General features: G+C 43.4%; 2 protein-coding genes across 3 annotated transcripts; one reads left to right on the top strand and one right to left on the bottom strand.

Moving 5' to 3' along the window:
* The first annotated feature begins 23958 nt into the window (after positions 1-23958).
* Positions 23959-53473, top strand: txn2 (thioredoxin 2). 2 transcript variants are annotated; one of them, XM_063062661.1, is made up of 5 exons: positions 23959-24206; positions 28940-29217; positions 46310-46433; positions 49907-50030; positions 52702-53473. In XM_063062661.1, exons 2-4 carry the CDS (start codon positions 28940-28942, stop codon positions 50015-50017), a joined length of 513 nt encoding a protein of 170 aa, XP_062918731.1. In that variant the 5' UTR covers positions 23959-24206; the 3' UTR covers positions 50018-50030; positions 52702-53473. The 2 variants fall into 2 exon arrangements, with proteins under 2 accessions (XP_062918731.1, XP_062918730.1); XM_063062660.1 differs by having other exon boundaries at positions 23963-24206; positions 49907-53473.
* Positions 53474-72395: 18922 nt separating this feature from the next.
* Positions 72396-129371, bottom strand: foxred2 (FAD-dependent oxidoreductase domain containing 2). The gene is made up of 10 exons (XM_063062652.1): positions 129295-129371; positions 120895-121021; positions 115395-115953; positions 111505-111756; positions 101402-101686; positions 98500-98666; positions 92019-92184; positions 81697-81938; positions 79700-79870; positions 72396-77770 (listed from the first exon to the last, which is right to left on the bottom strand). Exons 3-10 carry the CDS (start codon positions 115925-115927, stop codon positions 77679-77681), a joined length of 1908 nt encoding a protein of 635 aa, XP_062918722.1. The 5' UTR covers positions 115928-115953; positions 120895-121021; positions 129295-129371; the 3' UTR covers positions 72396-77678.
* Positions 129372-144179: the final 14808 nt, after the last annotated feature.

The raw sequence follows: 144179 nt of genomic DNA, 5'->3' as shown, positions 1-144179 counted from the left end.
GACCCAGAAACATTGTGTAAAAAGCTGATTTTAGCCATGTATGCAGTTGTTCCATGAATTCTGATGACCTAGTGCTATAGTGACCCTATGGAGTTCCAAGCGACATCTCTTTGTGATTTATTGTGTGGATTTTGCTGTGAATTTTGTTTCTCCCACTGAAACTCCCTGTTTATCTTCCCTTTCCAAAGCCATTATTGTTTGCAGAACCAGCAAAATTTTAAAACCTCTCCTTGTACAGTATAATGTTTAAGTTTGGTCTAATCTGCCTTCACAACATTGTTGCTCAGTAGTGAGCAGAAGTGGACATCCAAGTTCATGGACATGGGAACTACTCAATAGATAGTCAGAGCTCCCAGGCTGAGCCTGTGTAATGTAACATAGACCCAGGGGTTGACTATGAGATAGTTCAGCTTGCAACAACACAATCATTGGAACCTGAAGTATGCTGTACAGAAAACTGAAGTCTGTGCTGAATTGGCATACTTCAAGTTTCACCAGGATAGAGTAATAATCAGAAGCAATATTCTGTAGGTGCTGAAAACATGAGCTAAAAATAGAAAATGCTGGAGGGGAAAAACAGAGTTAATGTTTCAGTTAAATTGAGTTTGCACGATTCATTACAGCAAATTGCATTTACACATTATCTTTAACATAGAGAAAATGCCAGGGATTTCCAGGGAGAATTGATTTGATTTGATTGAAGAGATATTTTTTGAGAATGTTTTTAAAAGGTTAACTCAGCATGTTGGGGATTTAACAAAGGATTTCCAGCACACAGAACCAAGTGGGAAGAAAACTTTGCCAGTGGAGATGGAGTAGAGGAAGGATGCTAATGAGCTCAAATTTAGAGGATTAGAGGAAACTGAAGAGGATATGTATTCTAAAGGTAGAATGAGGCAAGACCATGAAAGAACTGGTAGGCGAGGATAATAATTTAAATCAATTTAGATTGGGAATGGGTAGATCATCATATGTTTTATTGAAGAAATGAGGGAATTATTGTATGATACTTGACAGACTGTTTGGAAATTGAGTTAGTTCAAGTGCTGATGGGTAAGGTTCATGAATCCAACAGACAGTAGATGGGAAAAACTGGGCCTACTGATTATGCAGGAAATGAATTAAGGTTGAGTTGTGGGTGGAAAATGCTGGTTTAGCCTGTGTGAGCTTCCATGGAGGGGACAGGGTTGATAGCAAACTTAATATGTTCAGCCTTCTGGTGCTTCAGTTGCAGAAGGTAACATCTCATAGACGACCTTATTTGAGACAGGCAGTCTGATGATCATGAGGCCAAGTGAAGAGATAGCTAGATTAGCTTTATTTGCCACATGTACATTGAAACTTCGAATCATGCAGTGAAAAGTGTCATTTGCGTCAACAACCAACACAGTCCGAGGATTGTACTGGGGCAGCCCACAAGTGACCCCACGCTTCCCACACCAACATAGGATGCTCACAACTCACTACTCCTAACCATAACTGTAAGTCTTTGAAATATGGGAGCAAACTGGAGCACCCAGAGGAAACCCACACAGTCACGGGGAAAATGTATAAACTATTTACAGACAGTGGTGGGAATTGAATCCCAATCAGTGATCACTGGTGCTGTAAAGCTTTATGCTAACCACTAGGCTACCATGATCTCCACCTACAGAGAGGAAACAAAGTTGAGCCCTCATCTACAAAAGAAGAATTGACAAGTAACAGGAGGCCTATGTTTAGTGGAGTGCCCCAGCGACTGGTGCTGGATCTATTGTCACTTGCTATCTGTACCAATGATCTGCATGATGATGTGGTAAACTGAATCAGCAAATACGAGGACGACACCAAGATTGGGGATGTACTGGACAACAAGGAAGGCCATCATGGCTTACAGAAGGATCTGGATCAGCTGGAAAAATGGCAGATGGAATTTAATGCAGACAAGTGCAAGGTGTTGCACTTTGGCAGGACCAACTAAGGTAGATCTGACACAGTGAACGGTAGGGCACTAAGGAGTGCAGTACAGCAAGGGATCTGGGAATATAAGTCCATAGTTCATTGGAAGTGGCATCATAGGTAGATAGGGCCATAAAGAAAGCTTTTGGTACATTGGCCTTCATAAATTAATGTATTGAGTACAGGAGATGGGATGTTATGTTCAAGTTGTATAGGCACTGGTGGGGCCTAATTTGGAAAATTGTGTGCAGTTCTGGTCACCTATATACAGGAAAGATGTAAATAAGGTTGAAAGAGTACAGAGAAAATTTACAAGGATGTTGCCAGGTCTGGAGGACCTAAGTTATAGGAAAGATTGAATAGGTTAGGACTTTATTGCTTAGAACATTAGAGATTGAGAGATTTGGTAGAGGTTTGCAGAATGATGAAGGGTATAGACAGGGTAAATGCAAGCAGGCTTTTTCCACTGAGTTTGGGTGGGACTACAACCAGAGGTCATTAGTTAAGAGTGAAAGGTGAGAAGTTTAAGGAGAACATGAGGAGAAGCTTCTTCTCTCAGAGGGTTTTGAGAGTGCGGAAAGAGCTGCCAGCACAAGTGGTGCATGTGAGCACAAGTGGGTCTGCTTCTGTGCTGTACTCTTCTATGACTCTCTGTAGAAAAGAGGGGGAAGGGAGCAAGAATTAAATCTTGAAATGCCCTGCGTATCCTAGGCTGTGTGCTAGCAGGTTAACAACACTTGGATCACTGCTGTAAGTTATAGATGACTAGGCTGAAGACAGCATTATGGTCAGGTGTGGTCTTTCTTTGCAGTTGAACAATACTGACAACATAAATTTTCATATAAATTCTTGAAGAATAGCCAGAAGCTTTGTAATCAGATCCCCAGGATCTAAACAGAATTGGAAAGAGAATCAGAGGGAAAACTATTCCCAACTCTGGAGGATAGCTGGGAAGTATTCCATAAACGTCTTTATTTTGTTCTCATTTTGCTGAATTCATCAAATATATTGAACCAAGAACTTACTATTTCCCAAGTTGTTCTCTGTACACAATGAGCATTTAAGATATTCTGTGTGAAGTGAGCATTGTTTGCATCACAAGCTGATGCACATTAGTTATGTACTATTGATTAAAGTTGTGCCAGAGTACACAGTGACAAGCACCAATTCTTTTACCTCAGAATTTCAACTGAGTTTACATTAAGAAGGTGCAGTTGATGGTTTCACGCCCTTGAATACATGGCAATATTAGCTGAGAGGGAAGAAAACAGGCTTTAGATAAAATAAAACTCCTTTCCACGAAACAATAAATCTCTAACCGTGTTGATACCAGTTCATAGGTGAGAGCAGAGTTCACATTAGTCAGTCTGCCACGGTGTGCATTATCTGGAGATCGTATTTACTTATGCATCATTCAAGAGTGAGTGTGCTTACTTTGGTGAGCTGTCATTAAATCGTAGCTAAACTCTTCCCTATTAATCCAGGAACAAGGTTTGCCTTTACATCATTTACTAAATGGGATTTATCGTTACCTCCCTCCACACTTCTTTCACAGCAAGGAGAGAAGGTATAATTCTGATAGGGAAGTGGGGAGGGAGAAACCTACCGACCTACATCATGACACAAGGAAATCTGCAGATGCTGGAATTTCAAGCAACACACATCAAAGTTGCTGCCCAGGCAGCATCTCTAGGAAGAGGTACAGTCGGCATTTCGGGCCGAGGCCCTTTGTCAGGACTAACTGAAAGAAGAACTAGTAAGAGATTTAAAAGTGGGAGGGGGAGGGGGAAATCCGAAATGATAGGAGAAGACAGGAGGGGGAGGGATGGAGCCAAGAGCTGGACAGTTGATTGGCAAAAGGGATATGAGAGGATCATGGGACAGGAGGCCTAGGGAGAAAGAAAAGGGGGAGGGGGAAACCCAGAGGATGGGCAAGGGGTATAGTGAGAGGGACAGAGGGAGAAAAAGGAGAGAGAGAAAAAAAAAGAATGTGTGTATATAAATAAATAACAGATGGGGTACGAGGGGGAAGTGGGGCATTAGCGGAAGTTTGAGAAGTCAATGTTCATGCCATCAGGTTGGAGGCTACCCAGACGGAATATAAGGTGTTGTTCCTCCAACCTGAGTGTGGCTGAGTGATGACCTACATCATGATATCATGCTGTTACATGGGAGTAATAACTTTGATTGCCATCATTAAGTGGGTGTCAGATTATCAACTATCCTTTGTATTTCCCTCTGGATATTTCATTTCATAAAACTTAACATACATTTGGTGATCAATGATGAAGTTAGTTCTCTTGTATCCAAGACATGCTCAAGGAACGGTGCCTCAGAAAAGTGGCTTCCATCATCAGGGATTCCCACCACTCATGACGTGTCCTCTTCTTGTTGTTACCATCAGGGAGGAGGTACAGAAGCCTGAAGGCACACACTCAATGATTCAGGAACAGCTTCTTCCCCTCTGCCATCTGATTTCTAAATGGACATTAAACCTATGAACACCGCCTCACTACTTTTTAAAAATTTCAGTTTTTGCACTACTTATCTTAATTTAACTATTTAATGTACATATATACTGAGTGTAATTCAGTTTTTTTCATTATTTATCATGTATTGTATTGCCCTACTGCTGCAAAGTTAACAAACTTCACAACATATGCCGGCGATATTAAACCTGATTCTGATTCTGCGACACAGGAACAAAAAACTTTAGCAAACAGTCCAAAGATACTCTGGGCAGGTCGTCATTTAAGTCCGATTTGACCATTGCAGATCCCATAGGAATGAGAGCAAAACCTCTCAGGATGCCTGTATCACAAAACATTTACTGTAGATGATAGGGTAATCGGCTATACGTGTTAACAGCAAAAGAGGAATAACATTCACAGAGCAAACACGTTCACCTCTCATCACCTCCCTTTGGTTCCCCACCCCCTTCCCTTTATTCCATGATCCACAGTCCTCTCCTATCAGATTTCATCTTCTTTACCCTTTTATCTTTTCCACTTATCCCTCCCCTGCCCACCTTTCCCCTCACTTGGCTCACTGCTTATATTCCTCCTACAACTCCCACCTTCTTAGTGTGTCTCTATGCCCTTCTTTTCCAATCCTGATGAAGGGTCTTGGCCCTTAACACCAACTGCTTCCTTCCTTCCACAGATGCTGAGTTTCTCCAACATTTTGTGTGCGTTGCTCAAGATTCCCAGCATCTGCAGAATCTCTTGCACCTCTGAAACACATGCAATGTTACCTCACTGAACACGGAGAGGATGACTTAGATTTCGATTTACTGTTGCATTAGTTCAGTTTCACTGGGCAAAATTTATCTGTTCTTTGAAGTTCAACGTATTCAATTAAATGGCAGTATCTTTCTTCACAATCCGATTTTTTTTTGAGGTTCAGACAATGGTCATAAAGTTAATTTTGCTTATGTACAGTAGAAGGCAACAGTCTTAGGCACCTAGCTTTTTATGTGGTTTCCTCCACAGAGCCCAGATCGCAACATCATTAAGGCTGTCTGCGATTATCTGGCGAGACAGAAGCAAGCGAGACAGCCAAAGTCTGCAGAAGAACCGCGACAAGTTCTCCAAGATGCTTGGAACAACTTACCAGCTGATTGTCTAATAAAACTGCACAATAGTGTAGCTAAGAGATTTGATGCTGTTTTAAAGGCAAATGGTGGTCACACCAAATATTGATTTGATTTAGTTTTTTTTTAAAAACTGTTTACTGCTCTTCATAGTTTTTTTTTGATATTTAGAAACTTTTCATTTCATTATCTTTGAAAGCATCTTTGCTCCACAGAATATTTTAAATGTGCCTAAGACTTTTGCACAATATTGTACATTCTTTGAAAGTATTTATTAATGTGCTCCATGCCCTCAGTAGATCTTATGCCCTTTCACCAAAGACCCTTTGTGGTGGCAGCACCAAACATCAGTGCACCTCTAAAGATGTGGTCCCATATTTTGGAATGTGGCAATCTACAACATTCAGTCATGGACGGTTCTTGCAATGGAAGAGAGAAAAAAAAGTTGCAGGCAAACAAGAAAATACCTCTTGCACATTACTGGTTCTCCAGCAAGTTAATATTTGTCAAAGTCCACATCCCTGGGAACAGCACCATGTTGTGTCACAGTGCAAGGGCAGCATGAAGTGGGTTTCTGACTCTTGCTTAACTTGACAGGCCTGATGGGGTGAATCCTTCTCAGGCTTGGTGCTTATTTTAAAGTTCTGCTGATGAGCCATTCAGCTAAGTGACCTTGATACTCTACTTGAGGGACCATCTAATAGAATTTACCAGCATTCAGGTGCACAGTTTTTTTGGTATAATGGACAGATATTAAAGCACGATCCAGTTGAAAGGGTTCTGAGCAACTTGTCACAACACCAGGGACAAATAGAGCTGTAGCACCTGGTAACACTTGATATCATTATGCCCAGATTCTTAGCTCTTAATGGAGTCATACTCAGAGGTGACAATCAGCAGACCCATTTCTCCTTGCCTCTAGAGATTTAAACATTTTCACTGTCGAGAACTGGAAAAGGGCTTTGGTAACTGCTGAAGTGGATCTTCTCTCAGTCTGATGAAGTCTTCAATATCCCAGACTGATTAAAACATTGGCTTTACCTTTTGTATTGCTTTCAACCAATTTCAGTGCCTCTTTCAGCATATGGCCTTCAACCTTTGTGAGGTTCCTGGGATCAAGAAAAAAAATACTATCTGTATACTACAGATACAGACTATATCTGTAGCATATAGTCTTGTGTTATAGAGCTACTCCACATGAGTTTTGGTGCTTATCTGAAAGTTGAATAACACAAGCCCTAAGTAAGTTACAAATATTCTAAAACGTTTAGAAGATGGTTCTCTTTGAATGACTTCCGTGGTTTTCTTTGTTTCGTGGTTATTTGGAGAAGACAAATCTCAGAGTTGTATATTGCATACATACTTTGACCATAAAAGAACCTCTGAACCTTTAAATAATTAATACTGAAGAAATTAAACTTTGGTCATCAAAGCTATACTCAATTCTATAAAATCACATATCAAGAATGAACTACAAAGGAGAGTTGGTATACTTGCACCCATTTAATAACAACAAAGTTAAATTATAGACTACACCTTTTGCAATTACTAGAGCACCGTACAACTAATGACTAGGTTCCCTCCCACAGTACTGTTGACATAACCACATTTTTTTTCTTTCACTTCAGCTATACTGTTAGATCATTTCTTATAGCATGTCACGTCTCTAATGAGCCATATTCAAGCATCCTCAGATAATCATAAAATTGGTTGGACATGTTGACATATAAAATGGTTTTGTTTTTGCAGTGATTGGCTCTGGCTCTGGAGTCTGGCACAAACTGGTCGCAGAGGCTCATTAATCTGCAGAGAACAGTGATTCTGAACAGAAGATGTTATCTATGTATAGGGTAGCTTAGTGCCCATTGCCTCAGTTGTATGGAATTGTTACACTTCTTCCTGCTAGGCTCCTTAATCCCAATTTTGAAGATCCTGTCTTTCATATGCAATATGATATCATAAGCTTTCCCAGCTAACTAGGGACTTCCAGGAGTTCTACTTGCTTTGGGGGAAAGGAAAGATTTTATCATCTCATCTAGAGTTAATGGTAGTTCAGACTGTCTCATCTGCTGTCTCTGCAGTAGAGAACAGGAAGCTCTGGGCAGCTGTGTTGTCTGAGCCATTCAAATTGTTTCGCCCAGAACTAAAGGATTTATAGATCCTTCACGCACTAGACTGAGCTATCCTCTTCTTCAAAATGGCTGACCACAGAGCTTGCTTCACAATACTTTTGGAGGAAGGAGATCAAGTACGCTTTACCCTGTCCCATGGTGTGTGCTCCGGATTACAGAACTCCAAGATAAAGGCAGAAATTTGATGGAATTTTACCTTTTAGAGTTCTTCCTCAACATCCATCCCATTGACCTCAGGAAGAGCAAATTCTGCATCCTTTCTTAGATTTGGTACATTGCATTCTAGCTCTCTTGTTGCTTTCCCAACAAGAAAGGATGAAGAACTTCTGAAGTTGTCTGTTGGTTGCTTCCCTTCAGTCCACAGGGGAGTCAAAGATGTCCACTTGTCCCTGCAGCCGTGCCAAATGCTACACTACCCCTTTCCCTTCTCCCTCACCACCGAGGACACTAAACAGACCTTCCAGGTGAGGCTGCACTTCACCTCAAGGCTGACGAGGTAATTTATTGTATCAAGTGCTCCCTTGTGGCCTCCTCTAAATTGGTGAGATCCAACACAGATTAGAGGAACTGCCTCACTGAGCACCTTTGTTCTGTCTGCTGCAACAGCCAAGATCTCCAGGTGGCTGCCCACCTCAATTCAACGTCCTATTCCCACACTGACATATTTGTCATGGTTTCCTCTACTGCTATGATGACGCCAAATGCAGGTTGCAGGAGCAATACCTCATATTCTGTATGGATAGACTCCAACCTGATGGCATGAACATCGATTTCTTTAACTTCTGGTAATCACTCTCCTCTGTTCCTCCCGCTCCCTTTTTTTATTTTTCCCCTATTGCAGAGGCCCTCTCACCTCTTCTATTCTTTTCCCTCTGGTGCCCTCTTCCTTCACTCCCATCAGATTCCTTCTTCGTCAGCCCATTATCTCTTCTACCTATCACCTCCCAGCTTCTTACATTGTTCCCCTCCCCTGACTACCCACCTGGTCACACCTATCACCGGCACAAGAGATTATGCAGATGCTGAAAATCTAGGACAACACGCACAATAACTGGAGGAACTCAGCAGGGTAGCTGGCATCGACGGTGAGAGAAAAAACAACTTATGTCTTAGGCTATGTTCATCAGGACTCATGGCGATCTTGGCCCAAAATGTCAACAGCTTACTCCTCTCCATTGGATGCTGCCGGACTTGCTTAGTTCCTCCAGCATTTTGTGTGTGTTGCTCACCGATCACCTGCCAGCTTGTACTCCTCCCATTCCCCCGACCTTCTTATCCTGGCATCCATCCCTTCCTTTCCAGTCCTGATGAAGGATCTCAGCCCTGACCAGCATCTGTTTATTTTCCCCCATAGAAGCTGCCTGACCTGCTGGGTTCCTCTAGCATTTTGTATGCATTGCCAAATAAAAGCTTCATGATTCTCCAAAGTGTGCTTTTTCACATTTAGCTCCCCTTTCTTCTACAAAGTATCTTGCAACTAATCACTTGCTATTTATGGCGAGGGAGTGTCCCATCCACCTTTGCCTCATTGGCCATGATATAGTTTGGAACATTTTTACCAGGACATTGATTGTGTCATAAAATATAAAATAATGTTTATTTCCAATTTTGTATAGCTGCAGCCTTTTGCTTTTTGATTACTGTAGAAATCCTAGTCTTTTTTAAAGTGGCAAATTGAAAGATTAATCATCAATGACACACCCATACTGCCATACTACTCCTAATGACTAACAGCATAAGACCAACCCTTTCGAGCCTCCTGTCCTAAAAAGGAAAAAATGAACTTAAATGAAAGAACTGTGAAGGTGATACTTGAGCCAATGACAGGGCAGAATTGAGGCCTCAGAACCTATGGTTCCAGCTGCAGGGAAACAAGAATGCGAAGAATGCAGTCAGTGTGTCTTTAGCAGTCTGGGAGAGTCCTGCTAATAACTTGTGTCAGAGGTTAGTTACGTTGATCTCTGAAACGGTTGTTGTCAAAAGGAACAACATTAGCGCAATAGGAAACCACAGTCCCTCCCACCACAGCACCTAATACTCAGTCTTTCGACCATAAATGGAAGAAAATAGATTCAGGGCCCATTGATGAGAAAAGACAAGAGAATTGAACAAGATTAAACAGAGAATTTTATAAAGAAAACTTGGAACTTTTTTTTAATATGTAAGGGCACCCAGGTAAAATAAACGCTAATAAAAAAACACATTGGGGAGAAAAGGAATTCTCTCTTTTAATAAAAAGAGTTTTTAATCGCCATTTTTCACTCCAGCCCAGGTTTCACTCCCAACCCTGTACCTTTACTGAGAAGATATTATTTACATATCCAAAGACTGGGGTTGGCGATGGGACTGTGGGGGGGGGGGCATTTCATCTGTGTCAACCAACTGTGTGTGCTTCAGCCACAAAGTGAGAGATTTCTTGTGCTAATATTTTTATTACTGCTACATCTTAAATAAGATAATACTGACAGATGATACTGGCGACACTCGGTAGACCAGGCAGTATCTGTGGGAAGAGAAACAGCCACTTTTTTGTTTCATCGGATCTGATTTCATGATTTTCATTCTCTTCCATTGTTCCTTTTTTATATGCTGATTCTTTCTCACAGTTCTGATCACAGAGAAGTTGCATTTTTTTGGCTTTCTGTGTTTTTTTTGACACCTTAGCGGAGGTTGCTGGACCAATTGTGTGAAAAGCTTCGGTTCCTTTTCTTTGTCCCATCTTAAGTGCTGCAGCAACTCATTAAGCACAGCATGGGGATCAGATCTTGAGTGCTTCCTAATCACAGCCATTTTGTATATTGCAGCGGCAGTGAGATGAAGCATCGGTGCTTTGTTTTGGTGAAAATATTGGCCAAATCAACTGCCAGGATTTCAACTGATGCCATAGAACCTACTGAACTCTAGTAGCTGACAATGGAGCACATTTTCAGTATTGCTTTAGAGGGTTAATTCAGAATGGACTTTATTTAATTTCAAGGTCTGTAGGTTATTAAGACCATAAGACAGGGGTCCCAACCTGGGTTTCTTGGACCCCTTGCTTAGTGGTATTGGTTCATGACATAAAAAAAGGTTGGGAACCCTTGCCATACAACATAGGAGGAGAATGAGGCCATTCAGCCCATTGAGTCTGATCACAGCTGATTTATTTTACCTCTCAACTCCATTTTCCTGCCTCCTCCCCATAACATTTGACACCCTTACTAATCAGAAACCCATCAACCTCTGCTTTAAATATACCCAAGTCATCTTAGCTTAACAGCCATCTTGGTTTTAAAGTACAATATTTTCAGACCAGGAGGCACACTGCTTCAATTAATTTTCTGTGCAGAGTTAAGTGAGCAACAATTTTATTAAATATTGCCACATATTTTAACAATTAATGGTTCCTTAAGGTTGTTATAGCCAGGGGTGGTAATGGAGACAGGCTCCCACTACCTATTAAATGCTCCTAATGGTGCACTGCTCAAATAGCCTCTGATATCCAAGTCCAGCTCCTGCCCTTCATGTGTGGTTTAGCTACTAAGCCCGGTGAAACCATTTCTACTGACAGGAGAAGTGACAAAAGCATGTTACTGGCACCTTAAAATCAGTCACTATGGGCAAATGGGACTCATAAGCAATGGTTGGCAGCTCGCCTAGGGGAAGGAAAAGTCTGAGCTCAAACTTCTGCTGCCTTGCAGCTATACCCATGAGTGGGGAAAGCTTCAGGAGTAAACCCCGAGGGAAAAATCTGGAGTTGGAGTCCCTAAGGCAGTCCTAAGGCGTGCTCAATGCAGACTGGCAATTCCTGTGATGCTGCCGGTGCCAAGCTGTACCAGTCTCTGTTCTTCCTTCAGGTTCGTCAGATGCGTGGAGAGGGGGAGCTTGCTACATGGGCATCAGCCTGCTCTGCATATCATACTGCCCTGGCTCGCGTATCTAGACAGTTAGGACCTAACGTCCATGGTCAACCCTGACTAATGGAGGCCTCATCTTTGGGGCTAAATTCTAGGTGGCCAGCCATGATGCTGTATTCAACTGCAAACTGCACTTTATACCTCTTCAAAACTTCAAGTTATCCATACATATTGCTCAATAGACTTTGAAATTCCACTCACAAGGAATATACTTCTTTACTGGAGTTCACTGACTAATCACTATCTGTCTTTATTCCTTATATCCAATGCATTGTTTTCAATATCTCTGCCTTACATTACAGACCCTCATGACTTCAACCCTCCCTAACTTTGTACTTTCTTCCAAAATTGTGTTTCTTTCCCCCTTCGAATGTGATGCCTAGAATTCTCCAAATAATTATTGTACCCTTCTATATTTACTCATCATTGCCACAAAATAATCGTTGTTGATAACAACAGGAATTCTGCAGATCCTTCGGGTCTGTCATAGAATAATCATTGTTGATGTTACCTGCAATCGGGTTTCCCCCTAACTTATGGATGGTGCGTAAATAATACAATTTGGGACATCTTAATGAAATTTCACTGAAGATGTTTTTGCCATGTAAACCGCAGATCTCGATTGGAATTACAATAAGGAATCAACGATTATGCTTGCTGCTTTTAGTTCAAAGTTCAAAAGTACATTTATTATCTAAGCAACACACATCAAAGTTGCTGGTGAATGCAGCAGGCCAGGCAGCATCTCTAGGAAGAGGTGCAGTCGACGTTTCAGGCCGAGACCCTTCGTCAAATGTCCTGACGAAGGGTCTCGGCCTGAAACGTCGACTGCACCTCTTCCTAGAGATGCTGCCTGACCTGCTGCGTTCACCAGCAACTTTGATGTGTGTTGCTTGAATTTCCAGCATCTGCAGAATTCCTGTTGTTTGCATTTATTACCTAAGTATACTTTATACAACCTTGAGATTTGTCTCCTTACAGGCAGTAACAAAACCAAGAGACTCAATAGAACCCATTAAGACAAAAGAAGACTGTCAAACATTCATTGTGCTGAGAAAAAAAAACACATCAAGCAAACAATAAAAATAAGCAAGTAGCATCCAGAACTGTTCATGAATGTGAGCTAGTTGCAGGCCACAGCCTCGGTTCAGTGCAGGAATGACTAAACCTCGTGGAGCAGCAAGCTGAACATCGGCCCAACGCTTGCCTCCGGCCCCGACACCCTGACCTTTTCACTTAAATTGTCCAAATTGCGGGTCCTTCCTCGCTCTCGATCCTAGGTCCTGCCACATTGATACGCTCTCAGGCCCGAGCCCTGCTGCTTTGATTTGGCCCGTATCTGACCTTTCCAATTCAGCTCAGTGCTTAAACTGATCAAACCATGGGTCTTTCCTCACTCTCACGCCCAGGCTCTGCCTTGACTTCGCTTGCCTTGCCTCAGTTTTGCCGCATTGAATTGCCTCCCCACTCCAGCAATGGCCAACCATTGGCTTACTCCCCGCTCTCTGACTCGGACCTCGCCACCTCAATTCCGCCTAAACACGCTTCACCTTCGAGATTTCAGTTCCCACCGCAAAAATGCCAGGCTGTACAGGTAATTCAAAGCTCAACTTTGACAGGGAAGTTACAGGCTACTGTTTGCGGTGATCGTTTACCAGAAGAAGTGTAAATGGTGTGGATAAAATCAAATTGCCAACTTTATTCATTGGAAGAATGCATGACTGGATGTCAGGAGATGGCAAATTAAATCATTTATGATGGTTCCCTGATGAACAGGCAGATAATATGTTCCAAAAAAATAGACAGTATTGATTAGAACTCTAGTACCTCATACCTGCTCAGAACAGGAGATCATTAGGGAACATAGATAATTAGTTCCTAAAGCATTAAAACTGTTCATGAGAGCAAACTATATATTTAGTTTGTTCCCAAAGTCTGGTTTAACCTCTTGATTATTATTTCCAACAGTTTTGATAACCTGCATCTGCAAATCCATCAAATTGTTTATACAAACCAACATGATGACTTAATGCTTGTTAGGCAGAAATATGATCCGCAAAACGCACCTATTATGGAAGTTTGCATGTCTGACCACACCTTGGATTTACAACAGCAGTGTTCCGATACAGCCACTTTTATACGAGAGTGTGGGGTAAGAACAAGCACTGACTGCATTTCCTGTATGAGCTCACCTTCTGCAGTGAATGTGGTGAATGTTATTGTCAAATTCCCATACAATATAGCTCTCCACACCCACGCCACTGTGCCTTCTTTCTCACCAAAGTCACTGTGATTACTTGCAGCATTCCAGGTATTTGATGCAGTGCAGAAATTTCAGCTGCACAAAAATTCAGATTCATTGCTCTTTGGTCCAACGCCTTGGCCTCTCTGTAAGTAAGTTACCAGATGATGGCAATTACCGGGCGGATGAAGTCAGGTACAATTTTAGAGATACAGCATGAAGCAGGCTCTTCCAGCCCAATGAGCCGCACCACTCAGAACCGATGTATTTAACACCAGCTTTATCATATGTCAATTCACAATGACCAATTAAACTACTAACCAGTCCGTCTTTGGACCCTGGGAGGATATCCACGCGGTCACAAGGAGCGTGTACAAACTCCTTACAGACATGCCACAACTGAACTTTGAACTCTGACGCTCCAAGTGGTAATAGCGTTGCGCCAACTGCTATTATAGTTACCTGCCATTACAGTTTTAATATTTAATTTGATTGTTGTTAGAAATCAAGGGAGTTTTTCTTCAGTTTGTTGTCACAGTAAATATGCAAACACAAAAATAAACTTTTCAAAGCATTAACTAACACAGGAAAATCTACAGATGCTGGAAATCCAAACAACACACAAAAAACACCGCAGGAACTCAGCAGGCCAGGCAGTGTCTATGGAAAAGAGTTAACAGTCAACATTTTGGACCGAGACCTTCACCAGGACTGGAAAAAAAAGATGAGAAGTCAGATTAAGAAGGTGAGGGGAGGGGAGGAAGAAGTACAAGGTGGTAGGTGATAGGTGAAACCGCAAGGGGGATGGAGGGGTGAAGTAAAGAGCTGGGAAGTTGATTCATGAAAGAGATAAAGGGCCGGAGAAGGGGGCATCTAATAGGAGAGCATAGAAGACTCTCTGGTCAAGACGATGCCTGCGTTCAATGCTCCCTCAGTCGACATCTTCTGGATGCATCATGAAACCATACATTTCACTAGTTTTATGTTTTTTTGTCTTGGATATGATTATGGAACTGTTGGGGCCTGTGATTTGCAGTTTGCAGATCATTTGGGTTCCGCAGTCTCTGAGAGGATTCTGGGAGGCAGAGGTGGCAAGCATAGGCAAGCTGCGAGACAGGGTGCCAGCCAACATTCAACTCCATTTCGCCAATTAAAGCTTCATTGTTTGCTGATTAAAGCAGCAAGGGAGATTGAAACATCAAGGTGAATGCGGAAGCTTGGAGATTGTTTCAGCATTCTGCAGTCTCTGAGAGAGATTCCAGGAGACAGAGGCAGCATGCACGAACCTTATGGTGGGCAGGCTGCGGAACAGAGTGCAAGCCAATGTTTGACACCATTCTGCTGATTAAAGCTTCCATTGTTCATCGATTAAAGTGATAAGGGAGATTGAAGTGTTGAGGTGAGTGCAGAGGGTGAATGCCAACAGCCTGTCTTTTGATCGCTCTGCTTTGGAGAGGGAAAGGCCTGTCGCTATGCCTAGAGAGTGTTGCTCAGGTTTTCTGTGTTTTGGATGTGGACTTGGACTATGGACTGTTTTTCAATCTTGTCTTTTTTATATAATGTGATTTTTGCCAGATCTTCTTGTTTTTTTTCTCTGAGAGGGGGATTTGGGGGTCAACGTGCCTGTTTTGTTTTTGTTTGTTTTTTGTGCACGGGGTATTTGGGGGATTGATGATCAAGATGCCTTTCTTTTCTTTCTTAGTTTCATGGCTACCTGGAGAAGAAGAATTTCAAATTGCGTACTTTGATAATAAATGAACCTTTGAAGCTTTGAAGGCCATGGAAGAAAGGGAAGGGGAAGGAGCACCAGAGGGAGGTGATGGGCAGGTAAGGAGATGAGGTGAGAGAAGTCAATAGGAATGGGAAATGGTGAAGGGGGGGGTGCAAAGTTCGAGAAACATTACCTGATTAGCTTTCTGTTATAATTACAATACATATTAAACACGTGTAATTTTGAATAATGAGATCTCTGCATATATTCTTCTGACACCTAGCAGCTCACAGGATAACCAATAGCCAACACCATTACTAAAAAACAACATTTTTGTTCAGTTCACCCAACATACACCACAAACAACATCAATGCAGCCACTCTAAGCAGAAACGGAAGGTCAAGTTTATTGCCATTTAACTACATTCATGTATATAACATATATAACCATATAATGTATATAGAAACAAGACAAGATTTCTCCAAACCAGGCTGTAAAGCACAGTGGTACATATAACACACATAACACGCGATAACTTGTGAAGGTGAGGATAAAATCTACAGATGAATCACTCATAAGTAACAAACTAAAGTGTATTAATATTAAATACCGTAAGGTAAAAGGTATCCATTAGTCTTGCGAGACCATGGATCTGCGCCTGGAAAATCTTCACTCTTCAGGGCGCAGGCCTAGGCAAGGTTGTATGGAAAACCAGCAGTTGCCCATGTTGCAAGTCTCCCCTCTCCACGACACCAATGTTGTCCAAGGGAAGGGCATTAGGACCCATACAGCTTGGCACCAGTGTCGTCACAGAGCAATGGGTGATTAAATGGGCTTGCTCAAGGACACAACACGTTCCCTCGGCTGGGGCTCGAACTCATGACCTTCAGGTAGCTAGTCCAATGCCTTAACCACTTGGCCACTTGTAAGGTACAGAACAGATTAACCAGTGACACTTGAATACGACGTGTCAGGGAGTTCAGAAGCCTAATGGCCTGAGGGAAGAAACTGTTTCCCAGCCTGACTGTTCTTGTTTTTATGCATCGGAGTCTCCTGCCTGATGGTAGAAAGTCAGAGAGGATGATGGTTGAATGGGTGGGATCCTTAATAATACTCAGGGCCCTGCGTATGCAGCGCTTCCAATAAATGTCCCCTATGATCCTCTCAGCTGTTCTCATATTGACTTTTCCTTCCCTCATCCAGAGATGCTGAACTTGTCAAAATAAGCTTTCCTTGCAAATTGCAACTTCCCAGCAGCTTGTTTGTATACTTCCTTATCTCAGTGAGTCACTGTGGAGCCCCACTGAAACCTCTAAACATTCCAAATGGCATCTCAGCAACAAATAATCTCCAGCTTTTAATATTTCACCACATAGCAGCATTCCCATCTGGCTTCCAGTAGGATTTCCAAGTACAAGGAATGAATGGTCTATAAAAATTACTATACATAAAATCCAAAGGACCAATCACCATTTGCCAAAATACTTCTTTTTAAAACACCTCCTCATAATCGAAAACTGCATGGGATTAATTCAAAAGATTGAGTTGTCCTAAACTTATTATCTCTGAGGCAGTGTTACTAATGCTGTCTGCAGACAATTATGCCATGTAATAGATCTTGAGTCACAACAATGTTTTCTTCAGCTGTTTTTCAGGCATTTCCTCTTGAGGCAGGGGAGAAAAATGCACTAAAGGACAGCCACAATCAGTCAATAAACTTGGAATGGATCATTAAGGGATTAAACTCACAGACAGCACATGCCATCTTGCAGTGGAAGCGGGAGGAGAATGAAGAGATAAAGGACTCCAGTTTTGATAGGAAACTGAACAAAAGACTTTGAACTATTGGATTGAGTTATGAATAACTTAGATAATGTATAAATGCAAGGGAATAAGGAGCTAACAGTAATCATAATACAATAATATTCCAGACAATGATTAAAAAACCTATCTGGAGAAGACGGATCTCAGAGTTGTATATGGATATATAGTTTGATAATAAATGAACCTTTGAATAAGATACAAGACCAAACAGATACTTTGTAAAAAAAAATACCTAACTGTGACATGATAAGATGAGGTGGAAAAATACTGTATTCATTAAGAGCTAAAACATTGGTAAGGCAGGTGAGCAAGAGTTGGAAGATAGACCCCGGCCCCTTTACTCTGTACCTCCTGTAAGTTCATGGTCTTCTGCTGCTGTAGCCTATCCACTTCAGGGTCTGGTGCATTCAGATATGCACACTACTGTTGAATTGTGTGGTTATTTCAGCTATCTGTGTTTGCCTTCCTGTTAGCTTGAACTAGTCTGACTATTCTCCTCTGACTTCTCTCAATAACAAGGCATTTTTGCCCACAGAAGTGCTACTCACTGGACATTTTTGTTCTTTTGCACCATCTTCTGTAAACTCTAGAGACTGTCGTGCGTCAAAATCCCAGGAGATAGCAGTTTCTCAGAAACTTAACCCGCCCTGTCTGGTACCAACAATTGTTCCACGGTCAAAATCGTTTAGATCACATTCTTCTTCATTCTGATGTTTGGTCTAAAGCTCTTGACCATGTCTGCATGTTTTTATGCATTGTGTTGCTGCCACATAATAGACTGATTAGATATTTGCATTAATGAGCAGGTGTACAGGTCTACAGAATAAAGTGGCCACAGGGTGTACATTCCATTAAAACCAAGATCAACCTAAATAACTAACAGGATAGATATAAAGAGAAAAAATACAAAGCTAACATTAAATAGTAAGAGGTCAAAGGGACAAAAGTGATATAGAAGTACAGTGGATTTGATTAATTGGGACACTGAGTATATTTTGGCTCAATTAAATGGCTGCTCCAATTAGCCGAAGTTTCATGAAAATAGTTTAAAAAAGACAAACTACCATTTACCTGAGTAACAAATTATATATTTAAATGAAATACAGAACAAGTTAGAATACTACCATTTTTACTACAGAACCATAAAACTGTGCAGGTGAAAGTTGCAGTTTTATAGTACTGTAGTGAAAAAAGGTAGTATTCTAATTTGTTCTGTACTTCAGTTAAAATAATTTGTTACTCAGTTAAATAGTAGTTTGTTCACCTGCACAGCTGGGGACTGCAATTTGAGCTTTGAAGTCAAGACAGGAGTTAGGGAAGGTTTAACCTGGTGATTGACTGAGTTATGAGGCAAAAAGAAGACAAGCAAAGAGGCATTAGGTGGACTCTATTTTCTACTTTAGAAGACCTTGACCTCGGAGATGACCTCGCATTACTATCACATACACACCAGCACATGCAAGAGAAAACTCATTGTCTGTGTATTTTTGGGGGACAGGTTGGACTCAAGAGTCAGCCGGAGAAAGTCTGAGACCATGACCCTCAATGTAGAGTCTCCTCCTCCCACCGACTTATCTAGCACCAGCAGATTCACCTACCTGGGCAGCATCATTTGGCAGGATGACGGGGCCAAGGACGACGTCCACTGCAGACTCAGCAAAGCTAGAAATATCTTCAGATCAATGGGTACCATCTGGGGATTAACCAAGTACAGTGTCCACACCAAAGTGAAGTGTACCAGAGCTGTGATCTGTCCAGACTCTTGTATGGGTCAGAATGTTGGCGTGTGACAGGGAGCGACCTTGCAGATCTGTCGTCATTCCACCCCATGAGCCTCCGGAAGACCCTCCATATTTTCTGGCCAAGAAAGATCTCCAACCGTGCCCTGCACCTTCAGTGTCATCAAGAGGGCAGGGCCACAATCATCATGAGGAAATGCTGGAGATGGATTGTGCAGATGTTGAGAAGAGAGGCCAACTCCATCATCAAGACATTGGACCGTTGAAGGGCGGAGGTACAGGAGACCAAAGACAACTTGGCACTGTATTGTACAAGCAGAAATGAGGACCCTGACCAAAACCTAGGGCACAACAGAGAAGATGGCTAAGGGACCTTCATTGTTGCCCTAAACTATAAAACTGTGTATTAATTCCTAATAGTTATTGATGGAGGAATTAATAGTGTATACCTCCATGTTCTCCTGATTGAATGAACAAAATCACTGGAGACACCTAGTGCAGAAAATGGACTGCCTTCATTGCCTTTCTGCATGAGGCAGTGTCAAAAACACTGCTTTTTGACTTGCCCTCAGTCGGCCCAAATGAATGACATATCACAAGCAGAAGCTATTCGCTCTAAGCAAGGTGTAATGTCCAACAGCCTGCATGTGCACGTGACTGATGTTAGTTAAAAACTGTTGTATCCCCCAAACCTTCATTTTTATTGTAACATTCAAGATGATTGTTGATACCTTCAAATTCTTTGCAGTTCCTAATTTGCTGAAGTAGTGAAATTGTTTCATTTTCGTTCCCAGCTGATCCTCACATCTCCAAGTTTGAATGCTTGAAACCACAGTGAACAAAACAGACAGGAATTGTCTTACTGTTGATTTCTTGCCAACTATCAGTGACAGAAATCACTGCTCACTGCTTTTTCAACACAAACACACACAGCTGACACTATTGAAAAACCATTCGGTGTAGTGTCTAACGGACACGCAAGTGCACGCAACTGACACCAGTTAGAGACCGTCCGGCAGCAATCTCCTGTCCCAATAAAGCAGCATGGTGTCCCAAATAAATGAAGAAAATTCTGGCGATTTTCTTGATTAGTTTTTGTCTTTAAGGGTTGTCCCAAATAAGCTGCTGCCCCAATGAACCGATGGCCCAATTATCTGGAATTCACTGGATTAGAATAATGATTTATAGAGGCAAAAAGAACTATAAAAATATGAACAAATAGTAAAATAAATATTGAAAAATGAAAATTCAAACAAGGGATGCATAAAGTCAACTCCCTGGCTATGACATTGAAATATCTGACAAAGATCACTTCAAAACACACTGGAGAGGTGCCACAAAGCTGTTTCCATTAAATCCTCCACATCCATTGGCAAAATAAACAATGTTATCATTTTTCTTTCATGCCAAGTTGCTAAAGTTGAGGTTCCACGCAATTCAACCAGCAATAACAAGAGGTTTCCTGAAAAAAAGTATTATTCTCACTAACTTATGTAGAGTATAAAAGCAAGGAGGTAATTTTGAGGCTTTATAAGGCACTGGTGAGGCCTCACTTGGAGTATTGTGAGCGTTAATCTAAGAAAGAATGTGGTGACGTTAGAGATAGTTCAAAGAGAGGTTCACGAAAATGATTCCAGGAATGAAAGGCTTTATCATGTGAGGAGTATTTGATGGCTCTGGGCCAGCACTCACAGGAATTCAGAAGAATGAGGAGGAATTTCATTGAAACCTATCGAATAAACTGGACATGGAGAGGATGTTTCCTGTGGTGCGGGAGCCTAGGACCAGTGGACACAGCCTCAGAATAGAGGGGCGCCCATTGGAACAGAGATGAGGAGGAATTTCTTTAGCCGAAGAGTGCTGAATCTGTGGAATCCATTCCCATAGGCAGGTATGGATGCCAAGGCATTAGATATATTTAAGGCAGAGGTTGATAAGATTCTTGATTAGTCAGGGCATGAAGGGATACAGGGAGAAGGCAGGAGATTGGGACTGAGAGGAAAATGGATCAGCCATGATGAAATGGCGGAACAGACTCGATGGGCCGAATAGCCTAATTCTGCTCCTATATCTTAAAGTCTTAACTTAGTCTGTGACCACCAAAAATGGAAAAGGAACATCCAGGAAGACCCAGAGTACCTCACGTCTCATTGCAAGAGCACACGGAGAATATAGATGAAGCTTACAGATCAAGCAATGTATCCTCTGCTCTGTCAAACACTATCTGCTCTACATGTAGGAGAGACTACAGACCCTAACCAGGACTCATCACCGAATGTACAGATTTCAAGTGGAAGGCAGTCAGTTTTTATTGCAAAGAAGAAGAGGAAGAAGGGGATAGACCAAAAGTAGAGGTACAGTATGAAATGGGGAAGGGAGTGGGGGGAAGGTGAGGCTAGTTTCACTAAAATAAGACAGGATTTGTCAAAAGTAGACCAGGAGCATCTATTTGAAGTAAGTTTACATCTGTACAGTGGGAAGCATTCAAAGGAAAAACAGTAAGATTTCAGGGCCAATGTACTACTGTAAAGCTGAAAGCCAGGGCTAACAAGTACAGGAAATCCTGTATGTTTTTTGAAGGTTGGTTAAAGGGAAAAAAGAAGCATATAGCATTTACAGAGAAGTAAAGACAAGGGTGGTCCCTCTAAGGCAAAAGCATGGGATGATGCTTAAAAAGGGAAAAAAACAGACAAAGAGAAGGTCATAAGATATTAGTAGTAGGCAGGATGAAGATAAATATGAAGGCATTTTATATGTACATTAAAGAGTAACAAAGGAAAGAGTAAGGGACAACCAGGACAATTGCAGTGGAGCTAGAAGATACAGGTGAGGTCCTAAATATATACTTTTAATCAGTAGTCACAAAGGAAACAGACCTTGCAGTTGAAGACCTCAGTAAAAGGGAAGGGGGAAATTTTCCATAAATCAAGAGAAGGTACTCGATGCTTTTGTGGGCCTGAAGGTGGACTAATCACCACTGCCAGATGAAATTTATCTCAAGCAACTATGGATTGTAAGAAAAGGGATTGCTGTGGTGCTGGCTGAGATTTTTAAACCTTTGCTTCCACAAATGAGGTACCACATGGCTGGAGGACAGCAAATGTGGTACCAGTCTTCAAGAAGGGCAGCAGTGAAAAGCCTGGGAGAAATTACAAACCTCTGAGCCTACTGTCAATAGTAGGAAAGTTATTGGTATAAATTGAGGGACAAGATTAATGATCACATGGGGAGGCAGAGACTGATCAGAGACACCCAGCATGGCTATGTCAAGTGCAGAACTTGTTTGACCAATTCAACTCAGTTTTTCAAGGAGGTAACAAAATGTATTGATGAAGTCAGTGCAGTACATGTGGTTTAGATGGAGTTCAGGAAGACCTTTGACAAGTTCCCAGATGGGAAACAAAAGATTATGGACCATGGGATCCAGAACAAGTTAGCAAACTGGATCCAAAATTGTCTTTGCAATAGGAGACACCCTCCAAAAGGACCACAACCTTGTTGCCTTTTGGAGGCTTGCATGTCTCAATGATCCAGAAAGCAATTTTGGCTGGAGTCAGGGCTTTATGCTTTGGCTCTTGGTAGAATCACCCATGGGGAGTCAAAGGATAGAGGTCTAAGTGTAGTCCACCGGTCCTCTATGTTTGGAGGTTCAGCTCCAGGCTAACAAACATGACTGGTAAAACAACACTGTTACAAAAACGGTTATTAAGAATCCTTCTACGCCTGAGTGTGAGTGTGACAGTCATAGTCATACTTTATTGATCCTGGGGGGGAAATTGGTTTTCGTTACGGTTGCACCATAAATAATTAAATAGTAATAAAACCATAAATAGTTAAATAGTAATATGTAAATTATGCCAGGAAATAAGTCCAGGACCAGTCTATTGGCTCAGGGTGTCTGACCCTCCAAAGGAGGAGTTGGTAATGTTTGATGGCCACAGGCAGGAATGACTTCCTATGATGCTCTGTGTTGCATCTCGGTGGAATGAGTCTCTGGCAGAATGTACTCCTGTGCCCTCAGTATTCCTCAGTCTCCATCCAGGACTTGTATGGCTGACAGGAGTGAAAACTGAGAAGAAGCTACTGACATGATGAAGGAGCCCCTGAACACCACCAGAGATGGAGGAACACACATGAAAGTTGCTGGTGAACGCAGCAGGCCAGGCAGCATCTCTTGGAAGAGGTACAGTTGATGTTTCGGGCCCGAAGGGTCTTGGCCCAAAACGTCGACTGTACCTCTTCCTAGAGTTGCTGCCTGGCCTGCTGCGTTCACCAGCAACTTTTATGTGTGTTGCTTGAAATTCCAGCATCTGCAGATTTCCTCGTGTTTACCAGAGATGGAGGACCTTCATTGCTGAAATAAGCACCAGTGGTGTAACAGGCAGTAAGTAATAGAACAGGGTGATAGTAGAGGTCTATTTTTGTGCTTGAATGACTGTGACTATTGGTGTTCCACAGGGATCAGTGATGGGACCCTCACTGTCAGCAATATATGTGAATGATTTTGATACGAATAGAGGGAGCATAGTTAGTAACAATGTTCCCTCTAATTTTTTTTTACAGCTGCGCAGACAAAACATTGGTCTGAGCAGGAATTTTTAACACGGCCTTAAAACTGTGCAGCTCTTTATATTAACATTATATCAAATAAATTTTCAGCTGTTTTCCTGCAGAAAGAAATTTGTGGAACTATTTAGGGCAATGCACGAATTAGGAGAAATTAGATCTTTTCCCACACGAAGCTTTTATGCTTATCGACGGGACTGTTTTGTGGTTCCCACAATTTAGTAAATCCATATACTTCACAAGCAAGAACGAGGCCTAAGCACCACAATGTCAACGCGGTCGTACCTGCAAGCAACGTCACCCGCCCACTTCCGACGGTGGTCTCCTTTACAAAGATGGCGACCAGAGAGAAAGCTTTTTTAAAATATAATTTCAGAGGAGTCTGTGATCTTCCACTGCCCCCATGAGACGAAACAAGTTTTAAAAAACTGCTCTGTATTCCGCAGAAAGAAAGGCAAAAGAGAGTGTGGCGATGTCTGTTCCACACCGCGAAGACGACTGGGAATCCGTTTCCAGGAAGTGACGGAGGGACTAGACCAGCAGCGCTTGTGGCAGCGTGTACGAGGTGAGATGGGGATTGGGGCGAAGGGATAAGAGCGGGGATCAAAGGGAGAGCGGCTGCTAGCTCATTTGGTGTCGAAAAGAATGGGCTAGTTATCTGGGAATCATTGTGACACTTATTATATTCACATTTTTCAGGGGGCTCTCGACAAGGTCCCACACAGGACGATGGTCAACAAGGTTAGCCAAGTGAGTTGGGGGGGTTATACCCAGACATAAGGTTGAGAGTTGGTTATTGATTAGGAACGCATGGGAATAAAGGGTTGGTAGTTTGTGTACTAATAGGGTTTTACTGACCAGTTATCCTTTTAGAAAGTTGATCATTCAGCCTATTTGTCTATATCAGTTCTCGGCAGAGTGATCTTATCCGTCCCATTCTCCCATACACGAGGATGACCACCAGCAACTTTTATGTGTGTTGCCATTCTCCCATAACTTATTTTGCCTTGCATGCCTATCAACACTCGTCTGATTTTTTTGCCTCTTAATAAGGGATAATTTGCAGTACTGGGTTAATTGATTAAAGGCATCCGTTAGTCTTGCGAGACCATGGATCTGCACCTGGAAAGTCTTCACTCTCCAGGGTGCAGGCCTGGGCAAGGTTATATGGAAGACCAGCAGTTGCCCATGCTGCAAGTCTCCCCTCCACGACACCAATGTTGTCCAAGGGAAGGGCATTAGGACCCATACAGCTTGGCACCAGTGTCATCGCAGAGCAATGTGTGATTAAGTGCCTTGCTCAAGGACACAACACGTTGCCTCGGCTGGGGCTCGAACTCACGACCTCGCTAGTCCAATGCCTTAACCACTTGGCCACATGCCCACACATCTTTGAGATGGCAGAAGGAGACCAGAGTACATTCAGGGATTGATTCTTGGGTCCCAGATACTTGCAGTCCATATCAATGATTAGGCTAAATTGGAATTGGTTTATTTTTATTTTTCCTTTTTAACTTTGTTGTGGAATTGTTAGGAAAGCAGGCTTTAGGAAATGGGACAAGCTGAATAAAACTAGGATATACTTGCTAAAGTAGGACCACAGTGAAGATTCAGTAGACTGGTTTTGTGGATAGCAGTTATGTGTTGTGAGGAGACATTAGACTGGACGCAAATCACTCGGATTTTGTAGAACGAGAGGATATCTCACTGAAACTTACAAAATTTCCAGGTCCAACAGATTAGATGCAGTAAAGATGTTTCTCCCAGTAGAGGAGAATGAAACTAGCAGTTGCAATTTCAGAATTTGGTGTAGACTATTTAGGATGGGAATGAAGGGATATTTCTTTATTCAGAGCATGGTGGATCTTTGGAATTCTCTACTGTGCAGGGCTTTGAAGGCTCCATCGTTTAATTTTTTTAAAAATTGGACTGAAAACAGTCTGTATTTCTTAAGAATAAAAACTTCTTTTATGGCTTTTGCTCCCCCCTTTCTTTTCCAGTCCTAATGAAGGGTCTTGGCCCAAAATATCAACCGTTTACATCTCTCTATAGATGCTGCCTGACCTGCTGAGTTCCTCCAGCTTTTTGTTAGTGTTGCTCAAAATAAAAGGATACTTTTTCAATTCATCAAGCCTGTGTACTCAGTGGATGACTGGCTTTCTCCAATGTTACTAGGAATAATTCATTCCTTTATTTTGTTCATACCCATAGCACTTCACGGTGATCACTGGAGATTGGTATCAAATCTGGGTTGGTGCATTTATGAGACAGTAGTATTATCTGCAGTGCCACTGTGATGGGCAGTGCAATTATCTACAGATCAAGAATATTAATTACCAAATAATTAAGCTTAATTACTGAATTTACAGTCAACTGGCACTGCTCTATATTTAACCCAGATGGAGAAGTGAATATGAAAATCAAGGTTCGATCTTAAATGAATTTTTCCTGAAGATATAATTTAGATTGACTGAATTACGTTGCTCCATTTATTTAGTCTTTTCCATCCAGCAAAAGGGAGAGCTGCAAATGCAGCTTCTTCCATTTGTGCTCACTTACTGCACATTACACCTCTGGCATTTCGAGCAGCCTTGACAGCCCTTCATCTCTTATGTACAGGGCTTCCTTCGTTGTCAGTAATTTCCTCTCGATTTTCACTACCAGCAGTCACGCAAGTCCCAGGTGGAGACCGAGGAATACTGTCACACTCAGATGTAGAAGGATTCTTCATTGCTGTTTCTGTAACAAATTTGTTTGGCCAGTCAGGGTTATTAGCCCTGAGCTGAACCCCCGAACCTGGAGGACATGTGGACTACTCTTAGTCCGGCCTTTATCCTTTGACTTGTTTGGCATGGGTGACCCTACCGAGAGGCAAAGAAAGCCTTGATTCCGGCCAGCATAGCCCTCCAGGCCATTGAGAGATGTGAGTCTCCAGACCCCTATGACAATGTTGTGGTCCTTCCATTTGTATATTTCCTTTAATCTAGTAAGAAGCACGTGAGGCTTTCCACAGGAACACCAGACAAAAATTTGGATAATATATTGTTGAAATTGATCAAAAGATTGATTAAAAATAGAAAATTTGAAGAATGTTGGCGGTGGGAGGTTAAAGCAAATACCAGCTTGGAGCTTTGGTAGCTGAAGGAGCAGCCCAACTGGTGGAGACATTACACGTGCAGATGATCAAGGGAGCACAGATAATTTCAGAACTGTGAAGACTGGAGGGTATTAGACAGGATGCAGCAAAACCCTGAATGGATTTCAAAACGTGAGAATTTTAAAAATAGAAGTATTTTGAAGCTGAAGCTATAAACACAGGATTGATAGGTTAATATACCTTAGTGTGAATTATAACATGGGAAGCAGCAGTTTGGATGACCTTGGTGAATGGGATGAAGTTTGTCATGAGTGTTGGAATGAATGTGAAAGAGATAACAAAGGTGAGGGCTTTACGAGGAGAAGGTTCTGGAGTTGAATGGTGTGAGTCCGGTAGAAATAGCTGGCATGGATATGGTGTTCAAAACTCTTCAATAAAGTATGGGACTGCGGATGCAGAGTCCTGAGTCAAAGTCCGATTTGTCAAGGATAAGGATGGAGTTGGTTGCCAGGGAATGAAACTTGTGATGGTGTCTGAAGGTTTGTGCTGGAACTTTATGATTATTTCATTGTGTATATTTGATAAGCATTTTGGTAATTCAGAGGCACTGGTGGGGCTGAGAAATGAGGTAAACTGGATGAGGTGGGTATACATGTGGAAGTTCACCGCACGCTGTCGGAGCAGTGCTGCCAGGATAATCAAGGACACGACCCACCCAGCCAACACACTTTTCGTTCCTCTTCCCTCCGGGAGAAGGCTCAGGAGCTTGAAGATTCGTACGGCCAGATTTGGGAACAGCTTCTTTCCAACTGTGATAAGACTGCTGAATGGATCCTGACCCGGATCTGGGCCGTACCCTCCAAATATCTGGACCTGCCTCTCGGTTTTTTTGCACTACCTTACTTTCCAGTTTTCTATTTTCTATTTATGATTTATAATTTAAATTTTTAATATTTACTAGTTTTAACTATTCTTAATGTCTTTAATATTTGTAATCCAGGGAGTGTGAAGCGCAGAATCAAATATCGCTCTGATGATTATACGTTCTAGTACCAATTGTTTGGTGACTATAAAGTATAATTGGTGGCATATTATCAAAGGGGATGTCAGTATGTGAGAAATGGCTGGAAGTGGGGACGTGAAGATAAATCCCTGGGTGGTACATGGGTGCAGGAGAAGAAACCATTGCTTGTGAGTGTATTTTTGCAGGATTAGTAATTAGCACCAGAATTGGTGGAGTAGGGGCAGAAATAAAAAGGAATCCTAAAAGTATTCAGTAAATCAAACTGTAGAGAGTTGATGTTTCAGACCCAAATCCCAAGGACTAGATGTTTCAATCCTAATAGATATTCCCCAAATGGGGCTCTCTCGACTTTTACTTTTTATTTCTGATTTCCATTTTTTTGCGGAGGGGGGAGAAAATTGGACGATAAATTTCTACTGAGAGGTGTATTGAGTGTTGATCTAATTGTATTTCAGTCTTTGTATATTCAAATGCTATTGTCTTGATCTGTGTCAGTGTACTTTATTGACCAGATTAAATGGGCCTCATCTTCCCACAGATTTGTTTTCACTCCTCACTTCCTCCTATCAAGACAGACATTGGTGGTGGAAGTGATCTGAATGACTCTTGTCATATATTTCCTTCCTAAACCTTTTAGAAGGCACTTGCTTTTGGATGTTATATTCTGTTGTATATACTTGACATTTTATTTGAAGAAGTTATTTTTTTGTCAGGGAGCAGCTTCACAAATGACCAGAGAAATAAGCTGTTGGATATTTCAATTGTTTGCCCTCTTTGTTTACAGTTATGTCTGGTGGTTTCCTAGTCATCATCTGGTCATGGGATGCTAACGTGAGCTGCTACTGACTGTTTTTCCAACAGGGAGTATAGCTCATTTCCACTATTATTCAGTTCTGCTAAGTGAGCACAGAACTGATCTGTGGATCTTCCTTATTTTTATGAACTTAAGTGCTTTCTGCTTAAGGGCTTAATAAATTTATTTTTATCTGTATGCTGGACAACCTAGCATATAATAATCTTGATCAATTGTACTATTTCAATGGTGGATAAAGTCCAAGCAGCTGAATGACTCCCTGTTCCTATTACAGATGAGTTGAGTTGCATTTTGTTTACTGAAGGATGATAATTTAATGTATTCCCATTTGCACATCATAACACTAACGGTCTTCATTTGCAGATGGCACATAGAATTTTGTTGAGAAGGCTCGCATCAATGACCCTTAGGGAGGCTCCTCGGTCACTGCAGTCTCAATCCTCAGCACATCTTCCAGCCTTGAATTCCCTTTGCTGGTGTGGCATCAAGCCTTCCTTTCATCACCTAGCCAGTGTAACTGTTGCCAGAAGATTTTGTGCATCTCCTACCAATGAAATTTCCTTCAATGTACAGAACCAAGCAGATTTCACTGAACGGGTCATCAATAGTACAAAACCAGTCTTGGTGGATTTCCATGCAAGGTGAGTTTATATTTTTGGTTTCAGTCATTGTTGGGTTTTCCACTGACCTATTCCAGCTCACCTCGGATATGCATGTGCATCAGGTTGTAGTGTTTGCTATATTCAAGAATGATTACATCATTTCCAATACACAAGTGTAAAGGAGAACGAAATATTCCGGATCCAGTGCAGCCCAAAAAAAATCACAAAAGATAAAGAACACGATAATAATAATAAAAAAACACAAATGTATGTATATATATAGTTTATAGGCATAAACTGAATGTATGATGATTAATTCTATATCGTTGAAAGACTGTTTATTTCAATACAGAGCATGTATCAATCCTCGGGCTTCTTGGGTATTTACTGGAAAGACTTGCTGAAATATATTTACTGGAAAGACTTGCTGAAATAAAAGCCACTGAAACATCAGAGTAAACAACTAATTAATGCCTTGTGTATTGACTTCTGCCAGAAACGTTCTTTTCCCTTTTTGTATTGTTTTGTTTAGTTTTCCAGCGGTTTTGAGCTACAACACATGTTACAATTACTCAGGGATACGAGGAATAGATCTTTATTCTCCCTTAAAATAACTGATACCAGATGAACTGTTTGCAGGGGTGAATTCTGTGGCTGCTTGGCCCTTTGTTAAATATTTGGGAGGAATAGCACATGGGCCAAGTTTTCCATTTCCATTGTATGCGTAAGAAAAAAAATGGATAAGCAGAATTCCGGAGTTGGCCAAAGTTGGAATCGTTCCTTGGTGTCATTTTCATAGATCTTTCTAAACCCTGTTAGAGATCTTGACATTGTTTCTCAAGTGCAGTGCCCTGAACTGGATATGTTATTTGTGCTGAGGCCCAACAAATGACCCAGAAATCACATCCAAGCATTACTCCTAATGTTGTAGGAGGTTACAACTCATCCAGGTCTGTACATGCATCTATTTCAGTACAGGAAAAAAAAGCCTTTTGGGCCAATTCATGTTTGGATTTGGGCATCAAACAATCCCACTTTCCACTCCTCACTACATTTTCTATTCACTTACCCCTTTGTGAGCTCAGCCCTTGAATGCATTCTTGTGGTTGAGATAGATGAGTAGGATATATAGAACTCACTTTTGATCCCAGAAATATAGCTGAGAACTTGAAACTGCATCTCCCCCTCAGATGCACAGAGCAGATCCAGTAGTACTTATTGAAGAGTGGGAAAGTTTTTCTAACCAATAAGTATCCCTTATCTAATGACACTAAGGCAGATAATCTGAACATTATATTGCTTTCTGCCCCATTTTGGCTGCCATATTCTCTGCATTGCAACTAAGCTACACAAAGTATCCTGGTTAAGAATTCCAGCCTTTCAATTTCCCATGCAGTCACATTGTTAGGCAAGTACACTCTTATGAGTTGTATGCATTTTTTTCCTGTGGTCAGATGGCTATGCAACTCACTAGAACATGTCTGAACTCATTTGGGCTCTTGTGGTGTGCAGAAAAATGAAGCTGGCTGCCTAAGCTAGAATAAGATCCCTGATCTTTGATTAAAGGGATATCACATCCCCTTGCAGTATTGTTGCCACATTGAAGGTGAAATTAGGGAGTACAGAATAATGTCTGGGGGGCAGAGCAGGTTTAATAGGGAAGAAACACAGGGCTGGGAGAAGGGCTGTTTTACAAAGCTAATTATTTCTCTGATTTGCCATTAACTATAATTAACCTCATCAGAATAGCTTCCTGCACAGTGCCATAACCTTTTTTTAATCTTGCCCTTCATCCAAGCACAATATTTTGATCTGATGGAGCATGTTTTGGCTCTTCTGTTAACAGATTTAACTCCACATGCCTGTCCAGTTGAAGTCAAATTAACTGTTGACAATGGATGAAGCCGGATCTAGCTTTTGTACACACAGATACCACACTCTGGGCTTTTGCTTTCAGTTGCCTGAATCATAACATCAAACAAGGGTGCCTACAAATCATATAGATATTTAAAGCATGAGCCTGGACTTTACTGACTGCAGAAACCTGTTTTGATTCAACTCCACATCTGCATCCTTCCTTAGTCCTGTTACTGACCTTCATTATATCTAAGAAAGAATAATTAGACTGCAGTTTTCCTGGAGAATCTTTTCCTCAATGTATCGACCAGAGCAAGTCCAAACAAATTAGGATAATTTGGTGTGCTGCGCCTTTTGGATTAGATACTGGGGCAAACAAGTGTGTTTGTAACTGAGCCCTGCTTCTTGCTGCTAACCATCATGAAGAAAAGTGAATGCAACTATGACACAGCATCTTGGTCTCACGATGAACGTGTAATGATATGAAAGGGACACAATTGCTTTGAGTGTACTGGTATTCAAACTGAGCTATGAAAGGAGAATTTGCATTTGTAAAGCACCTACCAAACTTTTAGGATACTCAAAATGACATGACCAGTGAAATGTTCTTTGAAACATACTCACTTGTAATGTTAGAAAGGTGTTGGTGTAGACGTGGGAATTTCCAAGCAACAGTAACGATTGTGGATCAGGGTTCCCAACCTTTTGGACCTATACCATTAACCGAGGGATCCGTGGACCCCAGATTGGGAACCCCTGTTGTAAAGGAATGATGATGGCCCTTGTGCTAAGGATAAAAGTTATGTTCTTTTATAGTAGAACATAGGGTTGTTTATATACACTCGCAAGTGTAGGCAGTATATCTGTTTAATAATTCCCCCAAAAGGAGGCATAGCCAGCTCTGCCAGGCTCTGTCATTTCTTAACCAATCCAATTATAATTTTACCAGTCTAGATTGAGTTCGGATCTCTGGAGAGAACATACCCACAGCTTTCCAAAATTGGAAAGGGGAGTGCAGCCACTCAAGCTAAGCCTGACAGCACATGGCACAATCAATTAAAAGAACACCAAGATCTTTATAATAGGTCTGCTGGCAGGAATATGCAAAACAGTGTCCTGGAAATGACGCTTAACATGTTCTTACAGGAAGAGTGAATGTTCTGCAACTATATGCTATTCAAATTGAATAGCCAGCTGCACTGGGGAAATCAGCAATTTTTTGTGTTGTATTATAAATTGTTTTACTTGAATGAATAAGCAGAGGAGGGTTTGTTTCTTTGACAAGGAGTTTCATTTGTGAATATTCAGTATTTTGTACAGTTAGATCAAATTTCAATGGTTCCTATCAGTTTTTGTTTTTCCTTAACCAATGCTGTTCCATATCTTTTTATATATAAAGAGGCAGTTTTAAATACACTGTGAGAGAAAAGCAACAAAGGAGGAGGTGTTTCTGTGCTGTTTGCCTATGCTATTTGTTGAGTACATCTGTGAAGTAAATTAAAGCTCTGCCAGTGGTAACCATCCTGGGAGCAGGCTATTTTACATCCAGTATCGTTAATGGGATGGGATTCATTAATAATCTCATACTAAAGGATCCCCTAGGAAAGAGCATGGTAGAATTTCAAATTCAGTTAAAGGTGGAAAAACACACTGAAACAAATGTCTAAAACTTACAATTCCATTGGTATGAGGACAGAATTGGCTAAGGTTAACTGCAGAAATAGATAGAGATCCCCATCCAAAACATTTCTGAAGGTATTTCCCAAAATTCAACAAAGGTATATTCCTTTGAGAGGAACTACTCAATAAGAAGGATTTGACTTCCATGACTAATTAATGAAGTTGGGATTATTGGTGTCAAATTGAAAAGTGTATAATGTTGCAAAGATTAGTGGCAGAGTAAATGATTAGGACAGTTTTAGAAATCATTAAAGTAACTAAAAATAAACAGGAAGAAGGTAAAATATTGAGAGTAGGCCAAATAATATGTCTTCACAGGTATATGAACATCCAATTTATGTACAATCTGTAAATATAAATGTTTGGGACACCAGCAGGATGGATTTATTACCTGCTTTGGGGCTGCAGGCTTCTTCTGTTGTGTGGAAACTCAGTTCATGGCCACATTTCTGATTTATGAACTGTTCGGATTTACAAACAGTTCACAGGAACTGAACCCTGTCATAACCTGGAGAGGACTGTAGAAGGGTTTCTGCAGATATATGAAAAGGTAGAGAGTAGCCAAAGAAAATGTTGGTCCCTTAAAGGACAAGACTGAGGAATTGTAATGGGAATTGAGAAATGGCAGAGATTCTAAATAACTTATTTTGGATTATTGTTCATAGAAGCAGATATTCATCATCATTATGTGCCATGTCGTATAACCTGGGCAATCATGGTCTATCCATGACCATGATTGTTCTTGGCAAATTTTTCCACAGAAATGGTTTGCCATTGCCTTCTGGGCAGAGTCTTTATAAGATGGATGACACCAGCTATTATCAATACTCTTCAGAGATTGTCCACCTGGCATCAGTAGCCACATAACTAGGACTTGTAATGTTCATCAGCTGCTCATACGACCATCCACCACCTGCTGCCATGGCTTCATGTGACCCTGATTGGGGGGGGGGAGGAGCAGATATTAAAGGATGCAATGAATAGATAATCAAGGGGTTATGATGGAAAGAACTTAAGTAACTAACTATTAGGGGGAGAAAAAGTGCCGGGCGAAATGGGCCTGGCAAGTTAGCTTGGACCTGATGACCTGCATATTAGGGTTGCCAATGAGCTGCATTTGAAGGTTGTAATCTACCAAAGTTGTCTGAGTTCTAGTGAGATCCCAGAAGATTTAAATGTTGCAAACATAATGCTCTCCTTTCAAGAAAGTGGGAAGTGATATGCCAGATTGTTTAAAATGTCACAGAGGTATTCAGATATTGCAAGCTGTCTGATAATTTTGACAGCTGGTAAACCAAGAAGTGTGATCTACCCAGGCGAGAATTGGGCTTGCCATTTTACTGTGGATAAGTTCACTGCGCAAAGAGCTGGCTTCATGAAATTGGTTTGGATGGGGATAAAATGAGCAAGGGTGCCACTCGGAGCAAACCAAGCAGAAACGTTAGGGTGATAAGTTCGCCAAGCGTTTGCTGTTTGTAAATTGATTGAATCAGTATTAAGAAATGAACGTCTGAGCACCTTGAACATTTGCAGCTCATCAGAGAGCATGGGAACATTTGTAAAGTGTGGGACAGATTTATAATTGTAGTATTAATGGGCAGTTACTTTAATTAGATGGATATGATTAAGGCATCCCACAGCAATTTGCATTGGGCCTCAACCACAGTTCAAAGTAAATTTTATTATATATATCACAACTTACAACCCTGGCATTCATTTTCCTGTGGGCATACTCAGCAAATCTATAGACTAGTAACAGGATCAATGAAAGTTCAACTAGAGTGGGGAAAGTAGAAAACTAGGCAAATATAAATACCAATAAATAACAAGAACATGAAATATCAAGATAGAGTCCGTAAAGTGATATCATTGGTTGTGGAAACACCTCAATGGATGAGCAGGTGAGTGTAGTTATCCCCTTTTGTTCAGGAGCCTGATGGTTGAGGGGTAGTAATTGTCCCTGAACCTGGTGGTGCGAGTCCTGAGGCTTTCGTATCTTCTACCTGATGACAGAAGCGAGAAAGGAGCATGGCCTGGGTGGTGAAGATCTCTGATGATGGATGCTGCTTTCTTATGACAGTGTTTTATGTAGATGTAACCATATTGATTACTTACAAATAACTATATAGCAGGACAAAGGCACACCTAATTTTGATACCTCAAGGATGGGTGACATTTCAGTGTGGATGGAAGCATAAAATTATAAACATTAAGGAATAAAATGATGTTAAATGGCTTTTAACATTGACAATGATGAATATTGTCTACTGGGAGCACTAGTCTAAGGAAGCTAAATGCTCAATATATATCCTTAAAATGCCTTAAGCAGTTTCAAAGCAATAATCAAAGTGGGTAGTCTAGAAATACAGGGACAAGGTAGGTACAGGGGAATTGAACTAGGGTCAGCTGTGACCACATTGAATGGTGGAAAAGGTTTAAATGCCTCTGCCCCCTGTTGATTTCTGTGATCTTTCCATTTGTACTTCTTTAAAATTTAGAGATACATCACAGTAACAAGCTCTTCTGGCTCTACAGGCCCATGACTCCCAATTACACCCATGTGACCAATTAACCGACTAACTCATCTGTACATCCTTGGACTGTGGGAAGAAACCAGAGCACCCAGAAGAAATTTATGTAGTCACAGGAAGAACGTACAAATTCCTTACGGTCAGCGGTGGCAATTGAACCAATGTTGTTGGCACTGTAGTAGCATTGTGCTAACCACTACGCTACTATGCTGTCCCTATTTATTTACCACTAGGTATTGTATTTACCTTTTAGATCTAATATTTTCTGCTAAATATTTTTATTTCATACAAGTTGATCATATACTCATTGTGGTAAGAAGATTTGAGGTCTACAGTGTCAAACACTGCTTAGTGGTTGCAATCTTAGCTGTGGGCTTTGACCCAAGTACTTTTCCAGAGGCTTGAGCATAAAGTCCAGGATGAGATGTTAAATAACTGTCCCATTAATGTCTTGGTGGGCACGTGGCCAAGTGGTTAAGGCATTGGACTAGCGACCTGAAGCTCGTGAGTTCGAGCCCCAGCGGAGGGAACGTGTTGTGTCCTTGAGCAAGGCACTTAGTCACACATTGTTCTGCGACGACACTGGTGCCAAGCTGTATGGGTCCTAATGCCCTTCCCTTGGACAACATTGGTGTCGTGGAGAGGGGAGACTTGCAGCATGGGCAACTGCTGGTCTTCCATACAACCTTGTCTAGGCCTGTGCCCTGGAGAGGAAGACTTTCCAGGCGCAGATCCATGGTCTCGCAAGACTAACGGATGCCTTTTATTTTTTAATGTCTTGGTTGAAAGTGATGGGTCTCATAACATTATTTGAAAGGGTGGTTATATCCCTCAGTCCCTCAATCAACCCCATGTGTAGCAATAATCAGGAAATTTAAAGTTCAATCTGATAAGTGTTTAGTATGAACATACCTGAAGAGTAAACAATGCTAGGATACCCCTGATGTTTGACAGGACAAGTTTTTTAATGCCCAGCAATTATTATATAATTTTTCAAGCTTGTTTCAGATTTCTTGCAAGCGGAACTAAAAGGTTTGTGCTTACCTGCTTCTCCATACGTAGCTCAGCAGTTAGACTCATTCATCCATTGAACACAGCAATGCTGCACTAACTTCACTTGAACTGTGACTGCTGCAAAGCCGAAGGTCCAGTTCTTAAGAGGAGACTCCGGCATTCTCATCTTAAAAGATATGTGGTTTATTTTGAAGAATAGCAGGGAGCTCTCTCTAGTGTCCAGACCAAAATTTATTCCTTAATGAATATTACAAAACCTGATTATTGTGATTCAGTTGTTTGAGCAAAGTTGAGGTATATTAATTATTTGCTGGATTTCCTACAGTTCTGATGGAATCTGGAACAAAAAGAAACTACTGGAAGAAGTCAGCAGGCTGTGCAACATCCATGAGGGTGAAAGGAAATGTGGACTTTTCAGGTTGAGACCCTGTATCAATCCTAAATTGGGGTCTCAACCTGAAGCATTGACAGTTTTTTCCCTCTACAGTTTCTGCTCGACCTACTGAGTTCCTCCAACAATATGTTTCTCCCCCGCCCCCAACGTAATGCAGGATTGTCTGTGCTTCAAAACTAAATTAACTCAGCTTCACTGTGTGGGATGTTTGATATCATGAAGAATACAATATAAAAATATAATTTTCTTTTTTAACTTTCATGGTTTACTATTATGTTGAATACATTTGTCATTAATGGCAGCATCACAGTGCATGGACTTATCCAGTGTGCTGTGGTGACACCATTAATGACACACATGTTCATAAATTTTGTGCAGATAAATATAAGTTCAAAGCAATACCCAAAAAGCAGAAAAATACACGGCACCGTTGTAATTTTTGAATTGTTACGAACTAGTTTTGTTCTGAAGATGCATGTGTTTTGAGGTGATATTTCTAATTATAAAAGCGTGCTTTGTGGTATGATCTTACGAATAGTGCCGTCCAAAAAGTTGCAGGTTTCATCTTTGGTTTGCTGATCTGAGCTGATATTGCAACAACCCTGTTGAAATTACTTTTAAAATGGGAAGTAGACCATCAACGCCAGGCATTGTTTAATACAATTTAAAATCCTACATAGACTACGTTACTCAAAAGTAAGGATTCATAAAAAATTCCCAGAGGTGTCCCCAGTGTGCGAGAAATGCAAGTCCTCAGAGGCAAATTTGTTACATAGTTTCTACTTTATGTCCCAGGATACAAGAGTATTGGAAGCAAATATTTGAGGTCCTATCAAAGGTACTAAACGTTCAGATAATACCAGACCCCATTTTAATAATTTTTGGAACTTCTGCGAGGTCAAATAAATTCCAGGCTACCCAGCAACAACTCCTGACCTATGGCATACCTAATGGAAAGAAACTCATACTGATGTTCTGGAAAAAGGAGGAAACTCCATCACTCAGACAATGGCTGGCTGCATTAATGGATACTCTGCATCTAGAGAGGATAAGATACGTTATCAAGGACAGACTCAAGGAATCTGAAAAAATCTGGCAACCATTACTGTTGTATTTAGAAGAGACCGACAACTGAACTAAGTGTGGGGGGCAGTAGGACCTAAACAGCTCATACGGGAGGGGTGAGGGGAGAGTAGGGCTGGGAAGGGGAAAGGAGACAGGCTGGTAGGGTTTCCTTTGCTTTTTGCTTGTTTACGTACATTCATTTGACTCTCATTATGTTGTTATAAGAAAGAAAAGGAAAAAGAAGCATTGTAGTTTAGGACATTGTCGGTTGTGGTTAAGCTGATGTTGCTTCACAATAAAAACATTTGAAAACAAATAAAATGGGAAGTAGAAAAAAGGTGGCCCATGAACACTGCTGAATAATTTGTTGCTGGAAGTATGTGAGTATTTTAGGGTGTGAGAGATTTTGTAATGTTTTGGTTTGAGTTGAAATAGATGAATAGCATTTCAAAACCATTTCTTCAGCTTTACATCCTTTACAAAATTTAAACGTTTGTGGTTAGAGACCATTCAGCAGCTTGAACCTGTTCTGCCGTTTTCATTAGATCAAGGTTCATTGGATCATAGGTAGTTAAAAGGATGAAGTCCTGAAGAGAGAATATAGGGAGCTAGGTAGAAAGCTGAAAAACAGGACCTCAAGAGTAGTAATCTCTGGATTGCTGCTTGTGCCGCACATCAGTGAGGGTAAGAATAGGATGATTTGGCAGATGAGTGTGTGGCTGAGGAATTGGTGCAAGGGGTTGGTATTCTAATTTCTGGATCATTGGAATCTCTTCTGACGAAGAGATGACCTGTAGAAAAAAAGGATGAATTACACTTGAACTTGACGGGGACCGATATCCTTGTGGAGAGATTTGCTAGAGCTGTTGGGGAGGGTTTAAACTAGTTTGGCGGGGGGTGGGAATCTGAGTGATAGGTCAGAGGATGGGGCATTTGGTGTACAGGTAGATGCAGTGTGTGGAGAGTCTGTGAGGAAGGATAACCAGTTGATAGGATAAAATTGCAGCCAGTGGTAGCCAGCGAGGAGCTGAAGAATGGACTTGGGAGAGCTAGAAGGGGACATGAGAAGGTCTTGGTGACTAAAAGAGGGTGATATGCTTGAACATGTTGATGAGAAGAAAGAGGATGTGCTAGAGCTTTTGAAAAACGTTTGGATAGATAAGTCCAGGAGGCCAGACAGGATATGCCCCAGGACAGGAAGCAAAGGAGCAATAAAAACAAGCAATCCATCAACTATGATAGGCTCTTTCAGAAAGTCAGGGGGCATGGCATCCAGGAAAAATTGGCTGTTTGGATGTAATTGGCTTGCCCATAGAAGGCAGAGGGTGGTATTAGATGGAGAGTATTCTGCCTGGAAGTCTGTGACCAGTGGTGTTCTGCAGGAATCTCTTGGTGATTTTTTTTTAATAAATGACTTAGATGAGGAAGTGGAAGGGTGGGTTAGTAAGTTCGCAGATGACACAAAGGTTGGTGGAGTTGTAGATAACTGTGGAGGATTATTGTATGTTGCAACAACAGGGTGTAGAGCTGGGTTGAGAAGTGGCAGATGGAGTTCAACTGGGAAAACTGACATGATTAACTTTGGAAGGTCACATTTGAAGGCAGAATACAGGGTTAATGGTAGAAATTTTAGCTGGGTGGAGGAACAGATGGATCTTGGTCCATGTCCCCAAGATCCCTCAGAGTTGCTGTGCAAGTTAAGAAGGCTTGTGATGTTTTGGTCTTAATTAATCAGTAGATTGAGTTCGAGAGCCGCAAGGTAATGTTGCAACTCTATAAAACCCTGATTAAACCACACTTGGAATTTTGTGTTCAGTTGTGGTCGTCTCATTATAGGAAGGATGTGGAAGCTTTAGAGAGGGTGCAGAGGAAATTACCAGGATGCTGCCTAGACTGGAGGACAAGTTCTATGAAGCTGGGTTGAGTGAGCTGGGGTTTTTCTGTTTGGAGTGAAAGAGAATGAGAGGTGACTTGATAGAAGTGTACAAGATGATAAGAGGCATAGATTGAGTGGATAGCCAGAGATGTTTTCTCGGGTGGAAATGGCTAATACAAGAGGGCATAATTTTTAAAATGATTGGAGGAAAGTATAGGAGGGATGTCAAGAGTTAAGTTCTGCCAGGGTGGTGGTAGAGGCATTTAAGAAACTCTTAGATATGCACAGATGACAGAAAAATGGAGGTTTATGCAGGAGGAAAGGTTTAGATTGATCTTGGAGTAGGTTAAAAGTATAACACTGTGGGCCGAAGGTCTTGTACTGTGTGCTGTTTTGTGCTATTTTCTAAGGTTGATCTGCATCTCATTGCTTTGGTTCTGTAACACTGATACCCTTGGCGAACAGGCTTTGAGTGCTATGTTTGAAAATTGCAATTGCTAGTGAACTTGGGCCACTGCATTTTGAAGGAATTCCAGATTTCAGTTACTGCCAGGAAGTACTTATGGCCAAGCTCTAATATTATAATGCCTCCTTGTTCTACAATCCCTGACAAAAAAAATAGTTTCTCTGCATCTACCTTATATAAAAAAATAGTAATTACGTCAAGTGGATCATATAATTTTTTTGCAAGTAAGTGAATACGGGTCTATAGAAAAAAAATTAATTGGCTCAAAAGATCCTCATGGCAGGAAAAAGAGGGGAGATGTGATTTCTGACACAGCTGCTGAGAATGTTTGAAAGGAAGGCAGAGGAAGTCTGTGAATTAACACCGACATCAATGACATCAGCATTTTGGAATTAGTCACTACTGAACTGCTCAACCCCCAATCTTAAATCATTATTGACATTGGGATTATCATCCATGATGCATTTTGTCAGCTGAAAATTTACAGTGTTTACATCCAAAAAATCTGTTGAAGAATAGTGAACTAAAATGATTATTTTAACTTTTCTGAAAAATTTTAACTCCAGTTTCTTCCTGTACTTGTAAATAAATTAACTTTATTTGTTACACAGTGTTTGGCCATCTGGTGCCTAACCATAGTGGTTCCTGACACGTAGGGGATGTTCCTGTATCATTCAGTGAGGTTCTGATTGCCTGAACAGTCATGACGAGGACATTTTTGGGTCTGGAAGTCTAAAAGTTAACTGAGTTAGTTGATTTAGTTTTTAAGACCCTTTTTCCTCTGTTGTTTGATGGATTGGGATCAGGAAGAAAACAGTAATTGCGCACCATGGTAGCGTGGTGGTTAGCAAAATGCTTTACAGTTGAGGCAACCTGAGTTCAATGCCTGCCGCTGCCTGTAATGAATTTGTACGTTCCCCCATGACTGTGGATTTCCTCCGGGTGCTCCAGTTTCCTCCCACAGTCCAAAGACGTACCGGTTTGTAGGTTAATTGGTCATTGTAAATTAAATGCGATCAGGCTAGGATTAAATTGGCGGTTGCTGGGTGGTGCAGTTTGAAGGTCCAGAAGGGTCTATTCCACGCTGCATGTCAGTAAATAAATATGGTTTAAGCTCTTTGGATGGCATTTTGTTAAAATGCCAAGCCCTAAGTTTGTATGGTGTTCAGTTTCACTGGTGGGTAAACTGTAGCTAATCAAGGGCACGATGATTGTCCAGAGGGTACAGGCTCAGCTCATTGCAGGGTTAGTGCAGCCTCTGCTGAGTTAACAAAATCGCATTTGAGGGATTAGAGTTTGCTTGTCTTATGGTCTTATTATAACCTGCTTTCGACATCTGAATGGCTGATGGGATAAAGGAGACGAATGGTCCAGAGGACACCAACTGCAGGATTTCTTTCTATTGGGTAAGGGTATCATTGGGAACTATAATGTCTCCCATGATCAGTTAGCTCTTAGCTGCTTATTTGATTGGATACTTACAGTAAACATATAACATAGACATTTACAGCACATTACAGGCCTTTGGGCCCACAATGTTGTGCCAGCCATATAACTTACTCTAGAAACTGCCTAGAATTTCCCTACCGCATAGCCCTCTATTTGTCTCAGCTCCATGTACCTATCTAAGAGACTCTTAAAAGACCCTATTGTATCCGCTTACACTGCCACCGCCAGCAGTGCATTCCACGCACCACCACTCTCTGTGTGGAAAACTTACCCTGACATCCCCTCGTTACCCATTTCCAAGCACCTTTACACTATGCCCCCTCATATCAGCCATTTCAGCCCTGGGAAAAAGCCTCTGGCTATCCACACAATCAATGCCTCTCATCACGTTATACACCTCTCATCCCCCAAGGAGAAAAGGCCAAGTTCACTCAGCCTATTCTCTTAAGGTACCCTCTCCAATCCAAGCAACATCCTTGTAGATCTCCTCTGCAATCTCTCTATAGTATCCACATCCTTCCTGTGCTCTATGGGGTCTGACCAAGGTCTTATATAGCTGTAACATTACCTTATGGCTCTTGAACTCAATCCCATGGTTGACGAATGCCAGCACACCTTACACCATCTTAACAACAGTGTCAACCTGTGCAGCAGTTTTCAGTGTCCTGTGGACACGGACCCCAAGATCTTTCAGATCCTCCCCACTGCCAAGAGTCTTACCATTAATATCATATTCTGTCTTCAAATTTGACCTGCCAAAATGAACCACTTCACACTTATCTGGGTTGAAGTCCATCTGCCACTTCTTAGCCCAGTTCCGCAATCTATCGATGCCCCATTGTAACCTCTGACAACTGTCCAGATAATCCACAACACCCTCAACCTTTGTATCATAGAAACATAGAAAATAGGTGCAGGAGTAGGCCATTCGGCCCTTCGAGCCTGCACCGCCATTCAGTATGATCATGGCTGATCATCCAACTCAGAACCCTGTACCTGCCTTCCCTCCATACCCCCAATCCCTTTAGCCACAAGGGCCATATCTAACTCCTTTTTAAATATAGCCAATGAACTGGCCTCAACTGTTTCCTGTGGCAGAGAATTCCACAGATTCACCACTCTCTGTGTGAAGAAGTTTTTCCTAATCTTGGTCCTAAAAGGCTTCCCCTCTATCCTCAAACTGTGACCCCTCGTTCTGGACTTCCCCAACATCGGGAACAATCTTCCTGCATCTAGCCTGTCCAATCCCTTTAGGATTTTATACGTTTCAGTAAGATCCCCCCTCAATCTTCTAAATTCCAACGAGTATAAGCCTAGTCGATCCAGTCTTTCATCATATGAAAATCCTGCCATCCCAGGAATCAATCTGGTGAACCTTCTTTGTACTCCCTCTATGGCAAGAATGTCTTTCCTCAGATTAGGGGACCAAAACTGCACACAATACTCCAGGTGTGGTCTCACCAAGGCCTTGTACAACTGCGGTAGTACCTCCCTGCTCCTGTACTCGAATCCTCTTGCTATGAATGCCAGCATACCATTCGCCTTTTTCACCGCCTGCTGTACCTGCATGCCCACTTTCAATGACTGGTGTATAGTGACACCCAGGTCTTGTTGCACCTCCCCTTTTCCTAATCGGCCACCATTCAGATAATAATCTGTTTTCCTGTTTTTGCCACCAAAGTGGATGAATTTGCCCACTCACCCAACCTATCCAAGTCACCCTGCATCCTCTTAGCATCCTCCTCACAGCTAACACTGCCGCCCAACTTCGTGTCATTGCAAACTTGGAGATGCTGCATTTAATTCCCTCATCTAAGTCATTAATATATATTGTAAACAACTGGGGTCCCAGCACTGAGCCTTGCGGTACCCCACTAGTCACTGCCTGCCATTCTGAAAAGGTCCCGTTTATTCCCACTCTTTGCTTCCTGTCTGCCAACCAATTCTCTATCCACATCAATACTGTACCCCCAATACCGTGTGCTTTAAGTTTGCACACTAATCTCCTGTGTGGGACCTTGTCAAAAGCCTTTTGAAAATCCAAATATACCACATCCACTGGTTCTCCCCTATCCACTCTACTAGTTACATCCTCAAAAAATTCTATGAGATTCTATCATCAGCAAACATACTAACCCACCCTTCTACTTCTTCATCCCGGTCATTTATAAAAATCACAAAGAGGAGGGGTCCGAGAACAGATCCCTGTGGAACACCTCAGGTCACTGACCACCTTGCAGAATACGACCCATCTGCAACCACCCTTGTCCTCTGTGGGCAAGCTAGTTCTGGATCCACAAAGCAAGGTCTCCTTGGATCCCATGCCTCCTTATTTTCTGAAGGAGCCTAGCATGGGGAACCTTATCAAATACCTTACTGAAATCCAAATCCAAATCCATCCACCGTTCTACCTTCATCAGTGTATTTTGTTACTTCCTCAAAGAATTCAGTCAGGCTTGTAAGGCGCGTCCTGTCCTTGACAAAGCCATGTTGACTATCCCTAATCAGATGATGTCTCTCCAAATGCTCATAAATCCTGCCTCTCAGGATCTTCTCCAACAACTTGTCCACCACTGAAGTCAGATTCACTGGTCTATAATTTCCTGGGTTATCTCTACTCCCTTTCTTGAACAAGGGAACAACATTTGCAACCCTCCAATTCTCCGGTACTTCCCCATTGATGACGCAAAGATCATCGCAAGAGGCTCAGCAATCTCCTCCCCACAGTAGCCTGGGGTATATTTCATCCAGTCCCAGTGACTTATCTAACTTAATGCTTTCCAAAAGCTCCAACACATCCTCTTTCTTAATGCCTATATGCTCAGTCCACTGTAAGTCATCCCCACAATGGCCAAGGTCTTTTCCCCTGGTGAATACTGAAGCAAAGTATTCATTAGGTACCTCTGCTACCTCCTCCGACTCCATGCACACGTTTCCACTATCGTACCTGATTGGTCCTACTCTCACATGGCTCATCCTCTTGCTCTTCACATACTTGTAGAATGCCTTGGTGTTTTCCTTAATCCTGCTCACCAAGGCCTTCACTCTATAGTATGGCTTTTTGGATTCAGTACTTTGGAACAATTACCATAAAGGCATCAATATTGGCACACAAAAAGAAATCAATTGCATATAATGCTAGATGTTATGGAAGGAATGGAGGGAGGAGAAAATAACTTTTGTAACTTGTAGTTCTGGTCAGTTCCTCTGGAAATGTGATGTTACTTCTACACTTTATGAATTTGTACAAAACAGAAGTGGGTCATTCAGCTGCTCATATCTGTATTTGCTTTTTGTCCCACTCATGCTTTTTTTTCCCTCACAGCACTACATAATTTTTTTCTGTATTTATCCATTTCACTCTTGAAAGTTTTGATTGAATTTGCTTCCACTATCTTTTTACTGCAGTTGTCGTATTTCTTGGTATCAGCTTTGCTGCACAACATGCTAATCTCGGTGTATGCATGATGGTACTGGAAATGAAATACAAAAGATGCTGGAATTAGAGAAGTGATATCTGGAACTCCACTCTCCAGTTCTGATGCAGAAGTGTTAATTGTTCAATCCCACAAGCTGATTGTTCTACCTGTTACAAAATTACCCCAGAAATCAGTGCTTCCTTCAGCTCAGCAGAAATACTGAATGTGCAGAATGTGGTTATTCTGTGACTAAGCTATTTGCTTTAGTTCAATGAAAAGTGGGGCACCGGTACCAAAAATAGAAAATCAAGTCGTTCTTAAGGAGTAACTAGGTGTAACAGTGAAGATCAGGCATAGACTAAAGTTCACTGACATCAATTCGTTATAGCTTGGCGGTTGCCAAGTGAAACACAACCTAGGGTTATCAGTAAAACATAAAGTATGAATATGATCTAAAACCGATAAGCCAAAGGTAAGGCCACAATGTTTGGAATGTCATAGAATCATAGAGCCTTGCAGCACTGAGAAAGGCCCATTGGCCCATCTAATCCATGCCAGACTATTATTCTGCCTAGTCCCATTGACCTGCACCTGGACCATAGCCCTCCATTTCTGTCTTGTCCAAACTTCCCTTAAATGTTCAAATTGAACAGATGTCCACCACTTCCACTGGTAGCTCATTGCACATTCTCACCACCCTTTGCTTGAATAAATTCTCCCTCATGTTCCCCTTGATCATGATTGGCTCCATTTCTCGCCCATTAAAGCGTCGATGAAGATTGAGCAAGTGCGGAAGACGGGTGAGTGTTCAGTGCCACCTCGCACCCTCGAGCTCGCTGTTGCCGGAGGGAGATGTCTGCTTGTGGAGTTCTCTCACTCACTGCTTCTGAGGGAAGATCCCTGCGTTTGATTGGTCCCTTCTCCCCCACAGATGCTGTCGGAGGAGAATGCCAAAGTGGGGTCTGTGGTTTGTGGATTGGATTGTAGTTCAATTGGAGTCTTTAAATTTTGTATAAATTTTATATTCCTTGTTTTTGCTTGTTCTTTCTTGTGTGTGCAATTTTACTCATGGGGGGGTTGATGTCCTTGTTCCTGTTTGCACAATTTGTGTTTTTTTTGTGTGTGGGGGGGGGTTGGTTGATGTTTTTTCTTTGAATGGGTTCCATGTTTTTCTTGGTTCCATGGTTGTGGAGAAGATGAATCATCTCAGGGTTGTGGACTGCATACGTACTTTGAATAGGAAGAATGACCTTTTGCTTGAGATACTCTGCAGTTCTTTGAAATCCTGTTAGTGGCCTCATGAGAGAAATGCTGCTGACATATGTCACCATTGTTCTTGTTAACACATTCACCTTCATCTGATCTCTTTCTGCTCTGCAGTTGGTGCAACCCTTGTCGTATGCTGGGTCCAAGGCTTGAGAAACTGGTGGCACAACAGGAAGGGAAAGTTGTAATGGCCAAAGTAGACATAGATGATCACACAGACCTCGCCCTTGAGTACAAGGTATGGGCTTACAATTTAATTACTGCTGGGTGGAGGGGCTTGTTTATAAAATGTATCTTTTTCTACACTGTGATTTAACATTTGGATGCTCTCCTGAACTTTTAAACAGAAGAACCAACATATTTATTGGACTTGATCTTCCTGTTGGTACCCAGCAATTTTTTGATTGTTAGGATAATTTCTGTGAAGTGTTTGCCTCACGTAAGAGTAAATACTACACATTCTTGTTTCCTCTCCTTTGCAAAACATTAATCAAACTCCTGATGCTTGCTACTCCATCTCCATTAAGATGGCCTCTGTATCTGGCTTTGATCAATATCTCTGGTATGATTACCGATTAGCAAGCTGAAATTGGAGGAGCTAAGATATGGGAGCATTCAAGATTACAGAAGTGTGAGTCTTGCATGAAATCGGGTTCACACAGCTCACTAGAACAACTTTTAGTGCTATTAAAATGTCGGTCTGGTATGATTGGAAAACAAGATGGTCACTTTTAGTCATCTATGTGATCAGAAATTGGAAAGTTCTGTTCTTTTGGTTATGTTGAAGGCAGGTAATATTTAAGAGTGGTGACAGATGAAACGGTTAAATTTTGAGCTAATCAAAGTTCAGTTGATCTCAGGGGCTGGGCCTTCTATTGGCCCAGTTTTTACTATGATATATCTAATGTACTTTGATTATGGAAGCACCTAGTTGCTGGCCTCTGTACACATCTGAATTCCATTCTGCATTCATGTTTTGTACTTTATTGAACCAGAGATGGAAACTAGTCATGCATATTGCATCTAGGTATGTTGATAGACCAGGAGTCCCTGTGCATTCTTGTGCAAGTTGGACTTGGCTAACTTAAATCTACATCTGCCTGTATGCAGTTTGATGCCCCTAATCAAAGCTCACTGATTCTTTCACAAGCAGCTAAACAGACCTTTTTAATATAGCCTGTTCACCTTTATCTCTGACATTCCTGAATGGAATGCTTGGTAAACTTGGAAGGGCAGAGAACTGGCTTTTGACCCAAGCTGAATTCCTAAGTGTTGAGGTAAACAGCAGACTCGATCAAATGGTTCTGATTTGCTTTTCCCCATTCTGCTGACTTCAGTGACCTCGAGTGGACCTCCTAAAGCAGAGGGAAGGTTTAAAAAAAAATTGTAATTCATCCAGGACCCTCAAGCACTCTACAAGTGAATGGAAATGTACGGCACAGAAGGCCTGTCGTACTTATGGTAACTCTTTGAAAGAACCTTCCATAATCCAAACGAAGGTTCTCAACCCCTAATATCAACTGTCCATTTTCCTCTGGGGATCCTGCCTGACTTGTTTTGTTCTTCCAGCTGTTTGTTTTTATTACTCCAGATTCCAGCATTTTCTCCATTTTCTATAATCCTGCTTTTCTTTGACCTGCAGTATATCCCTGAAAGTGTTTTCATTCCCAGTTGTATTTCGAATTCCTTTTGAAAAGTTAATGTTTAATCTGTTTTAGGCTGTGTAATTCAAATCAAGCTATTTTTTCTGAATATGTAAAAAAATAATAAAAATACCAAATTTGCAGTGAGTTGAGGGGGTTAACAGAAACCCTTGAGATTTGTGTGGTGCTGCATTTCCTGAGTCGAGTTAGAGCTGCCAGTGGCTGGTAACTTATTCTTCCCTTTCCAACCTGTAAGCCAACCTCAAAATCTATTATGAGGATAAATGTAATGTTTAAACCACGGACAATTAAAGGTTACCAAAAAACAAGCTGCTAGAGGAACTCAGTGGTTCAGGCGGTTTCTGTGTAGGGAAATGGAAAGTCACTGTTTCAGGTCAAGACCCTTCAACTGGACTGAAAGATAGAGTGGAGATGATCGGTATAAAGAAGTGAGGGGAAGGTGTGTGTGCAAGAGCTGGCAAGTGATAGGTGGATCATTGTAATGAGAGTGGGGGAGGGAATGGTGAAAAAGGAATCTGGTAGGAAAGGAAAGTGATTGGACCATCATCTGATTCCTTTTTATCCCCCACCACTGTACCTCTGGAGGAGTCTGGCCATGCAAGTGTAGGCTTCTTCTGAGTACTCCAATGCTCGTAACTTCTGCTACATGAGCATATAGCAATGTGTCAGACTGGATGTTGTAGAACTAAAAATGGAAAATATATAACTCTTTAGTTATACAGCTGCACCACGGTTGTAATTTTAATGTAATGAAAGTAAAATCGTGGAAGCTGAAAATCTGAAAACTCTCAGCAAATCAGCCAGCATCTGTGAAATGAGGAAAATAATTAACATTTCAGATCAAACGATGCTGCCTGGCCCCACGAGTGTTGCTAGCATTTTCTGTTCTAATTTTAGTGCAGGTTTGACACAAGTCGGTGACATTTTTCATATAAACTCAAAAGTGTTTGATTGCTGCCTGCTTTGAAGGCTTTGGTAAACAAGCTTCTGCAGATGAATGAGATGTAAAGACTGATCTTTGAGATGTTAAGAGCAGGGGACTGACTATCAGTCTGGTTTAGTAGGTGTATACAATCCCATGGGGTTCTTGGTTTGAACAGGGAGTGATTTATACATTGCTCCAACATAGCTCCTCTATGCAACATCATCAACACCAATTAAATCATTTATTAAATCTGACTCTGTACATAATTTCTATCATATTTGGTTGAACAGATAAATAGAGATAAAAGTAATTCAGTGCTGAAAATAAGGACTAGAGTAGGCCGTTCAGCTCCTAAGATTTACATTTAATAAGATTAGATCCATAACTCAGCTCTGTATTCTCACTTTTAGCTTCAATAGCATTGGATCTCACTCACACATTTAAAATTAGCAACTGAACTGACGTCAGTGTCTTTTGGTGCAAGAGAGTTTTCAGTTGTACTTGATCAATACTGAAAATGTAATGGTAGACAATAAAATTCAGAATCTGTTTTTATCAGAAGCAAATGCAGGAAAAACTCAGCATTGCTGGGAAAGAATAAACAGTCGATGTTTTGGGCTGACAGTTTTCTTCAGGGCTGCTTTTAATCATCTTGAGCACCGAGCTAGTGAAATCCCTGTTAGTACAAAAGGGGAAACTAGAATAAGCCAGCTTTCCCCTCAGGGGAGAGAAGAAATCTTAAGATATGTTTAGAATCGTGAAGGGTTTTGATAAGTAACGAGATGAAGATCTGACGTTTTTGGCAGAAAAGGATTAGTGGTTTTATGCTGAAAGGAAGATAGATTCTGTTTTAGAAGAAATTTTCAAAGAGGAATGTGATAAATTAGGAAGGGGACAAACCTGCAGGTGTCAAGGGAGTGGGCACAATATTATTTGTTGTTCCCAAGAGGTAAACCCTATGGATGCATACTGCTCAAACATCATTTCCTACTGAATGTTATAAAGAACAGACTCTGATCAAGGAGTTACACCAAAAAGGATTTTGGGAGTTGTTTTCACTTCCAGAGTTTTGGTTGCGCAAATAAAAATGTAATATTATTTCTTTTCCCCAATATTTTGCAGGTGTCTGCAGTCCCGACTGTACTCGCTATTAAGGATGGCAACGTTGTGGACCAATTCATAGGTGTTAAAAGTGAAGATGACCTGGAAGTGTTTATCAAAAAGCTGATTTGACTGAGCTGTAAAGGTCTGAGTTGGCCATGTGATCCTCCACTTCTCAACTAAGTGTTTATTTTTAGTGAAGTCCTAAATGCTGCTGATGGCTGGGAGGAATTCCTGTAGCTGTCTCTCCTGTCACATTCTAAAACATTTATTCGGTGTCACACATGATACACAGTCTGACTCCAGTTACCTGGTAGCCTGAAGAGCTTTAACTTAGCAGTGTTGTTGGTTCCTTCTCCTGCTCTATCCACCATGCTCCACTTGCTGGAACTATGAGTTCTTTCCACTCCATTTTCCCATTGTGACTTGTGTAGGATCACTGGCAGCAACTGAAACCAAGTCAGTAATACAAAATGCAAAGTTGTTTAGAAAGATTGGAATCAGACTTTAAAAAAAATCATGAAATAGATTCAGGTTCTCCACCGTAATGAAGGGTTTGTATCATAAGAATCAGTAATCAGGGTTCTTCAGAAACCGTGCTGTTAGCTCTATCTCTTTTGCTTTTGAAATGGGTTTCTGCCACAACCATTTCTTTGCTTAATAATCCATTTTAATATAAACTCTGTTGTGATTACTCTGAGAGTAGTGAGCAGTCACTGGGTACTGCTGGGGAAAGAAAGACTTTCCCTGGTATTGAACACATAAGCAAGAAGAAATGAAATACGACAAATATACAAATAAAGGCAGTATATCATAAATTTGACACCCCAGAGAATTTGTTCTACTTGGCTAGAGCCTTGATGTAATACATTCACCATTAACTCTCTTCCGTTTTATCTCTTAACCACCAAAAGGAATATGCCCTCACACAAATGCAGTACTGTTGTCTGAGAGGGGAAGTGAAACCTGGCAGGGGAAGGAGGTTTGCTGCACCCTTTAAATTTCTGGCAAGTTACCCGAGATGTGACATTCTACATAATTCACAGCTGAGAAAACTGCATGACTACAGCTGTGTTCAGTCCGACTCAGTGTGTCAGTGGAGAGAGCCACCTGGCTGCAGTTTGTATTGTAAATCTTGGAACCCATAAACATGAAGCACAGCTGGGTCTAATACTGGCCTCCAGAAATAAACTCTCTTGATTTCAGTCACTGCATGAGAGCTCATTGATCTTGGCTTGGGCAGCAGCTGGAGCTGCCTTCAAAAACCAGGACTAGGGAGAAGATACAAGAGGTATTCTGTAGTGCAAAGTATCAGTGCCCACATTCTGTGTTGTCTGTAATGACTGTTGGATGAACTGAGGGCATCTCTTGTTGGTGTGAGGTGGGAAAGGAAGAAAACTAATCGATAGAGAGAGAGAAGGGAAGGTGCAGCATGGATGACAAGGCTACATAAAGCTCTGTTACTGTGTCCTCTGGGCATTTGAGCTTCCTGTGGCGTGCCCCGTCATTTCTCTGTTCAGCAGGCACAAAGGTAGTGTGAGAAAGGGCTTTGCATTAGAGATGGCTTTTGAGGTCCCTGGATTGCTAAAATCAAACTATGACTGGACTTGAGATAAAGTAAAAATAATCCTGGATTGTTCGGTACAAAGAACTGACCAATGTTGCTGGTGGAATCTACTGATTTATTAACTGCGGTAGAAGTGTAGGTTAAACAAAGTGGGTAAAACAAAAGCGTGGTACTGAACTCAAACACATTGTCTCCCAAAACTCGTCTATCTTAAAACAAAATGTCACCCTCATGATTTGCATATCTTGTCCTTGCTTTGAATTGTACATCAGCACTGAGTGAGTGCATTTAGTAAGAACCTGTTAATTCTGGGAAACAGCTGAGTGACTTAATTTGCTTTGCCTACTTGCTTTGGGATGTAACCTTCTGTCTTGGATGTAATGGAACAGTTAGTAAAATTCTCTTGCCTTGCTGTACTCCTCGTAATGAAACACAATGACTCTTTGCAAATAGAATTTTGCCTTTATTGAGGATTTAGAAATCCTGTCCCAGCCTGGATGTTTTGGAAGGCTGATGGCTGCCCAGGTCCAAAGTCAAAGAGAGACGAAGGCAGTACAGTGGTGCAGCAATTAATCCTGTTGTCTCACTGCTCCAGGGACTCGGGATTGATTAGATCCTGTGGGACAAACGGACAATCTGTTGAAATATTGCTGCTGATATTTGTAGAACAATGTTAAATGTACTGTAGATAAAAGTCAGGCTTTCATTTTGAAAGTATTTGGAGCTTATTACGGACTGTCCAAAATGAAAGCCTGATTTTCATCTACAGATTAGTTCCATTTAAACATTAAAACTGTCCTAAAGATAGTTTTGTCCATAAGTCAGAAAATTACTTGATTATGTTAACCACACTTCCACAGGTTAGTAATGAATAATATCAAAAGTGTAAGACTCTGTCCAGATCAATGGAGAAGAAAGAAAGAACAACGTGGTGTGAGAATAGAAACTTGTTCTGCCATTCATAGAAATGAACATATGTACATACATTGGACTTCTTAATATATCATGTGAGCTTGTTCATATTTAGGGTTGTCTATAATTCAACCATTGGTCACCTGGGGATGGCCTGTAATGGTGCTAAGGTTATGCATTAGTATAATTTGGTTCCTTTGTCAAAAGGAACTGTCCAGCTTATCTTTCATCGGAGTGAAAAGATCCTTGGATTTAATCACCATCAGAAACTAAATTATGTTCATGTCCAACAAAGCAGTGATACTTCCAGTAAAACTTGCCTCTGCTCCTTGTCCAGATCAGTGGAGATGAATAAGGGGGAGGTGGAAATCATCCATATCTGCAGCCCTGTTGTTGGATCACCACATAGCCCAAAGGATTTCTGGCAGTCACTGAATTAGGAGCAGCAGTTGAACTGCAGAAGAAAGTGAGCAGCTTTTTGTGGCAAGTGACAATATTTTTAACCCGACAGACACTTAGAACTATAAGAACAGATTCCCAAAACTCTATGCTTGATGTGAGTGGGATGAATATCGCTGGACTCTAAGCAACTGCATGTATTAAGGAATTTAACAAAAAGTAAATTACTGTGAGTACTCAGAAGGTCATGCAGTATCTGTAGAAAGTAAACTTAACATTCTGAAGAATTACTTACCTCAAAGGGTACCACTGTTTCTCTCTCCACGGATGCTGTCTGACCAACTGTGTATCCCCTGCCTTTTTTTAAAATTACATATTGGGTCCTTACCAATATCACCACTAGTGCTTCCTTCCTGCTTCTGGCATACACTTGCCTACTGCAGAAACAAAGTTCAAAGTTCAGCCCACAGAACATCGCCATGGTTCACTGGCACCATCTTGAAACTCGACCTTTTATCACCAACTGGAAAATTTCCTTCGGCACGTCACTTGGATGAAGCAGAACTGAAGCTGAGGGCTAAATAATTAGCAATGTTTAACTTATCATTTACAAACTGATCATTTTGTAACTGAATTCTGGCATTCTTTTGCAGTCTTAAATTTTGCCACCAGTGTAACAAATATATATCAAATAAATCCAGCAAATTACAAATTTTAATGATTTTTCCCCTACTTTTTGCCTTTGCACACCCACACTCACCATCTCTATCTCTTTGAGTATGGGGTCTTCGCAGGACTGGAACTTTGCTCATTTGAGCCTGGGTCATGCAAGGTCATTGGCAAGGATTCGAACTCCCAATCTCTTTATGGAAATATGCAGATGTTGCATGAAACTAGATCAAAACTTGCATTTCTGAAACAGTAACTGAACATTGAGGCTAATGAGATATTGGGACCTAAAGATCCAAGAAGGAGGATGTGAGAAGCATCTCAGTGGAATTGAAATTCTGGTAATTTTATTGTATTAGCTTCAACAATCCTGATGACTTAGCCCTTGAGAATGAAGTTGTAACAAGGTACTGCAGGCAGTCTATCCTTGGCAAGACCAATCAGGATAATAATCAGTTTATCTCTGGTTCTTATTAGCCTACAATAAATAGGTACATTTAATTTATTATGGAAGTATACAATTCTGAAATTCTTCTTCTCCAGATAGACACAAAACCAAGAAAGAAAAGAAGCCCTAAATCCCTCCTCCCTGCACAACAAAAATGGAACAGGCACATTGAGAATGTAAGACTGGGAAAAAAAAGTCTATAGGCCAAGTCCATATTGAAAACACAGAAAACCTGGGTAATACCTCTGGGTACAGTGGCAGGTCTTTTCCTCTCCGTAGCAGAGCGATCCCACCATCGATCAAAAGGCAGTCTCCCCTCTCAGTAGCAGAGCGATCCCACCATCGATCAAAAGGCAGTCTCCCCTCTCAGTAGCAGAGCGATCCCACCAGTGATAAAAGGCAGTCTCCCCTCTCCATAGCAGAGCGATCCCACCATCGATCAAAAGGCAGTCTCCCCTCTCCATAGCAGAGCGATCCCACCATCGATCAAAAGGCAGTCTCCCCTCTCCATAGCAGAGTGATCTCACCATCGATCAAAAGGCAGTCTCCCCTCTCCATAGCAGAGCGATCCCACCATCGATCAAAAGGCAGTCTCCCCTCTCCATAGCAGAGCGATCCCACCATCGATCAAAAGGCAGTCTCCCCTCTCCATAGCAGAGTGATCTCACCATCGATCAAAAGGCAGTCTCCCCTCTCCATAGCAGAGCGATCCCACCATGGATCAAAAGGCAGTCTCCCCTCTCAGTAGCAGAGTGATCTCACCAGTGATAAATAGTTACCAAACACTATCAGAAGTGCTCTGCTCTTCAAATGGAATCATAGAATGATACACCATAGGAAAAGGCTGTTTAGCCCAAGGTGACTGCTGTTTACCCTTCCATATTATTCCCATCTCCTAGCACTTAGTCCATAGCCTTTTATACCCAAGTGATTCAAGAGCTCATTTAGACACTTAAATGCTGTCAGTGATGCAGCTTTAGCCACTCTGTCCAGCAGTATATCCCTTTTTGAGCCAAGAAGATCCTCTTTTGTATCTCATTTGAATTTCATCCTCTGCCTTAATATACAGTATGGCCTCTAATTTTATCTACATCTGAAATGAGATGATTTTCTACAGAATCCCTATCTAGAAGCCTCAATTTTACATACTTCAGTCACCCTGTCTCTCAGTAGTGTAAGAGCCTCTTGTATTTCACCTGAGATGGTAGTTGGTGTAAATAACAACAAACTGCAAATACAGAAAAAGAGAAAAAAGGTAAGAGATAATAATAAGTATATAGAAACATAGAAAATAGGTGCAGGAGTAGGCCATTCGGCCCTTCGAGCCTGCACCACCATTTATTATGATCATGGCTGATCATCCAACTCAGAACCCCGCCCCAGCCTTCCCTCCATACCCCCTGACCCCCGTAGCCACAAGGGCCATATCTAACTTCCTCTTAAGTATACCCAATGAACTGGCCTCAACTGTTTCCTGTGGCAGAGAATTCCACAGATTCACCACTCTCTGTGTGAAGAAGTTTTTCCTAATCTCGGTCCTAAAAGGCTTCCCCTCTATCCTCAAACTGTGGCCCCTCGTTCTGGACTTCCCCAACATCGGGAACAATCTTCCTGCATCTAGCCTGTCCAATCCCTTTAGGATCTTATGCGTTTCAATCAGATCCCCCCTCAATCTTCTAAATTCCAATGAGTACAAGCCCAGTTCATCCAGTCTATCTTCATATGAAAGTCCTGCCATCCCAGGAATCAATCTGGTGAACCTTCTTTGTACTCCCTCTAAGGCAAGGATGTCTTTCCTCAGATTAGGGGAACAAAACTGCACACAATACTCCAGGTGTGGTCTCACCAAGGCCTTGTACAACTGCAGTTGTACCTCCCTGCTCCCGTACTCGAATCCTCTCGCTATAAATGCCAGCATACCATTCGCCTTTTTCACCGCCTGCTGTACCTGCATGCCCACTTTCAATGACTGGTGTATAATGACACCCAGGTCTCGTTGCACCTCCCCTTTTCCTAATCGGCCACCATTCAGATAATAATCTGTTTTCCTATTTTTGCCACCAAAGTAGATAACTTCACATTTATCCACATTAAATTGCATCTGTCATGAATTTGCCCACTCACCCAACCTATCCAAGTCACCCTGCATCCTCTTAGCATCCTCCTCACGGCTAACACTGCCACCCAGCTTCATGTCATCCGCAAAAAAGCAATAAATATTGAGAACATGAGATGAAGAATCCTTGAAAGTGAGTCCATAGGTTGTGGGAACAGTTCAGTGAAGTTATACCCTCTGTTTCAAGAGCCTGATGGTTGAGGGGTAATAACTGTTTCTGAACCTGGTGTGTGGGTCCTGAAGCTCCTGTACCTCCTTCCTGATGGCAGCTGTGAGAAGAGAGCATAGACTGGATGGTGGGGGTCGTTGGTGGATGCTACTTTTCTGCGACAGCCCTCCGTGCAGATGTGCTCAGTGGAGGGTGGGGAGGGGCTTTACCTGTGATGGACTGGGCCATATCCACTACTTTTTGTAGGCTTTTCCATTTAAGGGCATTGGTGTCTCCATACCAGGCCATTATGCAACCTGTCAATATACTCTCCATCATATATCTATAGAAGTTCGTCAAAGTTTTAGATGACATGTTGAATCTTTGCAAACTTCTAAGTAGAAACACTGTCATGTTTTCTTCATAATGGCACTTATAATGACCCAGGAGAGATTCTCTAAATTGATAACACTGAGGAATTTAAATTTGCTGAAGCCTTCCACTTCTGATCCCTCGATGAGGACTGGCTCCTGAGCCTCCGGTTTCTTCCTCCTGAAGTCATAATCGGCTTCTTTGCTCTTGCTGACGTTGAGTGAGAAGTTATTGTGGGACCACTCAGCCAGATTTTCAATCTCCTTTCTGTACGTTGATTCATCACCACCTTTGTTATGGCCAATGACAGTGGTGTCGTCAGCAAATTTAAATATGGCATTTGGAGCTGTGCTTAGCCACACAGTCGTAAATGTCAAGCGAGTAGAGCCAGGGGACTAAGCTCACAGCCTTGTGGTGCACCTCTGCTGAGGGATGTTGTGGAGGAGATGTTGTCAATCTGAACTGACTGGGGTCTGCAATGAGGAAATAGGATCCAGCTGCACGAGGAGGTATTGAGGCCAAGGTCTTAAAGCTTATGGTATAGTTTTGAAGGGATGATAGTATTGAGTGTCGAGCTGTAGTCAGTGAAGAGCATCCTGATGTATACATCTTTGTCCAGATGTTCCATGGTTGAGTGAAAAGCCCTTGCGTCTTGTATCTGCTGTTGACCTGTTGTGCCGGTAGGCAAATTGGAGTGGATCCAAATTACTTCTCAGGCATGAGTTGATATGTTTCAACACGAACCACTCCCTGAAGCACTTTGTTACAGTGGATGTAAGTGCTACTGGATGGTAGTCGTTGAGGGAGGTTACCACGTTCTTCTTAGGTACCAATATAATTTAAGCCTGCAGAATGCTGAAGCGAAAGGTTAAAGATAACAATGGACAATCCAGCCAGTTAATGAGCACAGGTCTTAGGTACTCAGCCAAGTACACCCTCTGGGCTGGATGTTTCCCGTGAGTTCGCTCTCATTCCAGCTCAGAGACTGAAATCACAGGGTCACGAGGGGCTGTGGCAGTTCATGAAGATTCCCCAATGTTTTGATGGTCAAAGTGAGCGTAAAAAGCATTGAGCTGATCTGGGAGCAAAGACTTGTCACTTATGTTGTTTGGTTTCACTTTGTAGGAGGTGATAGCATTCAAGTCTTGCTACAGCTGTCAATCATCCTCAGTGCTTCAAGTTTGGTGCTGAAATTCCACTTTGCTCTTGGACCTCTTGTATTTTACTTGGTCGCCAGACCCAAATGCCACTGATCTGGCCCTCAGCGGATTGCTGAGGTTGGGGAAGACTCTGAATGATTTTGTGGGGACACACTCGTCCACGACTGTTTTTTATAAAGTCATGGTGTGTTCATTCAGATAATCTGACGAGTCCTTAAACACGGCCCGGTCCACTGACTCTAAGCAATGCCGTAGCTACTCCTCTCCCTTGGTGAACACAAACACAAAATACTTCTTTCGTTATTTGGGAGACCTGTCGTATAATGCCATCAGAGTGACTGCACTCTGCTCAGTGGATGAGCACTCCAGTGTGTGATTTCTGAATACAGCTGTGAAGTTTTCCTGATTAGTAATGCAACTCTCCACCTCTTTTACCCCCATCACATCGAAATCATCGAAGCCCGAGAACATCAAGCTGCCAGTCCTATCTCCCCCGCAACCGAGTATTCGTAATGGCCGCAACATCATGGTTCCATGTGTTGATACAGAATCTTAAGTTCACCGGCTTCACCCAAAATACTTGAATAGAAATAAACATTCTTCAACCCATCAGTCCCACCATGTCATTAACCTGTCCCTGCCTGTCTTTCCTTTCAAGCTTAATGGTCATAACATTAACCTTTAATACTTGCTGACGTACTGCTCAGATTCCCACCCCCTCCGGCAGCCTCTCTAGGTAGTGTGTTCCCCTTGAAACCTAATCACCACAGTTTTATCAGGGCTCATTGATGTCACATTCAGGTAGCGTAGTGGTTAACACAACGCTTTACAGTACAGGCGATCCAGGTTCAATTCCCACCACTGACCTGTAGGAGTCCGTACGTTCACCCTCTGACTGCACGAGTTTCCCCCCACATACCAAATGGTAGGTCATTGTAAATTGTCCCGTGATAAGGCTAGGTTTAAACGGGGGGATTGCTGGCCTCAAAGGGTCACAAGGGCCTATTCCATGCAGTATCTCAATAAAATAAATAAATGCATTGCATTTTACCTTAATGGCAAGAACAGGAGTTCAGCTGTTTGGTTCATACCTGGAGAAAGGTTGCAATAAAGAGTGAATCTAAATGGTCTTGGTGTAATCTTAACCGGGCATCAAGGAGCCAATGAGTAATTGCCGTTTGATGGTAGATGATGACACCTCCCATCACCTGCTGATGAATGAGAGTGAATGGATTAGGTCGTAAACAGCCAAGTTAAATTCATTGTGAACAGGATGCACCTGGGCAATTTTCCACTTTGGTGAGTGGCTGCCTCTGTTGCTGGACCTGCATGTCTGGAGATGCAGCTCAATTTGGGAGCGCAGTACAACAGCTTGGATGATAACTGCACCCATTGCCCTCTGCTACTCCTTGATGTCTTGTGGGGTTAACAGAATGGACTGAAGATGTGTGTGTGTGAGAGTGTGGCAATTGCAGGAAGAAACCAAAATGGATCATTTATTTATCACTTCTGGTTGAACATATCTGAAAAACCTTCAGCTGTGCCCTTTGTGTACAAAAGCCGGGCTCCTCCATTGCTGCAGCTGGAAAAGTCCTTTAGCAGTTTACAGCGGCCAAGTAATCTACCAGCCTGGATCTGGGAGTGTAGGAGGCAACCAGAGCACCCGAAAGAAACCACCGTGGCCACAGGGAGAACGTGCAAACTTCCACAAAGGTCGAACCCAAGGCCACTGGACCCTACCAGTGCAGCACTGTGCTGCCAGCTACTTTAGGTGCTGCTCTGATCACTTGAATTTAGATGGAGAGATTTTGACACCCTATTTGGAAGAGTAGAATAATGGGGTTTCCCTTCCTCCACCACTGACGCAGCCCTCACCCGCATCTCCTCCTTTTCCCAAACATCCGTGTCACCCAATTTCTCGCTGCCTCAATGGTGATAGAGTTGCTCTTGTCCTCACCTTTCACCCCATGAACCGCTGCATCCAACACATCATCCTCTGCAATTTCCGTCATCTCCAAAGGGCTCCTACCGCTAAGCATATCTTTACCTCCCCACCCCATTTCCTGCAGGGGTCGCTCCCTCCATGGTTCCTGTTTCCATTCGTCCCTCCCGGCACTTATCCCTGCAAATGGCCAAAGTGCTACGTCTGCCCATTCACCTCCATTCAGAGGCCCCAAGCAGTCCTTCCAGGTGAGGCAACACTTCAGCCGTGACTCTGCTGAGATCGTCTACTGTGTCTGGTGCTCCCAACATGGCCTCCTCTACACCGGTGAGCCCCCTCGTAAATTGGAGGACTGCTTCATCAATCACCTCTGCTGCATTCGCCAAAAGCAGAACTTTCCGCTACTACTACTATGTCGACTCAGGCCTAGGGGGCCGGCGTCGGGCAAGGCAAGGCAACTTTCTGCTGGTTCAGCATTTTAATTTCAATTCCTATTCTCCTTCCTCTTGTGCCACAATGAGGTCACCCTCGGGATGGAGGAGCAACACCTTATATTCCGTGTGGGTAGACTCCCACCTGATGGCATGAATATCGATTTCTCCTCTCCCCCTTCTAATATTCCCCTCTCAGGCCCCTTACCTCTTCACACCTGCCTATCGCCTCCCTTAGCACCCCTCCTCCTTCTCTTTCTCCTATGGTCCACTCTCCTATCCGGTTCCTTCCTCTCCAGCCCTTTACCTTTCCCAACCACCCAACCATCATCCTCTCGCTATCCTCCTTCCCCTCCCCCCCTAACCTTCTTATCCTGGTGTCTACCCCTGGTAGAAGAATCTCAGCCTGAAACATCAACAATTTGTTCATTTCCGTAGATGCTGCCTGACCTGCTGAGTTCTTTCAGCATTGTGTGTGTCTTGTCTTCGAGTAGAATGAAGAATTATTTCCTCTCGGGGTGAAGTGACAACCCTGTGCTTTTTAGGATTACAAAACTAGGGTAGGAACATGAAAAATCAGCCATGATCCAAATAAATTTTGGAACAAACCCAAGCAGATTTTTCTTTACTAATGCAGCGTTGCCACTGAGCAAGATAGCAGTGTGAGCTGGATTTATGTGGGAAAATTCCCCCCAATCACTGCCTAATTATCGAGTCAGACTGTGTCCGGGAGTACCGACTGCGTCTGAAATCATTCCTCACATCTGCCGCAGCTGAATAATCTGCCATCAGGTTTGCTCACACTTCAAGCAGGGCTGAGCAGTCCCACTTGATTAAACGCACTGACGCGTTTTAATATATGTTGGCATCTGGCCAGTGCAATGACCTTCCAACCTTTGACCTCCATAAACGAGGAAGAAGTGACTCCTCTGCCAACCGGAATGTCAAAATAACATCTTCACGTTCACAATTAACACACACTTATCACGCTCCTTTCCCCGCTGAATCCCATCACCAAATCAATACAGGAAGTCATCTCTGCAGTAGGATAAACCTCTGCTTCCAGACAAAGGAGGCCTTAAAACTGCTTCAGGCTGACGAGATTGAAAGTTCAAACATGTAAGGCTGCTGAAGAAGTTGGATGCGGGACAGCTCCCTCCTGCTTCCAGAGAGCAAATGCTCATGGGTTTGCACGGAGCAACTCAGGCAGGGGCGTCTGAACACCTAAATCAGACGCGCAGCTCAGGGCTGAAGAGACTTGGCTGGAATCCGATCTGAGAGACCACGAACAGCTGGATGATTTTCCAATGTTGTGTAGGCAGCCTCAGCTATTCAACTGCAGTCCCTGTTTCTGCCCCTGATTATAGCCCGTGTAGTGCAAACCCTACATGTTATGTCTACTCAGAATCACGTTTATCATCACTGACATAAGTTATGGAATTTGTTGCTTAGCAGCAGCAGTACCAAGCAAGACAAAAATAAACTATGTTACAAGAATAAATCGTGCAAAAGAGGAATAATGATCTTGTGTTTATTGGTTCATGGACTGTTCAGAAATTTGAGAAAACTCTTCCTAAATTGGAGGAGAAGATGGCGGCACAACGCAGCGCGCACGGCCACCTCGGTGGTGATGTCTGTTATTTGTCAAGTAGGGGACCGTGCACAATTCTGATTTGATGGAGACAGACGTGAGAATACGGAGGAACATCTGGAGAAACTTCTGAAAGGCCCGCTTCGCTGCCACTGTTACTGTGTGGTCCGGAATCTCTGGAGGAGAAGGTCCTGAATCCTTGGCTTTGTGTGTTTCGGTGGCCGGGGAGAGGTCGAAGGCGCTCAGGAGGCTGTATCGGAGAGGCTGGTCAGATGTTTGAAGTTTTCGGATGGATTCAGTGTCGGCTGTGGTCGGCTGCTTCCAAGGTATCGGCAAGTTGTCAGTGCCTGGAGGTTTATGGCAGGGAGTTTCTCCCTTTTGCCGCCTGCTATCGGGGACTCGGGAGTCGATCGACTCGGGACTTTGAGACTTTTTTTTACCGTGCCCATGGTCTGTCCTTCATCAAATTATGGTATTGTTTTGCACTGTTGTAACTATATGTTATAATTATGTGGTTCTGTCAGTGTTAGTCTTTGGTTTGTCCTGTTTTTCTGTGATATCACTCTGGAGGAACATTGTATCATTTCTTAATGCATGTATGCATTTCTAAATGACAATGAATGAGGACTGAGTGTTCTCATAATCTAAATTGTTGAGCCTGGGTCTTCAGGCTCCTGTACTCCTCACCGATGGTGGTAACGCAGAGGGACCATGTTCTGGATGGTCCAGATCCTTAATGATAGCTTTCGCCTTCTTGAGGCACTGACTTTTGAACAAGGGTTCCCAGCCTTTTTTATGCCATGGACCCCCACCTGTAACCAAGGGGTTTGTGGACCCCAGGTTTGGAACCCCTGCTTTTGAATGTCCTGATGGTAGGGAGGGTTATGCCTCTGATGGAGCTATCTGAGCCTTCAACCTTCTGCAGTGTCTTACGATCCTGTGCATTGGAGCCTCCATATGATGCAACCAGTCGGAATGCTCTCTGTAGAGATTTGCAAGTTTTTGGTGACGTACCAAATCACCTCAAGCTCCTTGTGAAGTAGAACCACTGGTGTGCTTTGTTCATGATTGCATCGTTATGTTGGGCCCAAGATAGATACTCTGAGATATGAGGTTAACAACGGTGGTGCAATCTGGGACATATTACGACCGAGGAACGTGTTTGTAGACCGGATATTGAACTTTTTGCTGTTGGACTTCGGCCATATTCCACCGAGATACAACACTGAGCGGCACGGGAGGTCGTCCCTGCCTGTGGCCATCGAACTTGCAGCTCCTCCCATGGAGGGTCAGACTCCCTGAGCCAATAGACTGGTCCTGGACTTATTTTCCATCTGGCATAGTTTGCATTTTGTTGTTTGATTGTTTATGGTTTTTGTATTGCTATATCTATGCTCTATTCTTGGTTGGTGCGGCTGTAACGAAACCAAATTTCCCTTGGGATCAATAAAGTATATCTATCTATCTATCTATATTGATGCCCAGAGCTGCTCACCCTTTCCACCACTGACCTGTCACTGAGGATTGGTGTGTTCTCCCAACTTCCCCTTCCTGACCTCCACAATCTTTTCCTTGGTCTTGCTGATGATGAGTGGAAGGTTGTTACTGCAACACCATTCAACCAGCCGATCTCTCTTGCTCCCGTACACCTTCTCATTGCCATCAGCAGAGGTGTCATCAGCAACTTTATAGATGCCAAGTCACTGAAGCTGTGCTGAGTCACAGTCAGGAGTGTAGACAGATTAGAGCAGTGGGCTAAGCAGATGTCCTTGAGCTGTGTCAGCTGTAATGAGCAACATAGCAGTCCATTTTTTTAAAAATCCCAGATCAGTGTACAGACCTCAGCTTCCAAGAGTAGCTGATCTTTTTTCAGCTTCTTAGCTTAAGAGTGACATCAGTCAGAAGCCCAGACATGGGCTGGACCAAGCCCCTTCCTACATAGTGGGGGTTTGGGCCAACACACTCAATGTCTTTAACTAATTCATAGGTGTGGTATTGAGACTGACTATATATATATATACATGTATTGTGAGCTGCAGAGCAAGTACCATTCAGACCATGTGGCGTGACCTTACAATGGCAGATCGTATTGATTGAATGAATGAGAAGGGGCTTCATGTCGACCAGTAACACATTCCCTGTGTGTTTGTACACCGTACCCTTCTGCATTCTTCTCCCCAACACCTCCTTTCATCCAGTCCACCGTTCGCTCCTCACCTCTATCGACCAATCTACAGCAAAACCTCTGCTCGGAGCCCGCAGGATCAAGTCTCAGGACCTTCAGGCTGGATGTCCTACAGAGCAGGCACCATAATATGTCAGTGCTGAATGGGATACTCGTCCTTATCACCTGCGTTCCCAGTGACCTCTATGGCATTTGACATCGATTCTTGCAGTGATGAGTTTATAACCTACAGCTGAGGATGGGCATACAAAGACAAAGACAGGGAATTTCTGTTTTATGTCCTCCTGCCCCTTGACATCGATTCATAACTGAACAAGACCTCTGGGCTCTGACACACCCCCACAGGAGCTGAGACTGGCTGGGATCCTGTTCCACCACCAGCATTCCAACATTTTATTTCCACCTTGTGCAATTAGGTTAGTTTAATTATGGAGACATCACGTTCCAGCCCAATATCTCCTTACTTGCCACATCCACTTGTCAGTAAGAGACCAGTAGTGGGAAACTCATAAAATAGTCGCTTCGTCAAGCACCTCCGCATCATCTGCCACAAGCGGGACTTCCTGGAGGGCCAAGAATTTAAATTCCCATTCCCATCCCCATCCCGATGTGCCGATCCATGGCCTCCTCTTGTGCCAAGATGAGGCCACCCTAGGGAGGAGGAGCAACACCTTGAATTCAGCCTGGGTAGCCTCCAACCTGATGGCGTGAATGTCAATTTCTCCTTCCGGTAAACAATTCCACCCCTCCCTCCTCTATTCTCCACTCTGACCTTCTCACCTGCCTATTACTTCCCCCTGGGTCCCCTTCTCCTTCCCTTTCTCCTATGGTCCACTCTCCTCTATCAGATTCTTTCTTCTCCAGCCCTTTACCTTTCCTACCCACCTGGCTTCACCTATCACCTTCCAGCTAGCCTCTTTCCCCTCTCCCCCACCTTTTTATTCTGGCATCTTCCCTCCTTCCTTCTCAGTCCTGAAGAAGGGTCTCAGCCTGAAACATCAACTATTTACTCTTTTCCATAGATGCTGCCAGACCTGCTGAGTTCCTTCAGCATTTTGTGCGTGTGTTGCTTTGGATTCCCCGCATCTGCAGACTCTCTTGTGCTTAAGGAAGTCTCTCCTTGAATTCTGAAACACTTTTGCTGTGGCTGACAGCAGTATGCTTCACATGAGTCATTGACTGGCAGGCAAAGTCCAAAGTGTATTGTACGTATGTCACCATGTACTACCCGAGATTCACTCTCTTGCTATCGCAGTAAATACAAATTTGCAATAGAATAAATGAAAATCTGCTCGTAACAAAGATGAAAAAACAACCAATGTGCAAGAGGCAAGATATGCAGACACACAAAGAAAAATAAATAAATAATAGATATTGAGAACGAGTTGTGGAGTCTACAAGTTGTTGAAGTTCAGTGTCAGGGTGAATGAAGTTTGGTTCATGAGCCTGATAGTTGAGGGGTAATAACTATTCCTGAACTTGGTGGTGTGAGCCCTGAGGCTCCTGTATCTCCCTCCTGGTGGCAGCAGGCAAAAGGGAGCATGGGCTAGATGGTGAGGGTTCTTTTATGATGGATTTCCTGTGACAACGCTCCTAAAAGATGCGCTCAGTGGTGGAGAGGGCTTTACCTGTGATGGACTGGGCCATATCCACCACTTTTTGTAGCATTTTCCATTCCAGGACATTGGTGTCTCCATACCAGGCTGTGATGCAGCCGGTCATTATACTCTCCACCACACATCTACAGAAGTTTGTGAAAGTTTTAGATGACAAGCTCAAATTTACAGAAACTTCTAAGAAAGTCTAGAGACAGGAAGTGGTCACCCAGACTGCGGCTAGCAGTTTTGCCTACTTTTCAGAGAATCATTTGACTAATTTGACTAACTTTCAGAGAATCATAGACGGATGCAAGACAGAAACAGGCCTTTCAGCCTGTTGTATCTCTGGCACCTATTTCCATTAAAATGGTGTTAATCCCACTTCTTAATTCTCACCACATGTTTATCAACTTCCCCCTCTGTCCCAGATCAGGGGTTCCCAATCTTTAATGCCAGGGACCAATACCATTAAGCAAGGGGTCTGTGGACCCCAAGATGGGAACCCCTGCCCCAAATTTACCACATACCTCCCCTCTAAGGACAATTTAGGGTTGCCAATTTACACAACTTTGGGATGCGGGAGGAAATAAGCACGCAGGGGAAACATACACAGTCACAGAAAGAGCAACAAACTCCACACAGACAGTGCCCCAGCAGTCGAGATTGAACCTGGGTCTCTGGTGCTGAGAGGCAGGAGTTCTGCTAACTGCGCCAGTGTGTCACCTCATTATCCTGGAGAATAGGTCCTGCAGACAGCCATGGAGACCCCTATATCACTGACTACGTTGAAACGGGCAAGGTTTGTGGTTTGTTGGCCCAACTTCTGTCACTGCTGTGCAAGATACAGGTGGATGAATGCTGACAACCAGAACTGTAACCACATTAAGTAATGGGGTTACTGTGTGGGCTACTCCTGTTCCAACTTTCTCCACTCCTTGTGATAGCAAGACCTGTTGACGCAGATCTAAACTTTTTCAGGCAATCCGCCACCTGGTTGAGCCCAGCAGCTCGGACTGACCAACCCTCCCCACCCAACTACCTAACTCAATCCACTCCCCTCACCGCAAAAAAAAACAAATAACACAATGCCACGCCAGACTCAAGCAGCTTCAAACATAGAGTAGCAGCCATCAGTGTGGTGTTGTATTGACATGGTGAGCAGCAAACGTTGATCTGAATCCAATTTAATTGTAGTTGTGTTAGTGTTAGGGTGTGTCAATATTAGCCTGGCTGGCTAACAGCCCATCCCTGCTTGCTTTATCACACAGTGTGTGCCACAGGAGTCACGCCTAAATACACTAGAGAGGTTTCTTGTCCCGAAGAACATAAGTGACCCAATTATGTTTCCATAGTACCTGCAGCTTCCTCTGGGTTTGCCCTGAAAAGATCAGATTTCTTAAATTTGCTTTCGTTTTGTGGTGGGATTCGAACACCCTACCCTGAGGTTTTGACAGCAGAATCCAAAACAGGCCGGATGAAGGATCTCAGCCTGAAACGTCAACTGTTTATTCATTTCAATAGGTGCTGCCTGACCTGCTGAACTTCGCCAGTATTTTGTGTGTGCGTGCTGCTCTGGATTTCCTGCATCTGCAGAATCTCCTGTGTTTTGTTTCTTAGTCTTTTTTTTTTGTGCTTCATCAGATCAGGAGTAACTGTTATCTTGTTCTGCTTTACACTTGTGTGCAGGAAATTATACTAAACAATCTTGAATCTTTCCATTCCCGACCTTCATTGCTGCAGCACCAGTAACTTAAGCTGCCTTGGTGCTAGGCTCTGGAATGCGTTTTCCAAATCCTCTTATCTCTTTTTTCCCCCCTCTGAACCCCCATTAAAAGCCATCTGACCTAATATTTGATCTCTCAGTAGGGCTTGGTATCACATCATGCTTCTTTTTAATTTCAAAAACATGCTTTAGATTGTATGCAGTAAACACAATCAATCTTTCTCTACATTCACCGTACTAACAGTGCTGTTAACGCATGATGCTTCCTCATTAAACTCTGCATCCATGTCTGAGAGACAGGATACCCAAGGCCCAGTCCCTTAGTGCCAATGACAACAGGACCCTAGACTGCGATCCTTCCCCCCCACCCCCAGAGCCTGTTGTGGTGATTACACCAAGCTTCAGTGCACCCCACAGCACCTAGTCCTACATCTTTGATCATGCTCCCGTGAAGAACTTTGGAATACTATTATCTTTAATTTGCATTTCTGTGGCGGCTTTTACAACCCTTGGCTAAATCCAAAACTATTTACAGCCCATTATGAATGTGACAGAGAGGAGTGGGAAAAATGCAAACTATTGTGAATCACAAATCCATTCCTGTTTAAGATTATAATGACCAACGCCTTTTAAAAATAATTCTCATCTGCCCTGGTTCTGTTGTCAAATAAAACTTCTCTAATCATCAGTCAGAATCAGTTGCCCCTTATTTACTCTGCCCAAGCCCCTAGTCCAAAATTTACAGCCACTGAGAACAAGGAGATGGTGTACGGCTTCAATCAGTTAACGGGCCAATTGTTTTGAGGTATCTGCAGTTCACAGTTCAACTTCCCTGATCTACACCCACCTTGAAGCCTTGGTTCAAATCTCATTGGAAAGAGCGTAATAAAACCAGCTGCTGTTCTCTGACCCTGCAAAACAGCTGGGCCAGACCCTGGGTGACTTTTGTCCTGAATTAACTGACCATTTAAAAAAGCCTTCAGGAATGCAACAAAAGTTTGGAATTTACAGCTGCCTTTGTCTGCACTTCGACCTCTCGTTGCTAAGCAGCAAGAGCACGATTGCCACAATTTAAAATGAGAGTCATTAGTCTGTGGCCTTGAAATTAACCCCTTAAAGCAGACATCCCACCCTGCAAAAACTCAGTTCAGGGAGGTGGCACCATCAATTTGCAGGAGACTCCCGGAACTTCCGGGAGAGGTGGGATGTCTGCAATAGAGTAGCTCCTTAGCAGCTAGCCAGCTAGTTTTAATAACATTAGCTATGCTAATGAACGAATGACACCTGTTAAACTCACCTCAACATGTCTTTTACAGTCTTAACCCACCATGGGCAATAGAAAAGTCACTGTTGCAAACAGTGCAGCGAGCAACACTGTCATTATTTTTGACCCCTATTAGGCAGGGGTACACTTTAGGGTAGTCTGGGGTGACGTACGTTTTATATTTTCTTTTTTTTTGGAACACTCTGCCATGGCACGCTCTCGCGTTCTCGCTCTCTCTTGCTCGCGCGCTCTCTCGTGCTCTTGCTTGCTTTCTCTCGCGTGCTCTCTCTCTCGTGGTCACTCTCGCTTGCTCGCTCTCAAAAAAATTGATTTCTGTGATATTGTACATAATTTGTGGGCACATGGGAGCCACTATACATATGCGGGAGACTTCCGGGAGAGGTGGGATGTCTGTTAAAGTATTGAATATTAAACATTTAAGCTGGTGTTTTTAAGAACAAAGTTTGCTGCAAGTGTTGCTTGACAAGGAAAGCTGAGCTGAGAGTGAGGGGCAGCCTTGTGATTTCCACACACCTCGAGTATCCACAGACCCCTCAGGTAACTGTCCCGCTCAGGGGAGGATCACAGAGGAAGATTTTTGAAGTTTGGGGTCTCCATTCCTTCCCATTAATCCACAATTTAAATCATTTCCTTTGAAATTTCAAATGACCTGCTCTCACATACTTACCCCGCTACCTTTCTCCCGCATTCGGGGCTCAGTCAGCTGGCCGTCAGATCACTGACTCTCAGTAGCAATAACAGACCAACACTTGGCTGGATCACACGGAAGGTTTGAAGAGGTGGATCGTTGCAGATCTCAGAACTGGCAGCCACGTATTTTAGAATCAATGTATCGTGTAGACACAATTTTTTTCCCAATCAATATTGTTCATCTTCTGCTTTTCAATAGAAGCCTGTGCCTAAGGGACATCAATCAACCCTGGGCTTATCACGCTGCCTGCCCATGAGGAGGCACCTTTGTGGTTGTTGACTTACCATGACGACCCACCACTGTCCCTCTGCAATGATCAGCGGATTCCAGTTAACTGGGACACATCGGGACCAGCAGGTTTTGGCCCAATTAAGCAGCTGCTCCAATTAGCCAAAGTTTTATGGAAATAGTTTTTTTAAAAAAGTATATAAAGACTAACTACCCTTTAACTGAGTAACAAGTTGTGTATTTAAATGAAATACAGAGCAAATTAGAACATTACCAATACAACTACAGTATCATGAAACTGCATCGGTTCCTAATTGTTATCGGCAGAGAAATTCATCCAGTGTATGCTACAGTGTTCTTTTGATTGACTGTTAACGTACCAGTGCAGATAATGAATTGCCTTCTTACAATGCTATCGACAATTGCATCTTCCAAATCTTTTTTTTAGATTTTTAGATTATGAGAACACTCGGTCCTCTTTTATTGTCATTTAGAAATGCATACATGCATTAAGAAATGATACAATGTTTCTCCAGAGTGATATCACAGAAAACAGGACAAACCAAAGACTAACACTGACAGAACCACATAATTATAACATATAGTTACAGCAGTGCAAAGCAATACCATAATTTGATGAAAAACAGACCATGGGCACAGTAAAAATAAAGTCTCAAAGTCCCGAGTCGATCGACTCCTGAGTCCCTGATAGCAGGCGGCAAAAGGGCGAAACTCCCTGCCATAAACCTCCAGGCACCGTCAACTTGCCGATACCTTGGAAGCAGCCGACCACAGCCGACACTGAGTCCATGCGACCGAAAACTCCGAGCTTCCGAGCAGCCTCTCCGATACAGCCTCCCGAGCGCCTTCGACCTCTCCCCGGCCGCTGAAACACGCAAAGCCGAGGATTTGGGGCCTTCTGCTCTGGAGATTCCGGTTACCACATAGTAGCAGCGGCAGCAAAGCGGGCATGTCAGAAGTTTTCCAGATGTTCCTCTGTACTCTCACATCTGTCTCCATCAAATCAGAATTGTGCACGGTCCCCTACTTGACAGATGACAGATATTCACCACCGGAGAGGCCGCGCGCGCTGCCATCGCATCGCCATCTTCTCCTTCATTTTCATTGTAACATTCAAGATGATTGTCGATACCTTCAAATTCTTTGTAGTTCCTAATTTGTTGAATTAGTGAAATTGCTTCATCTTCGCTACCCTCTGTTTCTGGCATCTCCAAGCCTGAATGCTTGAAACCGCAGTGATCAAAACAGTTCCGAAATGTCTTACTGCTTATTTCTTACCAACTATCTGTGACAAAAATCACTGTTTTTTTAAAATACAAACATATACAACTGATACTCAGTGCACAGAGCCAGGTTATGAAAGCGAGCTCTTAAACAAATACATTTCACTGTGGAAAAGGCCTCAATGACCCAGAGGGCCTGTAGTCAGCTAGAGGTGCTGAACTGAACTAAGTCGACTACTCCTGGACTCCTGGTTTGATGTTGATATTCTAAGTGTTCTTCGCTCGCATTTTGCCGTTTGTGCAATTTGTTTTTTTCTCGTGCATTGGGTGTTTGGTGATTTTTCTGAACGGGTTCCGTGGTGTTTCCCTGTTTCGTGGCTGCCTGCGGGAAGACGAGTCTCAGAACTGTATTCCGAATCGCAAGGAAGAGAAAAATCTGCAGGTGCTGGAAGTCCAAGCCATACACACATGTTGAAGGAACCCAACGGGCAAGGCAGCATCTATGGAAAAGAGTACAGTCCATGTTCCAGGCCGAGATTCTTCAACAGGACTATGTTCTGTATACATACTTCGATAATAAATGTACTTTGAATGTCCATGTTGGATTTGGGTGAGTTTCCAACCCTCTACAGTATCTTGTGATCCTGTGTCTTGGAGGGGCTTCACACCAGGCTGCGGTGCAACCAGACAGAAAGCTCTCCAACTTACATCTACAGAAACTTTTACATTAGATTATAAGGACACACAGTCCTCTTTTATCGTCATTTAGTAATGCATGCATTAAGAAATGATACAATGTTTTTCCAGAATGATATCACAGAAACACATGACAAACCGACTTAAAAACTAACAAAAACCACATAATTATAACATATAGTTACAACAGTGCAAAGCAATACCGTAATTTGGTAAGAACAGACCATGGCACGGTAAAAAGTCTCAAAGTCTCTCGAAAGTCCCATCATCTCATGCAGACAGTGAACCTCCAGCGCCGCAAACTTGCCTATGCAGCATACCGGAAGCATCTGACCACAGTCCGACTCCGAGTCCGTCTGAAAAACTCCAAGCCTCCAACCAGCTCCGATACCGAGCACCGAGCACCATCTCTGCCGAGCGCTTCGACCCTGGCCCCGGCAACAGGCAAAGCCAAGGATTTGGGGCCTTCTCTCCGGAAATTCTCGATCGCACAGTAGCAGCAGCAGCGAAGCAGGCATTTTCAGAAGTTTCTCCAGGTGTTCCTTCGTGCTTCTCACGGCTGTCTCCATCAAATCCGGATTGTGCACAGCCCCCCAGTTAACACATACGTATTCATTCGGGATGGCCGCGCGCGCTGCGTCCAATTTGCAAGAGTCTTTTGTGATATACCAAATCTCTTCAGACTCCTAATGAAATAAGGCTGCTGGACATATGGGCTGAAGGGCCTGTTTCAGACTCCGTGTGTGACTCTATGATTCTATAATTTCAAAAAAATGAGATAGAACCATGGAACATACAGCACAGAAACAGGCCTTTTGGCCCTTGGCTGTGCCGAACCATTTTTCTGCCTAGTCCCACTGACCTGCACCTGGACCATATCCCTCCATACACCTCCCATCCATGTACCTGTCCAAGTTTTTCTTAAATGTTAAAAGTGAGCCCTCATTTACCACTTCATCTGGCAGCTCATTCCATACTCCCACCACTCTCTGTGTGAAGAAGCCCCCCCCCCACAATGTTCCCTTTAAACTTTTCCCCCCTCACCCTTAACCCATGTCCTCTGGTTTTTTTCTCCCCTTGCCTCAGTGGAAAAAGCCTGCTTGCATTCACTCTATCTATACCCATCATAATTTTATATACCTCTATCAAATCTCCCCTCATTCTTCTACGCTCCAGGGAATAAAGTCCTAACCTATTCAACCTTTCTCTGTAACTGAGTTTCTCAAGTCCCAGCAACATCCTTGTAAACCTTCTCTGCACTCTTTCAACCTTGTTAATATCCTTCCTGTAATTTGGTGACCAAAACTACACACAATACTCCAAATTCGGCCTCATCAATGCCTTATACAACCTCACCATAACATTCCAGCTCATACTCAATACTTTGATTTATAAAGGCCAATGTATCAAAAGCTCTCTTTACGACCCTATCTACCTGTGACGCCACTTTTAGGGAATTTTGTATCTGTATTCCCAGATCCCTCTGTTCTACTGCACTCTTCAGTGCCTTACCATTTACCTTGTATGCAAGAACTCTGAACCAAAAAAACTTCAGCAATTTAAAATGAACAATCATTTATTAACTCAATAATACATGCATATCTGTAAACATATGAGAAAACACAATTACATGCCAAGCAATCAGCCCATGATCAAGATAGCAGGATTCTTCTCTTTACTTCCATTCCCATTCCCATAATGTCCCACGCTGGGTTTTGTTTCCACACACCCACCCTCTTTGCCACCATGCCTGAGGAACCAGTCTTCTCTTCGGTCTGCCCTCAGGCTGTTGAACTACAGGGCAGCACGTTGCAGCCATCTTGATAACGTCCACACAGACATACCCAGCAAGGATTTCTCCACCTTACTCCGTTTCGTTGGCAAACGCCAGAATCAGTAACTCACTAGATGCAGGGATCGCCACTGGACACAGGTCCGAGGAATTATTCAAAAGAGAAGAGGGAAAATTGAAATCGATCCTGCATTTAGCCTTCTCAGTTACGTGGAGATGCATGAGGCAGTAGGCTACTGTGGACCACAAACCTGAACCATCAACAACCTCTCCCCGAGGAAGCTGCTCGACCCGCTGGGTGTTTCCAGCTTTCTGATTGTCTCACAATTATACCAAACATACACACACACAATGCTGGAGGAACTCAGCAGGCCAGGCAGCACCTATGGAAAAGAGTAAACACTGGATGGTTCAGGCCGAGACCCTTCCTCAGGACTGGAAAAGGAAGGGAAGAAGGTGGTGAGGGGAGGAAGAAGTACAAGGTGGCAGGTGATAGTGAAACTAGGGGAGGGGGAGGGGATTGAAGTAATGAGCTGGGAAGTTGAGTGGTGGATGAGATACAGGGCTGGAGAAGGGGGGATCTGATAGGAGAGGACACTATACAATGGAAGAAAGGGAAGGCAGAGGAGCACCAGAGGGGGGTGATGAGCATGTAAGAAGAGAAGGTGTGAGAGGGAAACAAGTTTTTTTTACTCCAAGAGCTAGGCTTCTGCAGCAGGGAAAAGGGGAAATTTCCCTATGATATCCAGAACCCCCATTAAGGGTATGACAGGATGGTCAACAACCAAGACTCAAAAGATCAAGCTAGCGGGCAGGCCACCCCAGCACGATTTAGACCCCCATCGAGTCCACGTTGACAATCAACACTTTTACCCTGATCCGAGTTTAACCCCATTTGTATTTTCTCATTTCTCAGGTTCTACCCCAGACACACACACACGCACACACACCCACACACACACCCCAGGGGAATTTTACAGAGGCCAATTAACCTACCAACCTGCATTATCTTTGGGATGTGGGGAGGGGGAGGGAAGCCATGGTGGCAGGGACAATGGAGGCATTTTTACATTGAGACCCGAATGCAGCCCTTGCCTGCCGCGTGCACTTGGCAGCAGGAGTCAGTGGGTGGCCAGAGGTGGGGACTTTGTGCCAGATTGTCCACCCACCCCCCGAATTCTGAAACGTTCTCACTGTTGTGGCTGACAGCAACAAGCTTCATGTGGGCCACTGACTTGTAGTCAGGGCACTGATGACCCACAGTGTGGCCAGTAGATTGTATTAATTATCAGACAGAGACAGAGATTTACAGTAGAGAAGCAGGCCCTTCAAATCTATGCCAACCATCTATATTACTAATATGCTAATTCTACGTTAATCCCAGTTTTTATTCTCATCACATCTAGTTACCAGCACTGACACACTAAGGACAATTTAGAGTGAGCAGCCTGCACGCCTTTGGGACGTGGGATGATACTGGAGCACCAGAGGAAACTCACAGACTGGAGATCAGGTCTCTAATGTTGTCAGGCAGCAGCTCTACTCGCTGTGCAATTGAGAATACTTTCTCATAACAGGTTATGATCTGGATTGTGCTGCCTGGAGGAGTTATCAAAGATGATTCAACAGCAACTTCCAAATGAGAGTTAAATTATTTTCGTGGAAATACTGAAAGACTTACTGGAGAGTTGTTGTGAGGGGGCAAAACCTTGCAGGATTCTGAATATTAATACTAAATCACTCTCAGCTTTGTCTTCTCCAAGGCAAGCTGTATCCCATGAAGCCACAGGGACGAGCAGCAGTGGAAGACAGGTGGGCGCAGCCCTCCATTGCTACAGTCATTATATTGGGTCCGCGCCAAGATTTAGCTTTTGAGATTAACATGCATTGTTGCAGTTACCTTATAAGGTAACTGGAGAATGCACCCTAACAGGTGTATGCAACAAGTAATCTTTTGCTTAACTCTCAGCAGATCAGGAAGTTAGAGAGTGTTTGTTCTGCTATCTCACGGAGCCCATGACAGTGTAAACAATCACACTCTGAAGGTGAAGGCGTTCCCCACTGCCACGGGGCCCAGCTTGCAGCGGCTGGAGTCAGCTGATTCAAGTTTGGTTACTGGAAAACATTAACCAAACTTAGTGTGAGCTCTCTTGGTATAAACTCACAGCAACAGAGACTTGGGTTGAATCCTGATCAAAGTTCTTATTGACAGTTATTTCATTTCTTTTAAACAAACTGGAATTTGTAGTTTATTATCCTTGGATTAGCTTTAGGTTTACTTCCACTTAAAAATTCAGTGCGCACATGTTGTTGTCACTGGGCAAAAAATTGCACAGCGCAAGATTTTTTGCGCACTGTTGCCATTAGAGGGAACATTGGTAAAGGAGCATTGGTGAAAGGCCCTCGAGCGGAGAGCAGAAAATGAAAGTAATAGGGTGGGGCAGGGGGACTGGAGAGGAAAACGTACTAGACAGGAGAACGGTGTAGACATATCCTGTAAGGAACACTGCGCTAGTGAAGCACACCATGTGGCTGGGATGTCATCCAGCATCAGTTCCCTGACGTTTACCCAGTGACACAGCACTGAGCATCGTCCAGCACCATGTCAGGATGCAGCTCGTCCTCCTTTTGTCACAAGATTCAACCTGCAATCACATTTACACCGTCTGCAGGCAGTGGGGAGCAAACAGGTGGACTTCCTTTTTGCAGAATCCAGCGAGACTTCATACCCTTACTGAGGATTGTACTGATTAAATGGAGTGTATAAGATCATAATGGAACAAAAGAAACAGTCTGACCTGACTGTGAATGACTTAAAGGCAATGAATCATACACGCAGAGCCTGGAACAATGTGAGCCACAGGAAAAGCGAGCAGACAAGGAAAATAGGGGAAAACAAATCCAAACATGTTGAAAACCACGAGGCCAGCAGGGTCTGAGAATGTAAGGAAGGGCACGGTGCCTGTACTGGGAAAGATGCCCAGGAGGTGATTGATTGCAGCCCAGGATTCCACTGTGCTGATAAGTTTGGAAACTAAGCCCAAGGTGAGGAAAAAAAACCTCCGTCTGCCCCCCCCGCCCCCAGGATGACAACACCTCTTTGTAGGTTGGGTTGACAGAAATTACAGATCAGGGAGGGCCTCTGTCTGAATGAATCTCTCTCAAGTCTCTGTGATTTACACAGTTGCTGACTTTGCAAGCAATACAAGGAGCATTCTGCCCAGTTTTTACTTGGAGTAGAGCTTCCGATTCTGTTGGTCATCCACACTCTCACCTTTGGGGATTATATATTTCAGTCCCTTGGCCTTTTGATTCATGCACACTGCAACATCTTCCCACTGCCTGTATACTGACTCTTTGGTTTCTTTTGGTCCAAAACACATTTATTCAGTTGCTTTTGCTGTCCTGCTACCTTTTCCTCTGACTGACGTGACTTCCTGAGGCCTTTTACACCCCGTTCTATTTGCCAAGTCTCCACTGATTCATTCCTGCCAGTAGATTATTTGGCATGTGGCTCAGAATTTACCCATGTCCACTAATGACAATAGCTCAGTTGCACCCTCTGCAGGAATCTCGTGGCATTACAGTTCTTTTTCTTTGGATGAGATACAGCGAAGGAGAGGTGGCAAGTCCAGGTCTGTCTGACTGCTCCTTTGCTCTGCATGTTGTTTACAAGCACCAGTCTGAGCTGAACTCAGCCACGGTTCCAGCAAGCCTGTCGTACAAGGCCTCCAGTCACGAATAAAAACAAGCCCCAACTCAGAAACAAGAAATGACTTGCATTCATTTGTGCCTTCCAAAACCACATGAAGTACAGTCCCTGATGGAATGCAGAAAATACCGAACAGGCATGCCCACACAGAACTGCGATAATGCCCAAGTTCCTTTAGTGACTTTAGGTTAAAGCCAGATCATCACTATACACCAACTAGCAACACTAACGGATCAGCCATATGTCACGCAAGTCCTACGTTAAAAAATTTTTTAATACCAGGAGTGACTTGAATACAAAAGTCTATCATGCAAACAAAAATCTATCACACCTACAATAAAAAACTTCTTTAAAAAATGTTTCAGGAAAGCCCCAGTGAGTAGCGAATCCAATAATGTAAAAACAGTCTCCCTGTTAAATGAATAAATATTTTTTTGGCTTGATAATTCATGTATAAATGTTACATTACATTGCATAAAATCTAAACAGGTCTAGCAAGCTGTCTAGGGAGAGTATAGTAGCTGGGTTGGGTTCTGCTGATGTCGCCAGACCTGCTGAGTGATTCCAGCATGATCTGCTTTTGCTTTGAAGTTCCCTTACTTGCAGCATAATGCTTTACTATACAGAAGTTTAGCTTTAAAGAGTAGAGCTGTAAGGTACTGGAGAAACTGTGAGTGCACTTGGGCCTCACCTGGCTGAGGTACACTGGTGGATAGACCACTACGTCGCAACTCCTCGAATCATTCTGTTGCTCAGGTAATCACTGTGGCTAAGGGCTTCTCCCTCTGCTCGTTGGACAAGCTCTGGTGTGAGTGTTCCTCGACAGAGACGGTGTCGTGAGAAGGACAGTCCATTTCCTCAACCCTGTGAGTGTGCCGCACGTTCTAGTTGACCAGTAACCCTTGCATGTTTAAGTAACCATGGTGACAGCTGGGTGGCAGATGCTGGCTGGTTAAAGCAAACTTGAAGCAGGATTCTGCAGGGAGAATGGAAACTCGTTGGAATGAAATGTTACCACACATTCTTATCCAAAAACTATCCATTCTTCAAATAAGAGACTTTCCCAGTGTTATCAAAGGGTTCTTTACGACCTCAAGATGCTCCATTTACAATGAATTGAGTACTTCTGAAGTGTAGCAAACATTAATTACAAGCTCTCAAAAGTTATGTAATTAATGGCATGGAAATCGGTTTTAATGATGTTGACCAATCAATAAATATTGGTCAGGGCATAGAGGGATCCTAATCTGTTGCTCAAAATTGTGCCCAAGGCTTTATTGATTTTAAATATCTCAACTCAAGGAAGTACCTCTACTCTTTCAGGACTGCACATAAAGAGTCAACTCTTTACCTGACAGAGGGGGAAGAGTTCCCTCTAGGTCATTGCTGACAGTCAACAAAGACACCACAGCTTAGCCACACAGTTTATCCTTAACCTGTGTGGAATTGGCAAACCTCAGAACAGCTCGATTGCCAGAGTGGAGGAAACTGGAAAACGGCGAATGCGTGCTCGGTTGTACCAGATTCTGCCAATCAAGTGCACACTAAACAACTTGCTCTACCACTACTGCACAGGTCTGTTGCAATGAACCTTCTTCACCTGTTCCTTTATATCACAATGGGTATGGGCCAAATGTGAGGTGGACAGGAAAAACCTCAGCAAAGACATGACTGACAGAATGGCCTCCCCCAGTATTGTAAGCCTCTATACCACCAGCAGATTCTGCCAGGGAGTCTCTTTGCAGATGTCACCAGATGCATTGTCAACATCCTCAATCCACAGAAACATTTAACCCTCAACCCAGTCTCTGAAGATGTTGCTAACTGCAAGCTGATGGAAGAAAAATCATGAAAGCTGCAAACTGCACAGCTTACTACCCAATCTGACCTGGGCCCAGAGTCCATAAGACATAGGAACAGAATTAGGACATTCAACCCAATGAGCCTGTTCCACCATTCGATCACGGCTGATTGACTTTCTCTCTCAACCCCTTTCTCCTGCCTTCTTCTTGTAACCTTTGACACTTTTATTAATCAGAACTAATCGACCACTCCTTTAGGTATACCCAATGACGACCTCCACAGCCATCAGTGGCAATAAATCCCACACTCTATGGCTAAAGAAATTTCTCCTCATCTCTGTTGTAAAGGAGCGTCCTTATGTTCTGAGGTTGTGCCCTCTGGTCCTAGACCCTCCCAATGCAGGGGCTTCCACAGACCGCTTGCTTAATGGTAATTGGTCCATGGCATAAACAAGGTTGGGAACCCCTGCACTTTTGGAAACTAATCAGGGTAAGCAACAGTGAGCAGGGGAATAAATCGTACAGCATTATGGTTCTGATGCAGATTAGATACTGGCACATCTGGACTGGTAAATGAGAACCAGCTGAGATACTGGCAACTGAGACTGCGTCCAAGGCACAGCGAATAAAGATGTGACTGCGAACCACGTGGCCAAAGTCAAGATCTCTGGTACAGCATGGAACTCCATGAAGCAATGTGACCCATCCACCCTAACAAGCACCCCACCCTGTGACCCCCCCCCCACAAACCTCACAAGCTCTGCTACAGGGGCATTGTCCTGCCAACTTACCTCAGCACTGTCGACCAGACAATGAACTTCGTAGTCTAGCCCATTTGACTACCCTGCAGCCCAGGTTCTATGCTGATAGCTCACCTGAGAAGGTGCAGGATGGTAGCAGAAGGTAGAGGACAGCTGGAGTCAAGGACACAAAGACTCCTGGCTGTGATGGCGCATCATCCCATCCTGTGTTTCCTTATTGCTACAGATTCCGAGAGTGCATGCATTCACAGAAACAGGAATCGTCCCCAGCCTGGGGCAAACACCTGGAGTTAAAGGCATTTATTTGTAAGGAAATGCCTTTGTTCCAAAAGGATGTCACACCTGCAAAGAAGTTTCTGAGGTCAGTGCCCAGGCAGGTCTCCAGGAAGCGTCGCAGGGGCAGAATGTGAGCTTTGGCAGCTGTCCAGTCTGTCAGGAAGTCTTCTACAATGTGATGGATGTAGCTCGGCCGTGGCAGCGGCCAGAACTTCGGTCTTTGCATCATCTCTGTCTCTGGAAGTGAACAAAAAAAAAGACAAGCTGCATCTACTCTGCCTGTTTAGAATCAGCTCCCACTGCACGATCGCACTATCAGCCATGTTCCTGGGTTACTGCATGGCCATAGACCACACTGAGGGCTCTCCGAACACAGACCGGCAGCACTTCCGGCACATGGGCAGACTGCATATGCCGCGCGAGACTCTATACCTGGGACCTCCAGCTCATTGCACCCAGAACTCCCTGTTATTTATATACTGTAAATCATTTGTACATGAATGCACGAGACATGGTTGATATGCTCGCTGATAATGCTAAACTAGGGGGCATCGTAGACAGTTAAGAAGGCTATCAAAAAATTATAAGGGAGATCTTGATCAACTGGCTGGGCAAGTGGGTCCAGAATCAGCAAATGACTATCAATCCAGTTAAGTACAAGGAATTGTACTTTGGGAAGTCAAACCAGGATAGGATTTACATAGAGAATGGCAGGGCCCTGGCAGTGTTGTGTAACAGAGGGACTAAGGAATACAGGTACATAATTTGCTGAAAATGGTGGTGAAGGAAGCTTTTGACACACTGGCCTTCAACAGTCAGTGCACTGAGTACTGGCATTGGGATGTTACGCTGCAGACATTTTGTGAAGCCACATTTGGAGTAGTGTGTTTAGTTTTAGCCACCTTGTTCTTTCAACACTAAATTGGAAAGATACAGGAGTAAAGGAGATTCACAGGAACATTGCCAGGGCTCAAGAGCCTGAGTTGTTAGGGAGAGGCTGGGCAGACTAGGACTTTATTCCTTGGAACGGGGGAGATTGAGAGGTGACCTTATAGAGGTGTATAGAATCAGGAAGGACATGGGGGTGAAAGCACACAGATTTTTACCAGGAAAAGGGAATCAAAGACTAGAGGACAGGGGTTTATGGTAAGAAGGGAAACATTTTAAAGGGACCTGAGGAGCAAATTGTTCATGCAGCGTGTAGTGCGTATGTGGAATGAATTGCCAGAGAAAGGTAGTTGGAGTGGGTACAATAATGGATGTTTAAAAGACATTTGATTAAGTATATGGATAGCAATGGTATATGAGCCAAATGGAGGAAAATGGGACTCACTTTTGTGAGCACCTTAGTTAGTATGGATGTGTTGGACTGAAGGGTCTGTTTCTGTGCTAAATGATCTGTCCAGGGTAAACATGTTGGCTTTCACCATCAGTTCTAATGCCATGAAGAACAAGACAAGATCCAGCTGACCTCTTGAAACTTGAACACTCACAAAGATTCACAAAGTCATACTGCACAGATCAGGCACCTGGGACCCACCACATTTATGTCAATCATTAAGTACTAATCCCACTGACCACACTTGCTCCATATTCTGCTGTCTTTACAATTCAAGTGCTTGTCCAGATGCTTAAACATTTTAATGGTCCCTGCTTCCAACTCCCCCTCAGGCAATATGTTTCCAGATTGAAACCACCCTTTGGGTGAAAAACTTCTTTCCCTCCGGTCTTAGGCATCCCAGTGCTATTGGAAAAGAATTCAAACTACATAGAGCATGTTTGTTCATATAATTTTGTACACCTCTACCAGGTCCTTCCTCAGCCTTCTTTGCTCCTAGGAAAACAAATCTAGCCTATTCCATTTCTTCAAGTAACTGAAGCATTCAATCCCAGGCAATATCCTGGAGCTCCAGTCAATCATGTGCTGTGGTGTCTGGAACCACAGCTGTAGTTCTCTTGCTAAAGTTGACACACCTATTGTCAACATGAGAGCCAGCAAACAGGCCATGGCATTCAGGGGTCTTTGAAGAAGCAAAAGAGGGTGGAAAGAATGAAATACTGACCTGTTGGGAGGCATCTGTAGAAGTAGATGACAGGGTGGAGGAAGTTTGAGAGCCATGCATCCTTTGGCTCTCCCACTGAACGGCTAGGATGAAAAACGTCTGCCTCTGGTTTGGAGAAGTTGCTCCCATATTCCAAATTAATAACGAACAATCCGTTTTCAACATTCTTCCCAGTGTTTTCCCAAAGATACGGAAGTACTCCAATTGGATACTCTTCCAAATATTCAAACTCGGTGGCATTCCTAAATATTCCAAAGCAGGAGTAACATTAACAGCCAGTGAGTACAGAAAACTCCCCCTCCCCTGGGTTACACCTCAACCCAGCCTCATCTTCAATAATCTCCACTAACACACAACTTCCAGTTGCTGTGCACTGATAACAATTGGGCGATCCAAGACCCTTGCCAGAAAACTTTTTTAAAAAATGCTTTCAAACCCACTTCCTTCTTACAAGCATGTTCCCCACCCCACCAGCTCTCGACTCGATTCTAGACATTCTTGCTATAGAGGGAGTACGAAGAAGGTTCACCAGATTGATTCCTGGGATGGCAGGACTTTCATATGAAGAAAGACTGGATTGATTAGGCTTATACTCGCTGGAATTTAGAAGATTGAGGGGGGATCTTATTGAAATGTATAAAATTCTAAAGGGATTGGACAGGCTAGATGCAGGAAGATTGTTCCCGATCTTGGGGAAGTCCAGAACGAGGGGTCACAGTTTAAGGATAAAGGGGAAGCTTTTTAGGACCGAGATGAGGAAAAACTTCTTCACACAGAGAGTGGTGAATCTGTGGAATTCTCTGCCACTGGAAACAGTTGAGGCCAGTTCATTGGCTATATTTAAGAGGGAGTTAGATATGGCCCTTGTGGCGTTAAAGGAATCAGGGGGTATGGAGGGAAGGCAGGTACAGGGTTGTGAGTTGGATGATCAGCCATGATCATACTGAATGGCAGTGCAGGCTCAAAGGGCCGAATGGCCTACTCCTGCACCTATTTTCTATGTTTCTATTTGTAAGGGGGTTTCGTCTTTTATGTTACTGCGGAGGCTAATTAAAATGGCTACTTTGTTACGTTATACTCCGGAATGCTTCTTTGTTATGTTAAACGTTGAGAAAGCTTTGTGCCAGCAGCTTGTTGTGGGTTAGAGGGTGATAAGAGGATGTTACGAATCAATTGGGATAGTTGTTATGACTTTGGTGTATCTGGAAGATTTGTATGCTTGGGGTTTTGAGGGAGAAGGCGGGAGAGAGAGACAGAGAATGGACCAGGTGCCGTGAGTCCACTAACGGGGTTGGACCCTGAGCTGGGCGTTCGGCGAGGAGGGGAGACGGAGACGGACTCGTGTGGAGCGTCTGGTCGACCACCGTTGTTGGTCCCAGGCGGCCGGTCGAGGTGGTCCAAGGGGTCGCAGGGTGAAGAAGAAGGGTCCCGAGCTCCAACTTTTTTATGCACGAAGAGATTGAACTTTGATAAGTGTGGCGCCTTTTATTTTCCTTTTATATTTTATTCTCTATTAATTATATAGATCCAGTAATATCTATAAACTGTAAATCATTTAATCGTATCTGGTGTATTGTCTGTTATTTGGGCGGGGTGGGGTACCTCATACAGCATCCAAACAAACTATTACCCAGTTTGGCAGGGCTGAGGGCTGTTTCTCTAGACGACAGCGAGCCGAGCGACCCTGAGGGTGGCCAGGGAGGCTACATATTTTAAACATCATTCAGGGTAGATAAGCCAAGCACGTCGACGTATACCCAGCAACTGGTGTCACTGTTCCTTTTTGGTTCTTTTGGGAAAGACTTGATTATTCTCCAGGAAGGGCTGTGATTGTAGACAGACCATGGATGGATAAAGGCCTGTGCCACGTTATTAGGGGGCAAGATAACAAGTCCTGGAATGGGTTTGAAGAAGCACATGCCACAATGAGAGCACAAGTTGGAAATTTCTACAAATGTTAATCACTGGCTGTGCTCAAGAGGTTGCAAATCCATGGGGACCAAACTGCAACACTTTCCTGCACTCCATTCTGTGGGGACTCTGTTAACCAGAATAGCCCAGATTAGATCTGTGGGGTATTAACCCAGATAACATTGAACAACATACACACATTTGAACAAAACAGGCAACGAGTTCTTCTTGACTCATGTAGTAACAGCCCCAAGAAACAAAGTGACATTGGCACTTTATTTCCCCAAACAGTGCGGATTTGGCAGTCTCAACCAGTCCACAGTCCTGCCTTCACTAACGTGGGTTAGGAAGGAGAAAGCAAGTTTACACCCCCATTGCTGAGGATCACTAATGCTCAGGACAGAATCAGGACAAGAACAAGACCGAGTCTCCTGGGATGCATTATCTGAGTTCACCCCTTAAATGGTGCATGGCCATCGAGCCAACAACAGCATTAGAATTATATGCTGAGGAAACTACATAGGACATTAGGTCCAAATAAAATTAACTGCAGCTTCTCTGAGGTTATTCTGCATTATGCCTCATCATAAGCGGACAAGAGCAGAGCTTTGAAGGTTACTCTTTAATCCAATCAATCGATCACGTTGGTTTGTAATTGACTGGTTTTCCTTCAGCTAATTTCATGCTATTTTTCCAGGGTTACCAGCCTCAAAGCAGCTGCAAAGTGAAGAGACTAGGTTCACTCAAAGCTTGGCTTCAGCAGGTCTTCCCAAAGATTGGTCTTTGCAAACCCACAGTTTCAGAGGCACAATCAGCTACTGTACATTAACATTTGGTGCAGACTCAAAAGGTTCAAAGGTTCATTTATTATCTAAGTATGCAACTGTGTACAACGCTGAGACCCATCTTCACCAGATAGCCACGAGGCAGGGAAAACCATGGATGTGGTTCACAGAGAAACGTCAACCCCACTCCTCCCCACACAAAAAAGAATGGCAACCCCTTCACCCACACAAAATGCAACAGGAACACTGACCCCCCCCCAAATCCCCCCTTTGCACAAAAAGACTAGCAAAACAGAACAAGAACATCAACCCCAAACCCCCCTCCCCCCACACTGCTATGCTGCTGAATCTCATTACATTAAAGGTCCTGGGGCAATAATTATATGGTGTTCTATTTAAATATTCAGAGCTGCAGCACAACATCCTCAGGGTCTAAAGTATGTTCATATTGAAGGTGAGCCTCACTCTGGAAGACAATGAGTTCTGCAGACACAAGGGTCCATAAAGGACAGGACAGAAACCTTAAGACTCTGTGGGGAAGGAGCACAACCTAGGTTCCTTCTGGCATCTCACATGGAAAGGCTGAGTCAGGTGGGGAACTTCTCAAATGTTGAAATGGTGGATCACCCAAGGGGGCCATATGAGTGGCAACACTACTAATTACATTTAAAAATTGTTAACTCTACTGAATGCAAAGACCATGAATGTAAAATATTTGCACTGATCTTTTTTTTATACACTGTATATTATGAATAAATGTTATTTTTGGGGGGGACTTCCGGGTCATCAAGGGAATGGCGGCGTAAGGAAAAGGTCTCTCGACAAAAAAGAAGGTAAACTGCCCCAAAATCGAATTTAGACAAATACTTAATATTGCATAACTATATTAATAAAAGGGGCAAGGATGATGTCTAAGAACAAGAATAAAATGTCCGCTTCGAAGGCTGATAAATATAAAGAGATGCAGCAAGGCGAAGGGCCTAGCTCTCCCACGGCAAGCCAGGACGGAGATAATGAGGGGGAATCGGTGACTCTGTCTTTGATTCTCGGAGAGATTCGCGAGTTCCGACAAGATAACAGCAAACAGCTGGAAGATATTAAAGGAGAAATAGTAAAAACTAACTCGCGGATAGATGAAGCCGAAGCGAGGATTGTTGGAATTGAAGAGAAGCTACAAAATGCCGAGGAAGTGATAGCAGAAATGCTGAAGCTACAAGACCAACTCCAGTGGAAACTAATAGATCAAGAAGGCCACTCGAGAAGGGAAAATGTGAGGATCTACGGAGTTCCCGAAGGAAAACCCGGATTGATGATTCCCTTCGTGGAGAAGCTGCTTAGAGAAAACCTTGATATACCGGCCGCAAAAGACCTAAAGATAGAAAGGGCTCACCGCGCGTTGGCACCACAGCCTCCGGCAGGCGCCCAGCCCAGATCGATTCTGATCAGATTTCTCAGTTACAGAACGAAGGAAGAGGTGCTTAAAAGAGCATGGCAAAAGGAAGGTTTCATGTGGAACAACTGTAAAATCAGTTTAGACCACGACTACGCACTGGGGATTCTTGCCAGACGGAAGGAATATACGGAAACACGGAGAGTCCTGAAGGAAAACAACATCAGATTCCAGACCCTGTATCCAGCTCGGCTGAGAGTCTTTTACGACGAAGGGACAAAAACTTACGCTACGGTGGAGGAGGCAACGTCGGACCTGGCGGACCGGGGACTACCTATTAAAGTTATCACCCAACCGGAGTCGCTACTGGAGAGGATTCGGCAGAAGTCGTGGCAGTTAGTGGGGCGAGGACGCTCCACTCGAAACAGAGTGTCAAACTACAAGGAAAAGCTGCAAATATTCAGACGCAAATGTACAGAGAATACAGATTAATTAAGAGAAATGACTGAAAAGAGTAAATCGGACTTAAAAGTAAAATGAAAACTGGTAATTGAAAATAATCTAGGCGGAATAACTTGAATGATAGCAATATGGTCGAGACATAAATAGGAGAAAATTCTCTATGATTATTCAAATTGCTGAGGGCCCTCTAACACAGGGTGAAGATAGAGGTTATCCCTCTGAACTGAGGCGGGTCGGTGCTCAGGCCTCACTGTGGGAAGTCGGGGAAAATTTTCAAATGTTATACGTTCAGAAGTGTCTAGGGTGTGGTTATATGTCTTGGTTTACTGTTGAGAAGGGATTGCTTACTGTTTGGTTAGAAAAGGAGAGTGCTTTTTTTCTACTAGAGAAAAATGCAAACTGAATTGGTAAAAATAATTTCCTATAATGTTAATGGGGTTTTGAATCCAATTAAAAGAAATAAGATTATGTCTAAATTGAAAAAAGAGAGGGCACAAATAGCTTTCCTCCAGGAAACACATATGAGCCAATCTGAACATGGAAAATTAAAAAGAATGGGCTTTAAGCATGTATTTTATTCATCATATAAATTGAGTCACAAAAGAGGGGTAGCTACTTTAATATCAAGTACTCTTAATTATGAACATATTTCAGAGACTAGAGACAAAGAAGGACGGTTTGTAAAAATCACAGGAAGAATAGAAGGTACAGAAATAACATTGCTGAATGTTTATGCTCCTCCAGGTAGTGAATGGTCATTTTATAGACACATTTTTGACCTAATGGTCAGTGCTCGAGGGGTAGTAATTTGTGGAGGGGATTTTAATATTAGATTAAATCCTATATTAGATTCTTCAAGAATAGTTACTCAGAATAAACCTCTGACTCGGAAAGTGAATTCATTGATGGAGGAGTTGGGAATTATAGATGTCTGGAGGGAATTACACCCTACTAGTAAAGATTATACATATTACTCTTTCCCTCATTCAGCCTATTCAAGGATAGACTATTTCTTTATCTTAAATACAGATAGACTCAGGATAAAAAACTGTAATATTGCAACAATTGATCTGTCGGATCATAGCCCAGTCTCTATGTCTCTAATCCTGGAAAGGAAAATGAGGAAAACACTATGGAGGCTAAACTCACATATACTTAATAACCTAAAAGTAATGGAGAGATTAAGGGGAGAAATCAAAGAATATCTAGACCTTAATGACATGGGAGAAACATCACCAGTGATTTTATGGGATACATTGAAAGCTGTACTGAGAGGGAAAATTATTTCCATTACTACTCACATGAAAAAAATCAATGCACAAAAATTAGCAGACCTTCAAGGAAAATTAAAACAACTTCAAGTTGGAGATAGCAACAAAAGTAATTCAAATCGAAAACAGGAAATTAGGAAACTGCAAAGTGAAATTGATGATATTTATACGTTGGAAACTCAAAGAAATTTTCTTTACCTGAGACAAAAGAATTATGAAGTAGGAGGTAAATCAGCTAGATTATTAGCATATAAATTATGAAAACAACAAGCAGACAATACAATTCATAAAATAAAGAATCCAAAGACAAAGCTTGTGGAGAGTACAATAGGGAAAATTCAAGAGAGTTTTGAAACGTATTATCGAGAGCTGTACTCCCAACCCCGGGCCCCCAATGAGCCCTATATAGACAGTGTATTGAATTTTTTAGATCTACCTAAACTTACAGATTTACAAAATGAAAGTTTATTAGAACCAGTAACTGTCAAAGAACTGAACGTGGCCATCTCTAGGTTAAAGGCTGGAAAGTCCCCGGGTTCTGATGGGTTTACCTCAGAGTGGTACAAGTCCCTGAAGACACAGTTAGCCCCATTACTACTTAACACCTTTAATTGGATCTTGCAGAGAGGAGAAACTCCACCTTCCTGGAGAGAAGCGATTATTTCAGTTATTCCTAAAGAGGGTAAAGATAAACTAGAATGTGGCAATTATCGGCCAATTAGTGTTCTTAATTTAGATTACAAACTATTTACATCTATATTAGCGCGCAGATTGGAAAAGCTTTTACCTGGCCTAATCCATTTAGACCAGACTGGATTTATTCAACAAAGACAAACACAGGACAACATAAGGAGAACTCTGCACATATTAGAACAGGTTAATAAGAACGAGACAGAGACAATGGTAGTAGGATTGGACGCTGAGAAAGCTTTTGATTCGGTTAGTTGGGCATTCCTATACAGAGTGTTAGGAAGATTCGGCTTTCAAGAAAGGTTTATTAAAGTAATTCAGACTCTGTATGACAGCCCAACAGCCCGAATTAAGATAAATGGGGACCTCTCTGACTCCTTCATTTTAGAGAGAGGCACTAGACAGGGATGCCCAATTTCTCCTCTCCTTTTTGCGCTATATATTGAACCACTTGCCCAACTAATAAGACAGAGCGAAATCGTAAAAGGTATCAAGGTGGCAGGGATTGAACAGAAAGTGGCGTTATTCGCAGATGATGTTTTGGTCTATCTGAGTGAACCAGAAAAATCATTTATAGGATTGTTTACACTGTTGGATGACTTTGGGAAAATATCAGGTTATAAAATAAATGTAAAGAAAACGCAGGTTATGTCCCTAAATTATACACCATCCAAAAAATTGCAGGATACATACCATCTTAAGTGGGAAGCTAAATCATTAAAATATTTAGGAATAACCCTGCCGAAGGATCTTTCAACACTGTCACAGGTAAATTATGGGCCATTAATCTCAGAGATAAAAGCAGATATGCATAGATGGAATCTTATCCCCTTTTTAAGTTTAAATTCAAGGATAAATACTATAAAAATGAATATTCTTCCTCGGTTATTATATCTTTTCCGTACTTTAACCAGTGGAGGTGGATGATAATCAATTCAGGGAATGGGACAAATGGATTTCCCACTTCATTTGGCAAGGAAGGAAACCTAGAATTCGATATAACACTTTACAGTTAGGGAAGGAAAGAGGAGGTATGGTTCTTCCTTGCCTGAGAAATTATTTTTATGCCTCACAGATAACCCCTCTGTTATATTGGTGTAATAGGGAATATAAGGCTAGATGGAAGGAAATAGAATTTGGATTAGTTGACAGTTTTCCTCTTCAGGCCTCAATAGCTGACAAAGGATTGATGGCCCAGTTGGAAAAATTAAATAATGCTTGGATAAATCTTACATTAAAAGTATGGCAGAAGGTGGTTAATTCATGTGGAATTAATAACATGCTAAAACTCTTTAGATGGTGTGCATATGATACCGAATTCCTTCCCAACAGAGGAGATAAAAGATTTGAGCTATGGATAAAGAAAGGTCTTACAACCTACCTCTCATTTATAGATAAAAGAGTATTACAAAGTTTCCAAATCCTGCAGGACAAACATGGCCTAGAACATAATGACTTTTTTAGGTACCTTCAAATACGAAACTATGTTAACCAGAGTTGTAGATATACAGACCTATCAACAGTAGAATTAGAATTTTTCAAGATTCTGAATTCGGCTTGCAGTTCAATACCTAGTAAATCAGTTTCTCGCCTATATAATGCACTCTCCCATGCTAAAAATGTAAATACACTGTATATTAAAGAGAAGTGGGAGAAAGAAGCGGGGTTGGTACTTTCAGAGGAGGCTTGGGGGAAAATCTGCAGCTTTCAATGGTCCTCGACTAATTCTTTGACTTGGAGAGAACATTGTTGGAAAAACATTATAAGATACTTCAAGACCCCATATCAGGAAAAATATAAAGATACAAATGTGATGTGTTGGAGAAGGTGCGGCTCTAAGGAGGCAAATCATTTTCATATTTTCTGGGATTGCCCTAAATTAAGTCTATTTTGGGAAGGTATTCATAGAACATTAGTTAAGGTACTTAGGTCCCAGATACCTCTGAACTTTGAGACGCTCTATTTGGGGCATGTATTGTTCTTTGAACAGAAGGAAGATATAAAGTTGCTGCAGGCCCTCTTAGCGGCAAGTAAGAAATCAATCACTAGAAAATGGCTAAATCCAATACCACCTACATTAGAAGATTGGTACGAAATTATCTTGGAAATATTTAAAATGGAAAAGTTGACCTACTCCCTGAGAACTCAAAAAGAAACATTTTATCAAATCTGGAATAATTGGATTGAATATATAACCCCAATGCGAGCAGACTTTAGATGACTCTCCTAATGATTTATATTGCTCTTCTCATCAACACAGTAATATTGCTAATGTAAACACCCCTAGTCTAAATGTTTGTTGTTTTTTTTTGGAAAATAGAGAATTAACACAAGTAAAGGGAAAGATTTGGGAAAGGGATAAAAAAAAATGAAAAAATTAAGTAAATAAGTACATAGGGATTGGATAATTATGTCTGCGGGCAGGAACAAGCACGAACAAATTGGGATATAAACACCTACAATGGTTGGTATATAGGCTTGTATGCAACATTTTGGACCAGTGGAAATGGTCCAGAAGGGTTGTATGGAAACTATTATTACCATTTTTCTTAACAACTAATTTCATTACTTAGCCTAATAGGTTAGATTTACCACAGTACATAATTATCTATTTAAATGTTTATTTTGCTTTTATATCATCTCAATGTGTACTTAAGAATGTATAAATAATTGTAGTTTTATACATATAAAAAAATGGAAAAGGTTATATGTGTGAAAAAAGTACATGATAATTGTGAACTCCTTATCCAAATAAAAATAAAATTTTAAAAAAAAAAATGTTATTTTTGGGGAAAAAAGGCAGTCTCTGGTAGAACCAGGAAATCCAGGAGAAGAGAACTGGATCCTACAGACAAAAAAAAAACAATGCTTAGTTTAAGGAGCTGCGTTCTACAGGGTCAGGCCCTGCTGAAGTCAGGGTTCCATCCCGGAGTTTTAATCAGGATCTTGTGCTGGAAAATTCATGAGGTAGACAGAACACTGAGATTTGGGGTTAGATTTGTCTATAAGAAACACAACTGTATCGCATCATCACCCATATGTACACATATAAAATTATGAAAGGGATAGATAAGATAGAGGCAGGAAAGTTGTTTCCACTGGTAGGTAAGACTAGAACTGGGGACATGGTCTCAATATTCAGGGGAGGAAGCTTAGGACGGAGATGAGAAGGAACTGCTTTTCCCAAAAAGTGGTGAATCTGGAGGAGGTTGCTGCTGACCGCACCATGTGGCGACAGCTGTGTACGGACGGGGTTTGTATTCTGGAGATGGAAAGAACAACCAGAAGACAGCAGAAGAGAGCCAGGAGAAATGCAGCCATGGTTGCCACCACTACCACATATACATGTCCCACCTGCAACAGAGCTTGTGGGTCCAGGATGGGACTGTATAGTCATCAAAGATCTCACCGTTAAAGGAGTGGACATCGTCATCAGATTTCGGTGGACAACCGAAGAGAGAAGAGAAGAGGTGAATCTGTGGAATTCTCTGCCCAATAAAGCAGTGGAGGCTACCTCAGTAAATATATTTAAGACAAGGTTGGATAGATTTTTGCACAGCAGGGGAATTAAAGGTATGAGGAAAAGGCAGGTAGGTGGAGATGAGTCCATGGTCAGATCAGCCATGATCTTATTGAATGCAGGCTCAATGGGCCAGATGGTCTACTCCTGTTCCTTATGTTATTACGTTCTTATGTACACTGGACAATGTGATCTTAACTATAGAGATGGGAGCTTTTATTCAACAACGAGGATGAGAGGTCACTAATACTGAACCCTTCTAATTAGTGACATTAAAGTGGCAGTTTACTCACTTTTGCAGCAGCACAATGTCAGCAAGGACACTGAACATTTGGTAAGTACCAGAGGCCTCGTTGATGCGCCTGATGATGGCATTAGTCAGCTGGGTGATGGGCTGGACAGTAGATGGCCAGTGGACACCGTGGTATCGATACTCCATCAGACGGTGGACTACACGAGCTGGTGGAAGTGACCAAAAAGCACAAGTTTTTTACAAGCATAACCCACAAGTGGCAGCCAAGCTTCATGCGTGATCAGGCATGTTCAAGATATTTTTTTAAATGTTGAAGAGAATGATATTGGCAGCTATGACAAATCTGACTTTGATTTGGTGAGGGCATCCATTCAAACTCAGTCATGGTTCACGCTGCATGTGCCAGAGTATCCGATGTCGTAATGTAAGAACTTGCAATTATTGACCAACTTTCACAAGTTATGGAGTCGCAGAATCATAGAAAACTACAGAACAGAACCAGGCCCTTCTGTCCATCTAGTCCATGCCAAACCACTTAAACAGCCTACTACCGTTACCTGCACCGGAACCATAGCCCTCCACCCATGTACTTATCCAAACTTCTCTTGAACCCTGAAATTAAGCTTGCAAACACCACTTGTGCTGGCAGCTTGTTCCACATGTTCACGATCCTCAGAGTGAAGTTTCCCTTTATATTCCCCTTAAACTTTTCACCTCTCACCCTTAACCCACGACTTCTGGTTGTAGTCCCACCCAACATCAGTGGAAAAAGCCTGCTTGCATTTACCCTAACTATACTCCTCATAATTTTGTATACTTCTCTCAATCTTCTATGTTCCAAGGAATAAAGTTCTAACCTATTCAACCTTTCCTTATAAGTCAGGTCCTCCAGACCCAGCAACATCCTTGTTAATTTTCTCTGCACTCTTTTGACCTTATTTACATCTTTCCTGCACATAGGAGACCAAAACTGCACACAATACTCTTAATGTCTTATACAACTTCAACATAACATCCCACCTCCTATACTCAAAGCTTTGATTTATGAAAGCCAATGTGCCAAAAGCATTTTTTTATGACCTATCTACCTGTGACACTATTTTCAATTAATTATGGCCCTGTATTCCCCAGATCCCTTTGTTCTACCACACCCCTCAGTAAGACCTACCTTCACTGCTCCTACCAAAGCGCAACACTTCGCACTTGCCTGCATTAAATCCCATCTGCCATTTTTCAGCCCATTTTTCCAGCTCGTGGTGATCCACTGCAAGCCATGATAGCTTTCCTCGCCATCTGCTATACCCCCAGTCTTGGTGTCATCAGCAAATTTGCTGATCCAGTTCCAGCTCTGGTTTCAAAGAAACTGAAGGAGCTGCAAAGCAGGTCATATCCTCTAACTAGAGCAGAATTATAGAGCAATTGCAAATTGCTTTGCTGGCCATTAACAGAACTACCCTTCCCAAGCCCAATCTGTCATCCTCGGGAGAAAACTGGTACCAAATTACTCCATGGTCTCCTCGGCCTAGGAAGATAACTAATTGCTTGAGCAGCCTGGCATGAACTGAAGGACCTTGGAGAATTCTGGTTCTCAGCACTCATATCCAATGCAGCGTAACCAAAAGTCAAGGAATAGATGCGTCATCCGGGACAGCTTATACACATGACTCTTACTTTAAAGGGTACATATAATCAGCCCAAGGTCTTGTCTCCGCTGGACAGGGAAGTATTCTTTGTTTTATGTTTCTCACTGATCTGATGTAACATCAGACCTTGACCAAGATGTCAAAAAGCTATTAGTGGAGAAGATAAATTGTCCTCATCTTTCCTGCCTGTTTCAGACCAGTAGGCCATTTGATTATTATGAGTCACTTTTCCGCTTCGTTTACTCAATGTTACAGGTCATCTCCTTATAAAGTGAAACCAAATCCACTTGATGGAAGTTGCTGGAAAGTCATTTCCTGTACACAAGTGTAAAGGAGAACGAGATTGTTGCTCCAAATCTGATGCAACACACAAAAGATAAAAAACAATAAATACAAATACATACATACATAAAGTGATGTTATGCTGCACGTAAGCCGACTGACAGAAAATAGTAAAAGTAAAAGAGGAGTTAGTGGGTGGAGGTATTGATCAGCCTTACTGCTGGAGAAAGTAACTGTTTTTGAGTCTGGTGGTCCTGGTGGTGGATGCTACGTAGCCTCCTCCCTGATGGGAGTGGGACAAACAGTCCATGAGCAGGTTGGGTGGGGTCGTTCATGATCTTCCTGGCCCTCTTCTGGCACCTTTCTGTCCATATGCCCTTGACTTCGGGTGGGCTGGTGCTGGTGGTGCGTTGGGCAGTTTTAACTACCTGTTGCAGAGTCTTTCCATCTGCTGCAGTGCAGCTTCTGTTCCAAGCAGTACTGCAGCTTGGCAGGAAGCTCTCCACCATGCACTCGTAGAATGAAGTGACTATGGATGTGCAAAGTCCAGCTCTTTTCAGACTTCGCAGAAAGTAGAGGCATTGGTGAGCTTTCCTGACTGTATAGGTTGCGTTCTGGGACCATGCGAGGTTGTGTGTGATTTGCACTCCCAGCAGTCTCCACTGCTGTGCCGCTGATGTAAAGGGGGGTGTGAGTGGTATGAGTCGAAAACATCTCATTTGTCTTTTGATGTGAAGGAAGAGGCTATTTGCCTGGCACCAGACGTCTGCCATCTCCTCTCTGTAGACCACCTAATTGTTGGCGATGAGCCCCACCACTGTTAAACTTGGCGCTGTGATTGCTCTGGTGTTTGGCCCTGCAGTCACAGGTGACGGGTGGGCAGAGTGTACGACAATGAGCTCAGCCACAGCCCTGGGGGGGGGGGGGCCCTTGTTGAGGATGTTGGGGAGCGAGGAGCAGTTGTGGATCCTGACTATCCGAGGTGTATTCGTTAGGAAGTCCAACACCAACTTGCACAGTGGTGTCTTTAGAACGAGGAATAGGAGTTTGTTCACTAAGGTATATGGGACAATTTAGTAGGGTGTGCATCTCTGTGTTCAGCCAGTACTTTTGGTTGGGCCAAGAGATGGTCACTTGTGAGGTACCAACATTGTCTACACATTTACTGTAGTCGACGACAGATGAGGCATAGTCCTTGAGGTCTGAAACTTCTCCATTTGTTGGAGCTTCCTTGAACAATTGCTAGTTGGTCTGTTCAAAACAGTCCTGGAGTACAAAGAGTGGCTCTTTAGGACATGCAGTGATGGTCCTCTTGACTGGTTTCTCCAATTTCAACAGTGGTCGGTATGCTGAATTAACATTGTGGAGATGTGGTCAGAGAGGCCAAGATGAAGGTGTGGAATGGCTTTATAAGTACTGCGTCTGTTTGTATGAACCTTATCAAGTCTGTTTGCTCCCCTAGTGGACATGGTGATGTGTTGGTGGAATTTGGGTAAAATGTCCTGCAGGTTAACGTGATTGGAGTCTCCTGCTATTATGAAGAGACTACCCAAATGTTTGTTTTATAGAGAGCTGATGATACTGTAAAGCTCTCCCTGTGCGACCTTGGCATTCACACTCAGGGGAATGGAGACAACAGTGATGAACATAACAATAAACTCCCTGAGCAGGTATGTAGCTGGAACTTAATTTTAAGATACTCAATTTCCCCAGACCAGTGACTAAGTACAGACGAATTAGTGTACTTTGTTAATGTGCACTCAGATTTCCACCTCCTTTTGATTTGGCCAACAGGGACTCCCTGTCTGAGGAGAACAGAGTCATCACATCCCGTCGAAACAATGAGTCAGGCATGTTCTTGTTTAGCCATGTTTCAGTGAAAACTAGAATGCAGAAGTTTCTCATCTCTTTCTGTGTGTTCATTCTCAGTGATTCCATTTTATTATCTAGTGAGTGGACACTGGCCAGGAAAAGTGATGGTACTGATGGTCTGGTTGGGTCAGTCTAGCTAGCCCCTAGTTCTCTTGCCATGTTTCTGCCTCCCTACTATTTCTTTGGCTGAGCTGCTGCACATAAGTCATTCAAAATCTTAACAGTAGGTTACCAAACATGGAAGAGCACTGAGTGAACAGAACACGATGCAAGTTAGGATTAGCTTGCATCATGTTAGGACTAGCAGAGCTTCAAAGGAGCCGAATATACCAAGCGTGCAAGGTGGCAGATTGGCCCAGACCGCAGCCCGTCAACTTCAGGTTCATTTCATGATCAACAGGACAGTTTCTGAAGTAAGAACAGCTGTAATAACTGCAGGAGGAATTGCAGCATTAATACACTTCAGCAGAAGAGTTAACCCACAGGTTCAATGCTATTCAAGAGAAAACCCTCCAGCCAACCTGAAAAAATCTCACAGCCAGATCAGATTAAGTTTTTTTGAGTGCAGTGGGTGTTACAACACAACACAAACATAGATGATTTATATCAAGCAGGATTGTAAGTTAGTGAGTTATGTCTCCACATACCATTGACCTTCATTAGAAAAGTATCTTAGAAAAGCACCAAGCTTTACTACAGTTAGGAGATCACTGCACGAACACCAGTCTTACGGACAGGCTCAGTAGAATCTTTAATATTAAACAGATTCGGAAAAGGACCCATGGAAGTTATGGACAGTCTACCCTAAATCTTGTTATTACTCATGTTGAAAATGGTAAACTGCAGATGCTGTAAATCCAAAATGCTAGAAATGCTCAGCATTAACCTCAAACGTTAACTGTGTTTCTCTTTCCACAGATGTTGCCTGACCTGTTGGGTATTTTCATTCCTTAAATACAAGAGATTCTGCAGTTGCTGGAAATCTCGAGCAACACATACAAAATGCTGGCTGAGCCGGCAAGTCAGGCAGCATCTATGGAGGGAAATGAGGAGTTGATGTTTGGGCTGAGATTCACCAGGACTGAAAAGGAAGGGGACAGACGCCAGAATAAAGTGGGGGGAGGGGCAGGTGTACAAGCTGGCAGGTGATAGGTGAGAGCAGGTGAGGGGGAAGATTGGTGGGTGGGGGAGTAGAGATAATGCAAGAAGTTAGGAGCAGATGGATGGGAGATCTGATGGCTGAAGAAGGGATCTTATAGGAAAGGGCAGTGGACCATGAAAGAAAAGGAGCCAAAGGGAAGTGATGGACAGGTGAGGGTAACCGGAGTGGGGAATGGAAAATAGAGATAAGAGGGAAGTAATTGCTGGAAGTTAGAGAAATTGATACTCATGTCACCAGGTTGGAGGCTACCCAGAAGGAATATGAGATGTATTTGCCTTCCTCACCACTGACTCAACCTGCAAATTAACTTTGAGGGAATCCTGCATGAGGACTCCAAAGTTCCTTTGCACCTCGGATTTTTGAATTTTCTCCCCATTTAGAAAATAGTCTACACCTTTTTTCCTTCTACCAAAGTGCATGACCATACACTTCCCTACACTATATTCCATCAGCCACTTCTTTGCCCATTCTCCCAATCTAAGCTCTTTTGCAGACTCCCTGCTTCTCAACACTACCGGCCCCATGTACTTATCTTTGTAGCTGCAAATTTGGCCACAAAGCTATCAATTCAGTCATCCAAATCATTAACATATAACATGAAAAGAAGCGGTCTCAACACTGACCCCTGCAGAACACCACTAGGCGCCGGCAGCCAATCAGAATAGGCCCCTTTAATCTGGAGGAATGCAGCAGGCCAGGCAGCATCGATGGAAAACAGAAAGTAGTTAATGTTTCAGGCCGAGACTCTTCATCAGTCCTGACTCGTAATGAAACGTCTGCCAAGCTCGGTAAACACCGCAACATCAAACACCTCTACCCGAGCCTCCAATATTCACCACCATCCTAAACATATGGAGTTACCTAAACTAGGAAATTAATAAATTCAACAGGGAGTTCAGAAGAAATATCTTTACCCAGAGTGTGTGAGAGAATTTGTAACTCATTGCCACACCATAGCCGAAGCAGAGAGTGCACAAACATGCTTCCGGGGTGAGGGGGGAGAGGCGGACGGTTAGACAAGCGGGAGGGAGAGAAAGGAATAGAGTGATGTGTTGAATGGGTGTGATGGTGATGAGAAGTGGAAGCACAGATACAGACTTGTAAGGTGGAATTTCTGTATCTATGCTGCAAACTTAATGTGTGTTTTCAGTTCAGGTACTGCAACTGAGGGTGGCAGGGTGGAGGTACGTCTCTACCAAAGGAGGTGTAAGGCGCTCCTTCTCTCTGCTAGCCTGCAGGTCACCCTTGGGTAAGGTGTAGCACCTGCTTAGCCCCCGATCGGGATCACGTGAAGCTATGGGAGCAGGTGATGGATGGTCGTATGAGTAGCTTTGCACATTACAAGTCTGGGTATGTGACACTGACGCCAGGCAGACGATCTCTGAAGAGTATTGATAATGGCTGGGGTTATCATTCATGTAAAGTCACCGGCCAGAAGAAGGCAATAGCAAACCAATTCTGTAGAGAAATTTGCCAGGAACAATCATGGTCAAAGACCATGACTGCCTATGTCATTCAACACAGCACATAACAAACAAACTGCATTTGGTTCTGATACATACCTGTGTAGCGGAACCCATGGATGAAGCCGCCAGCTGCCTTCCTAAAATCAATGGAATGACTGGCTGTCCCTACAACATACATTCCTGGAAGATTTACTGCTTCGTAAGAGGCTTTGATCAGTGGATACTTATTCATGCGACCTTGACCCCTCTGAAGCTTCGTAAGACTGTTGGGAAGACAACAGCATTGGGAAAGCAAAATGAGTGCTTCAACAATTTAGGGTGGTGAAGTAAATAAAGCCACTGCCTCTCATTGCCACAAACAAGTTTATTTCTGCCTCAGGTGCTAGCTGTATGGAGCTCATGGTGCTCCATTTCCCTCCCACATCCCAGACACGTGCAGGTTAATAGATTAATTGGCCCAAGACTGCGAGTGGTGGAATCTGGGGGTAGTTGATGAAAATGCGGGGAGAATAAAAAAATTAATTAACACGTGATTACAGTGTATGGATGATTGATGGTTTGCATCGACTTGGTGGGACCAAGGGTCTGTATCTATGCTGTACCTCTCTATGACTTAATGAATTTTAGGTCCCTTCTATCTTCATAGTAGTCAAGCTAGGTATCCCTTGGTCCCTGTCACTGAGACCTTTAATTCTACATTCATTCTCACTCTGACCTCTTGCACTATATCACAACAGCTCAGTGCAAGTTCAACAATCGTCACTTCATCCTTTAACTCATCACTTTACAACTGTCAGCATTTAACAAGAAATTTCAGACAAGTAGTCTTTCCAGTTTGTCATCTACCTGCAACTCAAAATTATCTCCTTCTACAGACATTGCCCGACCTATAGGGCATTTCCAGCACTCTCTTTTATTTCAGATTTGCAGCAGCTTCAGTGTTTTGTACAGTACTGCAGTGGTCCCCAACCTCCAGGCCGCGGACTGATACCGGGCAGCGATCTTCTCGGCAATCGCCTCTGACCTGGGCGGCACCTAATTAATTAGCTTGTTTATTTCTGCTTTTTTCTTAAAGATGTGCTGGGTGCGTTCCGGTTACCGCTGCACCCTTGCATGCTCCGCGGCCCGGAGGCTGGGGACCACTGCAGTACTGTATTTGTCAATATGGAGCGGACAGCAAGTTTGTAAATCTAGCCGGAGCAAAGGATGTGAGGCTGGAGCACCGCGGGAAGGCTGTGGGACAAGTGGCACAGCAGAAGTGGCAGGGGTAGTGTGGGTACAGACACACCCAGCCCCAAGATGCCAGACAAGGTCATTTGATTCCAAACAACTGATTTATTGATTATTACAAAATGTCTCTCTAGTGCTTTTCACTCCCTCCACTCTCCCTTCCCCTTTTCCCAACCATGATTCCCCTCTCCCTGCCCCCTTCCCACTCTCAGTCTGCAATAGAGACCCAAATCAGAATCAGGTTTATCATCACTCACAGATGTCATGATTTTTTTTCAGGCAGTAGCACAGTGCAATGCATAAAATTACTACAGTATTGTGCAAAGGTCTTAGGGACCCCAGCTAAATATGTGTGCCTAAGGCTTTGCACAGTACTGTATCTCTCAGCCCCAGCATCCCTTCCATTTCCTCTCTTTGTCTTCTTTCATTTCCTTCTGATAACACCTTTAGACAAATCAGCTACAATTAACAAGCTTTCACCGCCCTCTCTCAGCAGGCACTATGAACGTCCATGTCATTCGGTATCTTTGTTCTTCACTCTATCATGCAAAGCTTCAATCTGCAGATTGAAATACAGTAGAAATACACTTTCTAACTTTCCAAGTTCCGAAGAAATATCACTGGCCTAAAACCAAGTCCATTTCTCTCTCTGCAAATGCTTTCTAGTAGTTTATGTTTCTGCAAACAACAGGAATTCTGCAGATGCTGGAAATTCAAGCAACATACATCAAAGTTGCTGGTGAACGCAGCAGGCCAGGCAGCATCTATAGGAAGAGGCGCAGTCGACGTTTCAGGCCGAGACCCTTCGTCAGGACAAACGTCAGTTTATGTTTCTGATTCAGATTTCCAGTACCTGCTGTTGTTTGCTTTTCAAATGTTTCTTCAGAAGTAAAGAACTGTTTCAGAAAAACATGAAAAAAAGGAACAGAACAAGGAGAGAAGAACCTGAACAAATGTCAGTAAAAGGCCCTAAAGGTTCTTCAATGGGGAATGAGACATCATACTGACAAAAAATGATAAAAGCAAGTCTGTGTGTAGCTGAAGGACTTGGTATCAAACTCCCGTGGCTACTGGGTATACTTCAGTGAGATCATGGCAGATCTGTGACCAAACTCCATGCACCTGTTTTTGCTCCACTTTCCAGTGTACACTTGATTAACTAGAATGTCAGAGTTTGAATTAACATCCGACACAGTCATTTGAGTAAATTACTCCTAAAATTCTATGATCCTTTGTGGCTTATTTCATAACTTAATTTCCAAAATGGCTTGGTCCAATGCTTCTCCTAGACTTTCCAACCAAGAGAAATATCTATCTTACTCCCCGAAAATGTTGACAGCTTCAGTCAAATCAAACCTCAGATGTCTGAATCACACAGAATGTACCTCTAGTTCAGGGGTTCCCAACCTGGGCTCTACAGACCTCTTGCTTAATGGTATTGGTCCATGGCATAACAAAGGCTGGGAACCCCTGCTCTAGTTAGTGCAGTTTCAGAAGGTAACTTTTGCTAGATCAAAACTATGCTTCCTCCAAGGCCAATAAATCCTCCTGAAAATGTGGTACACAGAACTGCTTTACTGTGTGGACCAGGACAACTTTGAAATAAATTGAGACAATCCTGTTGGATACAAGTGTGGGAAAGGAGACATGGAATTTCATGAATGGAATAGTGCACCAGAGCACTGCATAAATAATAGGTAATAGTGAGAGGGAATCTTCTGTAGCTGCTACTTGACACCAGTGAATGGTTCTCCGACTATTCACTTACTTGTTGAAAATGGAGAAGTTGAACTTCCAACCCAAGCAGCGGATAACACGATCATAAGGCAGACGCACTGCCAGGTTATCTGCCCATTCTTCAGTCAGGAAGCATGGCTCACTGCCGTCGGAGGGTATATCTTGCGAGGTGTTTTTCTGGACAAAGTCACGTCTTCGCTGTAAGTGGAACTTTCCCTTTTTGTCTTGGATTATCATAATATTTTCCAGGTCTCCCTCCAGCAAGCCATCCAGCGACTTCAGTTGATAGGTGTCCAATAGAGCATTGTTCACTGCCCTGAAGAGCACAAGAATTATAAAGGTTCAAAGGTACATTTAATGTCAGAGAAATGTATACAATATACATCCTGAAATGCTTTTTCTTCACGACCATCTACGAAAACAGAGGAGTGCCCCAAAGAATGGATGAGAGTTGAATGTTAGAACCCCAAAGATTCCCCCCCCCAGCTCCCCTCCCTCCCGCGCGTAAGTGGCAGCGAGCAACAATCCCCCTTCCCCCTACCGGCAAAAATAAAGTGCACCTGCTACCAGCACTCAGGCATGAGCAAAGTAATAGCAAAGACACAGACTTGCAGTTACCCCAAAGCCTTCGTTGTTCACCTGATAGTTCGACATGCTGCAGGCTCTCTCTCTCCTAATAAGGGAGAAAGAGGTGGCTCCATTCTAAGTAGCTGTTAGGTAGTGAAAACATTAGGGTTCTTTCACCTACCACCATTTAACAGCTGACTAACCAACACAATTTTACATGCATCAGCCTGAGGAACTCAAATGGGCAGACAGTGATATTTTGTACAGTCTGGTTTCTACCCTACTCAGAGCAGATTCACTGAGAGATTGCATGGGATGGAAATTTTTCAGAGAAGGGATTAGTCTACTAGGCTAATTGTTAAGCATTTGTTCTCCATAGATCAGAGGAAATTGACAAGAGTATTGATAGAAGTACATAAGATTATGAGTGGCCTGAATAAAGTAGATACTTTTCCCCCTGGCAGGGATCTTTTAGACCAGAGGGTATAAGTTTAAGTTTAGCGGGGAACACTCTGCCCAAAAAGGTGGTGGAGGCAGGCACTCTCACAACATTTAAGCATTTTCACAAGTACTGTACTTGAATCACCAAGGCATAGAAGGCTATAGACCAGAGCTGGTAAATGGAATCAATACAGAAAGGTACTTGATGGTTGGGAAGGACATTAGAGGTAGAAGGACTGTTTCTGTGATTCCATGGAAAAGTAGTACCCTGCGAGCAAGGCCAAGTCAGTTCTATCCGTGCAACAGAAGCTGGCTTGCTGCTGTGCTCTTCCAATTTTGATCAGGGTGTTAGAATCCGTATCAAAGGTTGCCCAACCTGGAGAAAATGCCTGAGAGCTGAACAAACGTTATGTCACTGAGGTCAAACTATTTTTAAATCCATATATAATATGAGCAGTGAGAGATATGAAGGATATAATATGAAGGGTCTCGGCCTGAAACGTCGACTGTACCTCTTCCTAGAGATGCTGCCTGGCCTGCCACATTCACCAGCAAATTTGATGTGTGTTGCTATAATATGAGCAGGCTGTTTCACTGTACGTTGCCTTGTGGCTAGACCCAGCAAGCGATACAGTTCAAGCAACGCACATCAAAGTTGCTGGTGAACGCAGCAGGCCAGGCAGCATCTGTAGGAAGAGGTGCAGTCGACGTTTCAGGCTGAGACCCTTCGTCAGTGATACAGTTCAGTCTGCTCTGAATGTCTCAGAGTGCAGCAAACCATCCTACCTTCTCACTCCCTGAATTGTGTTGAACCACAGCAGCAATTTGTATCCCAAACCCAGTACTGATTGGCAATGCAAGCCCTACTTCCAGAGATATGTTGATTGCAGTTTAAACCATACTTACAGAATTACCTTCCAAAAATATCACCGTTGAACATTTTTGACAGAAGTATTCAAAGGTTATTAACACAAATCATAATATTAAGTGCGCATGCACCAGACGTGCATGCAGCCTGTTATAGCTGTTCCGATCAGTATTCTTACTTTTTAACTTACGTTATTTTTGTATTTTTTTTCTCACGGTAACACGTCGAAGCTGCACCCTTTCTAACATGCTGGAAGAGAGAGTTTTATTTAGGTTTTTAGCGCTGGAAATAATTACATTCCGACACGTCTCATTAGCGGGACAGAAGCATGGTCGCATTGTGTATTCCAGGGACCAGCTGCTTGCGCTTATGCTGGCCGGTTTAGCGTGCAGCGCGGCGGACACCCCTGCTGAAATCTAGAGGAAAACACCCAGAGGATGTAGAGGGGGATCATAAAGTCGAGGAAAGAGGACGGGGTCGAGACAACAGAGACTTATGGAGAAGAGGAGTTCGGTGGGTAATAAAATGGATGAGTTCACGGCGCTAGCCAGGTGTCAGAGAACATTTCGGGAGTGCAGTGTTATGTGTTTCACTGGAACGGAGCTGCACGAGGACATACCCGATCAAAACTTTTCCATGGACGGCTTCCAGACCGTTCGGACTGACCGGAAGTGCACCGAGAGCGGTAAGCGTAAAGGAGTTGGGTGCTTACTGTTCTGGTTAACAACAGATGGTGCAATCCAGGTCATATTACGATCGAGGAACGTGTTTGTATACCCGATATTGAACTTTTTACTGTTGGACTTTGGCCATATTCCACCGAGATACAACACTGGAGGTCGTTCCTGCCTGTGGCAATCGAACTTGCAGCTCCTCCCGTGGAGGGTCAGACACCCTGAGCCAAAAGACTGGTCCTGGACTTATTTTCCATCTGGCGTAGTTTGCATTTTGTTGTTTGATTGTTTGTGGTTTTTGTATTGCTATATTTATGCTCTATTCTTGGTTGGTGCGGCTGTAACTAAACCCAATTTCCCTCGGGATCAATAAAGTATATCTATCTATCTATTTAAAGTTAATCACATATTAAAACGCTTAAACATCAGTAAACACATAAAATAACTAAGTGTAATTTCAAGAAAAATGCTGATGCTGTGTCTAAAATTAAATCCAAAAAATGCTGCAAATGTTCAAGCTGGCCAAGCCACATCTAAGGGAAGAGAGACGAGAGTTAATGTTCACAACGCGGCCTCCTCTACATCGAAGAAACCAAATGTCGATTGGATGAGTGTCTTGTGGAGCACCAGCATTCAGTCTAGAGAAGCATCTCCGAGCTTCTTGTTGCCTGTCACTTTAATACTCCATCCTGGCCTCTAGTACTGTTTCAATGAGGCCCAATGCAAACCTCATCCATCTATAGATTTATTGAGTATACCCACAAGAAAATGAATTTCAAGGTTGTACATGGTGAATTTCAGGGTTATATATGCACTTTGATAATAAATTTACATTGAACTTTGAAAACACTGCAGCCTTCTGGACTTGATATTGAATTCCACTGTCACAGATAACTTGATTTCTCCATCTGTAGCAGTCATTTGATAGTTTTTTTTAAACTCAACCCTCCTTTTTTTCTTTGGGAGTGGTAGAGATGTCCATGCTCTACATTCCACAACACTTACATTCTTTTGTCTATGTTCTCAGTCTCTAACTGCTCCCACTGCTCCCACTCACTCATAGAGCACTACAGCATAGAAACAGGCCCCTCAGCCCATCTAGTCAATGCCAGCCTGTTTTTATGCCAAGTCCTATTCACCTGCACCCAGACTACAGCCCTCCATCCATGCAGCTATCCAAATTTCTCCTAAATGTTGCAATTGGACCCGCATCCACCACTTCCACCGGCAGTTCCTTCCACAATTGCACGGCCCTCTGAGCGAAGGAGTTCTCCCTCAGTTCCCCCTTCAATATTTCACCTTTCACTCTAAACCTAGTCTAGTCTCACCCAAACTCAGGGTAACGAAATCTGCATGTCACCCTAGCTATACCCCTCGCTGACCAGATAATCTCGTTATTGAACTATGGCAATCCATTGTTTACCTTATCAGACATATCCCTTCCCCACCCTCTCCTCCTCTGACTAAGGTTCTATTCTCTCCTTCCCATTTTAAACAATAAGATCATTTTTGCATGCAAGATAACAATGAAAGTCTTTTAAATTAATTGAGAAAAGTCTGAATTTCTTGAAACTTACTTCCCACACTCAAAGCTGTTCACTCCCCACTGAAACTATCTAACTGGCATAAATTCAGCAGGAATGTGAGCTGGTGCTCAGTCAGATAGATGGAATTCAAACTCTCAGGAAGCTTAAGGCTTCCATTTTTTTACAGATAACACCCAAATGAGATTCCAATGTCATCTGGCCTCCCCTAGAAAGCATTTTCATCTCTTAGATCATATGTGCACACTGTGTTCCAGAGGCAGTTATATCCCTTAGATTAATTACAAGTTTGATCAGGGACGTGATGACTTGACTGCTTAAGAGACAGCCAGAAGGATTCAGAGAGTAGTCCTGGAGGCATCTTAGTCCTTCCTTTTATCCAAGAGTTACAAGGTTCTTGCTCCCTGTTTGGATGAGGAACGCAGAGAAGTCGATGTCCAAGGCAGACATGTCCCTTGAAGTGGGAGGAAGGAGGAAGCCAAAACACATGTAGTAGTTATAATGGATAGCATCGGTAAGTTAACAGGCACTATTCTTGGCAGCAAAGACAGAGTACTGGTACCAGACAACAAACAACAGGAATCCTGCAGATGCTGGAAATTCAAGCAACACACATCAAAGTTGCTGGTGAACACAGCAGGCCAGGCAGCATCTCCAGGAAGAGGTACAGTCGACGTTTCAGGCCGAGACCCTTTGTCAGGACCTCTTCCTAGAGATGCTGCCTGGCCTGCTGCGTTCACCAGCAACTTTGATGCGTGTTACTGGTACCAGAGTTAGAAAGATCACTCCTGAATTGGAGAGAACTTGAAGTGGAAAAAGGAGAAGCTTCAGTGGTCCTGGTCCACATAGGCACCAACAATATAGGTAGAACCAGAAAGGTGGTTTTATTAAAGGATTAGGAGTAGCTTGGAAAAAAATGAAAAGCCGAGCACATAGCTCAAAATCTGGGGTAGGAGAAATGGGCACTGCTTCATGGGGTAGATGGTACCAGTACTGAGGAAAGGGAGAGTTGTTCTACTGGGATGGGCTTTCGATATTACTGGCGAATCACATAAACAGGCTTGTAAAAAGGCTTTAAAATATCTACGAGGGGTAGGTTCAAGTGATGGGAAGTTTAATGAATTAGAAAGAAATATAGAGCAGTAGCAGAGGAAATCAAGGGGGAGAATGAAAAGTATGCAGGAAGGATCAAAAAATAAGTGTAGTGTGCAACTTAAAGTAAATCTGGAGTAAACAAGATCTGTAAAACTTTTAAGCAACACACATCAAAGTTGCTGGTGAATGGCCAGGCAGCATCTGCGGGAAGAGGTGCAGTCGACGTTTCAGGCCGAGACCCTTCATCCTGATGAGTCCTGACGAAGGGTCTCGGCCTGAAACGTCGACTGCACCTCTTCCTACAGATGCTGCCCGGCCTGCTGCGTTCACCAGCAACCTTGATGTGTGTTGCTTGAATTTCCAGCATCTGCAGAATTCCTGTTGTTTTTGTTTCTGTAAAACTTTTAGTGTTTACTTGATTTGACCCTTTATTTGATTGCATACGGAAGTACCAACATTTCCTCTATTTTTTTTGGCTGCACAGACCGATCATTGCTCTGAGCAGGAAACTTTTACACAGCCTGAAAACTGTGCAGCAATTTACATTTATTTTGTAATATGCGTACAATGACTATTTAGGATAAAAATTGAAAAATCACATGCTTCTGATTTTATCTATTAATTAAAGGATATAATGAAATACAAAACAATTAAGAAAATCTTTCATGTTTCGTTAACATTTCCTTGTCTGTCTTTATTACAAATCCATTGTCTATAAACACTGTCCGGATTAAGGGGGTGGCATGATAGTGTAGTGGTTAGCACAACGTTTTACAGTACCAGCAACCTGGGTTCAAATCCCATCACTGTCTGTATGGAGTTTGTACATTTTCCCCTTGACTATGTAGGTTTCCTCCAGGTGCTCTGGTTTCCTCCCACAGTCCAAGATCTGTGGTTGGTAGGTTAATTAGTCATTGTAAATTGTCCTGTGATTAGGCTGGGTTAAATTACTAGTTGCTGGGTGATGCAGTTTGAGGACCTGGAAGGGCCTACTCTGTTGCTGTAACTCAATAAATAAAGTAATTAATTTTGCATCCAGATGAAAGATATGATCTCAATCCTCATCAGATCATCCAAATGTTCCACTTCTAGTGCAATAGTTTGAATTCATAAGACTGAATCCACTTTTACAAGCTTGAAATTTTCCAACGATGTCAAACAAGAATTGATAGTTTTTCAAATTCTTTGTTTCTAAGCACGTAGTTCAATATATCAGTGAACATATTAATTGAACCAGTCTTTGATTTCTCAGAAACAACAAATTTGAAGTCACAGTATTGCTGCAACATTTCTGGGGCAATGTTTTTGGCGTAGTTCATAATAGTAACTGAGTATTTTTTGTCAGTCATATGACAATTCTCTTTTCCAAATTCAAAATTGGTTGCATTTGCAATAGCAACAGGGTCAAAAGCTTGCCATTCTCTTAACTCATCACCAGGAAATCTCTTATCCAAGTGATTACACACGTTGAACGAATCCATTAACAGGGCGCAGTACTGGTGTCAGAACTTATAGATGCATGCAGATCTTTCTCGGTTTGTCACTCTAATAAATAGTATTGCCAAGCTACTGTGACTGAAACTTGTTAATCTTTGCTCTTGCATACTGCAGTGCCTCAATTGTATTCACACTGCTTTTCTTAAGAAATTTAGAAAGATATGCCAGATCTTCTAAAATATCATTAAGGACAATTAATGCTACTTGATATTATGAATTGATCAAAATCTTCAGGTAGTAGTTGCTGATAAGATCATTACATTTATTAACTTACTCTTTGCAACAATGTTGGTGCGTGGTCAAGTGGTTAAGGCGTCAGTCTAGTGATCTGAAGGTCACTAGTTCGAGCCTCAGCTGAGGCAGTGTGTTGTGTCCTTGAGCAAGGCACTTAACCACACATTGCTCTGCAATGGCCCTCGTGCCCTTCCCTTGGACAACATTGGTGGTGTGGAGAGGGGAGACTTGCAGCATGGGTAACTGCCTGTCTTCCATACAACCTTGCCCAGGCCTGTGCCCTGGAAACCTTCCAAGGTGCAAATCCATGGTCTCACGAGACTAACGGATGCCTATTCATTCATGCAACAATGGATCAAAACTTCATAATTCCCCATTAAGTCTGTAAAGACAAAATAGCTTGACAGCCATTTTACTTCATTTCGTGGTTGAAATGTCACAACATCACAGTCTGTGCCATTAGCTAATTCCAGCTGCACAGCAACAAAGACCACGTGCGCGGAAGCATTTCGGTTACTGCCCAACCATGCATCATGCAGCTTAGAGGGAATAGTGATAACTAGATAGACTGGTGGTGCAGTGGACTTGAATTCAGCACAAGGCAGATGATCCTGAGTTCAAACCCAGCCGGGTCCCAACCTGGGCAACAGCACGGAAGAAAGGCCTGGCGATCTACTTCCATATCTTGCCATGAAAACCCTATGCACCCTATGGTCCATGAGGTCACGAAGAGTTGGGCTCGACTTAACGACTGAACAAGATAGACAAATGATGGCACATATACATTAATGCACAAAATGCTAGAGGAACTCAGCAAGTCAGGCAGCATCTACAGAAGGCAATAAACAATGGATGTTTTGGACCAAGATCATTCATCAGGACTGGAAAGGAAGGGATCAGAAGACACAACAAGAAGGTGAGGTGGATAGGGTAGGAGTACAGCTGACAGGTGACAGGTGAGATAGGTGAAACACCAAGTTTCTAGGCTCTGTATCTCCTTCCTGTACTCTGACTCATTGTTATTTGAGAATTGGCCCACTAAGGTGGTGTTATCTACAAATTTATGGATGGAATTAGTGCAGAATCTGACATGCAGCATTGAGTGTATAAGGAGTAAAGGGTTGTGGACACTGTCTTATGAAGCACGAGTATTGAGGATAACATGGCAGAGGTGTTGTTGCCTGTTCTTACTGATTGTAATCTGTCAGTGGGGAAGTCAAGGATCTAGTTGCAAAGGAAAGCGCTGAGTCCCAGGTCCCCAGAGTTGAGTGCAGGGCCAAGGAGATGGCGCCTGCCAGGGAGGTTGGCAAATTGCAGTGCATTGAGGTTGAGGAAAGATTAGCTTTATTTGTCATATGTAGATCAAAACCTCAAACCATACAGTGAAATCAGAATCAGAATCATCTTTATTATCACTGGCATATGTCGTGAAATTTATTAACTTAGCAGCAGCAGTACAATGCAATACACGATAATATCAAAAGAAAAAAAAGAAAATAAACAAACAAATAAATAAGTGGAACATATTATTTGCATCAAATCAAAGCATTAAGGATGTGCTGAGGGGAGCCTGAAGTGTTGTCACATTCCAGCACCAAATAGCATGCCCACAGTTTACTAACCGTAGCCCTAACCATACATCTTTGGAATGTAGGAGGAAACTGGATCATCTGGAGAATCCATGTAGAAACGGACAGAACATATATGTTGGTAGTATTTTGGCAACACACTCTTGAAATTGGCCTGGATGAAGTCACCAGCTTTAACAGCGGGGACTTCAGCGTACTCCATTTCAATGCTGTTGACCAAGGAGATGAACTATCAATTGCAGGCTTCACGTCTGCCTGGGATGGGATGTCGACTACGTCAGGATAGCTAAAGTAACCTCCTGTGAGATATAGTATAGGTGGCACTTCACTGTCAGATATTCCAAGTCAGGTGAGCAGGAACTCACCAGGATCATCACAGCTGAGCACAATATGACAGTCAAATCCCTTTCATCCTCTGTGCAGTTTGGGTGTAGGGAAGTTTACATGGAATTACAAAACACCCTCCTAAGACTGAGGCATCGCACAGCCTTGTGGGGTCAAATTAAAAACACAACACTATAATAGGGCATTTGGCTACCTCTTACATGCACCTATGCCTTCCTGATCAACTGTTCTCCGACATAGTGAATGCTGCATTGCAACTGCTCCCTGAATTCCCAGTGTGATTTATTAGTAATTGTCATTTACACAATAGATTCTGCAGACGCAGGAAATCTTGAACAACACAGACAAAACACCAGAAGAGCTCAACAAGTCAGGCAGCATCTATGAAGGGGATTAAGCAATCGACATTTTGTGCCGAGACCCGACATCAAGACTGAAAAGGAAAGGGGCAGATGCCAGAAAGAGAAGGGTAGGGAAGGAGTACAAACTGGCAGGTGATTGGTGAAGCCGTGTGTGGAGGAAGGGGAAGGGTTGAAGTCATGCCCCCTCTCCCCACCAGCCGTGATGGAATGGCAGAGCAGACTCGACAGGCCAATTGGCCTGGTTCTAATATCCAAAACATCTACTGTGTATCCTCCCCACAGTCGCTGCTTGGCCTGCTGAGTCCCTCCAGCACTGTGTGTGACCTTAACATAAACCTTACTTTCCACAAATAGCTTCTTCTTCTCGCTATCTCCCCTTTCAAAATCTTAAAGCTTGTCTAGCAGAAATTATGCTATTGAAGAGCATCTCCCACCTCCAGTCTCAGCACTTGTTTTCAAAGGACCTTAAACACAGTAAAACATTTCAATGCACTTCACAAGAATTGTATCAATGACAACCCAACACCAAACCACTTCAACAGATATTAGGACAAGTGACCAAAACCATGTTCAAAGTTCTGAGTTTTCATACAGTAAATACACTACAAAAAAGTTTAGTGAAGAGATCCCAAGTCTTGGGAATGAAGCAGCAGAAGGCCTTCTTATCCATGTTGCAGGAATGCACAAGTTGCCAAAACTGGAAGGCAGAGGGGACATAGGGCTACTAAGTGTAACACATATAATAACATTCATACAATTTGTTACTTTGCGAAAGTTCTAGCTTCAATCAAATGAACCGTTCTTCATGGTAATGATGAAAACATAAAGCATTGAAATTCTGAAAGCGTTTGCAGGAGAGTTCAGTCGGATCATTCCCCACCACGCAAGGCCCTGAATGAAGTGCCCTGTTTGACTTACCGGAGATCTCCAACATAATGAGTAGACCAGGCGAGCCGTATTCGGGACCGACTCAATCCGTGGATAAAGTTAGTTACTCCAGCAATGTTGTCTGCCGTCTCAAATGCCGAATTGCCGCGACCTAGGATGAGGACTGATTGCCCAACGAAGTCAGCTGGGTCTATGGAAACACTCTCGTAGCCCTCAGCGTATTCAGAGCCTGGAAAATTGGGCTCATGGGGCACCTCTAATCCGGTTGCTACCAACAGGACACTGGAAGGAGAAGGGGAAACAAGAAAGATAACAACAAGGCATTAGTAGCAGTAGAAGAGACGTGAGTGCGCTTGCCAATTCCCAGAATTTGACAGAACACTTCAACGTGTCACGTAGCTCTTGTCTACCTGGAGGAAAGCTCCTGATGCTGTCAGGTCAACAGTGCGTTTAAAGCCCAAGACCAGCACATCGGTGACCTGTGGCAGCAGTAGAAGTTGTTCAGTGCAACATAAACTTTATGAGGTCTCAGTTCAACAGTGTGGTGTAAACAAAATGATTTTAAAAAGATGTCTCATGGGGGGGGGTAATATCTCATGCAACTTTGAAGCAGATATTACTTCTTAGCTGATTACTGATGCTTTTCTAAGATTTCAGATTCCCTTGTGCAACTTTGCTCAGTTTGAACCCCCTATTCTAAACTCCAGATCCAAGCTCTCCTCTTCTGTCCTCGCTGTTACGGAATTAAGTCTCACTCATCCCTATTACCAAAGCATTCACGACTGGGACCCTAAAAAGTGCAGTCTTCTGTCAATTTACTAGCAATGGATCACTGGTAAAGCTTTTATTTGCAACAGAAAGCCGTAAGATGGGAATATAACCAAACTGACACTCCAGTACAATACTAATCAACAGATGCACAACTGGGTGGTGCCTTTTGAATGAGACTTGTCTCACTCCAATTGTGCAACACTCTCTGTTCTCGCAGGTGAATTAAAGATCAAATCTGACTATTTTATAAGATGATTAGTTAAGTCCTCTTTGATGTCCTGGTTAATACTTATGTTCTTTAACTTATAAGGGAAATTGATACTTATGCTGTAACAGGAAAAGAATCTGTAGAAAATAGAGGGTGATATTGGATAGCTGTTTTATGGACTGATATGATATGCAGTTTCCCAGATGTCATTTGTAAGGTTCAATAGTCTATTCGACCTTTATAATACAACTTGGACGTGGTACTTCACAATCAGAAACGTTGTGAAATTTGTTAACTTTGTGGCAGCAGTACAATGCAATGCATGATAAATTGAGAAAAAAACTGAATTATAATTGTGTGTATATCTATATATATATGTATGTAAAATAGTTAAGTTAAAATAAGTAATGTGAAAACAGAAATAAATTTTTAAAAAGCAGTAAGGTATTGCTCATGGGTTTAATATCTATATAGAAATCGGATGGCAGAGAAGAAGCTGTTCCTGAATCACTGAGTGTGTAGCTTCAAGCTCCTGTACCTCCTTCCCGTTGGTAATAATGAGAAGAGGGCATGACTGGGTGGTGGGAGTCCTTGATGATGGATGGCACTGCTCCTTCAAGATGCCAGTACCCATGACGGAGCTAATTATACAACTTTCTGCAACTTACTTTGATCCTGTGCAGTACCCCACACCCCCACCCCATACCAGACGGTGATGTCAACAAAAAGCTGAGCGAACCGGACAGAGGAAAGGCTTTAGGACCAAATAACACCACGCTGAAGACACAAGTTCTAAAACCAGCTGTACTGTTAATCTGTTCCAGCATAGTTAAAACATTATACGTGGAAGGAAATTGTCTAATTGCATCCTGTTCACATAAAGAACAATAAACTATCAGCAAGTTGATGAAAAGTAGCATCATTTGTGATATCAAACTGCATCTACTCATTAATAAGTTGCTCAATGGTGATCCGTTTGGATTTTAAAAGGACAAACCATCTCCAACCTTCACCACAGCCCTGACCCAAACATGGACCAAAGAGGTGAGTTCCAGGAGTGAGATAAGAGTGACTGACCTTGACACCAAGATGACATTTGACCACGGCAGCAGCAAGAAGCCCAAACAAAACTGAAAATCGACAGGCAACAAGGAGAAAACACTCCAGTCGAGTCATACCTCACTCAAACAATGCTGACTCTAGTTCTTGGAGACCAATCTTTCTTTCTTTCTTTTTAAATCTTTTTATTGAGTAAGTATACAAAAAAGGTAAGCCATATAAAGGAGACCAATCATCCCAGCCTCAGAACATCACTGTAGAAGTTCCTCAGGATAATGTCCGGTGCTTCATCAATTACCTTCTTTCCAATATAAGAGCAGAAGTGGAGATATTTGTTAATGTTTCTACAATGCCCCAACCCATTTGTTACTTATCAAATACTTATCAGTTCATGCCTATATACATTAAACCCAAGCCAATATTCAGACATGGCTAATAAGTGACAATTTACATTTGGACCAAAGAAACGCCAGACAACTACCATCTCCAACGGGAGCAAAACTAACTGCCTACCCCTGACATTCAATGACATTACAAAATAAATTGACATGGCTACAAGAGCAAGCAATGTCCCACCCCTGCAACCTCCATGCCTTTCCACTGTCTCTCAGGCACAAGTCCAAAGTGCAATGGAATATTATCCAAATGCCTGAAAGACTGTACCACCAACGATTCTCAAGAAGCACAACACTATCTAGGCAGAGCCCACATGTTTGACACTCTACCTAATGCTCCAAGCATTTATTCTCAAGACCTTCAGCAAAGTGGCTGTACTGTGCGCACCATCTACTACATGCATTAGTTACTCATTTAGATTATTCCATCAGCACCTTCCAAAACCTGATCTCAAGCACCAAGGATGGAAACGAGAGGTAGAAGGGAACATCAGCTTAATCAAGTTCCTCTCCAAACTGCGCTCCATCCTGACTTTGATAATGTATTCCCCTTCTTTCATCACTTGCTTTTCAATCCTGAACTCACTCCCTAACCTCACTATGAAGCACCTTCAGTAGGATGCAGCGGTTCAAGGTAACATGTCACCACCGCCTTCTGAAGAGCAATTAAGAGTAGGCAATTTGTCTGTGACACTCAGATCCTAAGAAATTAGAAAGACATTACCAGAGATGCATGACTTGAGAAATGAATTGAAAATACTTGGATTATTCTCACCGGAACAAAGAAAGGTTAAGCTATGTCGTGAGCAGATTTCAAATGATGAAGTTACTTATTAAAAAGAAAAAAATGGAAAAACATATTTCATCGACTGTGTGGATCAGTAACCAGAGGTCAAGGATTTGAGATCACTGGCAAAAGATTAAATGGGACAAAATTTCAATTAAAGTTTTGGAACTTGTCACGCTCTCCTTGAAGTAATTTTAAAAGAGAATTGGACAGGCATTTGAAGATAAAGAACTAGAGTTTAGGACAAACACTTTGGTTTAGGAACCCAGTAAAACTGCTCTTTCTTAGAGTCTGACAAGTAAACAGTCCAAATGGTCTCCTTGTTTCTTTAAAGTCTATTTACTCAGGAATTGAGTTAAACAGCACACTAAGAAAATTAAATTACAACAAAAAAAAAACTGCTTAATTATTTCCAAGTTTGCTTTCTTTACATTTCATTACAGGAACCTCTCTACAAAAAATATCCATGAAGATAATAGAACCCTGAATAAAAACTACAGAAACCTCATATTGAGTACAGATTACACTGTTGTAAGAGATATGGACTGATATCTCCATTGAGACTAATTGAAGAAACACCCAACCATTCTGGCAGGAAATAGCAATGTTTCTACATGCACCCTTGACTAAGAATAAGCAAAACCACCCATTACCTTCAGCATAATATGAAACTGACAAAGGTTACGATGATCTACCATACCTGCACCTGTAATGATGGTTATTCTGATCTGTCAGAAAGAAATAATGCCCATTCCAGGCCTGGAGATCGCTTTCCGCTTCAATCCACTTTATCTCTGTATTGTACTGAACCTTCAGTTTCAGTGTTTTAGTAAAATCATTCAAGTATCGGAGCATGGTGTCAGCATGAGGGAAGAAATCTTTGGTGTAGTGCTTGAAGAGTAGATTGTCATCATGACTGAGCAGTGAGTTCCAGTCATGGCGGAGGTTAAACTCTTTGTTATGTTTCCCAGTGTAACGCTTGTTGATACTGATGAGTTTCCGATGGCGAGGATAACGTATATAAAAGCTCCCAGAGATATTACTACGTTCAAAAATCAGATACTGCCTTTGGGACTGATGTAGAAAATAACCAATCTGCAAGCCACTAGGACCTGCCCCTATCACACAGTAGTCAAGGTGGAGATAGTTTGATGGTACAGCTCTACTCAGGGAGGCAAAGGCAATGGATGCCACAAGTGTGCCAAGCGTACATCTTATCCATGATGCTGCCATGCTGCTCCCACACCATCAGCGTCCAACTGGAAATGAAAGAGAAAGACATTCACATTGAAACTTAATGTCAGCCATTGGTCAGGGGCACTTCCAACTAAGTCACAATCACGTGAGTTCAAGTCCACATTTTCATCACGTCTAGTTCACCCTATTATTACAACATTAGCAGAAAGTTAAACAGGCAAGACACTGTAGGCAAACAGGATTAGTGCAGATGGGCTGAAGGGGCTGTTTTCATTAGTAACCATTGACACACAACTGTTGAAAAATAGTCCATGTGGTTTTAGCTGAGGGGAGACCTGGTGGAGGTTTATGGGGTGCTGAAAGGCATAGGTGGACAGCTGGTATCTTTTTCCCAGGATTGATATATCTAATACTGGAGGACATGCTTTTAAGGTGAGACCAGTGAATTCGGGGAGATGTGCAGTGCAGGTTTTTCATACGCGGGTGCTAGGAATAGGCTGCCAGTGGTAATGGCAGAAGCAATTGCGATAGAGGTGTTCAGATGGCTTTTAGATAGTACACAAATATGGAGAGAATGGAGGGATATGGAAATTGTGTGGGTAGAAGGACTAATTTAGTAAGGTGTTTAATTAATTCTGCACTACATAATTGGCCTAAAGGCCTGTTCTTGTGCTGTACTGTTCTATATGCCGACACTGATTCCAGCCCCTCAATGTGCAATGGTGGAAGAGGCTTCAACTGAAGCCCATCCCCTCAGAGTCCCTTGCTGTGATTGCAATCAGCTCCAACACAACCCTTAGCACGCACCCTCGACCATTGAGCAGTTTACAGCCTCAGCCTGGACAATACCTTGGTCTGGAACACCAGTGAGTTTCGGGAAGTCCAGGGTGCATCTTTCACTGTTGATAACTGCCCAGCAGCAGTTGACAGTTGAGCACCCCTCCACCTCCAACCACCGTGATTCTTTCCCCTCCTCTTCCCGTGCTATCTGCTCGTCACCCACCCTCTCCCATTCTCCCCTCCCTCCGCTGTTCCCATCGGCCATCCCACCTCCCTTGATCCCTGCTCCATCTTCCTCATTATCAGCATCCACCATCTGCAGTCCTTTGTTGCCTCCACTGAGCACCTCACAGCTTCTGCCCTATTTCTACTTTTCCCTTCTCTTCCACATCCACCTATTGCTTGCCAGCTCCTGGTCCATCTCTTCCTCTTACTTCTTTATACTGGCTATTTTCCAATCCATATGAAGGGTCTCTGCCCCAAACACTGACTGTCCCTCCACAGATACTGTCTGACTCAGGGTCTCTCCACTAGTTTGTTTTTGCTGTAGTGGCAAAATTGTATTAGAAATCAAGCTAGGTCATTATCAGGTTTTGGTTACCTGAGACAACAGGCCTGTAAGTTCATTGGAAGCCTCTGATTCCCAAACACTGGAGATCTCCTCAATTCAGATCCACCTTCTTCAGACTCACTCATAAAGAATGGTCACTCTGGAATAACCAACCACACCATTACCATGAACAAGAGAAAGTCTGCAGATGCTGGAAATCCAAGCAACACACACAAAATGCCGGAGGAGATCAGCAGGTCAGGCAGCATCAATGGAAAAGAGCATAATCAATGTTTCAGGCCGAGACCCTTCAGCAGGACTGAAGAAAAAAAGCTGAGGAGTCAGAGTTAGAAGTGCGGGGGGGGGGAGGGGAGGAAGAAACACAAGGAGATAGGGGAAACTGGGTTGTGTGAGGTAAAGAGCTGGGAAGTTGATTGGTGAAAAAGATACAGGGCTGGAGAAAGGGGAATCTGATAGGAGAGGAAAGAAGGCCATGGAAGAAAGAAAAGGGGAGGCATACTAGAGGGAGGTGATGGACAGACAAGGAGATAAGGTGAGAGAGGGAAAAGGGAATGGTGATGGGGGTATTACCTGAAGTTCGAGAAATCGATGCTCATGCCATCAGGTTAGAAGCTACCCAGAAGGAATATAAGATGTTGCTCCTCCAACCTGAGTGTGACCAGGGACTGACATGTCGGAATGGGAATGGGAAACAGAATTAAAATGGGTGACCACTGGGAGATCCCATTTTTTTTGGCGGATGAAGCTCATGTGCACAGTGAAGCAATCTCCCAATCTAAGTCGGGTCTCATCGATATACAGGAGGCCACACCAGGAGCACCAGATACAGTAGATCAGGGGTGGCCAACCTTTTACATTCCATGCATCAATTTTTTCACGCATGAGTTCAGATGCACCATACAATTCTTGTACCTCCATTCAATTCTTTTAAAAATGTTAACATAGACATATTTAGCATTTTTACATGATATATTGATTTAATATAAAAACAAGACAAAACATTACTTACCTTAATGAGACTTTTGAGTCTGTTTTGATCTTGCCAAGTTTTTAATGTTTGGAGTTAAATTAGTTACTGACAGCAGCAGAGAATTCTTCAAATTTGAATCAGTCAATTGCGACCTCATTTTGTTTTTAATCAATTTCATGGCTGAAAATGCTTGTTCACATCTGCACATCGTTCCAAAACGACAGATATAACTCTGGGCAAATGTTCACAGGGTAATGATCGCCAGAAATTAATCATGTTGGAAGCATTTGGGACATCAAATTTCATGTTCAATAATGAATTTGTTTTCAAGTCAATAAGTTCTATTTGTATGTTTCTAGGCATCTTCATGATTTTTTGTTCACTAAGTGAAAATGGGTTTATAAATGCAAGTATGCAGTCTTCTTCTTTAGCAAAATCATGAAGACAACTTTCAAATGACTCTTGCAATAACCTGATTTTTTTCAATATATTTTGTAAAATTGCCATTATCTTCAGCACATTCACTCTGCTCTTTTAAGTGCGGAAACTGGCTCAAATCCTCATTTTCTAACTGAGAGGTAAACAGTTTTAACTTCATCTTGAATGCATTGATATAATTTACTAAGCTAGGAAACAATTTGTTCTTGCTTGGAGTTTCAAATTTAGATCATTGAAATGGCTGGTAACATCAACTAAAAATGCTAAATCAAATAGCCAATTGTTATCACATAAAACGGCTCTTTTCTCAGGCAGCTCATTTTTCTCTATTAGAAAATTACCAACAGTATTTTTCAGTTTCCAAAATCTACTCAGAACCTGTCTTCTAGAAAGCCAGCACACCTCACAATGAAGGACGAGATCGCCATATTCCACAATATTCTCTGAATTCTCGTCTGTTTAATCCTCTTGCTCTAATTTTATTCATGCGTTTCACAACCAGTAACATAACATGCTGTGAATTTAAAGTTTTTCCACACAGTGACTCTTGGTGTATAATGCAGTGATATTTTAGTAGAGGACAACCTAAAAAGTTTTCAACCTAAGTTGTAGTCCCAGCGGCTTTACCTATCATTGACGGCGTTCCGTCAGTACAAACGCCGATGAGTTTACTAGAGTCTATCTGTAGATTTTCTAGGCATGATTTTACTTTGTCAAATGTGGCTGATCCTCTTGTTTTTCCATGAAGCGACTGAAGACCAATAAGTTCTTCAAAGATGCTAAAATTATCATCAATTCCTCTTACAAAAATGCTTAACTGGGCTACATCACATATGTCAGCAGATTTGTCCAAAGCTAAAGAAAGTACAAGCATGTTTATCACCAAGACATCTTGCAAATATTTGGAGACAAGGCTTAACAATTTCTTCTCCATCAGAGAAAGACTTCCATTTTTTGGCCAATGTCAAAGCAATTTTGTAGGACGCTTTTGTCATCGCCAAACTTTCACAACTTCTTTTAACAAATATATTTTGTCTTCTTTTGAGTTCTTCCTTTCCCTTAATCACATATTCTTTCCGTAACTCAGACCCAAGCACTAGTTTTCCTTCTATTTCAGTCTGATGTTGTGTTTTATAGTGTCTATTAAGATCATGTCTTCCATTATGTGAGAGTGTTTTCACAAACAATGCACAACGGTTTTCCTGACAGACCCGCTATAAATAAGAACTCATTTTCCCACTGTTCATTGAATTCACGCTTACTACCACTTTCTGCTTTTCTTTTGCTCATTTCCTTTTGCACTGTGATGGGTAACTGAATGTAAAAACAAGGCTTAATTTCCAAAAAAGTACAAAACTGCAAATGTTCACAAAGGACGAACAAAGCACAACTCCGTAGCGCACGAGTGTCAATTGTAAACTGACTGGCAAAAACCTGCGATGCACCGCTGGTGCAGACGCCTGGCGCCTCAGGATCAAACAAGTATCAAACATGTATTGAACAGTTACGGAATAAATGCAGAATAAAAGTCCTTCTTTCCTAGTTTGACCATTGAACTTTTTTTAAAATTGAAAACAGATTAATGTGAAAGAAGATAACATTCGCCAAAAAATGTGCACGAAATAATAAAATAACTAAAAATAATTGCTAAGTTTTAGATTTATTCTCAGTAAAACCCATTTCTAGCTCTAAGCCACTTGAATTCCTGTTATAGATTTTTTTCCTACAAATCAGTTAATACTTTTTGCTTGCTTTCAGTAATAGTAAGGCTTACTTTTTTATTATTATTACTGGGGTGCATTGCGCCACTTTTGCCACATACACCATAGATTGGCCATCCTTGCAGTAGATGATCCCAACAGACTCACAGGTGAAGTATCACCTCACCTGGAAGGACTGTTTGGGGCCCTGAACGGTAGTGAGGGAAGAGGTGTGGAAGCAGGTGTAGCACTTATTCCGCTCGCAAGGATAAGTGTGGAATGGACACGGCAGTCACGTAGGGAGTGATCCCTACAGAAAGCAGAAAGTGAGGGGAAGGAAAGATGTGCTTGGCACTGGGATCTCTTTGCCATAAAGGTTACAGAGAATTAGGTGCTGGACGCGGAGCCTGGTGGGATGGTATGTGACTACTAGGAGGCTAAGAAAATGAAGCTCTGTTTTTCCATGTTCCTTGTTTCCTCTCCAACATAATAACACTGAGAGAGAGTGTGGGCACTTCACAAAAACCCCTCAAAGGGTTATTACCTTCCATATGGCGTGTGAACATGCATATTGTTTTCAGCCTTCCCAGCACGTAAGGGGTTGGTTCCGTGAGCACCAACTTCCCACAAAGGGCTTCACTCACACTGGCATTCCTTATTGATGTGGGCATCTAGACAAAGAACATTACAGGGTACATGTAATCAATCCAAATATTTCACTGCCTGAACATCTGCAATTGGGCAGGTGCCATCTCATTGGGCCGAAGGACCTGTTCCCAACCTAGGGTCCACAGACCTCGCGGTTAATGGTAGGGGTCCATGGGATTAAAAAAAAGTTGGGAACCCCCGCTCTAAGTAAAGGAAATAAATTCCACCCACCCCCAACAACAGAAAAAATAGCCATTCTTTTCACCCACAGCCTGATCAGAGACTGCTAGAATCAAACAAGACCTCCTTATAAAGGAATAGGGGAATAGTAAAATAGGAAGCAGACAGCAGGGACATTTATTTAGATCGTTAGCCAATGCTTCTTAGAGTGGGAGCAGCAGCAGTAGATGGAGTAATCTGAGATGTGTTCAAAGACACATAAGCTTATAGGTAAAGGCATCAAGAGTGGTGAAGCAAAGACACTGGCATGTACAACCACCCCAACGCAGAGGATGCAAACTAGAATACAGGCAAGAAAGTTCTGAGAAATAAAATGTAAAGATTTGTAAATGTTGAAGATTTTGATTACTTTGAACCATGAGGACTGGTATCCAGTGAAGAAATGAAGATTGTGTCAGGAGTTGCAAGAGTTCTGAGTGAGATACTATGGAAAAGTGAAACTTTGGGAGAGGATCTGAAAATATGCAGGGGTGCACACAACCTTTAGTTGGAAAATGTGTACAGGTAGGTATGGGGTGAGACTGGTAACATTTCCAAGATGAAGTTATATAGAAATAAAATTGTAAAGGAATGAATGTGAGATTTGGAGCTCAGCAGAAAGTAAACAAAGCAAGGTCTGCAAATATCTAGGCTTAGCTTGACCAGTGATTGAGGAAATTGGGTAGAGCTACCCCATAGTTGTACAAACATTTTACTGGAGAAGTGTGGCTTGCTCTCCCATACTTAATGACTGACAAGCAAGTTGGGTCTTTATTCTTTGGAGCATAGAAGGTTGAGGGGGGACTTAATAGAGGTATTTAAAATTATGAGGGGGATAGATAGAGTTGACATGGATAGGCTGTTTCCATTGAGAGTAGGGGAGATTCAAACAAGAGGACATGAGTTGAAAGTTAGGGGGCAAAAGTTTAGGGGTAACATGTGAGGAACTTCTTTACTCAGAGTGGTAGCTGCGTGGAACGAGCTTCCAGCAGAAGTGGTAGAGGTAGGTTCGATATTGTCATTTAAAGTAAATTGGATGGCAAAATGGAAGGAAAGGAATGGAGGGTTATGGGCTGAGTGCAGGTCGGTGGGACTAGGTGAGAGTAAGTGTTCAGCACGGACTAGAAGGGCCGAGATGGCCTGTTTCTGTGCTGTAATTGTTATATGATTATTTATGGTAAAACACAAAATAATTAATTGCATAAGTATTCACCCCCTTCAAGTCAGTATTTAGTAGATGCACCTTTGGCAGCAATTACAGCGTTGGTCTGCGTGGATAGGTGTCTATCAACTTTGCACATCTGGACACCTGCAATTTTCCCCCATTCTTTACAAATTGCTCAAGCTCTGTCAGATTGCATGGGGATCATAAGTGAACAGTCCTTTTCATGTCCAGCCACAAATTCTCAATTGGATTGAGGTCTGGACTCTGACCTGGCCACTCCAAGACATTAACTTTGTTGTTTTTAAGCCATTCCTGTGTAGCTTTGGCTTTATGCTTGGGGAAAACATATCTTCTCCCAAGATGCAGTTCTCTTGCAGACTGCATCAGGATTTCCCTGTATTTTGCTGCATTCATTTTACCCTCTAACTTCACAAGCCTTCCAGGGCCTGCTGCAGTGAACCATCCCCACAGCATGATGCAGCCACCACCATGCTTAGTGTTTTTGATTATATGTTTGGCTTGAGCCAGACACAGCATTTAGTCTGATGGCCAAAAACTCAGTTTTGGCTTCATCACACCATAGAACCTTCTTCCCACTGATTTCAGATTTTCCTATATGCCTTCTCACAAACTTTAGCAGAGATTTCATATGAGCTTTCTTCATCAGTGGCCTTCTCTTTGCTACTCTCTCATAAAGCACCTGGGTAACAGCTGTTGTATGTGCAGTCTCTCCCATCTCAGTCTCTGAAACTTGTAACTCCTCCAGATATGTCACAGGTCACTTGGTGGTCTCCCTCACTGGCCCCATTCTTGCACAGGCACTCAGTTTTTGAAGACGGCCTTCTCTAGACAGATTTACAGCTGTGCCATATTATTTCCACTTCTTGATGATTGACAACTGTACTGTGAGGGATAGTTAGTGACTTGGAAATGTTCTTACATCCATCTCCTGACTTGTGCTTTACAATAACCTTTTCGCAGAGTTGCTTGGAGTGTTCTTTTGTCTTCAGAGTGTAGTTTTTGCCAGGATACTGACTCACCAGCAGTTGGACCTTCCAGATACAGGTGTATTTTTACTACAATTAATTGAAACACTTTGGCTACACACGGTGATCTCCATCTAATTAATTATGTGACTTCTCAAACCAATTGGTTGCACTAGTAATGATTTGGTGTGTCATATTAAAGTGGTGAATACTTAAGGAGTCAATTATTTTGATCTTATATTTGTAATTAATTTAGATCAGTTTGTAGAGTTCTGTTTTCGCTTTGACACGAAAGAGTCTTTTTCTGTTGATTGGTGTCAAAAAAAGCCAAATTAAATCCACTGTGATTCATTGTTGTAAAACAATAAAACATGAAATTAAATTGGATAGATATATGGACAGGAAAGGAATGAAGGGTTATGGGCTGAGTGCAGGTCGGTGGGACTAGGTGAGAGTAAGAGTTTGGCACGGACTAGAAGGGCCGAGATGGCCTGTTTCCGTGCTATAATTGTTATATGGTTATATAAATCTTCTTTCCAAAATGCGAATAATATACAGATAGCCAAACAGCCTTTCAGATAGTTCATTCAGCAGCGGCGTCAGTAACAGCGGCGGGTATAGCCTGAACAAAGTCCAGTGCAGCTTTTGGACCAAAAAAAGTACGAGGAGGAGAATTAGCAGGAAAAACTTTAATTCGTGTCGGATACCTCAAAGAGGGAAAGAGTTTTTTTTTAATCATATGCTTGTTTCATTACCAGGGCAAATTTTGATCTTTGTTCCATTATCTCTCTTGGATAATCTTCATAAAAGCGGAGCTCAGATTCCATAAATCTAAAAACTCTCTATTTTCTTGCCTGTCGCATTATTTGATCTTTAATTTTAAAGTGATGAAAGCAAACCAGAACAGATCTTGGTTTACTAGAGTCTTTCAAATTCGAGATAAACGCCCTGTGTGCCCTTTCTATAGCAGGCGGCTTTGATAGAATGGTAGGAAATAAAGTGTGGAAAAGCTTACCAAAGTAAGCTGTTAGATCTCCATCTTCAGCTCCTTCCTGCAGCCCAACAATTCTTATATTCCTTCGTCGAGACCTAGTTTCCAGGTCTATAATCTTATTTTGATATCTTTCCAAATGAGTTGTAGCTTCAGACAACTTTTGCTTAGCTATCTTCAATTCCTCTTCATGTGTAATAACTTGAGTTTCCAGGTCTTTAAGTTTTCTCAGAAATGACTTCATTTCATTACTATTCTTTTCCAGTTGGTCTTTAATTGATCCATTCTGATCCTTAATTGAATTCAGTGTCCGAATGATATCTTCAGCCCGCGATGGCATTTCATCAGATCTTTCCTTTTGCACCTTTCCTTTCCCATTACCTTTATCACCAGAGTCAGGTAAATTCTTCCCACTTCTCGCAGACATAGACATGTTGTTCCCCCTCAAGAATCAGCAAATAAAAATTTTAAATTCGAAGTTTAAACTAGGCGGGGAGAAAGAAAACTAAGAGCGGCACAAAATTACTGCTACTCCATTTGCAGACAGGGGCGGTACTCCCTTCCTCACTTCTCGTAGAAACACCACTGCTGCTCTGCCGTCCTTCTCGTCAGTGTCCCTTTCCAGTCAACTTTAGCCAATTCCTCTCTCATGCCACTGTAATTTCCTTTACTCCACTGAAATACCGACACATCGGATTTCGGCTTCTCTTTTTCAAATTTCACAGTGAACTCAGTCATGTTATCATCACTGCCTCCTAAGGGTTCCTTTACCTCAATCTCTCTAATCACCTCCAGTTCATTACACAATACCCAATCCAGTACAGCCGATCCCCTAGTGGGCTCAACAACAAGCTGCTCTAAAAAGCCATCTTGCAGACATTCTACAAATTCTCTCTCTCTCGAGATCCAGTGCCAACCTGATTTTCCCAATCACTCGCATGTTAAAATCCCCCACAATTATCACAACACTGCCCTTCTGACAAGCCTTTTCTATTTCCTGTTGTAATTTGTAGTCCACATCACTGCAGCTGTTTGGAGGCCTGTATATAACTGCCATCAGGGTCCTTTTACCCCTGCTATTCCTTAGCTCAACCCATAAAGATTCTGCACCTTCCGATCCTATATCACCTCTTTCTAATGATTTAATATAATTTCTTACCAATAAAGCCACGCCTCCCCCTCTGCCTACCTTCCTATCCTTCCAATACACCGTGTATCCTTGGACGTTCAGCTCCCAGAGACATGCATCCTTTAGCCATGTCTCAGTGATGGCCACAATATCACACCTGCCAATCTGTAGCTGTACAACAAGATCATCCACCTTATTTCTTATGCAGCGTGCATTTAAGTACAACACCTTAAGACCAGTATTTGGTACCTTCCGCTTTGATTTCACTGCAACTCATCCCAATGGCTACAAATTTGCCCCATCACCTGCCTGTCTTTCCTGACATCTTTACTGCTCACTATCTTAGATTTATTTCTGTTTTCCCCTTCCTCTGCTCTACCATTCCGGTTCCCATCTCCCTGCCAAATTAGTTTAAACCTTCCCTAACAGCTCTATTAAACCTTCCCACCAGGATATTGGTCCACTTCGGGTTCAGGTGTAACCTGTCCATTTTGAACAGGTCATACTTCCCCCAGAAGAGATCCCAATGATCCAAGAATCTGAAGCCCTTCCCCTTGCACCAGTCTCTCAGCCACGCATTCATCTGCCTGATTCTACTGTTCTTGCCCTCGCTAGCACGTGGCACAGGTAGTAATCCCGAGATTCTCAGCTTCCTTCCTAACTCCCGGAAAAATCTCTCTTCAGGACCCCCTCCTTTGTCCTATCTATGTCATTGGTACCAACATGTACCAAGACAACTGGCTGCTCACCCTCTCCCTCCAGAATATTCTGGACCCGATCCGAGACATCCCGTACCCTGGTACCTGGGAGACAACACACCATGCGGGTATCTCTATCAGGCTCACAGAATCTCCTGTCTGTTCCCCTGACTATGGAATCCCCTATGACTACCGCATTCCTCTTCTCCTTCCTTCCTTCCTGCACAACAGCGCCAGGCTCAGTGCCAGAGACCCGGTCACTATGGGCGTCCCCTGTCAGGTCATCCCCCTCAACAGCATCCAGAACAAGATGTGGAGGGGGACAGCCACGGGTGTGCTCTCCACTCTCCGGGCATTTTCCTTCCCTCTCCTGACAGTCACCCGATTTTCTGACCCCTGTAGCCTAGGGATGACTACCTCCCTGTAGCTCCTGTTTATCACCTCTTCACTTTCCCTGATAAGCAGTAGGTCATCAAGCTGCAGCTCCAGATCCCTAACACGGTCTCTGAGGAGCTGCATCTCGGTGCACCTGGCGCAGATGTGGCCATCAGGGAGGCTGGAGGTCTCCCAGGATTCCCACATCTGACACCCTGAATAAAGTACTAACCCTGCAGGCATGCTAGCTAATTCTACAGGAATGAAACAGGAAAAATAATAAGTCTACTCACCCACTTACCTTGCCAAACAGATGAACTTTTTAAACCGTTAGCTCGTACCGTTAGCTGTGTGAGCCCTGCTGATCCTGTCTGTCCGGGCTGATTCGCCAAGGGGGTGGGGGGGAAACAAAGAGTTGGTGCCTCGCTCTTTCCTCTTCCCGTCACCGCCGAAGCCCGTTGAAGCCAAAGCCCTACACTCTGCTACCACTCACTCCGCTGCCCGCTCCATCAGCTGCCCGCTGTATAGGGTGGCCTCCTTTTTAAACTCTCCACGCTGTCCTGTTACGTCACGCGCCTGCGCAGTCTCCTCCTTCTTGCAAAGCAGTTTTTTTTAAAAACTGCCTTCCTTCAGAATTCAGCTCCCACGCTGCTCTGTTGTCCCGATCCAAAAGAAGTAGACCTATCAGTTTTCTCTGTGGGCGGGCTTTACAGTCGATCCCTCTCTCTCTTTCCTTGTCCATCAGTTCAGTTTAGTGTCCTGCAGCACCATGGCAGAGTGTTCCAAAAAAAGAAAATATAAAACGTACGTCACCCCAGACTACACTAAAGTGTACCCCTGCCTAATAGGGGTCAAAAATAATGACAGTGTTGCTCGCTGCACTGTTTGCAACAGTGACTTTTCTATTGCCCATGGTGGGTTAAGACTATAAAAGACATGTTGAGGTGAGTTTAACAGGTGTCATTTGTTCATTAGCATAGCTAACGTTATTTAAACTAGCTGGCTAGCTGCTAAGGAGCTACTCTATTGATGTCCTACGTGATGAGGCCAAACTCCCTGTAGACTTGCATAAAGTTGTAATAGAATAAGAAATGAGTCCATGATAATATAAGTACATATTTTATGAGGTTGAGACTTCTGGCAAAATGCTCAAATCTGCCAAGCCAGCCACATCACAGTACAAGGAAAGTTTGAAAAAGAAATAGAAAAGCTATTTGCGTCAGCATTTAGCTATTTAGCATTGAGACTGCCAACAAAATACTCAAGTGTGTGTCTGTAAATAGTTTCAATATGTGATCAAATAAATTGTTGTGTTCTTTCATAATCAAATGTCCTATATACGTACAGGTTTCCCTCACCATCCGAAGGTAGAGCGTTCCTATGAAACGGTTCGTCAGCCGTAATGTCGTAAAGCGAAGAAGCAATTATCATTTATTTATATGGGAAAAATTTGTGACCATTCGCAGACCCAAAAATAACCTACCAAATCATGCCAAATAACACATAAAACCTAAAATAACAGTAATATATAGTCAAAGCAGGAATGATGTGATAAATACACAGCCTATATAAATTAAAAATACTTCTCTACAACGATTGCCTACACTGTTCTTGTAGCGAAAATCTCACGCAAGCACTCTCGGCAGAAACACGGCGCAAGTGCTCTCCAGTAACCTTTAAACTATGAAGCTGCCAAATCAAATAAAAAAAAGTCGTACTTTATCATTGCAGTGAAAATCTCACGCAGTTGCTTCACGTTCAGTTCCTGAACCACTGCACTTTTGCTACTACATTCGGTTTTGATTGTTATCTTTTCCTCTTCCAATTGTATCAGCTCCTCACCTATCAGTTCTTGGTCATGGGATGCCAAAACCTCTTCAACATCATCTTCTTCAACTTCCACAAGCCAAACTCACTTCGTCCTTACTTCGTTCACCATGATCGAAACGCTTAATTATGTCTAGTTTTACGCTAACACCCTTACGAGCTCTTTCAGGCTTTTCTGATACCTTAGAACTCACCTTGCAAACGGCTGCTCACAGGCACGTGTTTAAGCAATGCCGGCGAGAATGCAGTTCCGAATCCGGGGGAAAGCGGCTGCTTGGGGCGCGCGGCGCGCTGCTTTTTTTTCGTAACAGTGAAAACACCTTCTGTTAGCGAAAACAGGTAACTAATATAGGTCTTTCATAACAGCGAAGTTTCGTAAAGCGAACGTTTGAAAAGCGGGGGAAACCTGTACACCCTTTGAGGTCGACGGGCCGGGATGGTGCTGCCACCTCCCTGAAGTGAGTTTTTCCAGGGTGGGATGTCTACAGATCAACCGGCAATTGTCAATAGTGGGGTAGAATGGGTTAATGGAAAAAACCAAACTGAAAGGGATTTGGCAGGGGATGCATTGAGAGAGAATAGTTCGGAACGGTGAAGGGCTCCCTGGAGCCACGCCTGACGAACCCGACTCCGATGCAAGGCAGCCGATCTGATGTGGACGTTTACGGAAGACGGGATGAAGACTGTGGGAAATCGGTAAAAGGTCAAGGCAAGGCGCGGGGAAAATGTGACGGGAGGTGTCTGGAGGCGCGGCTGAACCGAGAGTTCTGCGAAGGTGTGGGGGACGCGGCGGCCCGGGATCACCACCTGGTTCATCGGTGTCCCGTCCCCTAAATCCCAGTCACGGCGCCGGGGAAGAGGGGCAAAGGCATTTCAAACGACCCGCGTCCCCCACACCGGACCAACCTGCTGCCGCCGACCGACTCGCCCCGTCACGGCTCCAGGCCCGGCGCCGTCACCGATTGCGTCAAACGTCACTTTCCGACGCTGCGTCGCCAACCGGAGCGCGGTGAGGGGCGGGGGTCGCTGGAGGGGTGGGCGGTGAGTGGGGGGGGGGGTGGGGTTGGGGTTGGGGGGGGGGAATCCGATTGCCTGAGCGCTCCCTCTACAGGCTGGAGGGAGGATAGCAGGGAGTGAGGCACCGCAGAACAACCTACTGAGAATGAGAATCAATCTTATTATCTCCGACATGTGTCATGAAATTTGCTGTTTTGCGGCAGCAGTACAGTGAGGTACATAAAATTTAAAATAGTTTACAATAAGAAATATAAAATATATAAGTAATACAAAACCACAGAGCTTTAATCAATCAGCTTTAAGTTCCTTGGGGTCAACATCGCAAATGACCTGACTTGGTCCAAACAAGCAGAGTCCACTGCCAAGAAGGCCCACCAGCGCCTTTACTTCCTGAGAAAGCTAAAGAAATTTGGCCTGTCCCCTAAAACCCTCACTAATTTTTATAGATGCACCGTAGAAAGCATTCTTCTAGGGTGCATCACAACCTGGTATGGAAGTTGTCCTCTCCAAGACCGGAGGAAGATGCAAAAGATCATGAACACAGCCCAGCACATCACACAAACCAATCTTCCATCCTTGGACTCACTTTACACCGCACGCTGTTGGAGCAGTGCTGCCAGGATAGTCAAGGACACGACCCACCCAGCCAACATACTTTTCATCCCTCTTCCCTCCAGGAGAAGGCCCAGGAGCTTGAAGACTCATACGGCCAGATTTGGGAACAGCTTCTTTCCAACTGTGATAAGACTGCTGAATGGATCCTGACCCAGATCTGGGCCGTACCCTCCAACTATCCGGACCTGCCTCTCGGTTTTTTTTGCACTACCTTACTTTCCCTTTTCTGTTTTCTACTTATGATTTATAATTTAAATTCTTAATATTTACTATCGATTTGTACTCCAGGGAGCGCGAAGCGCAGAATCAAATATCGCTGTGATGATCGTACGCTCTAGTATTAATTGTTTGAAGACAATAAGGTATAAAGTATATAGGACAGTGTGCTTCACCCCGCTGCTCAAGTCATTTTACACCTATGATTGGATAAGCACAGCTCCGGTACCATATTCAAGTTTGCCGATGACACCACTGTTGTGGGCCGAATCAAAGGTGGTGACGAACGAGCATACTAGAGGGAGATTGAAAATTTGGCTGAGTGGGGTCATAACAACAACCTCTCATTCAATATAGATCAAGGAACTGATTATAGACTTCAGGAAAGGGAAACCAGAGGTCACAGGCCACAGGCAGCTGTGGAGGCCAAGCCTTTATGCAGACATCCCACCCTGCAAAAACTCATTTCAGGGAGGTAGTACCATCAATTTGCAGGAGACTTCCGGGAGAGGTGGGATGTCTGCAATCGAGTAGCTCCTTAGCAGCTGGCCAGCTAGTTTAAATAACGTTTGCTATGCTAATGAACGAATGACACCTGTTAAACTCACCTCAACATGTCTTTTACAGTCTTAACCCACCATGGGCAATAGAAAAATCACTGTTGCAAACAGTGCAGCGAGCAACACTGTCATTATTTTTGATCCCTATTAGGCAGGGGTACGCTTTAGGGTAGTCTGGGGTGAGGTACGTTTTATATTTTCTTTTTTGGGAACACTCTGCCATGGCGTGTTTTTCTCTTTCTTTCTCTCTCTCTCACACACACACACACACGAGAAGAATGAGATGTATGAAATGCCGCCTCCCCGAAGTGAGATTTTGCAGGGTGGGATGTCTGCAGATCAACCGGCAATTGTAAATAGTCGGGTAGAATGGGTTCATGGAAAAACCAAACTGAAAGGGATTCGGCAGGGGATGCATTGAGAGAGAATAGTTCGGAACGGTGAAGGGCTCCCTGGAGCCGCGCCTGACGAACCCGACGAAGACACGACCCCGATGTTAGGGAGCCGATGTGATGTGGAGATCAGCCTGTAGAGGGAGCGCTAAGGCAATCGGATTCCCCCCCCCAACCCCCCACTCACCGCCCACCCCTCCAGCGACCCCCGCCCCCTCCCCACCGCGCTCCGGTTGGCGACGCAGCGTCGGAAAGTGACGTTTGACGCAATCGGTGACGGCGCCGGGCCTGGAGCCGTGACGGGGCGAGTCGGTCGGCGGCAGCAGGTTGGTCCGGTGTGGGGGTCGCGGGTTGCCTTTGCCCCTCTTCCCCGGCGCCGTGACTGGGATTTAGGGGACGGGACACCGATGCCCCGGACAGCAGGGAGTGAGGCAGCACAGAACAGGCCCACTGAGAATCAGACTCAATTTTATTATCTCCGACATGTGTCATGAAATTTGCTGTTTTGCGGCAGTAGCACAGTGAGATACGTAAAATTTTAAATAGTTCACAATAAGAAATATAAAATATATAAGTAATACAAAATCACAGAGCTTTAGTCAATCGGCTTTAAGTTCCTCGGGGTCAATATCACAAACGACCTGACTTGGTCCAACCAAGTTGAGTCCACTGCCAAGAAAGTCTATCAGATCCTTTACTTCCTGAAAAAGCGAAAGAAATTTGGCCTGTCCCCTAAAACCCTCACTAATTTTTATAGATGCACCATAGAAAGCATTCTTCTAGGGTGCATCACAACCTGGTATGGAAGTTGTTCTGTCCAAGACTGGAAGAAGCTGCGGAAGATCATGAACACAGCCCAGCACATCACACAAACCAATCTTCTGTCCATGGACTCACGCTGCACCGCGCCCTGTCAGGGCAGTTCTGCCAGGATAATCAAGGACACGACCCACTTTTCATCCCTCTTCTCGCCAGGAGAAGGCTCAGGAGCTTGAAGACTCATACGGCCAGATTTGGGAACAGCTTCTTTCCAACTGTGATAGGACTGCTGAATGGATCGTGACCCGGATCTGGGCCATACCCTCCAAATATCCAGACCTGCCTCTGGGTTTTTTTTTTGCACTACCTTACTTTCCCTTTTCTGTTTTCTATTTATGATTTAAAACTTAAATTTTTAATATTTACTATTGATTTGTACTCCAGGGAGCACGAAGCGCAGAATCAAATGTCACTGTGATGATTGTACGTTCTATTATCAAATGTTTGGCAACAATAAAGTATAAAGTATCACAGGTAGACCCCAGGACAGTGTGCTTCACCCCCCTGCTCAAGTCATTTTACACCTATGATTGGATAAGCACAGCTCCGGTACCATATTCAAGTTTGCCGATGACACCACTATTGTGGGCTGAATCAAAGGTGGTGACAAACGAGCATAATAGAGGGAGATTGAAAATTTGGCTGAGTGGGGTCATAACAACAACCTCTCATTCAATATAGATCAAGGAACTGATTATAGACTTCAGGAAAGGGAAACCAGAGGTCACAGGCCACAGGCAGCTGTGGAGGCCAAGCCTTTATGCAGACATCCCACCCTGCAAAAACTCATTTCAGGGAGGTAGTACCATCAATTTGCGGGAGACTTCCGGAACTTCCGGGAGAGGTGGGATGTCTGCAATAGAGTAGCTCCTTAGCAGCTAGCCAGCTAGTTTAAATAACGTTAGCTGTGCCAATGAATGAATGACACCTGTTAAACTCACCTCAACATGTCTTTTACAGTCTTAACCCACCATGGGCAATAGAAAAGTCGCTGTTGCTAACAGTGCAGCGAGCAACACTGTCATTATTTTTGGTCCCTATTAGGCAGGGGTACACTTTAGGGTAGTCTGGGGTGAGGTATGTTTTATATTTTCTGTTTTTGGAACACTCTGCCATGCCGTGTTTTTCTCTCTCTCTCACTCTCTCTTTCACACACAAGAGAATGAGATGTATTGCGCTCTCTTGCGCGCGCTGGCTCTCAAAAAAAATCAATTTCCGGGAAATTGTAGATAACTTGCGGGCGTCAGGGAGCCGCTATCAATATGCGCGAGACTTCCGGAACTTCCGGGGAGGTGGGATATCTGCCTTTATGTATATTTAAGACAGAGATTGATAGATTCTTGATTAGTCAGGCTGTGAAGAGATACGGGAAGAAGGCAGGAGATTGGGGCTGAGAGGAAAAACTGGATCAGCCATGATGAAATGGAGAACCAAACTCAATGGGCCAAGTGGCATAATTACACTCCTATATCTTATGGTCTATAGGTCCATGAGCCTGTCCTCATCGGAAGATCAGAGTTGGAGAGGTTTAGTAACTTTAAATTCCTGGGTGTTACTATTTCAGAGGACCTGTCCTGGACCCAAATGTAAGTGCAATTGTGATAAGGAGTCTACGGAGATTTGCCATGGCACCTAAAACTTTGTCAACCTCTGTAGATGTGTGGTGGAGAGTATACTGACAGGCTGCATCACAGCCTGGTATGGAAACACCAATGCCTTTGAATGGAAAATCCGGCAAAAGGTAGTGGATTCTGCCCAGCACATCAGCGATAAAGCGCTTCCAACCATCGACCACGTCTACGTGAAACGCTGTCATAGAAAGCCAGCATCCATCATCTTTCCGTCAGGACTGAGAAGGAAGAAGGCAGATGTACGAAGGTGGAGGGAGGGGAAGGAAGAAGGCAGATGTACGAAGGTGGAGGGAGGGGAAGGAAGGGAAGGAGCACAAGCTTGCAGGTGAAAGGTGAGAGGCATTTTACCCCTCACCTAGTCTCACCTATCACCCACCAGGTTGTACTCTCTCCCCTGCCCCCAAATCCTTATTCTGGCTCTCGCCCGCTTCCTTTTCAGTCCTGATGAAGGGCATTGGGCTAAAACGCCGACTGTTTATTCCCCTCCACACATCTGCCTGACTTAATGAGCTCCTTCAGCATTTTGTGTGCATTGCTCAGCCTTCCTATTAGCAAGAAAATAAATCCCCTGTCCGCTGGATGCTTTCAGATTTGACATTCCCAGTGGAATCTGGATGGAAACATCAGGAATTCTGCAGATGCTGGAAATTCAAGCAACACACATCAAAGTTGCTGGTGAATGCAGCAGGCCAGGCAGCATCTGTAGGAAGAGGTACAGTCAATGTTTCAGGCCGAGACCCTTCGTCAGGACTAACTGAAGGAAGAGCTAGTAAGAGATTTGAAAGTGGGAGGGTGAGGGGGAGATCCGAAATGATAGGAGAAGACAGGAGGGGGAGGGATGGAGCCAAGAGTTGGACAGGTGATTGGCAAAGGGGATATGAGAGGATCATGGGACAGGAGGCCCAGGGAGAAAGACAAGGGGGAGGGGGGGGACCCAGAGGATGGGCAAGGAGTATAGTCAGAGGGACAGAGGGAGAAAAAGGAGAGTGAGAGAAAGAATGTGTGTATAAAAATAAATAACTGATGGGGTACGGGGGGGGGAGGTGGGGCATTAGCGGAAGTTAGAGAAGTTGATGTTCATGCCATCAGGTTGGAGGCTACCCAGACGGAATATAAGGTGTGGTTCCTCCAACCTGAGTGTGGCTTCATCTTTACAGTAGAGGAGGCAGTGGATAGACATGTCAGAATGGGAATGGGATGTGGAATTAAAATGTGTGGCCACTGGGAGATCCTGCTTTCTCTGGCGGACAGAGCATAGGTGTTCAGCAAAGCGGTCTCCCAGTCTGCGTCGGGTCTCGCCAATATATAGAAGGCCACATCGGGAGCACCTTGGAACAACACCTTATACCTCCTCTACTGTAAAGATGAAGCCACACTCAGGTTGGAGGAACAACACCTTATATTCCTTCTGGGTAGCCTCCAACCTGATGGCATGAGTACTCCCGATGTGGCCTTCTATATATTGGTGAGACCCGACGCAGACTGGGAGACCGCTTTGCTGAACACCTACGCTCTGTCTGCCAGAGAAAGCAGGATCTCCCAGTGGCCACACATTTTAATTCCACATCCCATTCCCATTCTGACATGTCTATCCACGGCCTCCTCTACTGTAAAGATGAAGCCACACTCAGGTTGGAGGAACAACATCTTATATTCCGTCTGGGTAGCCTCCGACCTGATGGCATGAACATCGACTTCTCTAACTTCCGCTAATGCCCTACCTCCCCCTCATACCCCATCCATTATTTATTGTTATACACACATTCTTTCTCTCACTCCCCTCTTTCTCCCTCTGTCCCTCTGACTATACGCCTTGCCCGTCCTCTGGGTTCCCCCCGCCTTTTTTTCCTTCTCCCTGGGCCTCCTGTCCCATGATCCTGTCATATCCCCTTTGCCAATCACCTGTCCAGCTCTTGGCTCCATCCCTCCCCCTCCTGTCTTCTCCTTTCATTTCAGATCTCCCCCTCCCCGTCCCACTTTCAAATCTCTTACTAACTCTTCCTTCAGTTAGTCCTGACGAAGGGTCTGGGCCCGAAATGTCGACTGTACCTCTTCCTAGAGATGCTGCCTGGCCTGCTGCATTCACCAGCAACTTTGATGCGTGTTGCTTGAAATTCCAGCATCTGCAGAATTCCTCTTGTCCACATCTGGACTGCCGTTTTTGGTGGAGTCCATCTTGCTGTGATTCATGTGGTTCTCAGATCCTGTAGCAGACAGGGGTAAAGGCAAGAAGATCCTTTTATGTTTTGTTTTTCTGATTATTTGTTTCTGATTTTCTGTTTTTAATTATTTAAAACTTTTTAGCTGATTTGCTATCTTCTAAAAAATTATAAGGAAGTTTCATTTTGAATTACTTTTATTTTTTTTAGATTGACAACTTTCGAAGGTGTCAGGGAACTCTTGAATGGTACAGCCAAGGTCTCACGACTGTAGTCCAGGACAGTTCAAGCAGCAAGATAGGCCAGGTGCATCCTGACCAGATGGGGTCCTGTTTGGGGTGACTGCTGGCAGTGAGATTGCTCGGATTAACGTATCTGCACGCCCAAACTCTGGCCACTAGGTGCTGCTGTAGAACACTTTTAAAACTCTGCTCTCAGCCCGGCCATTATGACTACCTGTACCTGCAAAACCAAACTGCTGGTGAGACTCGGCAGGTCTGACAGCCGTCTACGGAGCCGAGGAAAATGTCGACTACCCCTCTGGAATTGTTTGCTCCACATTCCAGCATCTGCATCCTCCCGTGTCCCAGGAAATGCTTGCACGAACTGGTTGCTGTGCTGTGTATCTGAAAAAAATATTAAAAATAATTATTTTAAAAAATAATCGTTCATTGGTTGTGAACGTTACCAGTCTGGTCCCCCAAATGACTGAGGGCTGCCTTCTTGAAGCCGCTTTAGGTGGGTGGTTGCTCCTTGCAGGACAGGAGTCACAAACAGGCCAAACCGGGAGAGGAAAATGGATTTTAAACTCAGGGACTCAAAGGAACCGGTTGTACTTTTGCCACGATCATGCAGCTTCATGTTCTGCTTTAGATTATGAGAACATTCAGTCCTCTTTCATTGTCATTTAGAAATGCTAACATGCATTAAGATATGATACAATGTTTCTCCAGAGTGATAGCACAGAAAACAGGACAAACCAAAGACTAACACTGACAGAACCACATAATTATAACATATAGTTACAGCAGTGCAAAGCAATACCATAATTTGATGAAGAACAAACCATGGGCACAGTAAGTAGCCGATAATAGTCCTATTTCTCTAAGTTTGGATAGCTAATTTGTTCTTGGGAGATTAACAACTGAAACCCTACTGTAACCTACTGTTGAAACCGTTGTTAAGGACTGTTGACAGTGTTGTTAATAAGACATACGGTGTGTGGCCTTCATCAACCGTAGTATTGAGTTCAAGAGCCATGAGGTAATGTTACAGCTATATAAGACCTTAGTTAGACCCCACTTGGAGTACTGCGTTCAGTTCTGGTCACCTCACTACAGGAAGGATGTGGATACTACAGAGAGAGTGCAGAGGAGATTTACAAGGATGTTGCCTGGATTGGAAGGCGTACCTTATGAGAATAGGTTGAGAGAACTCGGCCTTTTCTCCTTGAAGTGACAGAGGATGAGAGGCGACCTGATAGAGATATATAAGGTGATGAGGGGCATTGATTGTGTTGATGGCCAGAGGCTTTTTCCCAGGCCTGAAATGGCTAACACGAGTTTTAAGGTGCTTGGAAGTAGGTACAGAGGAGATGTCAGGGGTAAGTTTTTCACACAGAGAGTGGTGGGATGCACTGCTGGCGGCGGTGGTGACGAGCTTCTTGGGTAGGTACATGGAGCTTCGAAAAATAGAGGGCAATGCGGTAGGGAAATTCTAGGCAGTTTCTAGCGTAGGTTACATGGTCAGCACAACATTGTGGGCCAAAGGGTCTGTAATGTGCTGTAGATAAAAAAAAAGAAAAGAACAGAATGAACTATTCTATCATTTCTCCCAAAGAAATAACTAACTAAAGTCCCAAGAATTGCACCCCAGGCCACCGACCATCTATCTTGATAGGCAGTCATTAAACACACCTCTCCAGGCTCTGCTCCTTTCCTCAGAGAAACATCCATACTGGGTCTTGTGCATATGAAAGTGTAGTTCAGACAGAGAACAGCAGGAAAGCTTCCACTCGGAGTTGGAGTCACACGGGAGCCAGCTCAGCACAGAACAGGGTCTTCCTTCCCCAAAAAAAGAGACATGTGAAACGACTATTTTAACTGAAATAGCTGATTTAACCTGTTTCCCCAAAAGCCCCAGTGAGAGCTGAACTCAACTTTCTGCATTATTTTTCATGTCACTGGATTAACTAGCTGAGAAACACGAACCCCCACGAAGAAGAAGGCAGAACTAAAAACACGTGATGCTTATCCACGGCACCTTAAATGTAGAAAATCTGATTTCAGCTCTTCCCCTGCTTGACGTATGAAAAGCCCGTGCGTATGAGTTAGCGCCTGCGAGCTCGGTGGGATGACTTTGCCAACTACTGCATGCTGCAGGCATCTTCAGGCTGCATTTCAAACTTTGGGTTACAAACACTTCACAGGAATGAAACCCCTACTGTAACCTATGAAGACCCTGAAGTTAAAATGAACTTGCATTTATAATACAGCCTTCCATTATGATAGGTTTCGTTACCAACAAATTGTTGTGCAGACGATGACCTTGGGCTCACAGAGGATCAGCAGTAGTGATGTGGTTTTACTGCTGACATCCCCGGGCTGTGGTTGCATGGGAAATGGACACATCCCCCCTCCCCCCTCCTCCCCAGTGCCACTGATATTTGCTGAACAATGCATAGTCTGCCTGATAGGTCTGGTTGGGGCTTCAACAGGATCACAGCAAACTGGTAAAGAGACAGGTAAATGTGACGTGACCGAAAAATGGCCTGCTGTGACTGTCAGTCACTAATTGTTCCACCAGACTATTGTCCCATTCACTTTAACCCATCAGACTGTCCCACTCACTCTAACTCTCATCAACCTAACATCCCACTCACTCTAACCCCACTAGAATAATGTCCCACTCACTCTAACCCCACTAGAATAATGTCCCGCTCACTCTAACCCCACCAGAATAATGTCCCACTCACTCTAACCCCAATAGAATAACGTCCCGCTCGCTCTAACCCCATTAGAATAACGTCCCATTCACTCTGACCCCACTAGAATAACGTCCCGCTCGCTCTGACCCCACTGGAATAATGTCCTGCTCGCTCTAACCCCACTAGGATAATGTCCCACTCGCTCTAACCCCACTAGAATAATGTCCCGCTCACTCTAACCCCACTAGGATAACATCCCATTCGCTCTAACCCCACTAGAATAATGTCCCATTTGCTCTAACCCCACTAGAATAACGTCCCACTCGCTCTGACCCCACTAAAGTAACGTCCTGCTCCCTCTAACTCCACTAGAATAACGTCCTGTCCACTCTAACCCGACTAGAATAACGTCCCGTTTGCTCTAACCCCACTAGAATAACGTCCCGTCTGCTCTAACCTCACTAGAATAACGTCCTGCTCGCTCTAACCCCATGCTCGCTCTAACCCCACTAGGATAACGTCCCATTCGCTCTAACCCCACTAAAATAACGTCCCGTCCGCTCTAACCCCACTAGAATAAGGTCCCGCTCGCTCTGACCCCACTAGGATAACGTCCCACTCGCTCTGACCACACTAGAATAACGTCCCACTTGCTCTAACTCGACTAGAATAATGTCCCATTCGCTCTGACCCCACTAGAATAATGTCCCGCTCGCTCTGACCCCAGTAGGATAACGTCCCACTCGCTCTAACCCCACTAGAATAATGTCCCACTTGCTCTAACCCCACTAGAATAATGTCCCGCTCACTCTAACCCCACTAGGATAACGTCCCATTCGCTCTAACCCCACTAGAATAATGTCCCATTCGCTCTAACCCCACTAGAATAACGTCCCACTCGCTCTGACCCCACTAGAATAATGTCCCACTCGCTCTGACCCCACTAAAGTAACGTCCTGCTCCCTCTAACTCCACTAGAATAACGTCCCGTCCACTCTAACCCGACTAGAATAACGTCCCGTTTGCTCTAACCCCACTAGAATAACGTCCCGTCTGCTCTAACCTCACTAGAATAACGTCCCGCTCGCTCTAACCCCACTAGGATAACGTCCCATTCGCTCTAACCCCACTAGAATAACGTCCCGTCCGCTCTAACCCCACTAGAATAAGGTCCCACTCGCTCTGACCCCACTAGGATAACGTCCCGCTCGCTCTGACCCCACTAGAATAATGTCCCGCTTGCTCTGACCCCAGTAGGATAACGTCCCACTTGCTCTAACCCGACTAGAATAATGTCCCATTCGCTCTGACCCCACTAGAATAATGTCCTATTCGCTCTGACCCCACTAGAATAACGTCCTGCTCGCTCTGACCCCACTAGAATAACGTCCCGCTCGCTCTGACCCCAGTAGGATAACGTCCCACTCGCTCTAACCCGACTAGAATAATATCCCGCTCGCTCTGACCCCACTAGAATAAAGTCCCATTCTTTCCAACCCCACCAGAATAATGGCCCACTTGCTCTAATCCCCAGCACCTAACAAGCTGTTCCCCCTTCTACAAGATGAATCAAGCTGGGAAATCTTGAACTGGGATTCACCAGCCGCCCGCCTGGCACCACTCTCTGCAGAGTCCTGCGATCGAGGGAAGTACAGTTCCCGTACCAGGCAGTGATGCAGCCAGTCAGGTGTGGAACAGTCACCCAGAGTTGCCGGTATTCACACCCAGGCATCTTCCACTGCCTAGAACTGGAGTAGAAGTGTCATCCCAGGGGACTGTCTGAGAAATGAGAACCTCCTGCCTGCCCCATGCCCACACTACCAATCGTTAGTGAGCTGTCCCATTCAATACGCCGCTCGATGTGTGCCGTGCCTGCCAGAGCTTTCAGCCACTGCACTCACCATTGGTTTAATTTTCCACGTATCTAGTGGAAAATGAAACCGATGGCAGGTGCAGTGGCTGAACCTTCTATCTTTTTATCAGTTCCATTTCCTTTGAGGTCATTTATTGAAACAAGCAGGTACATTTGCTGAAAATTTGTTCAAACCTGAGGAAATGTGCCTAATAATGAAATGACTTACTGCCCATTACGCCGCTGGTGTTTAGGGCAGCAATGAAGGTTTGCCGTCCCTGGTGATGTTCAGGGCTTCCTTCGTCGTGTCAGTAGCTTCCTCTCGGTTTTCACTCCTGTCAGTCATGTGAGTCCCAGGTGGAGACTCAGGAATACTGTCACACTCAGATGTAGAAGAATTTTTCATTGCTGTTTCTGTAACAGTTTGTTTTGCCAGTCAGGGTTGTTAGCCCCACCCCCACCCCCTGAACTGGCGGAGCAGTGGTCCACTCTTAGTCTGACCTTTAACCCTTTGACCTGTTTGGCATGGGTGACCCCACCAAGAGCCAAGACGAAAAGCCCTGACTCCAGCCAACATGGCTCCCTGGGGTTTTGAGGCTCGCAAGCCTCTAAATCTAATGACAAGGTTGTGATCCTCTTGGAGGGATTATGAAATTGGAAATGAATAATTTGAAGGGTCAAAAAGGCACCACCAGAACGTACATGGTTCATTGTACCATGATGGGAGCAGCGGCACTTTGGTAAATAAACCCTTGCTTCTGTTTGTAATTCAAAGGCCAGCAAGGCAGTGCTCTCACAGGGCGAGTTCATTATACGCGTAACCACAGGGCGAGTTCATTAGACGTGCAACGTGTCCAGTGTGCCTTGGGTTGGAATCCTTTGTCGGTTTGGTGGGGAGAGCCAGAGGTGAGTCAGCGATAAAACTGAAGCATTACTCATCTCTTCCCGACTTCTTCAGTAGTCACAGGACATCAGGGGACTGTGGGCACCAAGCCAGCATCAGGCATGTGCATGAGGTACAAACCTCTCTCCCCATGGTTGAGTCACTTTGAAGGGACAACAGCCTGGCAGTTCTCCAAAACCGGTCTCAGCATGAAATGAAGGGGAAGAGGAACTCAGTAGCAATAACCATGATTCAGCCTGGTAGGATAGAGGATATGCCAGAAGGTCCTAGAAGGTCAATTTTCCACATATAAAGCAAAAGACACAGTGCTACCCTCCAGAAGCACTCATTTGTCATTAACCCATTAAGAACCTAGCAGTTGTAAGCTCGCCTTATGGCAGAGACAGGAAATATGACTGTTTATAGAGAACTGAATGGGCTTTACAAAGTACTTTAGAAGTGAAAGCAAAGCCCTCTTGTACGACAGAAATGAACTCCCGATCACTCAAATCACTTCATCGTGACCTCACATACCTTATTGTCTACCTTTACAGCATCTTTTTCTGTAATTGTGACGCTATATTCTGCAGTGACACATACAAAATGCTGGAGGAACTCAGCAGGTCAGGCAGCATCTGTGGAAATGAATAAAGTGTTGGCCTTTTGGTCCAAGAGCTTTTCATCGGAACTGGAAAGGAGGGGGGTAGAACCCAGAATTAGGTGGTATGGGGGGGGCGGGGGAAGGAGTTCAGGGTGGAAGGTGATAGGTGGGTCGGGGTGGGGGAATGAAGTGAGAAGCTGGGAAGTGATAGGTGGAAAAGGTAAATGGCTGAAGATGAAAGGAATCTGATAGGAGAGGAGAAAGAGAAGGAGGAGGGGCACTAGAGGGAGGTTTTAGACAGGTAAGAAGAAGAGAAGTAAGAGGGAAGCGAGAATGGTCTCCTTACTTGAGGAAGGATATACTGGCTTTGGAGGTAGTGTAGAGGAGGTTTACTAGGTTGATTCTAGAGATGAGAGGGTTGGACCACGAGGAGAGATTGAGCTGCCTGGGACTGTACTCACTGGAATTCAGAAGGGTGAAAGGAGATCTAATAGAAACATATACAATTCTGAAAGGGATAAATAAGACAGAGGCAGGAAAGTTGTTTCCACTGGTAGGTGAGATTAGAACTAGGGGACATAGCCTCAAGGTTTGGGGGAGTAAATTTAGGATTGTCATGGTCTGGTCCGTGAACTCCGTATTCCGGTTCACAGTCCAGTCCATTGACCCTTGCTCCTGGTTTTCCTGTCTACCCTGTTTCTGTTCTTGTTGAGCTCTAATTGAGGCAGCTCGTTGGGGCTGACTGCATTAATACCTTCAGAGACCAGGGCGTGGCTGCTGGATTGTTCTTGTCCTTACTCCCTGTATCCCTTCTTCTGCCTTCTGTTTCCTGGCCTGAAGCCCTGCCTTGTCTTGCCGGTAACTCTCGCCTCACCTGAAGTTCTTGTCTCACCCTTGCATTGCCTGAAGCCTTGCCTTGTCGTGCTGGTAACTCTCACCTCATCTCGCCTGCAGTCTTGTCCTGGAGCCACCCTGTACCTAGCTCCCTTCCTGTCCCTTGCCTCTGCCCAGGTAAGCCAGTCTTGCCATTACCTGCGGTTGGTTCTGTCCCTTCCTGTCCCTTGCCTCCGTCGGGTAAGCCAGGCCGTCTTGCCATTACCTGTGGTTGGTTCTGTCCCTTCTTGTTCCATGCCTCGGTGGGGTGGTGATCCGCACCCTGCCCAGGAGTACCGCGCCCTGCCCAGGTGAACCACGCCCTGCCCAGGAGGAGCCTGCCTAGCCTCAAGCCTGAAGACTCCGGCCTCCTGCCTAGCCCCAGGCCGGAAGACTCCGGCCTCCTGCCTAGCCCCAGGCCGGAAGACTCCGGCCTCCTGCTGAAGACTCCAGCCTCCAGCCTCCTGCCTCCTGCCAAGCCTTGCCTCACATCTCTAGCATCTAGCCTCAAGCCTGAAGACTCCAGTTTCCTGCCTCCTGCCAAGCCTCGCCTCTAGCCTCAAGCCTGAAGACTCCAGCCTCCAGCCTTGCCTCACCTCAAGTCTCCTGCCTCCAGCCTCGACTCGCCTCGCCTCAAGTCTCCTGCCTCCAGTCTCCAGCCTCCTGCCAAGCCTTGCCTCGTCTCAAGTTTCCAGCCTCCTGCCAAGCCTTGCCTCGTCTCGTTTCCAGCCTCCTGCCAAGCCTCGCCTGAAGCCTGAAGACTCCAGCCTCCTGCCTAGCCTCAAGCCTGAAGACTCCAGCCTCGTCCTTGCCTGGTTCTGGGGTCTGAACCAGAGGCAAGACCCAGGTTCTGGGTCCTTGTCCAGTCTCTGGCTCAGAGTCCAAAAGCCCGGGCTCCTAGCTCTCTTGTCCAGTCCTGTTCCGGGTTCCCAGTTTTCGTGTCCATGACCTTGCCCTCGCTCTGTATCCTAGTCCAGTCCCTAGTACTTCAGTGTCTGTGTCTTGCACTTGGGTCCGTTCCTAGCCACTGCTCTATGACAAGGATGGAGATAAGGAGAAACTGCTTTTCCCAAAGAGGGGTGAATCTGTGGAATTCTCTGCCCAATGAAGCAGTGGAGGGTACCTCAGTAAATATATTTAAGACAAAGTTGGATAGACTTTTGCATAGTAAGGGAATTTCCCAGAGTAGGGGAAAAGGCAGGTAGGTGGAGATGAGTCGATGGTCAGATCAACCATGATCTTATCGA

Source organism: Mobula hypostoma, chromosome 11 (genome assembly GCF_963921235.1).
Source record: "Mobula hypostoma chromosome 11, sMobHyp1.1, whole genome shotgun sequence".
NCBI lineage: Eukaryota > Metazoa > Chordata > Chondrichthyes > Myliobatiformes > Myliobatidae > Mobula > Mobula hypostoma.
Note: the sequence above shows the minus strand (reverse complement) of the source record. Positions and strands in the feature narration are given on the sequence as shown.

Coding starts and splice junctions, on each gene's coding strand:
- txn2 (XM_063062661.1), top strand. CDS start 28,940: ATGGCACATAGAATTTTGTTGAGAAGGCTCGCATCAATGACCCTTAGG. Junction 29,218..46,309: donor TTGGTGGATTTCCATGCAAG/GTGAGTTTATAT, acceptor TCTGCTCTGCAG/TTGGTGCAACCCTTGTCGTA. Junction 46,434..49,906: donor ACCTCGCCCTTGAGTACAAG/GTATGGGCTTAC, acceptor AATATTTTGCAG/GTGTCTGCAGTCCCGACTGT.
- foxred2 (XM_063062652.1), bottom strand. CDS start 115,927: ATGGCAGCATCATGGATAAGATGTACGCTTGGCACACTTGTGGCATCC. Junction 92,185..98,499: donor CCATGGGTTCCGCTACACAG/GTATGTATCAGA, acceptor CACTTCCACCAG/CTCGTGTAGTCCACCGTCTG. Junction 81,939..92,018: donor GACATTGTGCTGCTGCAAAA/GTGAGTAAACTG, acceptor TGGAATATTTAG/GAATGCCACCGAGTTTGAAT.